The sequence below is a fragment of the Artibeus jamaicensis genome, unplaced genomic scaffold (assembly GCF_021234435.1).
Source record: "Artibeus jamaicensis isolate MK-2021 breed Jamaican fruit bat unplaced genomic scaffold, CSHL_Jam_final contig_327, whole genome shotgun sequence".
NCBI lineage: Eukaryota > Metazoa > Chordata > Mammalia > Chiroptera > Phyllostomidae > Artibeus > Artibeus jamaicensis.
Genome location: NW_026521772.1, coordinates 5,550,598 through 5,691,159, shown reverse-complemented (window position 1 = coordinate 5,691,159; position 140,562 = coordinate 5,550,598). Strand labels below are relative to the sequence as shown.

General features: G+C 47.7%; 8 protein-coding genes across 9 annotated transcripts; 5 read left to right on the top strand and 3 right to left on the bottom strand.

Annotated features, from left to right (window-relative positions):
* The first annotated feature begins 9,320 nt into the window (after positions 1-9,320).
* Positions 9,321-15,288, top strand: RGS16 (regulator of G protein signaling 16). Of its 2 annotated transcripts, none has more exons than XM_037145653.2 (5): positions 9,321-9,547; positions 10,332-10,442; positions 11,194-11,255; positions 11,540-11,706; positions 13,387-15,288. In XM_037145653.2, exons 1-5 carry the CDS (start codon positions 9,504-9,506, stop codon positions 13,606-13,608), a joined length of 606 nt encoding a protein of 201 aa, XP_037001548.2. In that variant the 5' UTR covers positions 9,321-9,503; the 3' UTR covers positions 13,609-15,288. The 2 variants fall into 2 exon arrangements, with proteins under 2 accessions (XP_037001548.2, XP_037001547.2); XM_037145652.2 differs by having other exon boundaries at positions 11,191-11,255.
* Positions 15,289-23,668: 8,380 nt separating this feature from the next.
* RNASEL (ribonuclease L) lies at positions 23,669-36,956 on the top strand. The gene is made up of 7 exons (XM_037145650.2): positions 23,669-23,757; positions 25,438-27,094; positions 28,449-28,534; positions 29,690-29,895; positions 31,781-31,913; positions 34,347-34,480; positions 35,158-36,956. Exons 2-7 carry the CDS (start codon positions 25,612-25,614, stop codon positions 35,315-35,317), a joined length of 2,202 nt encoding a protein of 733 aa, XP_037001545.2. The 5' UTR covers positions 23,669-23,757; positions 25,438-25,611; the 3' UTR covers positions 35,318-36,956.
* Positions 36,957-39,186: 2,230 nt separating this feature from the next.
* RGSL1 (regulator of G protein signaling like 1) lies at positions 39,187-104,237 on the bottom strand. The gene is made up of 24 exons (XM_053663713.1): positions 104,218-104,237; positions 103,102-103,127; positions 77,779-77,861; positions 74,452-74,526; positions 73,090-73,219; positions 71,503-71,607; positions 70,382-70,543; positions 68,324-69,291; positions 66,254-66,316; positions 65,602-65,824; positions 63,958-64,065; positions 60,952-61,060; positions 57,877-58,070; positions 56,140-56,257; positions 55,610-55,724; positions 53,268-53,397; positions 50,953-51,127; positions 49,792-49,930; positions 49,441-49,565; positions 47,851-47,960; positions 44,337-44,429; positions 43,211-43,277; positions 41,167-41,296; positions 39,187-39,692 (listed from the first exon to the last, which is right to left on the bottom strand). The coding sequence occupies exons 1-24, from the start codon at positions 104,235-104,237 to the stop codon at positions 39,621-39,623; spliced, it is 3,540 nt and encodes a 1,179-aa protein (XP_053519688.1). The 3' UTR covers positions 39,187-39,620.
* On the bottom strand, positions 87,185-88,453 carry LOC119049605 (transmembrane epididymal protein 1-like). Its single transcript, XM_037145649.2, has one exon. It carries the CDS (start codon positions 88,451-88,453, stop codon positions 87,680-87,682), a length of 774 nt encoding a protein of 257 aa, XP_037001544.2. The 3' UTR covers positions 87,185-87,679.
* A 1,273-nt stretch (positions 104,238-105,510) lies between the features above and the next one.
* Positions 105,511-106,422, top strand: LOC119049604 (transmembrane epididymal protein 1-like). The gene has a single exon (XM_037145648.2). The coding sequence runs from the start codon at positions 105,511-105,513 to the stop codon at positions 106,420-106,422; it is 912 nt and encodes a 303-aa protein (XP_037001543.2).
* A 9,778-nt stretch (positions 106,423-116,200) lies between these two features.
* On the bottom strand, positions 116,201-125,812 carry LOC128627158 (uncharacterized). The gene is made up of 4 exons (XM_053663712.1): positions 125,773-125,812; positions 124,439-125,087; positions 119,866-119,935; positions 116,201-116,300 (listed from the first exon to the last, which is right to left on the bottom strand). Exons 1-4 carry the CDS (start codon positions 125,810-125,812, stop codon positions 116,289-116,291), a joined length of 771 nt encoding a protein of 256 aa, XP_053519687.1. The 3' UTR covers positions 116,201-116,288.
* Positions 116,873-117,784, top strand: LOC119049603 (transmembrane epididymal protein 1A-like). The gene has a single exon (XM_037145647.2). The coding sequence runs from the start codon at positions 116,873-116,875 to the stop codon at positions 117,782-117,784; it is 912 nt and encodes a 303-aa protein (XP_037001542.2).
* Positions 124,656-133,706, top strand: GLUL (glutamate-ammonia ligase). The gene is made up of 7 exons (XM_037145645.2): positions 124,656-124,741; positions 127,535-127,713; positions 129,020-129,181; positions 130,382-130,528; positions 130,912-131,039; positions 131,231-131,430; positions 131,975-133,706. The coding sequence occupies exons 2-7, from the start codon at positions 127,548-127,550 to the stop codon at positions 132,291-132,293; spliced, it is 1,122 nt and encodes a 373-aa protein (XP_037001540.1). The 5' UTR covers positions 124,656-124,741; positions 127,535-127,547; the 3' UTR covers positions 132,294-133,706.
* The last annotated feature ends 6,856 nt before the right edge of the window (positions 133,707-140,562 follow it).

The window sequence follows — 140,562 nt, the reverse complement described above, 5'->3', positions numbered from 1 at the left end:
AGCAGCAGGGCGCCAATTAGGTGCACCCATCTGGGACTTTGAATCAGGAGCTGGTGATGCAAAGAAGTGGGGTGGTGGGGAATCCGCTTTGGGGTTAGTGGTGGCCGCAGCATCCGGTTTCCAGGGCGCCAGGGCCAGCCGGGGCGTCTGGGGAGTTCCAGGGCCGGCTGGGAGCGGGCGGAGGCGTTGGGCCTCAGCCCGGGCACCTGTTGGCACCTCCGTGTGGTTTTGCAGAGGGATTTTTCTCCGCCGAGCCTCCGTCTGTTCTTGCCTGTGTTCTGAGACTTCCTGAAAATTCTGTGGGCTACCCAAAACTCCCTTTAATAACTTTTTTTTTCTCTTTCAGTCAGACAACATCCAATTCTGTCCTTAGCCACAGGAAGTTGACTTAGTATACCTTTCCGACCACCTTGCTTAAAGTAGTTCCCCTTTGACCCTCCATTTCCTTTGTATGTTAATCACTGTTGGCGATCATTTTACCAGTATACTTGTTCATTGTCTACCATTCCGGAATGTAGAGAGAGGAACAGGTGCTTTTCAGGATTTTATGATCTTTGTTCCATCACTTCAACCGCCACACTCCAGGAGGACCCTTCGTCCAGAGTCAGGCCGTTTGCTAGACTGGAATTTGATCAGGGTCCTGCCAAGTCACAGAACCAAAGATCTAGTCTCCAAGGTGGCTCTCCACTTCAGAGCACTTTGTGTCGCCCACATTTTGTTACATAAGCATTCCAAAGTAAGCACTCAAGAGCCCAGGAAGTCAAGCTTCTCTGAAGACATCGGTTCATGGAACTCGCCCCTCCCCCCAGGCTTCTCGCTGTCCTTCCCCAGCCCGCTGAGCTCAGGGCCACGGTCAATGCTTCCAGGAACAGCTGCTCCCTGGGGCGCTCTGGGCCTTGGACGACGTGGCCACATCATCAGGACGCAGCAGCTCACCCGGATGCGGCTCCGGGGCGGCAGCCAGCCAAGAGGCCACATTCCTGGATGACCGCTTTTCTCCGGCTTCAGTGTGCTGCTTTTCCCATAGACCCTGCCCTTCTGCGGCAGAGGACCGCGGGCCACGTGAGCCCATTGTTTCTGTGAGTGTGCTCTGCGGGGAGACTGGTGGCGCTGTGATTCCAGACATTTGCTGCTCTATTTTAAGATTCTCCATTCTGTTTCCCAGCAGTTGTCACTTGGTCAAAGGAAAGGGAAAGAGGGGGTGGGAGAAGACGGAGGCCCAAGGCAAACTGGCGCTCATCACTCCCAGCTGGTTGGAAATCCCCACCCTCTAGGGAGGCGAAGCACTGCCCCCTCCCCACCTCCAGCCTCAAACTGCGTGACTCAGAATTCTTCCCTGGCCCTGGGCCGGACGTAGCCTGGCTCTTTTTCCTGACAAAAGTGAGGACAGCCCTGCCTTCTTTGTGTGAGTCTTTGACATCCCAGAGCGTGCACATGCACACACACACACACACACACACACACACACACACACACACACCTCTTCGTTGGGTCGGACAGCCTTGTTATTACTCCTTGTTTGCAAGTCAAAATAGTGGGGCACAAGGGAGGCTGGTGACTGCCTGTGGGTCGCACAGCTGGGTGGTCATAGAACCAGTCCCAGAGGCTAGATCCTCTGAGTTTTAAGTTATGTTCCGCCATTCAGTAAGTGGTTCTGCCATGTGTCGTTACCTCCCCCCTGTTTCACGGTAGCTTCCCTGTGCTCCTGAGCATCTGTCTCAGGGAGAATGAGCATCTGTCTTATGCAGAAGGAAGCCTGGTGGCTCCCTGCTGCCTGGGCTTATCGTTCCTCAAGTTCCGCCTTTACAAGAGAAGACATTCATTCATGCAAATAGTCAGTGATTGAGCGCCTACTGTGTGCAGCTACTGTGCTTTTTTTTTTGCAGGTTCACAATGTGTGGAAGAGAGAGTTGCTAAACATAAAATTACAACAAATGAGGGTGAAGAGGACTTGGAGGCTATTTGGAAATGGGAGGGATAGAAGTGAGGAATCATTGACTGTGAATGAGATTTCTGCTAAAAGCAACGGAATAGATGCTTTACTGCCATTAACTAATGCCGTTAATGCAGTCAAGCATGGTGGTGTGTACCGGGTACTGAATTCCTTTTGGACAAGTTAAGTATGAAGACACCTAATGGTGGAAAGATGGGCCTTGAATTTTAGCAGGGGCCAGAGAGACAGGTTTCGGGGGGTGGGGGGGTCACCGACATACAGGCAGGTGGAAGCAATAGCCCTTATTCCTATAGAGACTCTAATATGAGAAGAGAGGCAGGTCAAGGCCACAGCGCCCGGGCAGCAGCTACACCGAAAGGACAGAAAGAAGACGAGGGGAGCAGCCACAGAGGTGGGAGAAGAGCCAGAGTGTGTCGGGCCCACCTGGCAGGCCGGCAGTGACCACTAAATGAGCCCCTAGGTGTCCAGTTCCCAACTCCAGCGTGGGATCTTGTGACCGCTGAGTCAGTGAAGGTGCCATTCTTAGAGTGGAGGGACATTTCTCCAGGAAGAGCACAGACCCCAGGGTCATGAGTTGTTGAGAGTGACCGGGCTGGCCCTCCACAAACTGCACCTTGAAAGCTGACAGTCCTTTCCCTGGACTCTCTGTGGCCCCTCCCAGCAAGTGAAGCCCAAATTGAAATATATGAGAAGGCAAAGCCTCTATTCCCCAGGCCTCTTGGAGCTGGGGATGAGAGCGGTGGGGAACCCAGGGCAGGAAAGAGGTTTCTGCAACTCTGGAGTGAGTGGCTCACTACCCGGATGCTGGAGTCAGGTGCCCAGTATCAAATCACGGCTCTGTCTTCTGTCCCTGCCTCGGTTTCCCAATGGGTAAAACAACAACAATCAGAGTACCTTCTCCAGAGGTCAGTGTGAGGGTGAAATGGATGAGAACTGGAATACCCACCATGTAGCCCAGAAAATGCCCACTCAATCTGACATCGCTGTTCGTGCAGTGGGGGGTCGGGAAGTCCAGGGACTTGGAACCAGCAGGCTCCCCCGGGATCTCACTTGCAGCAGCACAGCCAGCAGGCAGGGTGGGGAGGGAGCGCTCACTGGGGCTCAGTCACACAGCTCACCGCGTGTCTCCCTGTGTTTGGGTGTGCGGAGCCCATTAGGAAGAGCTCATTTCTTTCTCTGCAAAACATCTCTCACCACCCACTGCGCTCTCCCCTTTGTCCCCCTGAGCAGGTTTCTGGGACAGCTGCTGTGTCAGGGGCTGAGGGCCTGAGAGCTTGTGAGAGGACCACCTGGTCCCAGTGCTCCCGCCCACCCACCTCCGCCAGCCCAGCCTCCAGCTGCTCACACATCAAACCACGTTTCTCCCTCTGCTCAGGCCTCGCAGGCATACGAAGAGGGGCACGTTTTCACACAACTGATCGCAGAGACTCACAGCTAGTGCTGGGGCTTAGTCGAGCCTCCCCTGTTTTTCCTACAAAACCTACTTTTCCTCTGACGCCCCTGCATTGCCTCCCCCCACCATTCCTCACTCTCGCTGTGGACAGAGGGCTTATGGATGGTCACTCAAAGGAGGGGGAGAGGGATGTATGCAGGGCAGGTCCCCAACTCCCAGGGGATGGCAAAAGCCCCTCCTGTAACTGACATCTCTGCACGTGCGTGTGATGTTCACATGCTGGGGCTTGTGCTCCTGTGGCCCTCATGGCTCATTGGTGGCTGAGTAAGCAGCTAGACACCCTAACTAGGACAGTGTGGAGAAAGGGCCTGGTATAGTGGCCGGGGTCCAGTGTGGGAGCAGCTCAGGGGCCAGAGGGCAGGGCACCTGCTAGACGAAGCTGGGTTCCAGTCCTGGCATGTCTTGTCACAGGGTATGTCACTGGGGGTGGGCCACTTACCCTCACTGCTGCCAGCCCCGTCTGCAGGGGTGGTGCTTGGTGATGTTGGGTCATAGAGGGACCCACAAAGGCAGTTTCCCTTCCTCTAAGACAGGGTCAAGAGCAGGGCTACGTGTTAACCAGCTGCAGCCCGCAGAAATTTGTTTTTACCACCAAACACAGGGCTCAGGCCTGGCCCATAGCTACTGCCTAGCGCGGCCTCCCTGTACTAACTAAGGAGCCGGGGGGCAGGGGGCGGTGTGAGGTGTGCTGGGGGCTTTCCTTACTGAAGGCCTTCAGAGAGGCAGGTCAAGATGGCACAGGGTCCCCCTGTGTTTGGTGTCCTATGTCCAGTCTGAGCCTGGCACTGGAACCACTGACATCTGCCAGAACGCCTGTGCCTTTGTGCCATTTTGCCTGCACTGGGGGACTCCGCGAGCCACAGCAGGGCGAGTGTTTGGGAGGTGCATAATAAGTTCCACTGAGTCATCCAGCCTGTCTTCGCCCCATTTCCAGAAAGTTGTCTGAAGTTTGGCCACGAGTGTCTGTGATCTCAGGCTCCTGGGGAGGCGGGGTTGGCAGGGACTCTCCAAAGAGAGCCACCCTCTGGAGTGGATATATTCCTTCATTCCACACTCATTCCTCACTCAGCATTTCGCGACTACCTGAAACGTGCCACTGTGCTAGGCTCCAAGATTCGGGGTTCCAGGCCTGCCTGAGTGAGCACCCACACCTCAGAGGTGGCTCTCCAGTGTCCCCGGAGCTAGGGGTACTCTGACGTGCTGAGGTTTCCCAAGAAATGAGGGTGGGTGCCCTGGGACATCAACTACTGCTTATGGAGGTTTTCCTCTGTGAGGGTCTTCCAGGCCCCTGGTTCCCCCCCACACACACACACAATGTGAGAGCAAAATGATACTTCTTCTCCACCTGTTCTATGTCCCCGTCGCTTCTGCCACACCCACTGGGCTGATCACGGAGTCTGCATGGAAGCAGGGTGCCTCTCTTCGCTCCTTAACATCATGAGCATGTCAGCACTGCTGGCACCCTGTTGGAGAATGTGGTAGAGGCAGAGAGTGGGTCAGGACCCTCCCCAACCAGGGCGTGGCATCCGTTAGGTGCCCCCAGGGCTCGTTTCCTGCCTGGACGGGCGCACCTGGCCCGCCTGACCTTTCAGCTCTGGAATGCTCACTCCTCTGCCAGGCAGAGCTGGATGTTGGAATTGTAAACATCACCTTTCATCCTTTGCAAATCCCAGGCCTCACCTACTTCCCTCTAACCTTTCCTTCCAGGTGGCTTCTCAGGGCCTCCCTTGCTGATGGAAGGAGAAAAGTCCAGCTTTTGAACACCTTTGTTACTAAGTCTTAGTGGAGGTGAGAGGCTCTCTGAAACTTGACATTCATGACAGAAGAAGGAGGGGTTGGGGAGGGAGGGTGAGAAAGAGGAAGAAGACATTTAGAAACCAGGTTCCCAGGTAGTTCGTTCTCCTGTTTTGGAATTGGCAGGATTAGGGGCTCACTCACTGTCTTTGATTTTGTTAGCACTTTAGGGGAACGCATTGATAGGATAGCAAGGGTGTTTGTAGGTGAGTGCTGAGGCGGCACCATGAAAGGCTGGGGAGAGGCCTAGGGCAGGCACGCTGCGGGGGACCCTGCACACCGGCAGGGGCTTTGAAGACACAGGGGCTCTCCACAGCCATGCGCCGGAACTGTATCCACACGGAACAGAGGAAGCAGGAAAGTTCAGGGCCAGTGATGACACACAGCTAAGGGCAAAACAGAATGTGGAAAATGTGAATGGCGAGAGAGGAATGGGGTGAACAGGGAACAGGGGTGGGAAGACAACACAGCAAGGAGAATTTCAGAGGACAGAAGGATGAGTTGTAGCATCCTGCCAGTATTTCCCAAGCTATGCTTCATTCTTCCCATAGGGAGCAAATTCTGAGTTCTGGAAAATGCCACGGTCAGCTGGCAGGGTATATGTTTAGGAACATGAGTTCTGGAGTTGAACTATCTGAGCCCAAATGCCAGCTAGACCTATGGCTGCTGTGTGACCATAGGCAAGTTACTTAACCACTCTGTGCCCCAGTCTACTCAAATGTAAAAGAAGCAAAAGAAAGGACCCATCTCAGGTGGCAGTTGTGAGACTTGAAAGAACAGAGCCTGGCACAAAGTAAGTGTTTGATAAATGTTCGTTATTACGATTTGTGTTGAAACAGAGGCCAGCCAGCCGGCCAACATTTCTAGAATATACACAGAACTGGGCACGATGCTCAGGGCTGCAGATGGAATGCGAAAGCACTTTCGAGCTAGGCCTCAAGAAGAAGTAGAAAAGTCAAGAAGAGTCAACACTTACCTTTTGGCTCTAGGACCCAGACTAGTAGTTGCCTCTAAAAGCGGGTGTCCGTCACGAAGCAGGTTTCAGGAGTGATGGCAGGTGATGCAGTTTCACTGGGTAGTGGTTACAAGGGTGCACGCACTTGTCAGAAATCATCAAACATTTTATTATATGTCAGTTATATATCAATATGTGAATAAAGTTAGTTTACTGGAAGTATCTTTTTTTTAAAGATTGAATTTATTTCTTTTTAGAGGGGAAGGGAGGGAGAAAGAAAGCGAGAGAAACATCAAGGTGTAGTTGCCTCTCATGTGCCCCCAACTGGGGAACCTGGCCTGCAACCCAGGCATGTGCCCTGACTAGGCATCACACCAGCGACCTCTTGCTTTGACACTCAATCCACTGAGCTACATCAGCCAGGGTGCTATAGGAAGCATCTTTTTAAATGAGTTATACTGGGAGGGCTGGGGCCTTCAGGGGGTTTTAGTTATAGGCAGCATGGCACCCGTGTAACCTGCTGACTGCTGTGTTTGGCTGCGTTTTCAGGTGTGAGGCTGAAGGACCTGAAGTCAGATGGTTAGAGCTTTATAAGCCATACATAGAAGACCGAGCATGTTCCTAGTATCCCTGGATACCACTGGCTGAGACTGCCCTGTCTTGGAGGCTAGGGGTCCACTGACCGGGTTGGATAGAGACCAGCAGGTCTCCCACAAGCCCACCTAGTCAGAACTCTGCCCAGAGGGGAGGAGGAAGGGAAGAGGAGAAAAAAGCAGGGAGGAATAGTACAGCCTTCAAAGTGAGCTGAACCCAGCGCCCTGAAGGATGATGGGGGGGGGGGGGGGGGGACTGTCATTTCCTACACCCAGGCTGAACTCAGTCAACTTCCCCTGCCCAGGAAGGGAGGGCACCCATAATTCTGTCACAACCCAGCCAGGAAACGCGCCCCCAGGACTGTCTATTTCACTGGTCAGGAAGTGATTACGCCCTGGTCATCATCACCCAGCCACTTTTTCACTTCCAAACCCTGCAAGCCTGAGTGCCTTTGTGACTCAGGGATTCCTAAACCTTTCTGTGGACCTCCTGCTGCCCAGGTGTGAGCCCCCCAGCTCCACTAACCAACCCCTGACCCCCAGGGAGCCTGGGCGGGTTCAGCTGGGGCTCTTCAGAGGGCATTGTGTTTTGATTAACTTCTGCAGAGCCTGGCTAATGAGGGGATCTGCTTGGACTCGTGAAGCACCCCCGCGGTTCTGATTCGGGGCTCTTTTGCGCTAGCAATGCCTCTGGGACCACCTCCCAGGCCTTCCTGCCTCCCCACCCCCAACTCTGTGCCTTTTCCCTTTCCTTCCCCCACCAGCTTTCCTTGGCTTCCTCACTGAGCTCTCGAAGCAGGGAACCTCTTCTCCTTTCTCTTTGTTCTGACCCTTTACTCCCAGGCCTTGCTGAGGATTGGCAACTCCTAGATGCCCCCTTATGAAATAAAAACCTAAATTCTAAGAGACACAAAGCTCACTGCTTTTCCTTATTGTCTAGCAATCCCTGTGTTCAGTAAAACGGAGCACCTACATTTACTGAGTGCTGACCGCGTGCTGGACTCTGTGCTTACATGTTGTTGCCGGTGCGGTCGCATGCCCCCCAAACTCCCTCTTTGGGACCGAGGCCCTCATCCCCTGCCCCCCAGAGCGTTGTCTGCTATAGGTTCACAGTGCAGTCTTTCTCTAGGGGTTGCCCTCGCCAGAGGGAGACATCACCTTGTTCAATATAAAGCCATTTCTTGGGGCATCTGCAACCAGTGAAAGAATGGTGTGGGGGTACTTGCCCCCTTGCTTCAGTGGGGGCCAGCTTCAAGGGGCTGTCCCACTCCTGGCATTCACCTCCTCCCTCTGCCCGGCCCAGCTTCCCTCGTGCCCTCTTAGTTCCGAGAACTTCCCTCCGGCACTTCTCTGCCTCAGAGGAATTGAATTTCCTGTTTCCTGGGAAACTGAATCTAAGAAGGAGCTTACTGACACCTCGCAGCCACCATTTGAAATATATGTCTCATGTTCTCATCTTAGAGATGAGAGAAACAAGGCATGGACAGGTTAAGAAGAGCGCCCAGGTTAAGGTTAAGGAGTCTTCCGGCAGTAAATGGTAAGGCCGTGATTTGAAATTGGGATCTGGCCCTACTCCACACTGGCAACCTCCCAGGCAACCTCTTCATAGCAATGCCAGAGGGAATGAGGGGCTCGGAGGTGGGTGCTGTAGCGCCTCCTTGGGGGAATGAGGAAAGAGGCAGGGAGGACATTCATTACATTTATCTCAGAGATTAAGACACTGAAAGGGCAGCTGCTTTTACCCAGGACCATTCATGGGTTACAAAGATTGTGAGCCTCTGTTTGGTTTTGTGTTGTTTTTTTTTTCCAGAGAGGGAGTCAGTAGAAACGCACAGTAAATTCATGCTCGAATTCTGGTGCAACACTTACTGTGTAACTTGGAGCAAGTTATTTAACCTAAGTCTTAATAGGAGTGCCTGATACATACATGCTCAACAAAGCCCCCACCTCCTCCGTGTGTCTGCTATTTCCAACTCCAGGTGTTTGGCAAGTCTCTTTAACTTTCTGTTAAAAGAGACTCGGTTTACCATTTATAAAATGGAGGTGATGATGTGATAATTATAAAGGGCTTACTTAGCCCTGTGGCCATCCGGGCAGGAGCACGGGAAATTGCTAGGTATCAGTATAATCACGATGCTGTCCCGCCAGGGGTTACATTTCAGGACCAAACAGGCTCAGGCTGTGATCGGCCCCATGTGTGCCTCCCAGACTCTCACCCCACTCGGCAAATCCTCCACTACCTTTGAGTTGGTTTCCAGCTTTTATTGTACAAGAGGCCAGCGGGGTATTATTTTCCTGCTAAACTGAGTGTGTGCGTCTCATCTTTGTGTGACTTCCCTGCCGCTTCTCCCTCCTCGTGCCAGCGTCTGGCAGGAGGAGGGCAGCCCCGTGTGCCCCACAGTGTGAAGGCTGCACGCGGGTTGGGGAGCAGCCCGGAGCTTGGCTATCAGCGGGTTTGGCTCCCCGCCCCGCCTCTGCCTCCGCAGCGCTCAGTCCCGCTCTCCGATTGGTGGGCGGCCAGTAGTCGGCCCCGCCCCCTCCGAGGGAATAAAAGCCGCGGGATAGCGAGCTCCTTAGCGTACAGCTGGAAAAACTCAACCCGAGCAGACGAGTGTCAGCCACCGGGTGTCAGCTGCCGAGAATCAGCCGCCGCCGAGAATCAGCCGCCGCCGATCCTCTACCTCCTCGCACTCCCGGTGCCAATTGGAGCCCGCCACGATTCTTTCCACGACGTGCTGCCCTGCACCCGCAGCCATGTGCCGGACCCTGTCCGCCTTCCCCACCACCTGCCTGGAGAGGTAAGAGGAGCTTGTCCAGCTGCTGGGAGGAAGCGGGGTGGCAGGTTTGGGTCCCCGGGTAAGATGCATAATAGGATGCTAATGGTTGAAAGGAGAGGCCGAGGTCGGCTTGGCGCCACATGCTCCGATGTGTCCCGTGGAGTCTCAGAGGAACACTGGACCAAGGGAAGGGAGAAGGGAAAACAGGACTCTCATTCCCTATCCTCTGATGAATGGCAGTCCTTCTCAGGTGACCTGCTGAAGACCACGTTGGCATCACCTGGACTGTATCCCCCAGTTTCTTAAGCCCTTGGTTTTTATTCTACAGCTCAGATCTCTGGGCATGGCCTTCTCCGGCCCTAGGAAGGCAGGGAGGTGTGTTCCAAGTCTGCAGGTTAGGAATGTGCCCACTTCCCAGGGAGCTACCCACCTGCTTCCAATCCTTGCTGAAGCGCGAGGCGGGGAAGGAAAAGGTAAAGATGAGGAATCAGTTTCTACATAGTCCCAGAAGTACTCATGACAAGCCTAGAGGGTGAGAGCAGTGTGACTTTAGTGTCTGAAGTGCTGTAAGCTCAGGAAATGTAAGGCAGGCATGGGTCAGACATTGCTTTCATTGTTTGGGGGCTTTGTGATACTAAGGAGAGAAGTGAAGTTTAGGCCCTGGGAAGAGCCAAGTGTTCCCAGGGACCCTTGAGGCTGGAACTGGGGTGGTGCCAGCCTGACCTCTCTTCTGAGACCCCAGAAACCCCTGTGCCCTGGTTGAGCAAATGGAGAATCCTTACATGTTTCCTGCTTTGTCTTCCAGAGCCAAAGAGTTCAAGACACGCCTGGGGATCTTTCTCCACAAATCAGACCTGGCCTCTGATACTGGGAGTGTCGGCAAGCCCGAGTGGAACAGCAAACACAGCAAAGAGGGGTAAGTCCTGCCCACCAGCTTAGGGCCCCTAGAGGAGATGGGGCCAGGTGTAGGACGGGAGCCATGAGAAAGAACATACAAGGAGAAACTAGGATATGCCTTGGTGACCCCTTTCCAGAGATTTTAGGGGGGCTTCTTGCTGGTCTGCTATGGCTGCTTGGCTCATGGGCAACTGGGTGGCTGGTCCCAGAGATTTAACTCAGGGCTTGAATGACCTGGAGGTGTCATCACACACGTAGCCAGGGCCAGGACAGGGTCCAAGAGCACTTAAGGTTTGTCATCAACAGCTCTATTTCCATTAGCCTGCACCTCGCCTGGAGGCCCTTGAATACTGAACATCCACCGTGCCAGGCGCTGTGCTGGGCTCTGGGTTCTGGGTCAACACAACCTTTATTCACGTGGCCCTTATTTCCTCGGAGAAGTGTGCAAAAACGATGCTTGGAGGGTCAGGGGAAAAGAAAGGATTTTGGACAGCGAGGAGCTAGTCTTAGAGTTATTCACTGAGAGCCAGACGGTGCCTGGCTTTGGTTCCTGGTTACTCACTTGTTTTCCAGGAAACACCACTGTGGCCCCTAACCCCAATCGGGAGTTTGAGGAGTCAGTTCCAATAATCCCAGAGCAAGACTTTGTGTGAATTGTGCAACGCCCATCAGAGTTCTGGCTAGGAATTGTGCAATGCGTTACTTTGTTGATTTTTTTTCTTTAAATTAAAATCTTACCTCCCCCCCTTTTTTTTTTTTTTTTTTAGCAGAAACTTGTCAGAAGATGTGCTGGCGTGGAGGGAGTCCTTCGACTTGCTGCTGAACAGTAGAAGTAAGTAGGACCCTGTTGTCTCTGACTGTGGCTGGCACATGTGTGCCCATGTGCACGGGACCCAGCCTGAGGGAAGCAGAAGGTGTGGGCGAAATCACAGTAGTAGTAATAATAATAACACTCCCTCGGTGTGTCAGCCTCTGTTCACAATACAAAGGCCGACCCTTGTTTGGGAAAATTACATCCTAAAAATAGAGCCACTGACTACAATTGCTGTCTTTTCTCCTGCGATTCCCTGCCGTTCCTCAGTCTGACCGGTCTCTTCCTCTCTCCCTCTAACCCAGGTGGGGTGGCCGCCTTCCGTGCCTTCCTGAAGACGGAGTTCAGCGAGGAGAACCTGGAGTTCTGGCTGGCCTGTGAGGAGTTCAAGAAGATCCGGTCAGCTACCAAGCTGGCCTCCCGGGCTCACAGAATCTTTGAGGAGTTCATCTGCAGCGAAGCCCCGAAAGAGGTCAGAGCCGGGACCTGTGCAGCCGGGACCTGTGCCCTGGGTCCTCCAGATCCTGCCTGCTCCTTCCCCACTGAAAGTCAGGGATGTGGGGGGGCGTCCAGCAGGGGAAGGACTGGAAAGTAGACTGGCTTTGTTTGGCATGAGGGAGAATGAGCTGGAGCCTAGGAAAATCAGGCTTAGGTGCCATTGCCCTCAGACTCACTGATGGGGCTGGAGGGGTTGACTTCTGTCCATACCCACTCTTGTCCACTCTTGTAGACTAAGCCCTCTTTTTTTTTTTTTTAAGATTTTATCCATTTATCTTTAGGGGGGAAGGGAAGGAGAGAAATAGCAATGTATGGTTGCCTCTCATGCATCCCGTGCTGGGAACTGGCCTGCAACCCAGGCATGTGCCCTGACTGGGAATCGAATCACGATCCTCTGGTTCACAGGCCTGTGCTCAATCCACTGAGCTACACCAGCCAGGGCTAGACTAAGCCCTCTTTAGAGGCCCCCAAACACTTATACAACTCAGGAGAGAGGTTGTCCAGGGAACTTGTGTAACCTGCCTGTCTCCCCTGGCTGACCTGCCTCAGGTGGGCAAGTCTGTTTGCTGTCAATGAACCTGTTACCTTCCCTCAGGCCTCTGCAGCCTGGCACCTGCACTTGATAAAGAGCATGGGGCCACCTAGTGGACAGATGGCAGTAATGCTTCTGCTTTTGTGCCACAGTTTCTATTATATTTTCTGAGCATTTTTACTTATTCCACATTATTCCGTGCAGATTTATTGAGCACGAATCCCATGCCCGGTCCTCTTATAGTTATTGGGAGTAGAGCAGAGAACAAAACAAAGCCTCCATCGCAGTGGGAGAAGATGCCAGTAACCAATCAAACAAACATTTGCTGGGGGGTGACCTACCCTCTGATAAACATAAAGCAGGGGACGGAGGGAGTCCCCGAGGAAGGAGGGAAGGAGGTGAGGTATTTCCATTTAATAAAGGGAAGTGAGAGGTGAGCTGTCTGATAAGTTGACATGTGGACAGAAACGGAAAGAGTTATGGGAGGTGAGAACATCCTAACATAGGAAAAGGGCAAGTACAAAGGCCAGAGAGCATTGTTGTCATCACACAGCAGCAACAGGACCTGTGGGAACACGGAGACTGGGGGAGAGAGTACAGGATGAGGTCAGGCAGGTGGCAGATGGCCAGGGCGGATCCAGGTAGCCATGTCGGCCCGGCACACACGTTGGCTTTTTGCTCTGAGAGCCCCGGGAAGACAAGAGAGCTGCTACCAAACTCACACGAGGTTTGAAAGGCCCGGTCTGGCTGCCGCGTGGCGAGCAGACCGCAGGGGCGAGGGGAGCCAGGGGAGACCCTTTAGCAGGCCCTGGCACTAATCTGGAAGCGAGGCGGTAGTGACAGGAGCCAGGGAGGTTACAGATGGGGGTGGTGGTGAAAAGAGGTTGCACTTGTAGACAGTCTTAATGTAGCCTTGAGAATTCTGAGAAGTCGGAGGGCAGACAGTGGGTCAGACGTGGGGACAGGCCCAGAGTTGAAAGCCAGTTGCTAAGGGACTCAGGAGACCCCAGGCTCCTTGCACTGCCCCGCCTGCCAGTCCTTTCTGCCTCCACCTGCTGGGCCCTCACCACGCCCTTCATCTCCCACCCCCACTCACCCGTGCGCTTGCTCTCCTTCCCACAGGTGAACATAGACCACGAGACCAGGGAACTAACCAGGACGAACTTGCAGGCTGCCACGGCCACGTGCTTCGATGTGGCTCAGGGGAAGACACGCACCCTGATGGAGAAGGACTCCTACCCACGCTTCCTGAAGTCAACCGCTTACCGGGACCTGGCTGCCCAAGCCTCGGCCACCAACGCCTCTCCGTCTGGCTGCAGCCCTGCAGAGCCCTTACACACCTGAGCCTCGTGGCAGTGAGGAGCCAGCCGGGGAGAGAGGTTCAGTCACCCAGCCCTGAGGCAGCTGCCCCTGTGTGGCAAGCAGGTTCTGCAAAGCAAGCAACAGGACAGTGAAGGGAAAAGCTGTTTTGTTTTGGAACCAACAGCCTCTCCTCCAGCTACTGTGGGACTGAATTTCATGCACGAGAGGGTCTCCCCCGCCATCTCCCAGGGCTTGTGGATAAGCGCCGGAGATGGTCATTGGGCGGTGCTCTCTGGAGAAAAGAATGGGGGAGCAAGAGTTGTCATTGGCTCTTGTCCTTCCCTACAGGGCAAGAAATGCCCCAAATGGTTTGGGAAACGTGCACGTAGAGGGAAACTGGGAAATGAGAGGGAAGGGTCAGGTCAGATGTTCTGCCCGTTGAACAGCTGACTGATCATGTCCTGTTTTCCTGACTTCCAGACTGTCCTGGGCACAGGAGGGGGCCCCAGAAGTGGATTCTTTCCATTCTGTCCACCTCCCCTACCTCTGGGCTGTCCGAGGGCCCCTTAGCTTGTACTTGTTCACACTCCTGTGTCCAGCCTCACAGTCTTTTCGGGCCCAGGGAGCTGATGTGATGTTTGCCCCAAGTGAGATTTTTATACCTCAAAAACTGGCCTCTGAGTCCCTTTCCAAGACAGTAGAGAGTCCCAAAGAGAAGCCATCTTGCTCATGTGAAATTAATCCTGGTGCTCTTGGTGACCTTGTCAGTGACCCCCGGTCCTGTGTTTGTGGCAGCGTCCACTTGTGAGCAGGGCTGGGCGAGGGCCTCTTGCCGGGATGTGCCCCCTCTTGGCTCAGTTCCACCCCTGAATGTGGAGCCCCCGATGAGCAAGGGGTGGGACCTCTCGGTGAGTGGCTAGTAAGCTCTCACACCTGGCGGTGTGCAGAGAGGGAGAAGGATCATAAGAAACATCTCTTGACAGTTTCTGAAAGTCCCGTTTAAATCAAGCCAGTATTTGTTGTGTGTGAGTATGAGAACAGGGAAAAAGAGGCACCCCAGGAAGGAAGGGGGGGCCTTGTATTTCCTTCCAGTGGACATGAGGTGCACTTACTGGAATGTTGGGGGAAATGGGGCAGGGACCACGCTGACCTTGGACAGACCACAGAAGCTGGGAGTAGAGCCGTGGAGAGGGGCTTCTGGGAAGAGCAGGACCGGAGGAAATCAGAACCTGCCTGTCACCTCAGGGCATCGCTGAACATACATTCTGAGGTGGCACCTGTGCAGAGCCGAAGCTGGGGAGGTGACTGAACCAGGCAGCCCCTTGCGCCCCAGGAAAATCAACCCTGTTCTCGCTGCACTGTGAGCTCCTCCAGGAGAAAATTATTTAAGTTATAATGTATTGTTGGTTTTGTGACCATTGTCAGAGAATATTATTTTTTGTTACCGTCAGTATTATTGCTGTTGTTATTTATTGTTGTAATTTCTGTTTGCCTCGACCTGAGACTCCCATCGGGAGCTGGCAGCCCCTTCGCCCTCCTTCCACCAGCCTCTACCTCTGAACGTGCTGGGGACCTCTTAGCGCCTGTCGGGAACTCCTCACTGTTTAAATATTTATTTATTGTGGACAACTGGAGCTGGTTTCCAAGATGCAAATGATGTACTCATCTCGTTTTGCCTGTTTCAGCATGCTATATTCTTGTCAAATAAAAATAGAACCTAAATCGGTGCTCCTGTCTGCAAGGGTTGTGCGACCAGGGACACGGGAAAGGGAAGCGCCGTGGGGAGCTGGGTGCGGGGGAACTGGCTTCCGGACAGAAGTCCCACGGGGCAGATGGGCGAACTTCCCCGTCACAGGTGGAGGCATGCACAAGTGACGAAAGACCCCTGCTTGGCTGGGCACTGGCGGAACTGAAAGAGAAGGGTAGGGTCTAATGGTGGCCGCTGTGATTAGTGACTTCCTTTAGCTGATGACAGATGCAACTTGTGTCGGGCTGTTGTGTTGTGCCGATTGGGCTCTGGTCAGCCTCTTGTCATTTCAGAGTCTATATCCTTTGTCCACCAGACAGAGACAGCACAGCTGTCACCGGTTTTGCCGGAAACAGTTCAGGGGGCCAATCCCGTGGTCAGGTAGCCAGGCGTCATTATCCGGGGTGGTCCCTCTGAAGTTTTCACTTTAGCCCACTTTCCATTTGCATGGCTATTTTATAATTTCATAGACATTCAAGGGAGTCTTCTTCAGTAGTTTCATACAAGGGTCTGAGATGGGCTGGGGGGGGGGCCCTCAGTACGTGAGGCTGCCCATTCCATGGGTGAACGAGGCCCGAGACCTTTGGGGGTAGGTTTTCAGGGGTCCAAATGCATCCTCTCTCTTTCTACTCATCTTCTAATGTTTTTCTCGTTACCACTATTAAAAAAAAAACAACTCTGTGTTGAATTATCTGTTTCCATACAGATCTGGTCCTTATATTGACTTTTATTTCTCCCCTGTCATTAGTCTGAGGAAAGTGACTGGACCTCAGGTACTTTGGGTAGAAAACCCTGGAATCACACGCTCAGCCCAGTTCTAAGGGGCAACTAACTGATTCTGAGGGGTTCTGGGTGTAAGGGCCTGGGGAGGAAGTCTGGAACAAACTCGGCAGGCCCCTGACCTCCTAGGGCCCCGACAGCAGCTCTGCCGGGTGAAGCGTGAGGATCTGGAACACAGATGAGGAAACTAGACCCCCCTTAGGGAGGAAGCCGGCCCCTCTGGGGGGCGAGAGCAGCGAGCGTGACAGCGTGGGTGGCACTTGGGGGCATTCGTGCTCTGTGAAACAAGTCAGTGGAGAAAGGCAAATACAGTACAGTTTTACTTACCTGAGGAATCTAAAAATCAAAGAAAAAAATCCAACAAACTAAACAAAACAAAATCAGACTGATGGTTGCCAGGGAAGAGGGGGCTGGGGGAGGGCGAAATGGGTGAAGGGGATCAAGAGGCACAAACTTCTAGTTACAAGATAAACAAGTTGAGGAGAAACAACATAAAGCATAGGGGTAGACACAATAATATGGTATCAACTTTGTATGGTGATAGACAGTAGGTAGACTTGTTGTAGAGATCATTTTGTGATGTCTATAAATATCAGATCACTATGTTGTACAGCTGAAACTACAATAATATTGTATGTCAATCATGCCTCCATTTAAAAAAAAAAGAGTAAGTGGCAGAGAGGAGAGCTGAGCTCAGGTACACAGTGGGGTGCATTGCATCCAGGAGAAATGGGTAGAGGGAAGAGGAAAGATGGGGACTCGGGGAGGCGGGGAGGTAGTAACACCGTTCTCTTCTCATTACTTTCTTCCATAGTTTTGCCTTTTTACATTCATTTATTCAGTGTATCCTGTGCTTCTGGCAGAAAACCAGAAACAGCAATCGTATGGTCAGCTGCAAACAGCCTTGTTAAATGGTGGGGAAGGTTCCGAATGAGTTTAAACAAGGGCACACATGTGCATTTTCTGAAGCAATATGGGCGCCAGTGGGAAAAGGGGTCTAATCAGTGAGTAATAGAGAAATGGGTGGGGATGACGGACATCCAATGACAGACATCCAGTGGCTGCTGGCTGGCATCTCAACTCAGTGAGACCATCTCAAGGCTTGTTTCCATCCCCCCAGCCCTCCCTCTCAATACAGGGTGGTCTTGGAGTCCATGGTGTGGCCTGAATGTGGTTTGTATGCCTTAGAGGTAAAAGAACAATTCTTTGCTGACCTACACATCCCCCTGTCTTGGGCTTATGAGAGTTTAAGTGACTTCCTGAAGATCACACAGCTAGCAATGGCCTCTAATATCTTTGGACTCATGGGCTCTGTCCTCTCCCGAGGAACTTCTGGCCTTTGGCTTAGCAGGTAAAACGCTTCCTGAGCAGGCTGCTAATGGTCTCACAGGCCTGGTCTCCTGTTATCCCACTCACCGCCCCTTGGAAAAATAACCACAATTCTTAAATAGATTCACCTACTATTTTAGTGTTTCTTGCTTTTACATGCTGGGCCGCCTCCCTGCTGTGTCCTTTACTGTTATCATTGCTGCCCACCACCTCCTTAATCAGCCTGCAGATGTGTCTTGCAAAAATGGCTCAAGGAGCCTCCCTTAAGCCCATGCATCTGACTGTCTATGGCTCTCCTTACTATTGCACTGTGGCCAACGCTCACGAGTAAGAGCACTTAGCTCTTTGCTTTCTGCCTCCCTTTACCAGATGTCAGACTCCTGGGATTATGCACATTCTCCTCTCCAATACATTCTACTCCCAGGGCCTAGCCTGTATGTGTTTAGCCAATAGCTCTTGAGTTAATTAATGACTAGTTTTAAATCCAGCAGGAGAAAAGTTTAGATGATCATTTCTAACTTCCTTCCAGACTTCTCTCCCTGGGTGTCCCGCAGGCTCTTCTTAGGTAACACATTCAAAACCAAGGTCATCCTTCCCCTTGGACACCTACTGCCTTCTGCTTGCTTAACGCTGATACACAGAGATGCCGCTTTGTCCCCAGGCCCACCAGGACTGACCTGGAGGAGTCCTCAGCCTCTCCAATCGGGGCTATAAAAACTGCTTTCCACCTGCTTCCCTCTCCTAACCTCTCCCCTCCAGCTCATTTTCTATGCTGCATGGGTCTGAGCATACCCTGGCTGAATAAAAGCCTTCCTGTGGCTCCCCTTTGACTATAAGAGAAAAGCCAGATCTTACCAAGACGTATGAGGCTCACTTTGGTTGACAGAAGTCCCTCTTCTAACTCATGTCCCGCCCAGATGGACTTCGAATGACCTCTCCTCCTCCTTCTTTTCCTTCTCCTTCTCCTTCTTCTTTTGCTTCTATATTAGGGGTTGGGTAGTGGGGCAGGGAATGCTCTCCTTAAAATTCCTCCTCCAAATCCACCAAAAACACTACCTTCTCAGTGAGGCCTTCCTGGACGCCCGTGACACAGAGTTAATGCCTGTCATTTCCATGATTCTAGGACATGCTGTTCTTACTGATGGCCACACTCATGTCGTGGCACTGTCATTGATCTCATCATAGCTCTTGTACTTCCATTAAACTGACCTCTTGGAGGCCAGGAGTCATATTGTTCACCTTGATAAGCTGGGACAGAGCAGGTCACAGCAAAGAGGTTCACAGCCAGGCCTGTGGAGTCAGAAGCTTGGGTTGGAACCTGGCTCATTCGCTAGGTGACCTTGGGAGCCTCTCCAAAGCTTAGTCTCCTGTCCATGCGATGATAAGAAGAGCATAGAGAGTAGGCATCAGTAAATAACTATTGATTGACTTTTTCAATAAAATGGATGAATTCAAAGCCAGGATGCCAGGTCCTGCTTGTCTTCCAAGCATAGGACAGCTGTGTCAGTCCAGCGATGCATTTCCAGAATTCTGGATGAGGAGACCAGAAGTCGAGCCCATAATTGAGACAGGTCAGGAGTGCTGTTTTCAAACCCCACGGCTGCTTCCCTCTCCTCACCGCCCATCCCTCCCCTCTGCTGCCTCCCTGTGGACACATCATGCTCTGCTAGCTCTTCCCTCCGCATTGTTTGGTTTTCATCATAGTTTAAGTCTGGCTCCTTCCTTTGGAATTATATCCAAGAGATCTACTTTGTAGTTTTATTTATTAATTCATTTCAATAAAACAGTGATTGGCATAACTCCTGCTAAGGTAACCCAGTGGGTATAAGGATTAAAATATGTTTTCTTTAGTCAACAGGGTTAAAATTAACTTTCGGAATTGAAGTTCTTGGCCTAGATGTGGAGAAAAGGGAGCCCTTGTACGCTGTCGGTGGGATTGTAAATTCGTGCAGCCACTGTGGGAAATGATATAGAGGTGCCTCAAAAGAGCTAAAGTAGAACTACCATATGACCCAGCAACCCCACTTCTGGCGATGTAGCCAAAGCAAATGAGAACAGTAACACGATCTCTGCATTCCATGTTCACAGCAGCATTATTTACAGCAGCCAAGACACAGAGACAGCCCTGGCTGGTGTAGCTCAGTGGATTGAGCGCCGGCCTGCGAACCAAAGAATCACTGGTTCGATTCCCAGTCAAGGGCACATGCCTGGGTTGCAGGCCAGTTCCCAGCAGGGGACACATTAGAAGCAACCATACATTGATATTTCTCTCCCTTTCTCTTTCCCTTCCCCTCTAAAGATAAATAAATAAAATCTAAAAAAAAAAAAAGATACAGAAACATCCTAAGCATCTGTCAATGAAGGCATGGTTAAGGAAGCTGCGGTATGTATATACAATGAACCATTGTTCAGCCATAAAAAGAAGGAAATTCTAACCAGTCGTGACAACATGGGTGGACCTTTAGGGCATTATGCTAAATGAAGTGAGGCAGACAGAGAAAAATTTATACTGAATGCTCTGACTTATATGTGGAATCTAACTTAAAAAAACAAACTCCCATCCTCACCCAGACTCATAGACAAAGAGATCATTTTTGTGGTTACCAGAGGCAAGGTATGGGGGAGGGGCGATCAGAGGTAAAAACTCCTAGTTATGAGATAAATAATTACTAGGGATGTGGTGTTGGGGACTGCCCTGCCTGGTTTCAGGAGCTGAAACCCCTCATGGCTAAGGCTGAGTGAGTGACCTTTGGACCATAAGCCGCTAAGGAGACAAAGCTTATCTCCCTGGCAGGAGCTCCTTCTGCTTCTGCTCCTTTTTCCATAACTGGCCTCCAAAGCTTGATCAGTTAGCCAATGATGGGTAAGATTCCCCAAGGGGGGAACGACCTAAGACAGGCGTGATCATGTGGAGGCCCCAGGGAAGGACTTGGGGGCTTATAGAGAAAGGGGGTGATGGACCCTCACCCCCTGGCTTTGACGAAGCCTGAGTCCTTGGTCTGTCTGCAAGAAGTCTCTGAGAATTCCTTGGCTATCTGCCTCCTCTGCCTGACTTAAGCCTGAAAACAATGACAGAGGGTGGTGCCGCCTTGTGCTGGGAATGGCGGGTTCCCCAGGGTAATCAGGCATAAGAAAGAATTCCTAAAAGTCCTGTGAACCTGCTTTGCTAAGAGTGTTTTCATTCATATGATAAAGGTCCGAGCAGGAAATGAGTATGTCTCCTAAAGTTTCTGCAACCCCCTTTCCTGACTCAGACTAAGCCCTCAGATTTTTTTGAAATGTTATCTACTGTTTGATCCTTGCTGCCCTGTATTCCTGTGTATTACAACCCAATAAAAGCCCTGGAGGAAGGGGCTCCAGGTCCTTCCCCTTTGAGGGATCGGCCACCTTTCCTCCCTAAGCAGATTATGTCTTGGTAGTGTTTACTTTCATCTGTGGCGGACGGGGGGGCTTGTGGGCAAAGTCGCCCCAACAATGTGGTATGGAACATGATCACTATAGTGAGCACCACTGTCTGACACGCAGGAATGCCGGTAAGAGAGCAGATCCTAAGAGTTCTCCTCACAAGAACATTTTTCCTTCTCTTGCTATCGTTTGTGTAGGAGATGACAGGGGTTAGCTAACCCTGTTGTGGTCATCATTTCATGACATGTGTGAATCAAGCCATCGTGCTGCGTGCCTTAACCTTATACATTGATGTATGTCAATGATTTCTCAGTAAAAATGGAAAATGGGAAAAAATGGAAGCTCTAAGGTAAAGAGGAAAAAATGTTCAGGGCATGTTCAGTGCTGATGGCATTATAATCCACTGCCAAAGAACCTTCCAAATTGGTCCAGCTATTCAAATTGCTTTATGAAGAAAAACATTGAAATTTAAAATAACCGGAAAATGACCCTAAGAGTAGGGCATGAGGTGCAGGCAGGCCCAGAGCATGACGTTAGAGTCTCCCTTACTAAGAAAATGTACCTCTTGCCCTGGCTGGTGTAGCTCAGTGGATTGAGCGCGGGCCTGCGAACCAAAGGATTGCAGTTGGATTCCCAGTCAGGGCACACGCCTGGGTCGCAGGCCAGTTCCCAGCAGGGGACTCACGAGAGGCAACCACACACTGATATTTCTCTCCTTCCCTGCCCCTCTAAAGATAAATTAAAAAAAGAAAAGAAAATGTACCTCTTGACTTAAAATTTCCATCTGACCTTCAACCCTTCTCACCCCACCACATTATTCTCTGTAGAATTTTCCCCAGGAAACAAATTGTGCACAATTCACTTATTTCGTTCATTGTCTCCCTTCTCCAGCAGAATGAGGGCAGGCATCCGTGTCTGTGTCGTCCCGTGATGCGGCCCAACTCCTGAGAACAGGACAAGTTAACTTAATCGCTTCGTACCTCAGTGTCCTCATTGTGTCGTGGGTTTGAAAATAGTGCCGCCCTGGCGGCTGTGGGCCAGTTGGTTGGTGCGTTGTCCCGAACACCAAAAGGTTGGAGGTTTGATTTCAGGTCAGGGCACGTCCTTAGATTGTGGGTTCGCTCCTTGCTTGGGGTGAATATGGGAGGCAACCAATCGATGTTTCTCTCTCTCCCTCTTCCTTTCTCTCTATAATCAGCAAACATATTTTTTTTAATTCAAAGAAATAGTACCTACCTCATAAGGGTTTGATTAGGTAATGTAATATATATAAAAAGCTCAGGATAGTTCCTGGAGCATCCGAAAGAGCTACATAAATGTTTGCTAACATCATCACCACCAACCTCCTTGTTACTGTTATGATTAGTTCAGGCAACAAAAGCAACTTGTGCGGAGACCTGAGGGCGGGAAGCGGTGTGATGTGATGGAGAACCGGACGGTAGTAGTGGTGATGCCCGTGGGGAACAGGGGCAGGCGGGGACCGTAGCACAACTTGAAATCATGTTACATGTTGCATTTTGCAACTGCTTATGATCTATTTCTGCCCACTGAGATGCACGTTCCATGAAGAACTTGCTTGAGGAGCTTGCATTTAGTATTTAGAATAGCCACTGATGATATCAGTGTCTTCAGGGACAGCTCAATAAATGACAGATTAAGTGTTTTGAACTTTGTCCTGCAAACTATGGTGAGTCAGTGAAGCAGGTAACCAGACACTAGGTGAGAGGCTAGGAGGTGAGCCAACAGTTCCTCACGATAAACAGTGACCGGGGCTGAGGTTAGTCACTGCTTTGCAGGTGGTAGTAGAGGACTTGGTACTGGTACGGAGATGAAGACTAGCAGCCAGCGGTGCTGCCATATATGGAGACGGAGAAAGATTAGGAGCAGACTGAGGGAGAGGTGACTGAGGTCTCTGTTTGGGGCAAATTCAAGATCCGTAGAGAGGCTAGGGCTAGAGAAGAAGGTTTGGGTGTCATTGGGGTGGAGGGGCTGATAAAGACCCAGCGTCTGGATGGCATGACCCTGGTGAACATCAATCATGTAACCACATTCTGCTCGCCATCCATGACTCTCTCCGTGGTTTATCACCTCAGCAAGACCGGATATTCTCTGAGGACAGAAGTACTTCCCACTGTAGCTCAGTGCTAGGGACATGGTCAAGAGCAGAACATCGAGAGCAGAGAAGAAACTTAAAAATCATATTACAGGAGAGCACTGAGACCCAACGTTGTTAAGCAAACCCACCCGAGGTCACTCAGTTAAATAGCCACAGCTCTAGAAATGATGAATTATAAATAGCCACTGCCCTGGCTGGAGAGCCAGGTCTCCAGAATGCCAGCAAAATGCCCTCTGAGGACAGTGAGTCGAGCGTGGCCCAGACTGGTGAGGCGGCTTTGACTTAGAGCTTCCTTCACTTTGCTGAGCCTCCGTTTCATCCTCTGCAGGACTGTTTTGGAGTAACTGGGACCATGTCATTGGCAAAGCAATGAGCATGGCGCCAGGCCCCCAAATCAGTGCTCAACAAATGTTTATTTTCCATTTGTTTCCTCCAAGGAAACAGGGGATTTGCAATAACGTGGGAAGGACAGAGCTGGCTGCTGTGACCTAAAAGGCTGAGAGGTGAGCAGCGTGACCTTGTACGTCAAATCGGTCAGAACCAGTCCCAGAAGGGCCACCACACTTTTCCTAGGAGTATAAAAGTTCCATCTGTTTTTATACCCTCTAACCTACCAAAAAAAAAAAAAGCATCTTCTGCCCAGGCTGTCCCTGCTGGAGTGGGTGTGTGCATTTACTTGGCACCTTGGTCACTCCTTCCTTGGCTCCGCCCCCCTGGCACCGGACTGACTGGAAGGAGTTTTTTCTGGCTGGCTACAGTGTTTGGAGATTAGTTGCTGACAAAAAGCAACAGAGGAGGCGTCTGAGTGGAGAAGGTAAGCGGGGCAGAAGGAGGAGAGTTGGAAACAGTTGAGAAGTTCTTTTTTTGAAGGATTCCTTGGGCTTTGGGGACTGGAGGGGGAAGAGGGTGTGAGACTCCAGGAGAAGGAGAAGCACAGCTGCCCCAGGACCCTTGGGTCCTGAACCTTCCCGAGGGCACGGAGTTCTGCCACAACCCACACATGATTTATTCAAGTTGGCTCTGTTTACCAGCACCTCTGGTCAAACGGGGAAAATGAAACTGAAAGCAGTGTAATTCCTTCCGGTGCTTTTGCTGGGATGTCTTTATTCTCTACTTGGATATTTTTCACTCAGGGGTTCCTTCCTTCTCTGCTCCTTTACTCGGACTGGCCAATCTCGGTTGTAACAGAAACATTTGGTTCAAAGAGTCCATTGCTGGGCGATTTTGCTTATGGAGCACCATGGAGTTAGACTGCAGAGGGTGGGGACTCTGGGACAGAGCGGCAAGACAGCAGGAAAGTATGGCTCTGTGATTGTAGCAGGTGCAGCGAGGCTTACTTACACTGGATCTAAATTGCTCGGGTCTGCTCTAGGGCAGTTGGACTAAACTGATGCTCCCGGGTTCCCTGTTTGTGCAGTGTGTCTGTGCACATGCGTGGAGGGGACAGGACTCGTGAACAGTTTTTAATGAAGGGGCATAACTAGCCCCACCATTTACCGAAAAGCCTAATATCTGCCACACCCCTATTTTAACGCACTTTACACAGGTGACCATGCTCACTGCTGCCCCCATTTGAGGGAACAGAAAATGGAGACTCCGTAAGCGAAAGTTACACAATCGGGATCTAATAGTCGACAGTTATATGGGTAGGAGCTCAGAACTAGGTCTTGCTGAGGTTGAGTCTCCGCTCTTTAAACTAGTGTGGATAGGAGCTCATGGTGTGCACAACAGACACGCACAAGCCCGGGGACACTCTGAGAGTGGCTGGCCTTTCTGTGGCACAAGAAACGCAAGTGGACACAGCTGCATTTTTTAACTAAATGAGTGTTCTTTTTCTTTTTTTTTAAACAAGGCTCTCTACTTCTAGTCAGAGTGTGTTTAAATAACATGAAAAGAGATTTATTAATATAGGTTGAGAATCCTAAAAACAAGCATATCCTTTCTTTAATTAATCATTCAATTCTTTGAAATCTATCATAAGAAATCTATGGTAAGATCTAGCATAAGAAAACAAAGTAAAATGAGGTAAATTTGCTGCAGCAACACTTTTTAGGATTGTTTAAAAATTCTCATTAAAAAATTGTGTTTAAAAATTATTTTAAAAAACTGCTCAGTAATAGGTAAATAAAACAACAAATGATGACCTATCACACAGCCATTAAAAATGTTTGAAAAGACTTTATAATAAAATAACAGGAAATGATGTATGGTGTGGCGTTAAATGAAAATGAAGGACACAAAGTTACTTACACAGCATGACTCCGACTGTTTTTTTAAAGTCTATAGAAATATTCTTAAACAGTCACAATGTTTGTGGGATTACAGAGGAATAATTTTCATAATTTTAATTCATGTATATTCATGATATCATGTAATACAAAGTTCTATAATAAATGAGTAAATGTACTTTGAAAAAGTTGCTAGTAAAATTCATTTCTCGAGCTCAAGCATTTCTGACTATTATAAAGTCACAAAGTACCTCTTTTGTCTCCAGGTGTAAAGTCAGAAGACTCCCAAGAGCGTTGTCCTTCCTCATACTGCTGATCTGGAGCCAGAGAATCCCTACTGAGTTTTTAGAGCTCTGTGTTTCTTTGATCAAGTCCCAAGAAGATAAGTTTTTATTTTCTCAAAGAAAGGCAGAAGGTTGTAACCAGTGGAACTTACCATCATGGAGACGGACAGCCGTCACCACCCCCAGGAGAGACCCACACCCTCCAGCCATCGGAGGACTTCAGGGGACAACAGTCATTTGTTGATAGAAGCTGTCAGAGGAGACATAAAGCGGGTCCAGCAATTGCTGGAAGAAGGGGCTGATGTCAATTTCCAGGAAGAGGAAGGGGGCTGGTCCCCTTTGCACAATGCAGTAAAGATCGGAAGGGAGGACATGGTGCATCTTCTGCTCTGTCACGGTGCGGACCCTTGTCTGAGGAAGAGGAATGGGGCCACTCCCTTCATCGTTGCTGGGATTGTGGGACATGTGCAGCTGCTGAAGCTTCTGCTTTCTAAAGGCGCCCAGGTCAATGAGCGTGATCACCATGGCTTCACAGCGTTCATGGAAGCCGCTTGGTATGGCAAGGTCGAAGCCTTGCGATTCCTATATGAGAATGGAGCAGAGGTGAATTTGGGTCGAGAGACTATGGAGGACCAAAAGAAGCTTAAAAAGGGAGGGGCTACAGCTCTCATGGATGCTGCTAAAAAGGGACATGTAGAGGCCTTGAGGATCCTCCTCGACGAGATGGGGGCAGATGTGAATGCCTGTGACAATATGGGCAGAAGTGCTCTGATCCACGCTCTCGCAAACCTCAAGAAGAGTGACGTGGCGATGAACATCGCTCACCTTCTCTTGGCCCACGGGGCTAACATCAACGTGAGGGGAGAAAAAGGGAAGACGCCCCTGATTCTGGCAGTGGAAAACGATCACTTGAATGTGGTGAAGATGCTTCTGGAGCAAGAACACATAGAGATCGATGACACAGACAGGGAGGGCAAGACAGCGCTGCTGTGGGCTGTCGAGCTCCAGCGGACGGAGATTGCCGAGTTGCTGTGTAGCAAGGGAGCCCGCACGGATTGCGGGGACCTTCTTCGGTTAGCGAGGCGCTGTTACGACAGTGCCCTTGAAAAGCTTCTTCTGGACCACGGAGCCAAAGAAAACTATCGACCCCCTGCTGTGGACTGGGAGCCTCACAGCTCGCACTGGGGGCCGGCCCTGAAACATCTCCACAAGATATACCGCCCTATGATTGGCAAACTCAAGATCTTCATTGACGAAGAATACAAAGTTGCTGACACTTCGGAAGGGGGCATCTACTTGGGGTTGTACGAAGGGCAAGAGGTAGCTGTGAAACGGTTCCACGAAAACAGCACTCGTGGCCAAAACGAAGTGTCCTGTTTGCGAAGCATCCGCACGAACAGTAACCTGGTGACATTCTATGGGAGTGAGCAGGACAGGGGCCTTCTGTATGTGTGTGTCTTGCTCTGTGAGCAGACGCTGGAGATGCACTTGGCCAAGCACAGACAGGAGGAGGCTGTGGAAAATGAGGAAGATGAGTTTTCCCGAAACATCCTCTTATCCATATTTAAGGCTGTTGCTGAGTTACACCTGTCATGTGGGTACACGCATGAGGATCTGCAGCCACGGAACGTCTTAATAGGTGAGTCCCCTGTCATCTCATAGGAATTATGGGATCTTTATTGACGAAAGGAAAGTGTTTCCATTGTATATAGGGAAGGACTAGAGTAAATGTAAATTATCCACTTTGAGGGTTAATGCAACAAAGTTTTAGTTACAGTGCAGTCTCTTCTGCTTCCAGTTACAACCCTTCCTCCTCCTGGAGGTCGCAGGTGCTGATGGAATACCAGCTCACCTCACATTCCCTGGGCAAATACAAATATAAAAGTATGTCCTGAATGGAGCCAGCTCCAGAAATTTGGATTCCTAGAGGAGTCTTCCAGTCAGAGAATCCTGAAGGTGTGTCCCCTCAGACAAGGTGGCAGTTACTTTGAAACTTAATGGCGAAACTGAAGTCAAAATTGGGGATGCCAAGACAAGATGTGACACAGTGAAACAGACTCCAAGGGCAGAACAGGTAGCATCTACTGGTTCAAACCCAAAACAAACTACCGTATTTTGCCGTGTATAAGGTGCACCCACATTTTTGGCCCAAACTTTCTGGGGCAGGGGAAACCCTTTCACTTTAATTTCTTCATTCGATTTTTATTTATTTATATTTAGATACTTGATTTTTGTATTATAAATAAATTTTAGCATTTATTTTTGAACATATTATGATACAAGAAATTTGGATAGGTCCTATGGATATTGACCTAACCATATCGCCCCGACTGAGAATCAGATTGGTGACCCTTTGCTTTGCAGTCTGGCATTCGGTCCACTGAGCCACACCAGTCAGGGCCCACACATGCTGATTTCTAAGTTCAAAATAAAAGGGCTTTGAGAAGCACACAATTGCTCTGGCTGTCATCCTTCTCAGACTCCATTAAGCAAGGAGGAGGAGCCACTTCTCTGAGGACAAATCACTGCCTCGCTCTGCTGTCATTTCAGGGCAGGGAGGCAGTGACTCATTACAAGCCCAGGGTGGGCCCACGGTAACTGATGACAATGTCATAGTGGGCTGTGGTGAGTGGGCTCAGTTTTGTGGAGTGTTTTGCTAAGGCAATCTTGGGCGTAGAGCCTTGTTGGCTAGTTGTTCTTTGGCCATAGGGTGTCACCTTAATTCTGCTGATAACTCCTTTATGAATCTGTGCTCTTTGCTCCTACTCTCTGGCTTGGAAAAAAAATATATATATATGACCTGCTATTTGTAGATAATGGATAGATCAAATGGCACAGTGTCTGTGTTTTGAGGAGTAAATAGCAATGCAGATATAAGACTTATTATTTCCTTCTGTAGAGATGATGGGTTGCATATTGTTACATATTTATTTAAATAAATGACAACACGAAGGATGAGGATTTTCGATGCACCTTGACAAACTATCCCTTAGATTCCAAGAATGCTGTGCGCCTGGCAGATTTTGACAAAAGCAGAAAGTGGGCTGGAGAGCCAGAGAAAACCAAGAGCGATCTAGAGGTAATTTCTGTGGTCTTTTCTATCTTTCTGCTTCCTTATTCATTCATTACCTCACTTCTTGTGGCCAATGAGAGGGTGTTCCTATTTGAACCAGGAAGGGAAGAACTTTGAAGTCACTCCCCTGGTGCTGACTACTGTTGCTCCCTTGCAGACCAGGGCATTTCCCTGGGTTGGTGTGGACTGGTTGTCATTGTGGCTTCTTTCTCCGTCTCTTTGGATCTCTTTTCTTTCTCCACTATTTACACAAGTAAATAAATTGAGCATTCCACACCCTTTCTCATACGACCTCTAGGAGGTATGCCCCAAAAAACATCTCCAGAATTCCTGCAGGAGGCGTTTTCTGCCCAAGGACCAAGTAAATAAGATTTCTTTTGCTATTCCATTCAAACTCCAAAGAGGGCCAGACACTAAGGCCCTCTGAAACAGCCTGGAGGGATCCCTGCTCTAAAGAGTCTACGTTTGGCCAAAAGCTGGACTGAAATAACTGTTTCCTCTGAGAAGAGACAGAGCCCAGCCCTTGCCGACTAAAGCTCCCCATTGATTCTGACCTGGTCAAGGCAGATTTCCTCTGCAAAATTCTCTACTGTGTTGAACTTTCAAGAATGAAATCCATCCCTGGGTCTGGACTTGGTGGTTCGGTGACTCCAGATTTCTTGCCTGATTCAGGCGTTCCTGTGCTGGCCTCCTTCTTGGCCTTTCCTCCCTGCCATGGCCTAACCCTTGGGGTCATCACTGTGTCCTATTTGTCCTGGACTGGCTCCTTTACCTGCCACCTCACATAGCCCCAAGTCAAAGTCCCAGTTCCCAGCTCCTGGCACTCCCTTATTTAAAACCTTCTCTCCTTCCCCTGGTTATCTAATTTCCACCCATATTTGGAGGTCCAGCTCACATCCCTCTTTCTCGAGGCAGTCTGCCCTGGCAGTGCTGGCCCAGGATTATCTTTTGCTCCTTATAAGCTGTAGCTGTGAGGACTACATAATGCCTTGATGAGTTCTCTATGCACAAACCTGTGTCTTCCCTCCCTAACCAGCCTGTGGGCTCCTTGAGATTCCTCCCATTTTCCATTTGCCCCTATTCTGCACCACACACTCCAAGGTTACCCAATGAAGTGGTCATTCCTAAGCACCTTTGGCTTCATTGGTGGTTTTCGTGCAGGCCCTTGGGCGGCTGGTCCTATACGTGGTAAGGAAGGGAGATGTCCCTTTTGAGACCCTGAAGACTCAAAGTAATGAGGAGGTGATTCAACATTCTCCAAGTGAGGAAAGTCAGAACCTCATTCAGCACCTGTTCTGCCCTGGGGAGAATGAGAAGAACCATCTGAGAGACCTGCTGGGTCACCCTTTCTTTTGGACTTGGGAGAGGTAAGTAGAACTTAAGTGCATGTCACAGGGCCCCGGAATGGTGACACAGTGAGTGTATTGGTGAGGCTTCCCTAGAGGAACAGAACCAACAGAAATACATATATAATACTGGAGAGGGCAATCCGCTTCACGGGGCCCACTGATTCAAATGCCAGTCTCACCTGGAAACACCCTCACAGACACAGCCAGAATAATGTTGAATCTGGGCACCCTGTGCTCAGTCAAGTTAATATGGAAATTACTCATCACAGTGAGGTGGCATAGGCAGGAGTCAGGGTGAGAATCTGCAGACTCCGCTTTCCTCTTAGCTGGTCATTTCCTGGCTGTGTGTCCTTGGAGTGGTGACTTGACCTCTTTGGGTTCTGGTTCTGTCTTTTGAAGGTGACGGGGAGAGAGAGAGAAAGAAAGAGAGAGAGAGAGGAGCGAGGGAGACAGGTTCCCATCTTTTACTATGCAGAAATTTTATTTATTTTTTTAAAAATAAGTTTCTGTTCTATGAAATAGATTTTTAAAAAGATTTTACTTATTATTTTTAGAGAAAGAGGAAAGGAGAGAGAAAGAGAAAGAGAGAAACATTAATGTGTGGTTGCCCCTCACGCATACCCCACTGGGGACCTGGCCCACAACCCAGGCATGTGCCATGACCGGAAATCGAACCAGCAGACCCTTGGTTTGCAGGCTGGTACTCAGTTTGCTGAGCCACATCAGACAGGGCAGAAATTTAAAGACATAGTTTTGTTACAGGACAGACTTTGGGGGGGGTGTGAACAATGTACTGTTACCAAAAGGACCCCCCCTCTTTCTCCGGGGGTTCCCCCTCCATACTAGGTTTGCTTTGCCCCTTGCCAGGGGAAAGACATCTCTCAATGCCAGAGATTGGTGAAAAGGAAACGAATTATTTATTTAAAAGTTATACAGACTTAGAGTAATGACTTAATGTCTTTATTAAAATACTAAAGTCCTTTAGAGTACCCACAGATGCACAGTCCTTCCTTCTCCCTCTGCCAAGTCTGGGGTACCATATCTCAGGAAAAGAAGTAGAAGTCCATGATGCAGGCTCCTGGCACCATCAGCTGTGTCACTGCCACAATCTCCAGTTAATCCAAAGCCATGTGGCACCTCCTCATGGCCCACCAGCAAGAGTCCTTTCACCCCTCTTCTTCCAGGCAAAGTCTCTCCTGCTTCCTAAGTCATGTGGCAAAAGGGAGCAACCCAAAGCCATGTGGCCCCAACTCTTGCCCAAGCTGCAGTGTCACCCCTCAGCCAAAACCGCGTGGTCCCCCTGCCATGGCTGCTGTGCCTGGGTTTAAGTCCCAGAGCCAGTCTTCTCTGCAGCCTCATTTCCAACTCCTCCTATAATCAGTCACACCTGCCAGCATTCCTGTCCTCTTCCAGCTTTACTGGCATGGAGCCCATGGCATGGAGCCAATCATCTCCAAGCTCTCTCACAGGCGCTGTAACCAGGGGAGTTGCTTCTCAGTCACATCATGGGTGGAAGTCGGTTTCATCCCCCTGGCTCAAAGCATGGACACAGCTATTTAACATATCTATGAGTCCAGTTAAAGGTTATAGATATGTTAAATGACCACAGCAGAGGTTAGCTGCAAAGCTGTTGCTGTTCAAAACAGCTCTCGATGGCCCTGCTCCATGTGTCCCATCCCCCAGCTCAGACTCATGGAGATGAGGATATCCTATATATATTTTTTCTAATAGTTCCCGGACATTCTAAGTTCTGGACCCCATTACAAATCCCTATTTGGGGGCCCCCCTTGGCTGTACCCTATTACAGTTTTACTACTTTTATGAAAAATCAAAATCTAACAAGTGTTCTCTTTCTGGAAACAGTGGAAAGGCTAAATGACCATGATAATTCTGTCACCCTCAGCCGCTATAGGACCCTTAGGGACGTGGGCAATGAATCTGACATCAAAACTCGGAATCTGAACAGCAATATCCTCCAACTCCTGCAGCCTGGACCACCAGATTGTTCCAAAAGTTTTTACCAGTGGACCTCTAAGGTATGGACAGTTCCCAAGGTCTGAGAGTCATTTCAGAAATAAGAAGCTGGGTCATGTTCTTTTTTTAAATTTAATTATTGTTCAAGTATAGTTTTCTGTCTTTTACTTCCATCCCAGCCCCTCCCACCTAGTGCTCCCCACCTCCCTCCCATTTCCACCCGTTAGTTTTTGTCCATGTGTCCTTTATACTTGTTCCTATTGGGTCATGTTTTATGATAGCTTTTCTAACATTTTTTTATACCGTTGGTCTGGCCCAACCAACAGATGAAAGAGGGAATTTCCCTTCTCTTCCACCCCATCCGAGTCCCCTCTTCCCTTTTGGGTCTCTGCCCTCCCTTTTAGAGGTCAAGCCTTCCTGATAGACTCCCATCTAGACTCCTCTTTAGGGTACTCTAGTCCCAGCCCCTTTTTGCTTCCTGTGGCTCTTTCTCTCAAGACTTGTTCTGTGATCCTATTTCCATAGTAACAAGAGCAACTGATTAAATGGGGCTTAGCCCAGAGGAGGTGCTCCACAGAGGCCTTTCAGTCCAGGGCCTCTGCTGCCTGTGACCAGCCCAGCTTTCATAACACACCTCCATCCCTGACAGAACAGAGTGTGAAGAAGAGATGATCTTTCAAATTCCTCCTTTTCCAGAAAAGGTCCACCTAACTTGAACTAAATATAGTGGGACATCAAAATTAATCACCATCTTGATCTAGTCAAGAAGTTTCATTAGTGTTAATTAGAACACGTCTGTTGAGTACCAGGTATGTGCTAGGCTCATGGGAGGTCATGGGTACACATAGAGTATGACCTGGTCCATGTGGGGCCAGAAGCCACATAGAAACAATGGCGTGTGATACCTGCTGGGCACCCAGAGACAGGGCACAACACTACAAGAGAATCCACAATCCTGAAGTCGCCGAGACCAACCACTTCCCTATCTCAGACGACCTTGGACTGTGTTTTTTACATACTTTGTTGTTGGGTCTCATTTTGCTTTCCTTCCCTCGTTTGACTCCAGGCTGCACACCACATTCATAATTGCTAGCTTTAACATTCATCTTCCTGCTCTCCCATAAATTCCACAAGGCAGAGACCACCTGTTATCCTGTCCGTTTTTCTCTTCCTGACATGGAGTAGGTGTGCTGTGACTCTTTTTCATGTGAATATCTATAAAACTTCAGCTGGAACTTAAACTTGTAGAAACAGAGAAATTTGAAGCGAGAGCATAGTTAGTGATAGTTAGCGTAAGTTATAGGGTAGCTATAGTTCTGAGGACTTTGTGGGAGTCACCACAGTTAATCCTTAAAACAACCACAGAGGCCGGTATCTCCATTTTGCAGGTGGGCAAAGACAATTTTTCCAAAGGCACAGAGCCAGTAAGGTGTTCAGCAGGACTTGCAGCTGGTGCCAATGGTCCACCAAGTCATTGTTGCTGAGGAAATTGAGGCTCAGGGATGCAACCCCAAACACTTGGGACTGGAAAGCAAGAGATGAGCAGAGTTCGGAAGAGAAACCTATTCTTTTATTCCCCAATTCATGGGTTGTTCCCCCTAAACTGCATTGACTTATATTCAATTTTGATGAATTTCAAGAGTTATAGTTTTAAATTCTCATTTGAGACTTTTTTCTGTTGACTTTAGTCGCTTGCCCATTTTCCTGGTGGTACAGTTTGGGGCAGCTCAGGTCCACAGCCAAGTTCTCCAGCGTATTTCCTGCCTTTCTTCATTGGGATGCCCCACCCCCCATATACACATTGCTCAGCATTTCCCACGTGTGCTCTGCATATAGAACACATGGGCAGTCTCAGTGGGTCTCCTCTAGTCTTGGTCCAGTCACCAGTCACTCTTCCTAAGGGACGTATGGCTTTGTGGTTGTGACATCATGTTCCCTTACTCCAAACTTTTTCTAAATATGACACTACCTACAAAGATGCCGGCACAAAGAGGAAGGCATTCACGTGACAGCAGTCACTCTGGGACACGTGGAGGCGAGGAGAAACCTGTAACCCCTTTGGGAATATAATTTTTTGGGGGGGAATATAATTTTAAAGAAAAGGAAGCAGAAACCAACCACAGTCACTTTGGCAGTGGCTGCCTGTCTGGTGTCAGCTTTGAGGAAGTGGAATCAAGTATGAACTTGGAAGGGGGGCCGCAAAGATGAAAAGATGGGGTAGTATAATAAGCACACTTCCTAGTATAGTGGCCGAAGATTTTCTAAACCATGTTTTAATATATTTAATTTCTTATGAAAACAATTCACTTGGAAAACAGAGAGACAAATTTAAAGTTACCAATAGTACCACATCCAAACACCACTGTGGTTAGCATTGCTTGTTAAATTAGCAATGTTAACACATGGTCGAATTTGCATTTTGCCTTTTTGTTTTCCACCAGGATTTATTTTGCATTGCTACCACATTTTTTTGTGTGTAATGTTTTCTTGTTTAGATTGACGAATATGTTATGGAAAAAATGAATGAGTTTTATAAAAAAAACTGCAATTTTTATAAAGATACTGTCGGGGATCTGCTAAAGTTCATCCGGAATTTGGGGGAACACATTGATGAAAAAAAAAATATAAGGTAAGTATTGTTTTCATTCTTCTACATCATATACGTAATGAGGAAGATTTAAAAATCCAGTCCTAAATTTGTATCTGCTATTTGATGGGAAGAACAAAATTAATTTCGATGAAAGAAAAGTAACTCCTCCCCTCTGCCCGGAAAAGGGCCCTTATCAGGGTCTTACAATGAACGATGGATGTAGCCAGCAGGCTCTCATCTTCCTTTTTAACTTGGGCTGAGTCCCCTTCAACAGAAGGCTAGTGACTCCCTTGTGTGAAGAGACACAGGGAAGGGACAGCTGGGTATAAAGAACGTAACATTATAAAAGTCTACAAAGTAGTCCCATGTTAGTTAAATCAGCTTTTGTTGCCAAAATGTTAGCTGCAAACTCATTTAAAAAAGTTGTCGCAGTTGCTAGGGCTCTTTTTGATTTTTGGAAAGGTAGATAAGGGGTTGTGCAATTGTAGTAAGCCCATTTTATGGATGGATGATGCAACTGAGGTTCACAATGATCACATTGCCCAAGTTTGCACAATCAGTTGAAGAGTCCGGAGATGACTCTTGCTCTGTCAGATCCCCAAGTCCTCATTCATTCTGCCATAGAAATCAAGGGGCACAGTGATCTCCAGGCCATGTGCTATGAAGGGGGCAAGAATTTGGGGCATGTACATCAACATATTTACATTTCATTTCAGAATGAAGTCGAAAATTCAAGACCCTTCCCAGTATTTTCAGAAGAAATTTCCTGATCTGATCATCTACATCTACCTACAACTACGGAACACAGAGTACAAAAGGCATTTCCCCAAAGTGCACAATGGGGATGATGGTGGCCAGCAGGCTAGCCAGCTGTGAGTGCTGACCGAGCCTTCTGAGTTCAGCAGTTCCTCATTAGCTGTGTGACCCTGGGCAAGTCACAGCTCTCTGGGCGTCTTGACTAACCTGGATGCTTGCGAGGGATGAGTTGGATGGCTGATGGCCGTTCCTGGCAATGTGCCCAGCATTTCCTATACATTTATAATTTAAAAAAAGTATATGCCCAAATTACCCTGGTGCTCTTGGGGGAAAAGTCAGAGGCAGGAGCTGGAAGGGCATCCTGCTGAGATTCCTCTTGTCTATTGCACTGAAGAAGTGAGTGCCTAAACCTCTAATACTTACTGTATGTTATACCAATTATCTCATGTAATTATCCCAATGGTCTTGCAACATGGGTTAATATCCCCATTTAAGAACTGATGAACTTGAGACTCAGTTTAAACTACTCGCCTCAGACCATACGACTGGTACAGAGCACTGTATGGGTGGAGGTGGTGTTGTTACCTCTTACGAAGGCATCTTAGAACTTCATTACTAGTCCAGGGATCATCTGGATGAAACCTAAAAGGAATCTGTCAAAAGGGCTCCTGGTGGCTTCATTCATTCATTCATTCATTCATTCATTCATTCATTATTGAGCACAAGTCAAGACACTCATTTATTTATGAATTTCATTCCCTCTAGAATGGCCTGCACTGGTTTTCTATGGATTTAAGGCAGTAGCACTCAACTGGGAGCAATTTTGCCTCTCAGGGGCCATTTGGTAGTGTCTCTGGATGTTTTTGGTTGTCAAAGCTGGAGGTGCTAATAACCCCGCACCTAGTACGGGTTATTAGCACCTAGTACATGGAGGTCAGGGATACTGCCACACATTCTACAATGCACAGGCTAGCCCCCCACATCAAAGAGTTACCCAGCCTAAAGTACCAGTGGTATTGAGGTTGAGAAACTGCCTTAAGGGGCTGGGACACTTTGGAACTGGCTCGGGGCCCGGGCCCAAGGAGCATGTGGGCCATCTCACCACGTATGACTTGGGTTTGCTGTTTTGATTTGGGATCTGTAGTGAGCCACTTCCAGTTTTGCCCCCTCAGAAGTCCTCTGAACACCCTCGCCTTCCACACCTCAGTCAGGGGGCTCTTTCTGACTCCTTGGCACCCAAAGCCACATCAGAGGTTGCTTCTCCCCACCTTGTATATTATGATATATATTAAGAAGATATATGTAAAGAGAATATAAACAGATGTGATGGAAGTGTTTTGTTAAAAATCTAATTTATATTATTTGATAAATAATACCGTGGAGGGATCAGTAGTAAGAAACAGCCACACTCTCATTACGATGATGAACTTCACAATTTCCATGTTCTATCTCAGACTTGGTTGACAAGCATAGGAGAGTTTTGCATAATTGACAACCGAGTGTATTATTTCATTCTGATGTTGCTTTTTAAACTTATTATATTAAAAACAATATCATTGATTTATTGTAATTATTTTAAGTGACTGTATAATGCACTATCAAGTTAAGATGTTAAAAATTGTCTAAACATTTCCTTTTGGCTTGTTTTTAGCTCACTTCCTCTTAGGAATATGAATAACACTCCAAGGAGCTACTTGAAGCATGTAACTTCTTCCCTTTATAAATAAAAAATTGTAGTTGGTACTTGAAATATGTGAGATTTGTATGTGTTTGTATATTTAATTTCAGTTCATTGCAGGAAAGTTAATTTTAGAGAAGAAAATAAATGCCACCAAGTAATCCCAACACTTGGAATAATTGAGGTTAAACTTTTGGTTTTAAAAGATGCATGATTATGACATAATTATCTTATAATCATTGGGAGATATATATGATATTATTAATAGTAAATAAGTAGTAAATAATAGTAAATAGTAACTCATTGGAATATTTATAGATATGATATTATCAATAGTAAGTAGAAAACTAGAAAAAAAGAAGAACAAATTAAATCCATGCTAAGCAGAAAATTATAAATAAGAAGACTCAGAGTAGAAATCAATGAAATTAAAAACAGGAAGTCAATAGGGAAAATCAATGAAACTGAAAGCTGGTTCTTTGAAAAGATCCATGATATCAATAAGCCGCGGACACTGAAAGGATAATAAAGGACTACTACGGACAACTCTATGCCACAAATGTGATAAGTAGGACCAATTCCTTGAAAGACACAATTCTCAAGCATTCCCCAAGAGAAAGCAGGCAATCTACATAGGCCTATATCTGCTCAAGAAATTCAATTAATAAGGAATAACTTTCAAAAACAGAAATCACCAGGGCCAAATGGTTCACGGTTAATCCCACCACACATGTAAGGGATGTGGTTTTCTTTCCTTCCGATGTCTTTGTCCGGGTTTGGTGTTAGAGCAACGCTGGCCCCACAGGGTGAAGTAAGAGGCATTTCCTCTGCTTCTACCCTCTGACAGCGATTGTAGAGAACTAGTGTGTCGGGTAGAATTCAACAGGGAAACCATGTGGCCTCATGAGTTCTGTTTCGGAAGGTTGCTAATTATTGTGAAAACCAGAAAGAAAGGAAGAAAAGAAATGTTTGAAGCAATAATGACTAAAAATCTATCTCCTCACATTAATGCTTGACACCAAACCACAGATCAGGGTGCTTAGAGAACACCAAGAAGAGTGACTGCCACATCATACTCAACCTGCGGAATATCAAAGATAAAGGAAAAAGTCCATGCTGCTGTGGCTCTGTTGGGTGATGCCCCACAAACCAAAAGGAGACCGGTTTGACTCCTGGTCAGGGCCCATGCCAGGGTTGCAGGTTCAGTTTCCAGTTGGGTTGTGTACAGAAAGCAGCCAGTCAGTGTCTCCCTCTCACGCTGATGTTTCTGTCCTTCTACTCCCTCCTTTCCCCTCTCTCTAGAATCAAACATCAAATATTAAAATATTTTTAAACAATAAAAGGAAGGATAAAGAAAAAATCTGGAAAGAAGCCAGAGGAATAAATGCCTTACCTATAGAGGAACACAGAGAAGAATTACATTTGACTTCTCTCAGAAACCACGCAAGCAGGAGGCAGGGAGAGGCCTGACCTGTCCATACCGCCCTTAGCTCGCCTGTAGCCTGTTAAACAAGTCTCACAGTTCCTCTCCCTTTTTGTCACGTGCTCAGCGCTCAGTAAGGGGTTGCAAATACTTCAAAGCATCTGGTCAGGGAGTGCATCAGGAGGAAACTTTTTCACCTCCTATTAACTGTAAACACATAATTCTTCCAAATGGCTACGTAGACATGCGGAATGAAATAGATCTGTGGGTGTCCTGGCCACTCCCCACCCCGCCCATGAATCATGGGTCTTGTTGGAGGAAACACGATCGAATTTCCTCCAGAATTAACCATTCAACTCTACCACTTCCTTCATGTTCTGGGAAGTTTAGGGAAAAGGAAGAAAGAAGGGCAGCAACCAGTGTCCTTGGCCCTGACTCCGTGCCTGGCCCCACACTGTGCCCTTGGCCCGTGGCATCTCTTGGGTATCCAAACAACCCTATGAGGTCGATAGTTTCATCTCCATGTGAGACGCAAGGGGATTTGGACTCAGGGAGGTTAACTAATTCTCTGACGATCAAATCACATCTCAGATCACGTTACTAGGGCGTGAAGATGGGATTTAACACCAACCTGACTCATGGAAAACTCGGTTCTGAAGGAAAGGCCGCAGGGCCTCCTGGCCTGGACTGTGTCGATCAGGGCAGGTTGGTTTTTTTTTTTTTTAATACTCACCTGAGGATGTTTATTGATTTTAGAGCAGGTAGGGGAGAGAGAAACAAAAACGTCGGCGTGAGAAAGAACATTGATCGGTTGCCTCTCACATACACCCTGACTGGGGATCAAGCACGCGGCCTAGGTATGTGCCCCGACTGGGAATCGAACCCTCCACCTTTTGGTATAGGTAATAATGCTCCAACTAACTGAGCCACCAGGCCAGGTCTGGCGCTTGGTCTTGATCCAGAATGGGAAGTAATATTTCCAGTAACCTCTTAAGTTGGAAATGACTTTTGGATTCCTCTGGGGAGCAACCGAGTGTTTCTTGTGCCCTTATCTTTAAGAAGAGAATGGGAGGCCCTCAGATGGTGAATGTGCACACTCTTTATTCTGGTTGGTGATCTGCAGCCCTGGCCGAGGTGTAGGGGTGGGGACGGGTGCCCCGAGGGGCTGCACGTGCCCTTCTGTGTGGTGACACTTGGATCAGTTGGAGGTACCCAACATGAGGGACAGATGTCTTTTTGTACTTCTGTAGGAAGAGGGGAGATTGCGCGTCACTCCCTGTCACACGTAACGGAAAAGGCTCCTTCGGTGGGGAAGGCACGTCTCACTCAGTCTCGTTTTCTTTTCCTCTGCCTCTGTCTGTCACTCTTGAGTCTGAATGGGTTATATGAGCTTCCTTAAAAAAAAAAAAAGACCAGAAAGTTCTTCAGGCATCAAGAAAGACTGGAACAAAAGAAAAATTCATAAGGACGATTTGATATTTCTTCTTTATTGTGCCAGCCATAATTGTAATTGATTACCGATTTGATTTCCTGGCAAAGCAAAATGCTCTCATTGACTGTGAAGTCAGCGCAATGGACAGGCATAAACTGCAAATTCTGTTTCCTCCACTACACTCCCTGCACCTAGCACCGTTCGTTTACTCACGCCGTCACTGGGTGTTGATGGGACAGCCCTTACCTGCAGGGCACTGTGGCCTGAGTTGGAGGTGCAGAGAAAGCTAGGATGTGCTCTCTGCCCCACAGAAGCACAGGTTCTGCTAGGTGATCCACAGACACAAACAGGTGTCTCCAAAGAGGGAAAACAGCGTGTTGCAGAGACAAAGAGCAGTGAGAGGAGAGAGGAGACAACCAGGAGGTGTCACCTCTGTGATGTCTCTTGTCACCGGGTAGAGAACAAAGGGCAGGGCATTTAGATGGTGGTGTTGCTGGGGGACAGGATGCATGAGTGGGGGAAGCAAGAGAGGCGACCAGAAGCCTAGACTGGTGTCAGATGGTCAATGGGCTTGTATATGCCACTGAGGCGTTGAGGTGTTTTCCACTCAGGCACAGAAAGGCTGACGGCTGGGGAAGAAACTGACCTCAGTGCTGTAACTGAAGACTGAATCCTGCCAACAACCTGCTGAGCAACAAAAGGGACCCACCCCTAGAGCCTGCTGAAAGGAGGGCAGTTGTGCCAACATTAGCCCCACGCACCCCAGGTCAGACTTCTGACCCACAACACCGCCGGACAGTCCTTCTGTGTTGTGTTAAGCCACTAAGATGCTGGCAGTTGTCTACGGTACCAGCTGAAAAGTAACAGAGGGACCAGAGTAGGCCAGCCTCCTCCGCCCCTTCCAGAGCCTTTTCTTTACATGCCTGTGGCCTCCATGGGTCCATTGTTGGGGCTTTTCTTCCCCCTCCTATGTTTTCTGTCTAAGGTAGACCCTGGACCCAAATATAATTTCGAGGGGAAAGAAAAAGCTTAAAGCAACAATGGCAAGTTTTGCGTGACCTGCAGAGTATTAAAAATATTTTGAACTCCGCATTCTTCTTCCTTCTTCCTTTGCCCCTCCATTCTCTCCTCCCTCCCTCCTTTCTCTTCTTTCTTTTTTTCCCTAAGAAGCTGTCGCTGTCCCCCATGAGGTGTATTCTCCGGCTCACCACACTGTACCCCCCCATCTTCTCTCAGGCTTTACTTTGTTCTCTTACATTACCTGTCTGCCTTTGAGAGGTGACTGGATCTGAGACACTAGTCTAAATCTCAAGTTAGGACATGCTAGACCTGGGATCTCGGAGGTGAGATGGGGTAGGAAACCATGGGGAGCGATCAGCGAGATGGCTGATCGAAGAGCGGGACTCGTTTCTGTTTAGGGTGGTCCTACTAAGTACCGTGTAGCCTCCAGCCAGGTCTCCTGTGGTCTTCTTGGCTGGTCGCTGCCACGGGTGCACCGAGGTGGTCCCAGTCTCTGTCTGTGACCTCTGTCTTGATATCACACCACTTTTAATCCTTGGGACAAGCCTGGGAAATAAAGGACATCAGCACAGCAGGGGACGTTGGTTGGAAGTGGGACAGGGTTCCCCAATAAGCTCTCCAGCCTTTCCCCGTCCTGCGGCAGGTGCGGTCAGCGTGCCGACCGCCCTTCAGTCGGCGCAGGTGGGGAGCTCACTGGGGTGGGGACATTCTGACTATCGTTTCCCCCCTGATTTTCCTGAAAGGACAGAAAAATGGGCCTGGACACTAAACAATGAGAATAAGTTAGGCCTTCAGGTCAGAATTTTTCCAAAGAGTCTCTTTATCTAAGTAATTGGCAAATGAACAGAACTCCAGGGAAGAATGACTTCTTTTTGTGTGAAAAGTTGCAGAGATGGCAACCACAGAATGAGGGGCAGCCAACGAATCAGAAGCGGATATTCTAGTCTGGGCTCTGCATTTACCACTCAGAGCTCACAGGAAAACCGCTCCCCTCCTGTGTGGGTCAGTTTCTTCAGCTGTATAAACATTCATGACCTTGACATGGTTACTCATGGGGGTCTGAGGGTTCGCTGAGACAATGGGTGGGAGTCGTTGTCCAAATGGGAGATCCTGGTATTAAAAGACCCCATCTGTCACTGCTAATAAAACCAGCAACTTGCTTCTTAGGGTGTTTAATGCCATAACCACACGTCTGTGTCAAGATTCTTCACCGACCCGGAGTCAGGGATTGTCGAGGCCGCACTGCTGCAGAGTGAGACCAACACCCAGGCCTCCTGCTGCAAGAGGAGCGCTCGGCCACATGTCCACTGTGGGAAGACCACCTGCCAGGACCCCAGGACGAGCCAGGGCACAGGTGCTTCTGCTTCTGCTCTCTGCCTGCGTCTCACTCTCTGCGATCCGGTCCTGTCACATCCAGGCGGTCACCCCATTGGTCTCTTTGGGGAAGCCGGTGCCAGGGCACTGCATTTCCGACCAGAAGAGGTTCTGTCGGTGTCAGGAGGCTCCCGAGAGATCATGTGCTTCTGTGGGGGCCCTGACTACATTATTTCTTCTCCTTTCTGGGGCTAGGTAATTTATGTCTGAAGGAAGAGAGAAGGGCCGGTTTGCACAATGGTGACAAGGTATATTCTCTGCCAGTTTGTGGCCGCCACTCCTTTTAGGGATGGCGACAGCCTAAACCGAAACCCTTAGCCTTCAGGACAGGGCCTCTCCTGTTCTTATTCTCACCTTCCTCCCCACAAGCTTGTAACCTGTGAAGACAGGCATTGCTTGTCTGAGCAAAAAGTTCCAAAGCACCTGGCTTGTCTTCCAGGCTCCAGCACCGGCTGTTCATAGTGGGCAAGCACCAAAGCCCTGTTGGATTTGCAGCAGATCTGAGAAGGTGGGAGAGCTGCTGAGGAGACAAGGCCTACCATTCATAGAGCCTGCTTCTGTAACCTTGACCTTCAGACGGCTCTTTGGTGCTGATTTCTATGATCCTCTGGGGATTCTCTTAGAGCCCTCACTTAGCATCAGTCCCACTTCGACGCTTTTGCAGAAGTGAGGCTGAATAAGATTGTGACAGGCTCAATTTTTTTCCGTTCATATCATCAACATCCTGCCAAGCATAAGAACAGCTCCTCTTTCCTTCCCACCTTAGGCCCGTTACCCCAGAGGGTGGAGTCCTGGGAAACCGGCAGTAAAAGGCTGTCTGGGACACTGCTCCTCCAGTGATGGCGTTCTACTGGAGGAAGAAGGGTTAGGGGCTGCGACTCCTTAAAGTGGCTGTCCTAACTGAGGTGGGTGAGGACACCACAGGCCTCTCTGGAAGCAGCAAGCTCAACGTCTTGGTTCTAGTATATGCCAAGGAGTGTCAGGAGGTGGAGCTAGGTCTCTGCAAAGTTTCTCCTCCCATCTCCCATCATGCACTTGGACAACAGGGCTCTGCCCTGGAGATGAGAACTTCTGGCGCATACCTACCCTGAGACAGAACCCAGCTGCAGTGTGGAGAAGACAGGTTTTGGCTGGGTCAGGTTGCTCGATGAAGCTGAAGACAAATACAGAGGAAAAAAAATTGCATCAGAACTCAGGGCACAGACCCTCCCTGGAGGCCCTCCAGTTGGGGGGGGCCGTCCCGGGACCATTGCTGGCTGAGGGGCTGGGAAAGTGAAGGAGAAGCAGCAATGCTCCAGGGACCATCAGAAGAGCTGGGCTGGAGGCTGCAGTATATTTTTTTGCCCTAGGAAACATTTTGTCTGGATGCCCAGGTCATGATGCCAACCGTGCTGACCCAGGGAAGTAAAATAAGGAGATGAGGCCAGATGAGCACTAGAAACACCCGACTTTAGGGTCCTTTCCACCCTATGGGTCATGGGCAGTGTTCTCTAATGGCCTCCCCATGGAGCAGCGAGGGGACATATGCAAATGGGAAGGCCAGACAAGCTGGCATTGCAGAGAAGCAGAATCTCCAAGGTGGACATAGAAGCTGACAATGGACAGAAAGTTTTGTTGGGAGAGACCCTGGGGAAACCAAGGCAGCTTTTGTGTTTTGGAGTGGGATTGACTCCCAGTGGCTGAAGGGGGGAAGAAGAAGGATGTAACATGGCCCCCAGATGGGAGGGGAGGGCCCGAGTGTTTATTACAGGGATGAGACGGTCAGTAGCAGGAGCCTCCAGGAGGCAGGAGGTATGAGATGAAGGTCCTGCTGAAGCAGCAGGTGCTCTCAGTGGGAGGGGAAAGTCACAGCTGGGATGTCGTGATTGTCTCTTAATAAATATGACACGCCATGCCAGGAAATGGGCACACAAGCCTGCAGTAATATCCAGAAGGTTGCGTTACCCACCTTCAAGGGGCTACGACAGACTCAAGAAGATATGATTATTCTAACGAGGGCTGGGCACAGGACCCTGGAAGGACAGTCGGGAGACCCGCTTCTCACCCCATCCCTGCCACTCAGGAGCTGTGTGATCCTGAGCAAGTCACCTCATATTTGGGGGATTCCAGTCTTCCCCCTGGCCAATGAGGAGACTGGCCCAGCTGGCCTTGGGGTCACCCTCTCATTGAGTAGTGGACTTTTAGTATCAATGGGATTCCAAGCCCAACTTACAGTTCTGGACTGAACTTGGCATTATGTCTCGCTGCTGAATCCGCAACCATTCAAAACCTCTGAGCAAGGAGAATCTTAAGGTGGTATACTCTCCTGGGGAGAGAAGGGGGGGAGCATCAGAAGCCCTTAGAGCAGAAGCTAGGGGCTCTTTTGCTGCCACTGCGGGCATTTTCTTGCTCCCTGGACTGAGGGTCATTTACCTGCCCTGCCTGCCCCCTTTCCGTCTGACTGCTCCTCTCCTCTGTGCCTCGCCCCAACTCTCATTCTCAATCAACCCTTGCACCTGCAGGGACACTGGTGAAAAGATGACTGATTTCTGTCTGTTGATGGGACATTTCCCAAGGCAGAGACAAGGTTAAGAAGCCACGTTCCTGGACCTTAGGATTGGCTGCAACCAGGGCGGGGGTGATTTGTTTCTTACTGAGGGAAGCACCCTCTCGGAGAGTTCGAGGGGCAAGAGCCGGGCTCCATGGCCTCCCAGAGGTGAATTTAGGTCTCTAGAGCCCCAAAGAACGGGGTGGCATGTTTGTTTGTGGGGGCTGGAGTGGGGGCAGGGGCAGGCATCTGGAGAAAAGCACAAGAGGCCTGGGCCGAGTGCTCAGCTCCCTTGCGGGACAGTTGGCTGCTAGTTTTAAAACTGTTGTCCTTTGTCCACATTTTGTTCTAATGCTGGGGCTGTTCCCAGGGGCACAGATCTGTTCTCTTTGGTTCCTAGAACTTCTCACTGCCGAGGCACCCAGCCTCACCTTCTCTGGGCACTGTCCTGAGCACCCTCCTCCCTCTCTTTAAAATTCTCTTTTGTCCCCCTTATTAAAAGATACAATAAAAATAAACTATTTTTAAAAATTGAAAAAAGATTCCCTTTTGCTGAAGTATTGATCTCGATGCAGGTATTGGGAAAGGGACTGGGTGTAGTAACCGCTCTGTGCAAAGAAAACATATATATGTGTGTCTTCAAACACAAGTGTTTGAAAATGTGTGAATAATATCTAATGTAAATAACATATATTGGTAATATATGATTAACCATATAGTTGATAATATAGCTCTCAAAATCACATCACCCAGCAATAATCCTATTAACCCTATATTTTTAAATATGTTTTACTGATTATGCCATTACAGTTGTCCCATTTCTCCCCTTCATTCCCCTCCACCCTGCACACCCCCTCCCCCCACTCCCCCCGTTTAGTTCATGTCCATGTGTCAGAAGTTCTTTAGATTCTATATTTCCCATACAATTCTTGCCCTCCCCCCTGTATATTTTCTATCTGCTGTCTATGCTACCTAGTCTCTGTACCTTCTCCCCCCTTCTCCTCCTCCCATTCCCCTGTTGCTAACCCTCCGTGTGATCTCCATTTCTATGGTTCTGCTCCTGATCTAGCTGTCCACTTAGTTTGCTTTTGTTTTAGGTGTGGTTGTTAATAACTGTGAGTTTGCTGTCCTTTCACTGTTCATATTTTTTATCTTCTTTTTCTTCAGTAAGTCCCTTTAGCATTTCATATAATAAGGGCTTGGTGATGATGAACTCCTTGAACTTGACCTTATCTGAGAAGCACTTTATCTCTCCTTCCATTCTAAATGAAAGCTTTGCTGGATAGAGCAATCTTGGATGTGGGTCCTTGTCTTTCATGACTTGGAATACTTCTTTCCAGCCCCTTCTTGCCTGGAAGGTTTCTTTTGAGCAATCAGCTGACAGTCTGATGGGAACTCCTTTGTAGGTGACTGTCCTCTTATCTCTTGCTGCTTCTAGGATTCTCTCCTTCATTTTAATCTTGGCTAATGTAATTATGATGTGCCTTGGTGTGTTCCTTCTGGGTCCAGCTTCTTTGGGACTATCTGAACTTCCTGGATTTCCTGGAAGTCTATTTCCTTTGCCAGACTGGGGAAGTTGTCCTTTATTATTTGTTCAAATAAGTTTTCCACTCGTGGCTGTTCCTCTTCCCCTTCTGGTACCCCTATAATTCGGGTGTTGGAACATTTAAAGATGTCCTGGAGGTTCCTAAGACTCTCCTCATTTTTTTTGAATTCCTGTTTCTTTATTCTTTTCTGTTGGTCGTTTTTTTCTTCCTTCTGGTCTATTGATTTGAGTCCCAGGTTCCTTTCCGTCACTATGGTTTCCCTGTGCATTTTACTTCATTTCACTTAGTTTAGCCTTCATTTTTTCATCTAATTTGTGACTAAAATCAACCAGTTCTGTGAGCATCCTGATCACCAGCGTTTCGAACTGTGCATCCGATAGGTTGGCTATTTCTTGGTCACTTAGAAGTATTGGCTCTGGGGCTTTGAGCTGTTCTTCTTGGGCCATAATGTTTTGGTCTGTTTGCACTTGTTACATATGAGGGGCAGAGCCTTAGCTGTTCATGAGGGTGGGGCCACCCAGGTCGCTGGGTTGTGATGCTGTATGTGGGGACAGGGTCAGAGAGGGGCAATGGTGTTTTTTTTCTGCTCTCTCTCAGATTTTGGTCCCCTCTGCTGCTTCCCACAAGCAAATTGGGCCCTTCTGGTGGTAGTTCCCAGATGTGTGGGCTTGTGCACCCTCCAGAACCCTGTGGGTCTCTCCAGTGAACTCTCTGTGAGCCTGGGAGCCTCTCCTGGCACCTCAACCCCCGAAAGTTTTTCCAATTGGTGCTTTTAGGCTTTATTTCCTGGTGCTGGGGCCCTGGTTTGCACGGTCTGTCTCACTGCTCGCTCCTTTGCCTGGTTTATCTGCATGTGAATGTGTGTGACCTCGGTCAGCCAGCCGCCTTGCACCCTCACTGCGTCCACCCGTTGCAACCCCACTCCTGGGATCTGCCAACTGCAGCCTGCGTGCCTGGGTTGGTCCGGCTGCTTTTTCCTGCCTGAGCCCACTCCGCCAGCCGCTGACTCCGCCCCTCTTACTGGTCTGGATGAATGGTTCGTTGTTGTCAGACTTAGGTACAGTTCAATTTTCTCTCTGTTTGGTTGCATTCTGGTTTTCGGGTATTTGTTGTTCATAAGCTTGGTTGTACAAGGAGGTACAGTTTTTCCACCTACGCTTTCATCTTGGCCAGAAGTCTATTAACTCCGTATTTCTAATTGTTTCCCCCAGACTTTCACCAAATCATACCTCTGCATAAAGAACTACATGCAAGTATACATATTTACCACAGTAAAACCATACCTACATCCACTTTTTGACTTTCTCACTTAACAGTGTAACATGGATGCTATTCAGATGGTGGGCTTTGTTGAGCCAGTTGGAGTGGGGGCTTCTTAAATGGTGTAGAGCAGGGCCCCTCACCAGAGACTGTGACCCGCGTGCCCAGAGATACCCTGGGGAGATGCCTATGGGGTGGGGGCACCTTTTTGCCTGCACCGAGAGCCACAGACAAAATACACTTTAATGCTTCTCCGAGGGCCCAGTGACCGAGATGCCTGGTTTGTCTACAAACGGCTCCATGAGTCCCACGGCTGGTGCTTGGAACCCGTGCCTTCCCTTCTCGAGTCCCACTGGCTAGAGAATGGGACTGTGAGTCACGGGGGAGCTTACCTCCGCTCCAGGAAGGGTACTTGGACGGGACCTTAGGAGGAGTTTTTCCATCCTTGGACACCTTCCCCCTGTGCTGCAGGTAATAGCGGGCTGCCCTCCAGATACAAAACCTGTGAGAAGAATGGCTTCAGGTCACAAGGAGAAAGCTACCAGCAAGGGGCCTGCAACACAGAGCACGGGGAGTCAGGGAGCCGGGGAGTCGGGGCAAGGCCAGTCCTCAAGGAGCGGGGCTTCCCACAGAGGAAAGGGGGGCCCTGCCTGGCTCCAGCAAGCGCCCGGGATGGGCAGTGCTTGGGGGCTTCCTCCTGGGCCACCAGCGATTGGGGACTATAAAGAATCTGCCGCATGCCCCCTGGTGTGCTCCCTTGAGCCCAGACTAGGAGGTCTCCAGCCAGCCCAACCAGGTGCAGCCTGAGCATCTGAGAACCAGTTGCATGAGGATTAGCATCCAGAGCCTCCCAGAAGCCTCCCTAGACAGGGATGAGTCCTGGCTGACTCCAGCCAGGGGGAGCGTATCTTTCCCAGCGGCTTCTGGTCCTCTGCAAAGTTTCAGGACGAATCGCTGTTTAGTCGTGGTTAGTAGAAGTAGAATCAAGTCCAGAATTAAGTGCTAGGTAACAATCGGTGTTTAAAAGACTCAACTGGTTACCTTAAACTTAGATTTTTGTTTAATTTCTTTCAATCCTGTATTAAATAATTTATCTTAGGGAGTTAAAACAATAAAGGTTGGTGGTTGGCACTTTTACACTTCTAGATTAAGAAAGTTAACTTATTATTATTATTTGTGGGAGAAAAAGCCCCCTCAGAACTGGAATCGCAGTAAGAATCTAAACATCCCAACTCGCCTGGCCTGGGACCCTTTCAGCCAGTTGTCCTGTGGTCACTGGACAGTGTCACCCAAGACACTGCCATTCATGTGGAAGGTGCGAGCCGGAGCCACAGCAGACCACTGGTGTCAGTGACCAACTGGGAGAACGCAGGTGAGTCTCTCAGCCCACACCTTGATGGGACAGGTTAGGAACGTGCCCTGCAGGCGTTTTCTTTGCTTCAGTTTTGGTTTTGGCCTTTGCAATTTCCTTACCGTGTTGTAGGTTTGAGTTGCTTGTTGCTTTTGCTACTTTAACATTTGGAGACAAGACAAAAATCTGAATTTCTAGCTTCTCTTGAAAACAGAAATATGTAGCAACTGGGGGTTGTGGAGTGTGGGCCTAACTGGGCAAAACTCCTCTGGCTAACTGTCCCCATGAGGGTCCTAGAACATGAGCTGTGTCAGCCAAGACAGAACTGCTCCCAAGGAGCTGTGGCCCACCGTCACCCTGGGGTGAGGAGCCTGTGCCTGACACCGACCAGCATCCTTGTTTCAAGCCAACACAGGGAGAGGTGGGAGGCAGGCACTCTGATCCCGAGTCTTCCTTGGTCTTCTGTCCTCTGAATCTGTGTTCCACGTGAGCTTGTAAGGGAGGAAGCGCAGTGAGTAGGAGAAGAATAAGCCAGCGTGGTTCCCATGAATATGGAGACTGGAAGAGAGAGCTACAGGAAGGTGGGAAAAAAGTGTTTTCCGCACCTGGTGAGGGGAGAGGAGAGTGTTACCTTTTCCAGAAGTACATAATGATGGGGAAGAGAGACATGATCGCCCCGTGGAAGATGTTCCGATCTAGATGGCCCTCTGAAATGGCACTAAGGATGGAATCCTTCTGGGCCTCTGAGATGTTCACCTGCCCACAGAGGGGGAGCCAGTCACTGGCAAGGGCTCCAGGAAAGGGCCCCACAACCTTTAAGACCACCCCCTCCCCAGATCACAGAAGCTTTTGGTGGGGCTTTAGGTAAGGATATCCGGATGACCCGGGACTTAGGAGGCGCGTGACAATTAGCTTTCAGGGCTCTTGTGGGGAAAATGCTCCTTGGTACAAAGCCAGAGAGGAGTGGAAGTCCCCCCCTTACCTTCAGCTTTGGAGGGACATCCGATTGCAGGTAGAGGTTTAAGATGATGCTAAGTTTTGCCTTCATTAGGATCACATCATTCTCGTTGTAGGCCCGGTTGATTTGCAGCACACGAGCCGAACTCACCAAATCGTTAAATCTGAAAGAGGCAGTAAAGAGGAGGTCAGCTCTTTGCTGGGAAAGCAGGGACTAATTGGCACAGCCAGGCCAGACCTGTTCCTGGCCTGATTAAGACAGGGTCAAATTATGGGTTGGCTGTGATTTCATTCATTCCATTGTAATGCATCTATTGGCAAATACTGACCAAGTGCCTACCACATGTCAGATAATATGTACCGGACATGTACCAGGAGTTCTTCATGTTTCTTCCCAGACATTTCTGCCTATTGTACTTGTTACTGTACTTTGTAATTTATGAAAACTAACAACATACAAACATGACAATAAAGGTATTTGTTGGTTCTGTGAAAACACGTTGGAATGCTTTGGAACATTTCCAAAAAGGCGAGTTGCTTTTTCAAAAACTGTTGTTACTGAGTTGGGGGGGCGGTGAGGCAATTTCAAACACTGTGAAGACAAGTATAAAAATCCAGAACGATTAAGCTGGTTTGCAGTGACCTTTAAGTTCTCTCCCCACATGAACGAGAGAAAAACCGAAATTAGAAGATAACATTATAGGGGTAACACGTTCAAGAAAAACATGTGGACCCCCAATTAGGAGAATAGCTTTGGCTTTACATCAAAAGTTTGACAGGTGAGTGAATGTACATTAGTGTGTTAACTTAAAAATATCTGTTTAATGGCAGATGCGCACACACACACACACACACACACACACACACTTGGTTATTGTAATTTCTTGCTTTAACTGAAGGATTATTAGTCCAACGGTGCTACAGAAGAGGATTTCTACTGTATGAAGAAATAAATGAGCAAGAGGGTTCCCCGTCCTGGGTGGGAGTAAGTGCGTTTTGATATTGGAATCTCCAGAACCATGAAGAAGGCTTCTGGGGCCCAGAGGACAGAACGCCGGAGCCTGATGCAGTGACAGTGTGCGGTGACCTTTCAAACACCACTGTGCCACTTCCAGGCCACCCCCGCCTTGGCCGGGAGGTACTGAGCGTGGAAAGCTGCAGAGCAACGGCAAGATGGGTGACTTACTTCTGTATTTCAGAAAAGAAATATAAATCATTCATGGCAAAGTTGACAGTGACAATCCTGTGTCCAAATATGCGGCGTTTCACAAGGGGTGTGTCTCCGTTCTCGTCCGCACTCCGGATGTTTGGGTGATGTGGGGGTGGGCGTCCTGGTGTGTCTTTGGGTAGCGGAGAGAGATCTGGGGGGCAAAGAGAGAGCAATTAGCAATCTGGCTTGACCTGGGTACTCTTACGCCTGAAGCCATCAATCTGGGCACAACTAAAAGGAAAAAAGGAAACTGTAGACCCACCTTTGGGTCCACTGAAATGGTGATTCCCTCCCAGGGGCTCAACCTTTTCCTTGGATTTGAAGGATTTCTGGAAAAGCCAGCTGCTCAGATGGTAGGACACCGTCCACACCAAGGGGAGAAACCAGCTGTGTGTTGAAATGTATCTTCCTGGTGCTTGTCTAGTAGAGACGGAAGCACGTGGTCGTTATACCAACCCCTAATGTTTCCGCAGGAGTTAACATGCAGAGGCGACCTTCAAAATAGAGTCCATGATTCTAGTGATGCCTCTCTTCAAGGTTTATCAGGGAAGTCGTTTAAAAGTGAAGTGGGAAAGCAGTGCAAAGAAAAAACCAAAACACGAAGAGGAAAGGAGTTAATTAAGACACAGAAGGTAGGAAGCTAGAGTCAGAGAGATGGGAATGAGTAAAGAAGAGCATCGAAGATTCTAGGAGGCTTGGGCTGTGTCTCAGAAAACTAAGACAGTTGTTTTAGAAAATTTCTTGACTGAGGTATATTCAGAGCAGTCCATTCGTAGGGCTTCAGGGCTGAGAAGAGAACAGTATGGGGCTGGATCTGACGAGTACACACTAGCTCACTGCCTGGCTGGGTTTAGGAAACTGTATAGTCCAGTTCTAGAATTTACTCTTCCTCCCATCAATCCTTTATTCTGGGTACCTGGGCAGGGATAATTGATGTGGGCGTGGTGCTCCCTATGGTGTGGGTGGGGTCCTTCTTGGCGGGAGGGTAAGGACAACATTCTATGAACACTGAGCACCTGCTGTGTCCTAGACTCTGTACGAGTCCTAGGGTTACAAAGCATAAGGCACCTTCCAACTACCTCACAGTCTCTATTTGTCCGTGAGACTTGAGTTTGAAGGTGAAAAAAACCCATCTGAATAACAGTGGAAATTGATATGATAGGGATTTTAGGAAAGAGGGTGCTAAACCCACCCAAGAAATCTAGACAAAGTGATATGTTTATAAATCTCTTCTGATAGGGGCAAGGGAGGCCTGATTTGTATTATTTGCCCATTTCTAGAGCAAATACTCCCACCACCATTGATTTCAATCTAGTAAATGGTTTGCCAGCTGGCTTATAAAATACCTGAATGTTTAACAATGGCCTCTCAATTGGGCTAAGGTCATCAGGGTGGACTTTTTATTTTTTTAAGAAAGACCCACTCATATGCTGGCTTCAGGAATTAGGCCCTCCCTGCTGTTATCACTGGGATCACTCATCACAATGATGCCATAACAGCAACAATGCTGGCTAACCCATTCATAGCACTTACTACTGCCAGGAGTAGTTCTAAGAGGCTTTTATATATATTAACTTGCCGAATCTTCACAATGATTCTATGGGATCAGCACAATTATTTCCAATCTATGGATGAGGAAACGAAGGCACTGAGGTACTTTCCCAAGGTCCTCCAGTTAGAAAGGGCCAGACTCACACCCAGAAAATCTGGCTCCCACAGCCATGGCTCTTATTCTCTGCCTTTCCCTCAAAGCCGGAGGTGCCTCAAGAGCAGGCCTGACGCTGCCTGTTCACTACTGTGTCACCAGCACCCTGCAAACTGCCTGCCACATCCTCAAAACGTGTGCTGAATGAGCGAGTGAGATAATTTAATAAATCTCTCCTACAACTAAACAACATAAAGATCTGCCCTGGCTGGTGTAGCTCAGTTGGTTGGAGCATCATCCCATAAACCAAAAGGTCATGGGTTCAGTCCCCAGTCAGGGCTGGTATGAAAGGCAACCAATTGATGTTTCTCCCTCCCATCCATGTTTCTCTCTCTCTCTCTCTCCCTCCTTCCCCCTCTCTTTAAAATCAATAAGCGCATCCTCAGATGAGGATTAAAAAAAGTGAGGTCTCGCATTGCTTTGGACTGGCCATTGTCCACCCTCTCTAGGCAGGCCTGGGCTTCTTTGCTGGATCCCAGGCTAATGCAGGCATGAATGAGAGTCACAGCCCTGCCGCTTGTCATCTGGGCCAGCCCTGTTGCTGAAATGTCAACAGGGAAGGGGAGGAAACAGAGACATGACTTACTTTCCTTGCTATTGTGTATTTCCAGGTAAAGAAATTCTTCAAATTCCGGTCGTATGCTGATATCAGCTATAAATCTGCGGTATTTGCAAAAGCTCTTGATAAAGCTGACCATTTTTAGCCAGCATTTCTTCTGAAGAAAGAGAGAGGGGCACGACATATTGTTTAGCACAGCTGCTGTTCACTGAGAGTCAACTACTTGCCTGAACTGGACATTCATTTCATGCAATCATCACAATACCTGCTTTAAAAGGAATATTATTTTTGCAATCCCCACCCAAAAATAGATCGATTAATTTTAGAGAGATAGGAAGGGGGAGAGGTGGGGAGAGAGAGAAAGAGAGAGAGAAACATTGATGTGAGAGAGACATTGATGGGTTGCCTTCTATACAAGCCCCTACTGGGGACTGAACTCTCAACCTAGGTACGTGCCCTGACCAGAGATTGAACCCAGAGCCTTTGGGTGTATGGGACAATGCTCCAACCAATGAAGCCACCCAGCCAGGGCTAAAAGGAATAATTTTAAGCTCCAATGTAAAGCACAGGAAACTCGGGTCAGAGAACTGCTATAATCTTCCTCAGATTAAGAGCTGCTGGGTGGAAGATGCCAGCTTCATCCAGGTGTATCTGGGGCCACAGGCAAGGCTCTTTCTACCGCAGCTCTTGACAGTGAGAATCTGAGACGCAGTGACTGGGGGGGGAGGTGTGAGAGCTACAAACAGGTAGAAATGACACACGGAGACAAGCGCGACTCACAAGGGAGAAATGGCTCAGGCAGATTTTGAAATGTTGAGGAAATAAATGAATCAAACCATTTCTAAGCAATCACAAAGGAAAAATATCAGACACACACACTCATATAGCACATGCACACATACAAATTCATTTTATGAGTTTCTCCATCCATTTCTTTATGACATGGAGTGACCCTTCTCCAGTTCATTTACCCCTTGAGAAATTGATGTTGGGAGCCAGAAAGCATCCTGTTGTTCTGGGTTAGTTGTCTCCTTCTGCAGACAGGGAACCTCAGTGGGAGCATGGCTCCTGGGGGCCAGCCAATGACAATGCAAAATCCAGTGGACTCAGGATCAGAAACCTTCCCTATGGAGCCTGGCTTCCCCCTAATTGTATAGTTTGGATCAATTTAACTGGTGTGTCCATGTCTCCACGTATAAGACAGAAACCAGAGCTGTCCCGCTTGTGGTGAGGGTTAGTGATGACGATATGTGAAAACCCTAATACAATGCTTGGCACAAAGGAGGCATGTGTACATGTTGGTTTCTTCATATCCTTTTTCTTATCTATCTAAGAGGAACAGAAAGACCTGAAGTTAAAACCACGTGTCCTGGTTCTGGGTGCAGTATTCTTTCCAGTGTCCTATTTGATCATTCCTGACACCTTGACATGGTGGGTTGATTCATGCATGGAGGACATGAAAAGAAGGAAGGCTGGAGAAGTCCATTTTTATATCTGGAATGTTGGGTCAGTTAGGCATAGGTGTTATTCTCAGACATACCTGTGTGTGATCTTTGGGGTCAGAGCTGGGCTGGAATTTTTCTGATACAAACCAACCCCATAATATATTGAGCAAGTGGTTATTTAAGAGATTATTTGACATGATCTGTATTTTTTCTCCAACCCTACAAAGACTTTCCCGAATAACAAATGCGTCTTCTCTTTCTTCCCTTTTTATCTCCTTCAGTGGGAGAAAGACTTGAGGAAAGGTGACTGATGAGTTTGGAAGAAGGAAGCAATACTTCCTGTCTGCGTCCGCCCTTTGTGTTCTCTCTCTGGGGGTTGCTCGTCTGCAGGACACATGTTAGGGCCTTGCCTTCCCCATCCAGGAAGGCGCTCACCCAGGTAAGGGGGGAATCACCTTATTCCATGATGCCATAGAGACAGGACAAATAAATTTAATTTGGGTGCAGTGAGAGCATTATCATACCCATTTGGCTTTATGGTCAATCCATGACCTTGAGTAGCTTTCAGCAACAGAATAGAATGCAATGCAATGTAATGCAATGCAATGCAATGCAATAGGATAGAAATGAATGAAATAGAAATGAAATAAAATGAAATTAAAAAACCCTAACATTTTGACCATGGGTCCTTGTGTCTGTCACAAAGAGAGAAAAGAGAGGGGCTTCCTTTAAATTCCCACTGTAACAACTTCTCTGAGACTCAGATTTCTCCTTTGTCAAATGGGGTTTTAAAAACCTACCCCAAAGGGTAGTTGTTTTAGTGATTGGAATAGCTAACAGTGAAACTCTGTTTTATGGTGGGTGACACCTAGGCAGTGACTTTCTTGTCCCCAGTGGCTCATCTTCACTGGCTTCCTCACTGACCTGGGATGCGTGTAGTTGAGCTGCTACCGGCTTTGAGAGCTTCCTATGCAAAGTTCGTACTTTGGGTTGCACTTCTTGAGGATAAGCTGGGAACAGGTCTTGGTATTCTTTAAACCTGCCAGATGGAGGCCAAGAATATCAAAGAAGGTCAAAGTCTGGCACATCAAAGTAACAGTCAAGGCAAACCTACCTCTCTCCTTGGGAGAAAGTGGAAATTGGGTAACATCGAGATACTCAAAAATACTCTTCTTACCATTTCAATGCTTTGCTAATGTCAGCCTGTCCTTCCCGATCATACTATGTTGCTCCTTGTTCAGGCAAACAAACAACAGTGTGTGTGTATGTGAGAATGTGTATGTGGCAGGTAGGTGGGTAGGAAGAGGGTTCAGGATGTGCTTGGTTCTTCTTTTGTAGGGAGGCTCTGACAACAAACTCCGGGAGTGGATTATGAGACTCCTTGAGTCACGTGGCTCTGAGGAACCAATGAGCAGCTCTGGAAAGGCTCACTGCCTTCACCAGGCAATACTCACCACTTTTCTTCCAGAGATTTCATGACATAGTCCTGGAGCGCTAACAACGGGATTGTGCTAACACGACGCATCTGAGCGATTTCTCTGACTATGGGCGCATCACACTGCAGCATTTCTTCTAGAAAATGATGGGGGCAGGCGAAGGGGGTGATGGAGACAGAGAGACAGAGAGGAAAGCCATCATTTCCTTGTCTACCATTTCCAAGGTAGCTGGTGTTTTTTTCATCTTGGAGTCTTATAGGTCCTTATTTGCAATCTGGTTGGACTCTGAGCTCTCCACAGTTTGTTTGAAAATCTCAAGTGCATCTTTGGAATGTTATGTGCCAGTGTATTTGCAGAGCAAATACTGTCCCACCCACTCAAATGTCGGATGTGTGCGCAAGAGAAATACATGTTTAAAAAACTCATTTCAGCAGCTAGTTTGAAGTTTTGGGTTTAGGAAGAGAGCAGAAGAATAAAAGATTAAAGTTAACTGCTGGGGCAGATGGGATTTCCAAGCTTACACATACATATTGTAAGGGTAAGAGGGTTTTTGTTCAAAGACTAAGGTGTTCATCAGTAAGAGTTGACAGCTTACCAAGGACAGTATCTGCTTTCTCTTCTTTCTCTTCCAGTTCATCAGAACAATGCACAGAACTTGAGATCCCAAGACTTGACTGGTATTTTTTACAAGATTTGCCCATTTTACCTCTTTTTCTATTTTTTAAAATTTGTATTTTTTTTAAAAAATTATTCATTTATCTTTAGGGTGAAGGGGAGGAGAGAGGGAGAGAAATACCAATGTATGGTTGCCTCTCCTGTGTCCCCTCCTGGGAACTGGCCTGTAACCCAGGCATGTGCCCTGACTGGGAATTGAACTGCGATCATATGGTTTGCAGGCCCGCACTCAATCCACTGAGCTATACCAGCCAGGGCTCTTTTTTCATTTTTATAAAGTCTATAACCTTATCTTGGTTTAAGCACAAGCAACACACACACTCACAAACACCATCTGCTTATCTGTGTCAAAATAGGAGGCTTTATCTTTATCACTTTGCTAGAGATTTGTTTACCTCCAAGGTGGGATCAAGGTCACCCCCTTTCATTTGTCTCCAGACTCAGAGGTCAGTACTTCACATGCAATTTCTGCTTCCGGACAGATGAATTTACATAGGTCAGATTTACCCTCCCTCCCCAGGCAAGAAAACGACACAAAATTTCTGAGGATTTTCAGAAAGTCAGTTCTGCTTCCTGGCACAGCTATCTTTATAGCTGTGAGGCTATCTTTATAGCCTATGAGTGGTGGACACCCCTGTATTGCATACAGAAAGCTCTCACTTTTGGATCTAACTCCAGTCCACTGGATTTGAAGGTCAAACAACTTGAGTCTGAATTTAAGTTCCACCAGTTGGATAAGTTAGCCTCTCTGTTTCATTTTCCTCATTAGTCAAGAAGAGCAATCTATCCCTACTTTATAGAGATTAAATAGAGTCCTATTTTCAGGGTTGAATATAATCAAATGAGAGTACGTATTTCATATATAAGAGCAAGTGTCTTGCACTTGGCTTCTCTTACTAGTAATATACTTGGGATTTATTATTGTTCTCTGCTTTCACGGTCCCTCTGTCTCCCTCTGTCTCTGTGCGGCTGCTCCCTTGTTAGGCTCTCTCAGGGGACTCACTTAAGACGGCTCTTTTCCAGACTCTTCTAAGGTACTAAAGGGAGAAGCAAGCAGTATCAAGAAAAAAGGCTGCATACCAGGAGGGAGTTTGCCATAAAAGAAAGTCTTCATTATATTTTCAGTGAGGGATCTGCAAATCGTTTCATCTGCCTCAATACTCAACTTCTGGACAGCTACCAGGAACTGCAGTGCGCTTTCGGCCTTCCGTTCTCTGAGGAACTCGGCGAAGAACTCCAGCTGCTGTGGGTTGAGGAGGACTTCGGTCAGGTTTCTGGAAAACATGAAAGCATCGTGGGTAGAGAGAATGGGATGGTGACTCTGGATTCTGCTCTAGTTAGGGAGTGAGCCTTCTCCCAGGCCGTGGGGCCTTTCACCATGGGTGTGGATCAGGGGGAATGAATTCGTTACCCTGTTTCTTTGGAGATAAACTTTTACGTACACATCCTAAGGTTGTTCCAATCATTTGACAACCCCAATGGAAGAGGAGGAGAGGTATTTTAAAGCAAAGAATTGTTTTTCTAGGAAACCCTCTTTCTACATTATGGATTTAAAACCACCCCTAATGGGAAGTCACTTCAAGTGAGGCGGAGCATGAGTAACCTGCGGTTATTGATCAGTACTTCTAAATTTCCTCTGCTGATTTCTTTTTTCAGGATTTCTTAAATATAGGTAACCCCACCCTCCATCCTTATGATTTCCCCCACCTCGGGTAATCTGCCTCCTCCTTGATTTCAATTTTTATTGATTTGAAGAAGTGGATTTAATTATCATCGATAATGGTGGAACTATGAAACTTTCACAGGAGCTCCTTTGTGTCATGGCTGTTTTTTAAACTTCGCCGCACCCCTGCGAGTCGTTCATCTTGTTCTTCCTCCTTTATATTCCCAATTCATTAAGTACGATGTCAGCCATGAGTTCATTGGATGTTCATTACCAGATGGAGACCGTTCCCTCCTATTCCAGTTGTACTGAAAACATTTTTATCATAAATGGAACCTGGATTTGTACTGAGATACTCATGTGGAGGTCTCCCCTTATTTATTAATATGGTACATTATATCAATTGGTTTTTGGTATTAAATCAACCTTGCATCCTGGGATAAATCCCACCTGGACATGCTGTATATTCCTATTTGCATGCTGCTGAATTTGGTTTGCTAATGTTTTATTCAGGAGATACACGCACATGCACACACACACATACACATGTATATATATATATATATATATATATATATATATATATATATATATATATTGCTTCTCTCAACTATTCTTTTATTTCTTTTAATTCCAAGATATTTTAATTTTTTATTAATTTTTAGTTGTTGTTCAAGTACAGTTGTCTCCACTTCCCTCCTACCACTCCCCCCTACCCCAGCTATCCCTACCTCCCTCTCTTGGTCCCACCCCACCCTGGTTTTGTCCCTGTGTCCCTCCTAGTTGTTCCTGAAAGCCCCTCCCCTCTCCCCCTTCCCCCCATTATCCCCTCCCACCTCCTCTCTAGTTACTGTCAGTTTGTTCTTAATTTCACTGTCTCTGGTTATATTTTGCTTGCTTGTTTGTTTTGTTGATTAGGCTCCACTTATAGGTGAGATCATATGGTATTTGTCTTTTACCGCCTACTCGTAGAAGAAAAAGAGGATTTGTTGTCCCCTAGGAATGTTAATAGTCACTGAAAACATTCTTCTGGGAACTTTATGCAGATATTCTGCCAGTGACTTCTGACTACCAAATTTGTGTGTGCAAATACATCTTTATCCTCTATGAGCGAACTTTCCATACAGCTAGTTATTATGAGATAATTACTGAATTAACAAAAAAGAATGACTGAATGAATGGCATGGCTTACCAGAAAATTATAGTCAAGAAGGTAGAAAATATACCTAAAAAAATAAAGAGCAGTACCAGACAGTCCGTGATAAGTGCTTGGGGCTGTATTTTACGGATCAAGTGTTTCAGAGGAGAGGGCAGTCACACATTTGGAGGGCCCTTTGTGGAGAGGGGACATCTGTGCTGAGGCAAGTGGAATAAAGGGGAGTGGGCACTTCTGACACAAGGGGCCACAGCGTCCTTGCCTAGTAGGGTAACCTCACTGGAGGCCAACTCTTGGATTGATGAAAGGGGCAGAGACACGCAGCAGGAACCAGTTAGGAGGACTGTGTACAGGAGAACCCAATCCAGAAAACACAAATACTCAAGGATCCATGCACACAGACGTTCATTACAGCACTATTGATAGCAATGAAAAACTGAAGATAATGTCAATGTCCATGAAAAACGTACTTAAATAAGTCATGCTACATCCATGCTACGGAAGAAGGGAGACCTACACATACGGACATGAAAGGATGTCCATGATAGTTTGTGGCAGACTCTGGCCAGTAGTGTCCATGATAGTTTGTGGCAGACTCTGGCCATCAGAGTCTGCCTGTTGTGACTGAAAACGAGAACAAAGGCACAGGCTACAGCCGTCCTGTGAAGAAAAAGGGGACGGCGTGGCCACTCTCTCAAGGGGAGAGCACCCTGCCCCTTGCCTAGATATGCTTTTATTGTTTTTCTCTAGTTTTACATCAAAGAAGGATTTATTATCTATTACATAGAATATTGTTGTCTACATTTTAGGTACAATCAAGGAAATGAAAATAACAAATGCAGAAGGAAAAGGCAGTGAGCTGATTAGCTCCGTCCTCGGGGAAATTTACATAGGCTTTGGAAATTACCTTGAAGATAGGCAACACACTTCTACTGTTTCGGACCAGGGTGAGGGAGTTTCAGCAAGAGCCAGCCATAACGGTCTGTACGCATTTTCTAGGCCTGATTCCCATGGGAAAACTCGGTTTGAAGGTCTGGCTCCTGCCCACCACCTCGCTTCTGTAGATTTTCCATACGGAGCTGAGTCACATTTGCCAGACCAAATCAAAACTGGTCCCCTAAAATAGTTTATGTTCAAAAAGTTGCTGGATAATATATATTGCATGGTGCCAGGGGCAGAAAATAAAAAATGATTAAAAACACCTTATAAGTATGCTGGTGCCTATAGGTGGGATATATGGAAAAGAGTCTAGAAACCAACACACAGAAAAATAAGTTTCCGCAGAACTCCAGGACTGTGCCTGGTGATGCCGCTGCAGCCGGATCTTACATCTTACCTTGGTCTTAGCGATGGCTTCCTCACAAAGCCGGTCTTCTTCAAGAAGGAGATTTTCCTTTGTGTGGGTAAACGCATTCTTGGTTTTCTGAAAATGTGCACTGAAAGATCTAATAAAAAGTCACAAAGTTTGGCAACACCCCAGACATTGCAGAGAAGAAGGAGGGACAAAGTAGCGAGGACATTTCCCAGACACTGAGTGGAAAAGCCAAGTCCGCACCGTTGCTGCCCTCTCAGGCCACCGGTGCAAGGGATGCATAGGCCATTTGTGCACGAGAGACTTAGGGATGATTTTACCCTGAAGCTAGTATTCATCTGAGTTATGTTCTTTAAGTCTGTTGGCTATCAGGCCTAGGGCTCACCTTCCTCAGAAGACTGCTGAGACCTAGTACATCACGCTTCTCCTTATTTGAACACCAAATGCACCGCACCCCCAATCAGCCATTTTGACCAGACCAAACTCCACATGAAGGTCTTTCCGGGCACCTCTGCTACCCCATCCTAAACCCTGTGGTTGGCAAAGGCTCACAGATTCTTACCGGACCTCTTCGCTAAGAGTCTCCCTGTCCCCACCTTCTTGCTGTAACAGAAACCATTCCCTTTCCTGAGGACACTGCTTCCACAGCGAGCTTCTCAAGCGGCCCCTGTCACACCACACACAACCTGGGCTGGGTGTCTGGTCCCCTACTGCCTTGTAGAAACCATCCTTTTCAAACATATGTTAAAACATTACTATTGAGGAATGACAGACTGCAAGAATTTTAGTATTTGAAGAGCCCTCGGAGGTGGTTAGTCCTGTAGAAAAAAAAATCAGCTTTTTCAAGGGCAGGGATAGTATATTACTTATCTCACCCCCTCCAGAAATTAGAACATGGCCTGGTTACCATCAACCCTTTACACCATTTGTTAAACAGAACCTACCCCCCTATAGGACACTGTCGTGTGGTTGGTACTACTTTCAGTGACAGCTTACGAAAGGACTGAACACAACTGAAATACATGCAGGATTTAATATGCAATTGAGTAGGTGAAAAAGTAAAATCCAGACTATGGGAGACCAGGTATTGGGAAAAAAGTCAAAAGAAACCCAAGAAACCTCTCAATAAAAGATACCTAGAAATGCTGGATAAAAAATAATGCACTTTTAAACTCATAAGTAAGTTTGTAAGAAATTAATACAAAACCAAACAAAAACTCTGAGATGAGAAGCAAAGAGAAGGTTACACCAGAAGGGCGAGCTGCCCCCAATACTTCAGCTGCCCTACAGCATCTGCAGTGTTAAAGCCACCACTGGACAGAAGACAAAGCCATGGGCCTTTAGAAAATGGGCAAAAAAAACCCTCTTTTGTTGCTGCTTTTACTTTCAATGCATTGGGCAATTATGACAATTGCTACTGAGAAATATAGCAAAGCTTTTTGGCAGACTTTCAGGATGGAAGATGGCAAAACCTACAAAGCATCAAAGGAGAGGAAGCCCTGAAAAGCACCCCAGGCTTTTAATTGGGACCCCCCAAAGTAAGGAAAGACAGAACTAGCTCATGCATCAAAAGGAATGCAAGTTAGCTCTGGACCAGCTCTAGCCCTAAATGGATTAAGGTTATCTGGATGTGCTGGTTCAGTGTGTGTCTAAACCAAAAGCAACCCTCTCTAGAGGAAAATAACATCACCCAGAGCCTCAAATTATCTCTACAAATTTGTACCAACAATGTTTGCAAATAAAGTAGAAATAATAAGGTATTTAAAAAAGACAACCAGCTCTAGCTGCTGTGGCTCAGTGGTTGAGCGCTGGCCTGAGAACCAAAGGGTCAGTGGTTCAATTCCCAGTCAGGGCACATGCCTAGGTTGCAGGCCAGGTCCCCAGTAGGGGGTGCACAAGAGGCAACCACACATTAATGTTTCTCTCCTTCTCTTTCTCCCTCTTTCCCCTCTCTCTAAAAGTAAATACACAAAATCTTTAAAAAATAAAAAATAAAAATAAAAAGATGTCCAAAACCAAGGAGAAAACATGATATTTGAAATAGACATGGGAAATCCAAATATAAACTTTAAAATTACTATTGTTAATTTGGATGAACTAATTAAAAGAGAAAATGTCAACATAGGCTGAATATTACAAGAAGAAAAAACAGACATTCTAAAAATAAAAAGTTTAATGACTGAAATGTAGAAAATTAAGAATTAATAAATGAGTAGAATGACAAATTATAGATAGCTGAAGTAAGAACTGTTGAAGTAGGGGTAAGAGCGAAAGAAAATATCCAGATTGAAACATACAGAGAATAATATGGAAAATACAGAATAAAGCATATGGGACACAAGGGCGTGTGGCTGAAATGTCAAAAATATGTGTAGTAAGATCATCATCAGAAGAAACTAGAATGAAGCAGGACAAATATTTGAAGAGATAATAACTGACATTTTCCTAAAACCGGCAAAGGACATCAAGTCCTTTTCTGAAACAAAGGGCATTGCCTGGCCCAAGGTTACATCCTCCCTGGGGGCAGCCACATGCCGTATGAGTCAGTGTGGATGTACAAAGGGCCCTTGACTCAGTGAGGGACAACTCTGAAGGGTCACCTGGCTTTCAAGCCTCCTAGGGGATCGGCTGAGGCTCAGGGCCACTGCCTGGCAGTTCAGCATTCAGCCCTGCCCAGCAGTGCCTTCCCTGTTCCCTTACAGGAGCCACCTCTAAACACACCCCAACCAACCTCCTTCCACACATCTGACTCCAGGGGTCGTCGCAGAGGACACATCTGCCTCATTTAACCCCCCAGAGTAACACCCAGGCAAGGAGGTGGGAATAAACAATTTTCACCTTCATTCATTTATAATTTCCTCCCATTTTCATGATGCCCTTCTGTGGTTTTGTAGGAGGGGAAAAAATAATGATGACAAAGTCTGACCACCCCACATTTCAAGCAAAGCATGGTTCCTCTTTTGGCCTGTGGCCTATTGAGAATCTTTTTTATCTGGCTGTCTCAAATCTAACTGAGTTTTACACACTTACCTATCTCAGGTGCTTTTTCACAATATATTTTGTAGTCCTCGCTGATCTTCTCTATGGCCACCTTTGGATACTTGTAGCAGAGCTCCTCAAAGGACATTTTCTCTATGTCTACCAAGTAGAGAAAAACAGGGGACAGTCCAGTGGACCACTCTGGGTTCAAAGATTCATACGCTGCTGTTGAAGGTGTTGCCTTAAAATGTCATTCATTCAAGTACGGCAATAGTGCTTTATAGGAATGTTCACGCACAAGGAAACACAAGTTCCCTCGGCCAGGAAATACAGCCTCCCCTCCCTTCCAGGATGGGAGGGTTCTGTCCTCAGAGATGCCTGACCCATGGAGATTTTCTGCCTTGTGACACACACGTGTTCTGGAACTCTCCAGGGTAGTCTAGTGCTTTCTGACTTATACTGGTGGAGTCCAGAAGGAATCCTAGGGGGGCTCACAAGTGCCAATTGCCCTTAAGTCAAATGCCATCATCATCACTATCACCTCTGGGCCAGGGGTCCTGGCTGGAAGTTGTAAGAGAAGTGTGCTGTCTTTGCAAGGGATCCAGGTCTCTAGTTCTCCCACGCTGAGCAAGCTCGGGTGCCCCTTTCACCTCTCTGGCACTCCTGTTCTCCACAGGAAAGCTGAGCGCATTCTAGTTCTGGTGCTCTGGACGCAGCCCGAGTGGAGGCGTCTACCTACCTGGCAGCCGGGGCCCCAGGATAATGCACAGGAGGCCCTGAGCGGGTCAGGTTGTGTTCCAGACAGCAGTGGTGGGTGAAGTAATCACGTGTGCTGGGGGGAGGGGCATGTCCAGGGAGGGTGGTTCCCATTCTCCCCAGCCATTCCCGACACTCCACGGCCACTAAGAAAATGCCTGTCGCTGCGTATATGTGGTGAAATTTACCAGCTACCCTTTCTTCCACTTCTCTCCTGATTTCTGGGAAAGGTTCTGGAGTGTTCAGGATTTGGACAGAAGGGGAAACCCTAAGGTAAAACAGGAGGCCTGTGCATTGCAGATTTAAATAACTCATGTTCAAGCATGGCTCCAAGGGGCACGTATCCAATGCGTCTTGTTTTGTACCTGGGGTGCGCTGTGCAATGTAAGGATTTCAAGAGTTGAATGTTACATTTATCCTGAATTTCTCAAACTTTGAGAAATACCCCACGACTCTGACTGCCTCAGCATAGAAAATTAAAGCCATTTGTTTGATTTGAGTAATGATGGCTGACATTTATTGGACTTGAACTATTGCCAAACTTTGTGCTGACATGACAGCTTTCACAGGTGACCGAAGACCATCTTCACAACAAACCTGTTATTATTCCCAGTTGACAGATGAGAAAACTGGGGCTTAAAGAGAAGTTAAGTCCTTGCTCAAGTTTACAGAGTTCAGGCTCAGACGTGACCCCGGACCTGTTAGAGAGCTGAGCCTGGTGCTCCATGTGTCGGACTGTACTTGGGGAGGGTCGCTTAGCCTCTGTGCCTCGGGCACTCGGTACTCACCTTAGGTTATTTTGCAGAGCAAATGAGGTCATCTTTGCCCTGCCCAGTGCTGACACGCAGCACATGATCAGTAAGTGCTACATATCAATATTTCCCAGTTGCCTACATGTAATGGCCAAAAGAAAAAAAAAACTGTGGTGACTGCCCTCACCTGCCAGAAACACTGGAGGCTGCAGCTCCACCTGGAGAGACCCGCCTTGCCTCAGGTCCTCGGAAGCCAGTTTGGGCCACTGCAGAGAGTCCATCTCTTCCATGTTAGCCAAGCCCTGGCTTAACGCCAGGGATTCCTCAAACCGCTTATAAAGAAGGATGTTCTCCTTTTTGCTTATGGATTCTCTTTTATGCCACTTGGGGCTGATGTACTTGGCCTGAGTCTGAGAGAAAGCAGGTGAGGGACAGACAACGTTTGCTATAGGAACTAGACGAGGAGCAAGATTTTTTGAACAGCCGGGTCCTCCTGTGTCTCCCTGTCGCTCGGACTTAGGCTGAAGGTTTTCAGTTTGATCAGAACCAAACTGATCTCTGGCACGCCAACTCCCTCTCTTTTCTCATCAAACCCACTTTCTGGAAGGGGGAGATTCTAGGTGAAGGTGACTTCTTCGAAGTCAGCTTCTGCACTTGAGTCTTTTTCCTTGAGAGGCTTATGTTCATTCAGAACATCAGGGATCATGTCAACCCCCAGCTGCCTCAAGGGGGAAAAACAGACTTTCATCAACTTTCACAAATAAAGCTTCTAAAAGAGCAGTTCCTCTCTCCTCTGCCCTCCACCTCCTGATGCCTCCCCAACTCCAAGCCCCTCCTACTGAGAAAGTAAGGAACCAGCGGTCCTCTTCGTCCAGGAATTCATTGTAGCAGCAGCTGAGCATCTGAAACCCAAACATGACAGAGAGTCAGGAGACGGTGCTCAGCTTGCGGCATCACCCCCACCGGTGTGTCCGTGCGAGAGAACAGGCTGCCACACCTGGACTCTCCAACTTGGGGACACAGTGGAACAGCAACCATTAGTCATGACCCATCGGGGGACAGTCCTTTGCCTTCCTAAATATGGCAGCCCACACAGCCTCTCTCTGAATCTCGGAGGATAGTAACCAACATTCACTTAATAAGAGGCACAACAAATTGTTTACCAGGGAATGATTTGACGCCTGGTGTATCTTCGTATCTTTCCAAAGTACTAGCTCATTTGATTCACAAAATGGTCTTGAAGACCAATCATCTCCTTTTGGAGTGTCTGCTTTTAATATTTTCCACTTGAAGACTTTAGCCACTTGTGAAGAAGATTTCTTTACGTTGAAATAAGCAAACAAAGAAAACCCAGCAACAATAACATGGGAAATCTATGAGCTAGTGCTTAGCTGGGCTTGTACAGCTACACTCCCACAGTCATTCACCTGTGTATTTGACAAATATTTTCTAAGTGCCTCCCACCTGCCGGACCCTGTGCCATTGCTGGGAACATACAGGTCAATATGCTACGAGCCTGGCTCTCAAGCTCACCTTCTAGCATGATGAGCGCCAGTGTGACACATGCCACCACAGAGGTGTGAGTCCTTAGGGAGCAGGGAGGAGGGAACATTTCTTTCACAAAGGGCAGGGGGCCTCTGGGCTTGCAGTGCTGAAGAATTGTGCACAGGAGAGCTTGGACTGTGGATCCACCGGATGGACCTGGTCCTACCCCACCCAGATGGGCAACCCTGGGTAATTATGGTCTACTGGAAACTGTGCTGGACTGAGATCCAAGAACTCCTGGGTTCTAACCCTGATTCCTCCACTAATCTGCTGTGTCTCTTGGGCTAATCCACTTACCCTGAGTCTCATTTTCCTCCTTGTACAAGTGACAACACTATCCTGTCTGCCGCACAGCGGTGTGAGAAAGCCTCAAAGAGGTAATGTGCTTTACAAGGTAAATACATTACAATGCACTAAATAATTTGCTATTTTTATCCACTTGCTCCCCCTCCCCTCCCAGATCTACTCTCTACCCTTCTCCACCTGGCGTGAGCCTTGGGAAATTAAACTGTACGGACCACATCCACAGGCTCCCTGACCTCTGGTTGGGTTCATCTAGCCCGGAGTCCTGACAGGATATGGGAAAGCAGGAGCACAGTGAGCATGGGGTGTTGATTCCCCCTCATCCCTCCTAGTCACTGCAGACTGGCTGCACCCTCCATGACAATCACAGCGCCTGCTGGGCATTCCATTCCATTTGCTCTTTCTCTCCTGGTTCTGGTAACTACTCCCTCTCTTCCACTCTTCAGGCCCAGGAGTGACAAAGGTGACCCACCCTTCTGGCCCTGGGTCTCTCGCTATCCTTGGTGGTTTACCTACCCTCATGCCTGCTCCCTGCTAATCAGTCCCTTTTATTGGCTTATTTGCTTCCCGACTGACTCTGCCATTTGTTTTTTGCCAAGATCTTGACCACAGAATAGTTCAGCAATGGGCCTTACTTCCTGTGAGTTTTCAGGATGGTCTCCTGCTTTTATCTAAGGTTTCGGGATTGGCCATTGCTTTGATGGCTAGTCTAGGAAAGGAAGACCCCACATTTTGATGCATGATGTTCAGACCAGTTATTAAAACTTCCCCCAGTGACACACTCTGAGGTTCATGGTTTGAGGAGACTCCACATAAGGGGGAATTGGAGAAGGAATAATAGGTGGATATTGACCACTCCCCCACCTCCATTCTACTTTGGAGTTTTGGCTGGTTCTTGCAAATTTGTACAGCCTACTCCTCAAAGGTTAACCAACTCTTTAATAGGTGAAGGGTTATGTGGGTACTTATGTCATTAACTTAGTATAGGGAACCAGGTAGGATTTTAGGTCAATTGACCTAATCTTCCAGATACCGACCCATCACTGTGAAGTGTGACCGACCTGGCAGATCTCCTCCTGGGCTCTGAGTATCCAGGGGTTCATATCCCCAGAAGGGAGCAGCTCCTTCAGGCCTTTGATGGTTTGGGATTTGAGCGGTAGGCATGGACCAATCTGTTCATTCAGATACAGCTCACAGATTCGGTTGCCCAGCATGTGCCAAAAGAAGGAATTCCCAGTCTTCCTGTTCGTCATCTGGACACTGAGGAAATGGTGCAGGTCGTGCCAGAGGTCCAGGAGCCGGAGCTCTACTTTCAAATTCAGCTTCTTCAGGTGGTTCCGGAAGGGGCCCCCTGCACAGGCGTCAGCACACAAGGCCCAGTGGGTGTACCCCAAGGAGAGTCTTTGCTTGATGGCCTTCTTGATTGTTACCCGGGGGTAGTGACTGATGATGGGGGTGAGAGTCCTCAGGGGGGCAGAGAACTTTGTCTCAAAGAGGCCCTCCATGTGGGGGCGGCTCTTGGCTACCTTCTTTGCCTTGGACTTCCTGGCATAGAGAATATCTTTTTCTAGGGACCTGGTTACTCTCTCTGTCGAAGAGGTCTTTTTCAGGGAAGGCGTGTGTATAACCATCTCCTCCTGAGGGCAGACCTCCTGGGAGAACATACAGTCGGTGTCTGGCTTGGTATCCAATTCTAGAGACCAAGAGGCATGACCTATCAACCGCCACATCTTCCGTTTGGTCTTCCTGCTTGAGTATCGCTTCTGGGGGTGGTGGGAGTTCTTGATTCTCATGTTCACAGGGAGCTCTCCTTCATGGGTGAAGCAAATACTGCACAGGCGAGTCTCATATTCTTGCATCAGTCCCTGGCACGACTCCTCCTTAGCTATGATGGTCTTGGCATGGGTGTAAAAGTTGGGAAGCCAATAGCTCTGGATTTTGAACAGGGCCACTTTCTGCATGTTGCTCAAGATCTCCCTCCTGGTGGTCGACTGGCTGGGATGCCAGATGGAGAGGTTCAGGAAGGGCTCTGGAAAGAAGACAGAGAGAAAATGATCTGGCAATGGTGAGATTAAAAAATTTTTTTCAACGTTTTATTTTTGGGGGGTGTGTATAGAATTTCATTTGTCTGTCTTGCAATCCACAGGTGGGAACAGGCCAAATACAGGGTGGATATGTGTTTAGAGTTTGCTCAGCACAGCGACCCCTTTCTCTGATTACCTTCCTTCTTTCCCCAATAAAGAAGTCATTCTATGGGATTCATTAGGTTACTTTTTAGACAATTTCATGTTATTATAAAGAAAAGCAAAAGTCACATGAAAACATGTTTAAGAATGAGAGACGTACCTCTGAATGGGATTTCTCAGGTTCACATCTGACAGGAGAAAAGTCTTTGGACTGTATATTTTGAAAAAAGCCCTTTACTAGCCCTGATTTTCATTGCCATCAATTCTCAATGATCTCTACGAACAGAGAGTAGTGTGACTAATCCCAAACAGCAAATCTTCTGGAATACATTTGTGTTTGGGTTAGCAATGGCTCCTCACTAAATAATACATACATACATACATACATACAACGGATGCATCTGAAGGTCTAGAGAAGAGGCTGGCAGACTTTTTCTGTGAAGGACCAGCTACTAAATAGCTTAGGTTTTGTGGGCCACCTAGAGTCTCTATTGCACACTTGTCTTCTTTAACCCTTTAAAAATATGAAAACATTCTTAGCTCAAAGGACATGTGTACTTCATTTGGCCTGTGAGCTGTAGTCTGTTCTAGAGAATCCCAATTAAAGAAAAGAAGACAAGTGCTGCAGGCTCAGAAGGTGGAGGAGCTGTTCAGTTACCTGGTTCCAATTTCTCTTCACTCCATGCAACCAACTGTCCCTGGCAAGTACCATCTCAGGAAGAGGCCCACACCAGCCTCAGGACAACTGGTCTCTCTCATTCTGCTCCCCTCCCCCCAGTGAAGGGTTGGGATTCCCACTGTGGGCCCTGATACACAGAAGGTGGAGAGGGTAGCAGCCTGCAAAGCAGGAGACTGAGGGTTATCAGACAACAGATGGAGTTTTGAGTTCCATCTCCCAGGGATTTCACTTCAGATACGCTTCCGAGTTCTTACTGATGTTCATGTTGCAGAGAGTCACTACCCGTGAGCCCTCCTTAAGATGGGTGGCCCTCAGCACAAGGAGGAGAGATAGGTAGTAGTCTCTCAATTCCAGGTCCATCTCATCTATGCTCAGGATCTTCTCAGCAAGGATCCAGAAATCCACCAGCTCTTCACCTACAGAGCAGACAAGGGAGACACAGAGCTGCACCCCAATCCTGTCCCTTCGGAGCTTACATCTGGATGTAGTAGCTGATACCCCCACCCCCAGCCTGCTCTACTGCTTCCAACATCACCATTAGCCACTCCTGTGGGTTCAAGCACCATCTCCAGAAATGTCCTAATATGGGGGCAGATGAGAGTCATGGGGAGAAGGAACTTAATGGATAGGGATCTTTTGTGACATTTTTATTGTTAGAAAGACTTTCACTTTAGGGAAATCTACAGGATGGACCATAAGACATCTGAGTCTGATTCCAAAAATAAAGATCAGAGGGAAAAGAACATTTCCTGGATGACAGACGCAGAGTAGCCAGCAGGAGGACCCTGGAGCCAAAAGGTGCTGAAGGCTACATTCCCTGCTTCATGACTTTGCCAGAGCTGAAGTTGCTGTGACAGACTGAATAATAGGCTGCCTACTTCTTTCCTCCCTCTTACCTGGAGATCCAAGATTCTACCCTTTAACTAGAGCTTGTCCTTGGGTAAAACTTAATGTCACTGAACTGAGTGTCAGCCAGGGCAGCCTGGGCCCCATAGGCAGAAGACAGTGCATCCCAACACTTTTGCTCCACGGGGTTTATTTATTTGCTTGCTCCTTGTCTGCCTCCCCACCATTGTGGCAGCTTTAGGAAAGAAATTTGTGGCTCTTGTTCACCTCGGTACCCCAACTACCAGCACAGTGGCTGCCATACAGTGGTGCTCAGTACCATTGTTGAATGAATGATTGAATGAATGAAAGGAACTCTGATTGCATTTGCCTCAAACTAAACTATGGATCCCAATTTTTAAAGACTTTATGCTCATACTGAAGTTTTTATATTCCCCATAGACATACGTAGCTGTCAGTAAGGGCTCTAGGGCTCCCTGGAACCTGTTAAGAACTTGCAAAGGCCCCGGGAAGAACTGCAAGAACCCACCTGCACTGCCCTTGAGGTAGGTACAGAAGCGCCACATCCCTCTGACCCCGCCAATGCATTTCTGGAGTAGCCACTGGTCTGCTCCTTTCCACCTCATCATGTGGGCTGCCAGGAGAAATTCATGGTGAGAGAGACTGAGTGACCTCTGACCCCGGCCCCTCTTCCAGCCACGAGCATGGTCAGACCCCCACTTGCTCAGTATGACTGAGAAGAAATGGTGGGCAGATAGATGAGTTGGGTTCTCACTGTGTGGTGCTTTTGAAACTTGGCACCAGACCCTCCAGGGGCATGCATCAAGTGACACAGGAGGGACCCACAAGCACACATACAATTCAAGATCAAAAGCATACTCCAACCAAGGTCCCCTGCCTTCTATGGTCCCCACATGACAGTGATCCTGTCAATCCAACTTTCCCAATACATATATTACAGGACAGAGATGGAGCATAGTGCTGACTTTTTACAACATTTTACTCAGTGGATCCCCCGATTCTTAACCTTCCCCGGGAGGAATGTGTTCAGTTACCTTTGGTTAGTTGAGCTGAGAGTAAAGTTACCAATTCAATCCTAGATGGAGATTTTATTCATTCATTCTTCCAACAAATATTTACTACATGTGTACTAAGTGCCAGGTACCAGCCCAGGTGTTTGGGATACACTAGCAAAAAGAGCAAAAATCCCTGCCTTCACGGAGCTGTGTTCTAGTGACTGAGACAATGAACAATCAGTGTAATAAGTACATTAAATAGAAAGGCTGAAGGTTATAAGCACTACAGGAAAAAAAAAAGTAGAGCAGAGTTGGGAATGTTATGGCAGGGGTTGGATGAGTGGGCATTGTGGTCTTCACAGAGCAGGAAAGATCTTTACAGAGATTTAAGGAGGTGAGAGAGAGCCAGTGTGGATACGGAGGGAGAGCATTCCGGGCGGAGGGAAGAACTAGTGCACAGCCTCGAAATGGGAATGTGGCCGGTATATCTGAGGATCTGCAAGGAGGCCAGTGTGGTGAAAATGGAGTGGGTGGGGAGGGAGGAGGAGGAGATGAAGTCAGAAAGGAAATGAAGCCAGGGCTCTGGGACCTTGAAGGCCATTGTAGGGACACTGGATTTCACACCGAGAAAGAAGCCATCGGTGCAGGGCTTGGGGACAGCCAACAGGTGAGTGACATGGTCTGAATTCAATGTTTAAGGGCTCACTCTGGCTGCTGTGCAGAACAAGAGCAGAAACAAGGTGCTGAAAATGATTTCCACGGCCAGGTGAGAAATGATGGTGGCTTAGATCACATGGTAGCAATGATGGTGGCAAGGTGTGCTTGATTCCGAATATATTTCAGACAATTTTGTCATTAACTCTCTCATTTGTGGATGCAGTGAGACGAACAGCCCAGCCCACCTGACTTCTGCTTATTGTTTTAGGTACCAATGTTCCAGCCTAAGATCTCACCTATTGCCACACAACACAGGCCGAACCACCCGCACACCTAGGGCTGCAGAGGTGGCCGCTATGTGGACCTTATTGTAGGGCTAACAGCCACAGCACCACCATGCAGCCTGGCTTTCCGCATTTCCCCACATGTATACCGATGCTTACCTCCTTCTGGGGAATTAATGAAACTGATGAGCTCTTGACAGAGAATGTAATGGAAACACAAGTTGGTTTTACAGAAGAAAGGCAACCGATACTGTCCCAGCCAGCTCAAAAATCCTGTGTACTTTGAAATCTAGAGTCCAAACAAAATAAGAACAGAAAAAGAGAAATGGAACTGAGCTGCTAAGAAATGCAGTTTAGCAAGGGCAACAGAAAACCTCACACCTGCCACATCTGGTCCAGGGGAGAGGTGTGTTGATTAAAAATAGAACCGGAGGGGACTGGAGACTTGGGCCGAGGTTCCCAAACGAGTGAATGGATTGGTAGGAAAGAAAAGGCTTGGGCTCTCATCAAAAAAAATCTTCCTTATATCCGGGTGAAGTTGTTTTTAAAAAGATCTATGTCTTGCTTGTAGAAGAGAAGCAAAAAGGACTTCGGTCTGTGGTGTTGAGTTCTAACCCTACTCAACTCGCTTCTTTGTAAACACATTTATAATTTTGCACAGGCTCCCAGCCTGCATCAACCGCACAACATGTATAAAACCACACAAGGACTCACACATGACATCGTTCAAAGTATGGGATGGATCCCTGAGAGATCAAGCCACCAGAGAAGTGAGAAAAAAACTAAAACATACAAGTTTTGGAGTTCTGCTAGGAATACCAAACACAAGAATAGAGTGGCGTGTCTCTCAGTTCTCTGGATCCCAGAGAAAAACAGAAGCTCGATGTGAGCAGGGCTTAGGATGGTCTTCCTGATCCCACCTGCTGCTGGGAGGGCCCGTGGAAGCCACTGGCAAGTCTAAGGTCAGCACAGTGGAAAAGGGTAACAGGAAGCGGGTGAGAAGGAAAAGACAATGGACAAGGGTAAGGAAGAAAGACATAAAGAGGGAGACAATCTCTGGAGGAGAGTGGTCAAGCAGTTGTTAGGAATTGCATTGCAGAGTGGTATCTTATCTTGAGCTACACTTTATAATGCAAATAATTACTATGTGGCCCGCACAGGCTGACTTCCTTTCCTAACCCATGGCAGGCATTGCCAATCAATTCCCAGACTCCTCTGGCTCAGGTGTGGCCTCAGCGTTCCTCCCAACTCAGTGCTTCAAGCATCCACTACCCAACAGGCACAGTGAGCATGAGAGGTGAATCCCGTTTGCTACCCGAAGATTAGAATATAAAGGAAAGAACTCCCCAGAATCTCTTGCCCAAGTGGTAAGAATGCAAGAAGGAGAAATGTCTACCTGGCTTGACACTGCTCTCCTCGTCTGCTCTATAGCTTCTCCTCTCGGTTTCTCAATCACACTTCCAGTTCAGCTCCCTCTTCCCACTCCAAGCCCTTAGCCATGGAAGTAAGACCCTTACTCACCAAGTCACGAGGGATTTCTGGCCACAAGCTCCACTCTGCATTTTCAACTGTGTAAAAAGGTGTCTGGCCAAACACCTGCAGAAGAAAGCCAGGAGACAGCCAAAGGGTAGAGCTTCTCTTCACGAGCATATCATAGTCCATCTGCAGCCACGGGGGCAGGGAGGGTCCATTGCTTTTCTACTTCTGGGGACGTTCATTCTTAAAAGTATTTCACTGAATCAACTTTTCTTGCACAAAAATACCCAGAGTAGACTAAATTGCAAGATTTGTTTATCCTTTGGCTCTACCCTACCCCAACCTGAGAATTAGTGTCTTGCCTGTGTGCAATGCACTTGATGTTAAAAGGTGTTGACTTTTGTGTATTTTGTGTATTCATTGGCTAAAACAGAGACCTAACCCTTTCACAAAAAGAAGCACTTTGGAATCGCCTGAACTCAAGGTGGAGAAAGCAGAGAGGACCGAGGCTATGAAGATTGGGGGTATAAGTTACTTACGGGGGCACTGAGAGTGTCCAAAATCCATAGATAATTCTAGGCTACTGCTGTCTTTCGTTGTGGAGCCGTGACTGTGACCTAGGCAACCAGCTCTGAGATGGATGGGATAGGGCTTCTGTGCCAAGCTCAGCAGTCTCACCATAGGCACCCCAAATGTCTCAAAGTGTCCCCAAAGTATTTGTGAAAAACTGGAGGGACAGAAGCCCCACTTCTGGCTGTGCTCTCAGCATGTCAGCCTGCCCATCTCCCCAAGACCAGTGGTCCCAAACGTTTGTCCATCGGGGGCCCCTCCTCCTCTCCCCTTTGTCCCCTTTGAGGGCTGTGAGGTGTCAGAGGGAGGTGACGACGCTGCCCACCTGCAAAGATCTCAGTCTATAAGGGAGACTCTGTCCTCGGGGAGCCCTCCTTCCTCTGCCCCAGTGTGACACAGCAGCCTGGGGTGTGAAGCTGCTTTTATGGGATGTGCGGTGGGACCCGGGAGTCATGAGAGCTCGTGGGAGCAATGTGTGGGAGCTCTGTCACCACGTGACATTTGTGCCCAGAGCTACAGACCTGGTCAGCCTCATGTGACCTCAGGCAGGTCATTTAATGTCTCAGATCCAGCAGAAGACAACGATGTGGACCTCACAGGGCAATTTACTCAGAAATGGGTACAATGACAGCTGTGTTCAACACGAAACACCACTGTCTCTCTATGTAGGACACAGCTACCTACCTGGCCAGGATTTTCTTATATTCTTGGCTGCGATTCCATTTCCCACATCACTCTCCCCATTTCTAGAACATTACTGTGGGTTTCTTAAATTCCAGAACTCACCAACTAAAATGCCTTAAGGTTACTTCTGATACCTTTCATTAAGACGCTGGCAGAGGCAATAGGATGCGTGAGGATCGCCCAGAAAAGCTGCTCTCAGAGGCCCCTTCCTCCTTCCTCTTTGCTCCGAGTGCAGGGTGGCATCCGCGTCCACCCGGCATCCAAGCCTGTGACCCCAGCTCCTCCCTCTCTAAGCACCTCTCCCCGTCATTCAAAGTGTCATGGTCCTGCATTTTGCTTTGTAAAAAATCTCTCCTATCTGTCTTATCCCTTTGCCTTTCAATCCTTAACCCCTCCCACCTGTGCTGTTGAGAGCATCTCCTGACTGGTCTCCCTGCCTCCACTGTGGTCCCGACAGCCCTACCCACTCCCAGGATTCTGCAGAAATAATTATCTCAAAGGAAAGTCTGAGCATGTCACTCTGTTGCCCATGACCCCTTAGTGGCTCTCCGTGGCCTTCAGGATGACGTCCACACTGCAGAGCTACTTGACCCAATGGAACTGCCTCAGCTCTTGCTCTCATAACAGCCTCTTACCACTCTCCCTTCGGCCTTTCTGAGTCACCTAGGGCCGTAGCCTTGGGCTCCTCGCTGCTTTGACTTACTCTGTTCTGTCTGTAATGCCTTCGCATCTCTTGCTACTCCACCCCTCAGACTTTCCTTCCCAGTTCTCTACCCATCACCCGCTCCCCAATTCTTAAATACCACGTCTTCTTTCAAGACTTAGCTTGTGTTACCTCTTCTCAGAAGCCTCTCCTGACTCAGGTAGGAGTGGCCTCTCCCTCCTTGTTCCTCACTGTCTCCTAGAGACTTCTACCATGTCATGTACCTTCAATTTCTCCCATTAGACTGGGAATTCCTTGAGGATACAGATGGTACCATTAATTATCTGTGTGCCAGTATTAAGCCCAGTGACTGGCACAAAGCGACCACCAAAGAAGTGTTTGTGGGGTAACACAGACTGTTTTTCCCAGTTAAAATTTCACCTTTTAAGGGGTGGCATCCCACAGGAAAGGGAGCGCTGAGTTGAGCCACAGTTTATCAGGCACCAGGGTTATGATACGGCCGAAGATGCCAACCAGAAGGGATGCAGGATTAGTCTAGGTTTGGGCTTAAGAATATTTTGATGGCCGTGACCAGTGCAGCTCAGTTGGCTGAGCATCGTTCCGCCACGCAAGACATCACCAGTTCAATTTCCGGTCAGGGCACGTGCCTGGGTTTGCGGGTCAGTCCCTGGTCAAGGGCACGTGCTCGGGGCAAGTGATTGATGCTTTTCTATCATATCAGTTTCTCTCCCTCTCTCCCTCCCTTCCCCTCTCTCTAAAAGTAAATAAAACCTTTAAAAAGAGAACATTTTGACGTTTGACATTCATTTTAGTTGCATAGATTGAGAAAATATTATACATAGGTTGGGTTTTTGGGGACGACTCAATAATTTTTGTGTGCGGAACACCTGGTGAGGGGAGTAGAGCAGAGTGAATAACCCACAGTCTTGGCCCTGCAGGACTTCGCGAGCTCGCCATTCAGTAGGGAGACACACATGTTAAACAGAGGAGAGCTGCCAAGTGCTAAGGGGCATAGAGGTGGGGAAAACGAGCTCCTTAAGAAGGACAGGTTTAAACAGACTCAGAAAATGGTGAAGACATTGGAAGGTGGAAATAGGCAAACCAAGAACACAGTGAAAGAGAGGTGCAGAGGAGGTTGTCAGGTGTGCTCCCAAGGGTCGTGACCCCTGGTTCCGGCAGAAAGTGTGATGGGCAGGCAAAGACAAATGAATAATTATTAATTAAATTAATTAATGATTAGTTAATAAGGAGGCTGGGGATTTGGGATCTGATTATATCGATCATGGGAAGCTCCTGGAGATTTTAAATTCTGATTCATATTTATTTACTTAAATTGACATAGTTTTGATTTGGCAAGTTTATTTTTATTAACAAAAAAGATACAAGGCTCAGTGAGATTCACTATTTGTCTGTGGATGAAAAAGGTGGATTTAAGTCTGAGTGAGAAAACTTACCGGAAGAGAAAGAAATGTGTTGAAAAAATCGACAAAGACTTCATCCTCCAGCAGAAGTATGAGATTTGTAGAACCAATTATCTCTACATAAGGAGAAAACAAAAAACAAACAAAAAACACCCGCATGAACCCATGAACTCAGGATGAGAAAAAGAAGTGATTGAATGAATGGGTCATTTCCCATGGCCAAGTCTCAGCATGCCCATGGCCTTCAGGGTCATCTAACTCAGTTCCTCCCCAACTCCAGGACTCTTCTTGGCAATATCAGTCTGCTTGAACACGCCAGCTGTGTGTGTGTGTGTGGGGGGGATGGCTCACCCCCTCATAGGGCTGCCATTCCATTAGGAAAGGAGAAAACTGTAAGGAAGATTTTTCCTACTGTGAACTCCCTTCCTTCACCTTCTCTCCACGTACAGAAACTCTGCTCTCTGAAGCTTCTCGGAATCTACCCAAGTCCCAAATGTGTGAAGATATCACAACCTTCTGCTTATCTCCAGCTCCTCTGGCTCATCACTAAACAATTCTTCAACCATCCCTTGCCACCTGGCTCCTCCTTTGTTGGCTAGAATGTCCCCTACAATTCAAGCACTCTGCCTGCTTGCCAGGGAAGGGCATAGACAACTGTCACCCATACTGTAGGTTCTAACAGAATTAGTAGAACTAGTTGGCCAGGAGTGGGGTTAGCTTTGGGTGATCATTACACCATTAACTCTACCATCCTTCACTCATTCGGTCCCTTTTTAGGAAACAAGGGTAGGAGTCTACATTTATTCCAGTCAAATTACGACTTGTTCCTTTGGTCCCAACCTTATAACCCAACAAGAGCTTTTTGGAATATCAATCTGGTTGTGCAAAGTATTTTTATTCCTTTCCGGCTTGATCATTGAGCTGCCCAAGTTCATCTGAGGGGATAAAGGTTCACTGTCACAAAGCTATACCACAGGTGGACTAGGTGACCCCTGTATGTTAACTCTAATTCACCGCCAGTTTCTTAGAGCGCCATGCTCAACTAGTGAATAGTGAGATAATTGTTCTATCAATGGCCCTGCATTTTCCCATCTTACCTGAAGCTTTTAATGAAAGACTTGTAAAATGTGCAACCTACATACCATACACTAGTCCTATCCCTCAGCTCGGTTGAACATCTGGGTACCATTCACCATCGGTACAGTGTAGTTATTATAAAGTAAGAAAACTAAACAATCCTTCAGTAACCTTTTCTGATGACACTTGGTGATTATTGTCATCACGTAACAGAAATAGAAATAAAACATATCAAATACTATTGTAACAGAGCGTGTCAGTTCTTGCCCTCTGTTCCACAGAGATTCTTTTTTGCTACCTACTGTTGTAAATTTTTTTTAAAACAGAGATTCTTTACTTCAGTCAGCAAACTCAAGATTCTTCAAGCCTCAAATCACAGTAGGCAGGCCTCCCTTCCCTCTCCCCTCAGCCCACCCCTCAGCCCCAGCGAAGGGAATGGAAAATGAGAAGCCAAGAGGGCGGCTGCCTTCAATGTGTGCTGAGCCCAGGCCAGCCATGGCAGGGTGGCAGCTGCCACAGACCCCTCCCTATGAATGAAGTCCCTGCAGCCACTGCTGTGGGTGAGGCGTATTTGTGGAAGGAAGGCCGGAAGGCAGCATCACTGACCTCCAGCCAAGGAATGGATTGAGGGCATCATTAACCCTCGTGTAAACTCCCACCACTTCTTGTGTGCATCCTTGTATGTTTAATTAGACTTTCTTTCCCACAGATGTTACAGAAGAGGAAGGAAACAGTATCTGTACAAAAGAAGCTAATAAAGACTTTTCGCACCCACAGTGCCCTCTCCTGTTACCAGCCAAAGGCATTGTTCTTTCTCACACAAGGTCTGTACCCTCACTTCCAACTTCCATGTCTTTGTTATTGCATTCTCATCATCTGAAATGTCCTCTCATCCCCAGTCTGCTTCACAAACCACTAGACATTCATCAAGAGTTGGTCTACAGCCCCGGCTGGTGTGGCTCAGTGAATTGAGTGCTGGCCTGTAAACAAAGTGTCATTGGTTCCATTCCCAGTCAAGGCACATGCCTGGGTTGTGGGCCAGGTCCCTGATAGGGGGTGCAGAGGCAACCACACATTGACGTTCCCCTCTCTAGAAATAAATAAATAAAATCTTTTAAAAAAAGAATTTTTCTACATATCATCTTCATGGCGAGTCAAGCATGGGAGAACCGACTACAGTGGTGAAATTGACCACTGCCCCCGGCACCGTCATGTACATGTCCCCATTATTACAGTGAACAAGTCCTTGTTTCCATCCAGTGATGCACCTGTCTTCCTCACTAGACTGAACTCACAGTGAGAGGACTTCACCTTTCTGCCCACAGGCACTGGAAGGGTTTGCATGATGTATAAGTTCTATAAATGTTGAATAAATTGCTCTTTGAAGAGGTCTTCAATCTTTAGGATTTCTGTTTGTCACTCACAAAGCCTGGCATGGATTTGTTCAACGAGATTATGAAGGCACCTGAATACAGGAAAGGGGGGCTTGACAGAAATTTCCCAATCGATTGTGTCCCATAACCACACACACTGCTGGTGACAAGGGACTTGGCGATGACAGGGCTTGCCATTAACAAGACAGTCTCAATCGGGTACTGAACAGGGCTCTCCACATCCTCCCCTTCCTCATCCAATGATTCCTTCATTCCTGTTTTTCCATTCTCACCCATTCTGCCTTCAGACTTCCCAATAAGTTGGGAAGGCTTCCAACACTCATTCCACACTATAATAACACCGACCTGGGGACAAAAGAAATCACTGGATAATCCCAAACCTCATGCTAGCCTTCTACCTGGAGGAAGTAGGACACGGGATGGCCTCACCTGCGTGTCACCTCCTCTTAGTTGCCTTAGTTGACTTTAGAATGGGGTCCTGCTCTACCTTCAAAGATACAGTGGCATAAGGTGGGGGGTTGGGGGGCTGGGGGAAAGCAAAGGAAACAAAGGGCATGAGTAACAGAAGAGGTGGTGCCCCTGCATGACTCAGATCTGTTCATGGTCAGAAGGTGAGTGATGTGCCTTATTTGGGGACTCAAAGCCTGAGAACCCTCCCTCTCAGAGACTCACCGACATTGCTCATGTTGCCATGCTCTCCTTGCCACTGTGACTGATTAGGGGCAGCGTGGGTCCCCGTCCACAGAACCCCACTCTCTGAGAACGCACAGTGACGTCTGTTCTTAAAGGTTCCAGATTCTATCGGTCTTTTTGTGACGCGATCTCTTGAATCCCCTTGAAGGTACCAGACCCTTCCTACATGTAGGCCTTTAAGTCTGTACTATTTTGTGGGCATTGACAGGTTCTTTGTCATTGTTGTCCAATTACAGTTCATGTCCCGAGTTTAAGTTCTGCCTCTTTAACCTGGCTTTGTGCTTTGGGAAAGCCGGGATCTAGTCATCTATTTCTAATGTGTCTTTTGGGTGTAATATCCTCCTTGAAATTTAACAGGTACTCAATGAATACGTAATAACTTGACTTGTCTGTTATTCCCCCCACCCCACCTCCTCCTTCCCAGATAGTTTCCTCTGGTTGGCCATGGGTTACCTCAGTTTCCACTGGCTGTGAAAAGTGAGACAATAAACATGCGCTAAATACCTTCTACGGAGAAGAAGTTAGATTACGGGTTTATACGAGGTCTGTCCAGAAAGCATTCAGCCACATAATAGGAAAAAGAAATTTATCAAAGAAGACACAAGAAACATCAGAGGACAACTGCCTCAGTTCCCTTCAAAGTAGGCACCTTGGGACCTCACACGGTTCTGCCAGTCACCATCAGCTGCCCTGTTGTATTTTCCTGAAACTCACCAACAATCTGAACTCTCTTTCCTTTCAAAGGTGATTTTAGTTTCAGAAAAAGCCAGAAGTCACAGGGTATTAAATCTTGGCTGTAGTGGGGCTGAGTTACTTGGGTGATTTGAGGTTTTGCCAAAAACTCTGTGCAAGATCTGATGCATGAGTGGGTGCATTGTTGTGATGAAGCTGCCAGTCACCAGGTGCCCATACCTGTGGCCTTCTGAATCATCTGAATAGCTTCCGTGGAGGAATGTTCAAGCTTAATGCAAAATTTGATGCAGATTCGTTGGTCTACTCGCTCAGTCATTCTGAATGTGATGGGCACACAGCACACATGCTCACTCAATGGTGTCTACCACCCTCACTGACTAGTACAGTGAAGTCGTCACTGTTCATACACGTGCATTCCAGTCCACTCTCTTTGGCTGCCAGGTTACACTGATGTCCCACAAATCATCCTTGTTATATTAATAAAGATTGGGCTTTTTCTGGACAGACCTCATACTTTGCCCTCATTCAATTCTCAGCCCTGCAAAACAGATTATTATCACCTTTCCATTGAAAGACAGTAAGTGCAACAGTAACATTTGTCTCTGCCGTTTGATTCAAGAGCCCATGTTATTTCAAATATGCCAGTAAATCAAACCTCTTTTTCGCATGAAAAAATGAATCTTAGTGGGCTTAAAAATAAACTCCTTGGGCTTCCTCACAATGACCTATTTTTCTATGACTTAGGGTATATGTCAAAGAGCCCAAAGAGGATCCTGGCCATGACTGGGTCAACAGCAAGTGCATTTAAGAGGGCTGAGTGTTGTTTTCTATTGTCTTGGTGGTCTCTGATGGTCCGTTGGGGGTCAGAAATCATTGTGTGCATTTGGAGAAACTATGGGTGTCAAGTGGGGACCAGACAGTTCCTCCTGTGCCCTGGCAACAAGGACACACTTTTCCTAATCTCAGCCATCAGACGCTGCCCAGAACTTTTCATCTTCAAGGAGTGGGGGCCTCAGTAGCTCATGGGCACAAAGAGATTATGGACAGGGGTGCCTATGACAACAAATGCTCAGTGGTGGTGGTGCCAGCAGTAGTGGCACCGTGGGGACAGCCACAAAGGCTGAAAGAAGATGCTGTAGTTGAAAATAAGCATGATCTCAGTGGGAGGAGGTGCTAACCACCAAAGTACATGTTGACATCATAACAGCAGTTATGGCAGTGTAAGTATCAGGATGACCCAAACCTCAGATCTTTGTCCTGGCTATTGACCACAGGGTCCCTTGGGAAAAGGGCACGTGTGGGTAGCCCACTAAGACTCCTTGAGAACAGAATTTCCACGGGTGGCAGGAATTTTTGGCTGATCTTCAGTGATGCATCCCACACTTCTAGAGCAGTTTCTGGCCCATGGAAGTGCTCAATAAATATTTGTTGAGTGAATGAAGTAATATGAATAGGAACCTTTAACTAATGAGCCGTCATAGTAGACTATTAGGTTCTTCATCCTATTTTTCAGTCCTGAGTTTCAAAAAAAAAAAAAAAAGCTTCCCTAGCTGGCGTAGCTCAGCAGATTGAGTGCCGGCATGTGAACCAAAAGGTGGCCGGTGTGATTCCCCACCAGGGCCTGGGTTGCGGAGCCAGGTCCCTAGTTGGAAGAGTGAGAGAGGCGACCAATTGATGTATCTCCCACACATCAATGTTTCTCTCCCTTTCTTTCTCCTCTCTCTAAAAATAAATAAAGTAAAATGAACATTTTGCCTTCTGGGAAGAACGTTGCAGTATTTTTCCAAGTATTTATTGTGAATCTTCTCCTTACTCTGTGACAAAGAGATCCGCTGCCCTCTCCAGGTAACTGTGCAGTGGGTGAAGGAGATGCCCAGAAGTTTGGGAAATCACTGGAAGCTGGCTCTGACCCGAAACACAGATAGTTAGTATCCGAGCTGAGATGTGAACTCAGGCCTAATTCAAAAACCATTTTAAGTCCTTATAAAGATTGTTTGTTAGGTTAGTAAATATGCCTTGTTGGGTATTTAAAATATTTAAAAGAATCACATTTTAAAATTGTAATACAAAATGTCTAAGGAATTTTAATTTCCAAAATATGAAAATGGTATCTATTTTTAAATTTTTTGATTCATCAAATGTATGACTTTATTGAAAAATAGTAAACATGTGAAAGCAACTTTAAATAAAATGACTGCATTTATAAATAATTCTACGTGTCAAGTTAAAAGCTTAGTAATTAGTTTGTTAAATGTGTACCATAATATTAATATTTTGAATATTGATTACAATGCAAGCAGTTGCAAGCATGTTTTGTGTTGGCCCAAGGTTCCGCCTCAATTAATAAGAGGCCATTAGTAATCTTCTGCCTCCAAATAGGAAGGCAAATTATCAAACTTTCTGTAAAACAATTCTGTGTGGCTCTTCCTTAGTCGCCCTTCCTAGGGGTCAGGAACTCAGCATTTCCCCTGGCAGCACCGAGCTGTGAAAACCCACCCCTGCAGTGGCAATGCCAAGCTAGGTGTCCGAGTACAGGAATTTTACAAGACCTCAGAATGCTTGCCTGAACCCCTCTGAAAAGCTCCTGTTTGTCCTCCAAATGCATGTCAGCATTAAACTGACACTTCATCTATGCTACTGTCCTGGATTCTTTCTTTACTCATTCACCAACTATTTATTACATGCTTATTATGTGATAAGCTAAAAAAGAACATTTTGGTGGTTTTCACAAGGTGGCTAAAAAGTACTCAATTTAGCTCATATTTTGACACTTGTGTTTTTTGAAATACATACATGTCTATATATCTATGTATGTCTGGATATCTAACATAGGTATCTATGCTTATAGATCTATAAATAGAATCTGTATCTACTGATTAAATGCTATGCTTCTTCATGTCCACACATCCAAGTTTAACAGGAAACAAACAGACCTCTCTTATGTTTATGGATGCCTGGATAACACTTGCTTCTGTATTTTTCCTCCCTCCTCCTCATCCCTCCTGCATTGCTATTAAATTGATAGTTGAACGCGAAAGGGAGAGCAAGGGCCCTTTTCAGGCTCCTGTAAAGATTGTGCCCTCTGGTGGAAAGTGATGAAGATGACACCTTTCTCTCCCAAACCTTATTTGTCTCGTTTGTTGGTTTGGTTTGGTTTTGGCAGGTGGGGAATATTATTGTTGTTGTTTTGTTTTTCCCCAAATTTACCTTCAGTTCATTGTACATTTCAAAGGTTCGGATTACTGTCAGAGTGCTCATACAGACTGACGTAGGAATAAAGTCCTCACCCTTAAACTCCACCAGTATTACATCAGGCCCCATTAAACACCCTTTGTGGCTTTGTAGGCCCCTGCAAATATTTACGATTTTACTTGAAAGATATGTGTTGTGAGACATAATATTTCTAGGCATTCATTTACTGCAGAATCAGCTCATCAGCATCTAACAGAACCTCAGAAGTTCTCATAAACAGGTCAGATCCGTCAACAAGTAGCTTTGGTATCTCTTCCACTTCTACCTTTGTGGAGTGATAATATTGAAAAATGTTAATATGTGGCCTTTGCTTTTCTGCTGTTGTATATAACTTCCCCTAATGAGTGAAAGATATTGCCTCAAGATGAGATCTGATTATAACAGCAAAAACGCTATCATTTTTTACGTTAAAAAAATCCAAAAAGTATGCTCTTAATATCAAAAAGAAGAGGAGGCCTGAGTGAAGTAGCAAATAGAGTTTTGCCACATCACGGGGAAAGGATGTGGAGGAAAACAGATGCCCCTTCACCCCAAGTTCAGGTCACTAGAGGAGGTTCAACTGGGCTGCAGGAAAGAGGAGCTGCCAGGCTGGGCAAGGCCTGGAAAGACACCCAAGGTTGTGGGGGAGGAACAAAGAGATGGCCCCAGAGGGTCCAGCCAGGGACAGCACAGAACCTACAAGGGAAATTGCCAAACTCTATTGGCCACTAGGACCAAGAAGAAGCACAGGAGCTGAACTAAGGGCCCCAACTCCACAGGCCTGGAAGCCCCAGCTTCCTAGGACCCGCAGACAAGGTGTGTACCGTGCATGTGAGGGCCATGGCACTCAGGGCGGCCAGGAGCCTGGAACCGTGCAAATGCCTGGAAAGGCTGGGTCATGGGAGTGGGCTCTGGTGGGTACAAGGGATCTGCCCAGTTCCAAGCCCTAACCTACACAAATGATCCTATTCCCATTGTTAGCAGAGCTGAAGAAACCTGGGCCACCTTGCCGGCATGGGATCAGGAGGGTATCTTTCATTTAGAGTCACTGGGAGCCCTCATTGCCGGAGAATCCTAGGGAGCTCTCAGGCAGCAAGTCCAAATGGGGACTGACTGCCACCGTTTTTAAAGTTGCAATCTCAGAACGATTTTTGGTGCGTGGGCTCCCTCCATGGGGGATGCTCTGCAGATGGTTGGGAACCTGGGGACCATTTCATTTCCTTCTCCAGGGGAGAGCAGCACTGCTGTCTGATCACCCCAGTGGCGCAAGGGGTAAGCCTTCCACAGAGAGCCACGTGCATGCCACCCCACCGGCTGAGACACTGCTGAGCCCCATCTAAATGACACTGGGAAGCACCTCTTCCCTTTGCAATAACCCAGGATGCTCACCAGCCTCCCAAACCAGAGGGTAGGGACCCTTAACAGCTGGGCAATAATTCACCCCTGCTACACCTCAACTTCTGAACCAGAAAATTTACAAGGAAGACAGGGATTCATTGAGTTCTCCTGGGAACTAGAAGCAAAAAGGAAACCAGGAAGATGCCCCTCTAGACTCCCTGTTCTAGCCTCATTCAGTCCTAAGCCTTGATATTTTAGTCCTTACGTGACTGGGAGAAAGGGAAGCCTGACAGATGCTCCATCTCCTGGGGAGAGCAGGGAAAGAAGCAGAATGGGTGACAGAGAGACACTGGCTAGCAATTTCCCAATCACTCAAGTCTACTCGTCAGAATTCCAACCCTCCTTGACACTCAGCTATAACATTGCATGACATGGCAAAAGGACCAGCTACCTGTAAGCCAGTTTCTTTGAACTGTAGATTATCATCTATAAACTGACCTGTCAGGGCATTGTAGGATGAAAAAAGATAAGTATGTGAAATCAGCAAGTTATTGGGTTGTATTCTTCATGCAAACCAGAAAGAATTGGGTCCCGGAGAGTCTACCACTTGGAAATGGGTTGAGGAGCTCACAGAGCAACGGGCTGATCTGCACAGACAGAAGACCTTGCCGACCACACGGGGGAGGTAGAGCTAGAGAAATTCAGGAGGCAGACAAGCCCTTTTGAGCCCTACTGCGTGCAGCGTGTTGCTCTGTTCTACCAGACCCTGCAGAGGAAACTGCTTCTAAGGATCGTGGGGATGGTATCCTGGTATCACACAGGTCCCATCTCACAAAAATGTATGCATTAAATATGTGCCTTTTTTTGTCTATTAAGTACACCCCAACAAAGCTGAAAAAGGGGATCTGACTTGCCTTTTGACAAATTATAAAGCAATCAAAACAAAGAACTCAGTAACAGTTCTCAGAATTCAATGTATTCAAGATGGCAGTTCTGACTTAGTATGAGTAGGAAGAGGTCCAGAGAGAGACAGGCTGAGGAGGTCATCATGATGTATGTAAATTGTTACGGTGTGCTAAATGAGACTGGTTGGTAGGCTGTGTGGTGGGTGCGGGTTTTTTGGAGACCCAAAGGCAGGACTTAGCACATCCATTTTTACATTCTCCTGGAGGGAAGTGAGTACAGGAAGGGGCAGGTGAGCAGGCTGCCTTGGCTGGCGTTGAGCAGCGTGAGGGGAGGTAGGGGAAGCCTTTGGGGAGCTGAGGGTGATGATGGTCATAGTCACATGCCTCTTGAGTGTCATTCATCTTTCCTCAGCACACTGCTCAGATGAGACTGAGAGAAGCCGGAGGGGAGAGGTGGGCGTGCTGCAGGGTCCGCTGCATCAGGTACGGAGAAGAACGCCTGGCCCTCCTTTCTGACGGCTCCACTTCCCTCCAATTTCTCAACCACGTGCTCCAGAATGTGCAGGTGACGGGAACCATACTGGGCTCGCCTAGGTTCAGACATCAACACACGCAACGATACCACCAAAAGGAGAAGCCATAGACCCAGATCGTGATCATGGCAATGAACACCACATGCCAGCAGAAGAAGGTGGTGACAAATATAATGTCATTCTTGTCCTCGTCCATCCATTTATAGCCCGAGATTGGTTTGTACAGCATAAAGCCTACCTGCATCAGCCAAGAGCCAATCACCATATACAAAAAGGCCTTCATCAGCCAGAGCTGCGGCATGTTGGGAGCCCACAGCTCTGCAATGACCACGAGCATCAGCAGGAAGATGGCCTGGATGAGCAGGGCGTGAGATTGCAGCTCCACTCCTTCTGTGTCCTGCGTATGAGACACCATCAGGAGCAGAAGTAGCAGCACTCCCAGAGCTTGGGCCCCTTGCTCCAGAGCGGCGCACCTCTGCGACAGCAGGTTCTGGCTCACCACGTCCACACACCCGCTCAGGAAGAAGGTCATATACATAGTGAGATGCTGCCACTGCTTGTGGTACAGAAAGTTTTTCTGATAATACATCTTGGTGATGAGCACAAAATGCCCAGGAATGCAGTGCAGCTCTTGGGCTACTAAAATGCAGGCGCTCAGTATCTTCACCAATCCAACATAGTATATTTGCTGCAGCCTGGCCCATCTTCCTTTGTTCCAGGGACGGCGTGGCACATACTGAATGGGGCAGTTGCATATCAAGGCCCTGAAAACGAGTCGTGCATGATAAAGCCCATAGAAGAAGAGAGAAAGTCCTGGGTACAGATGACCCTCAAAGCCTCCCATGGAACTGAGGGCAGGTCTGACCAAAGACAGAGGCAAGAGGCTCTAGAGTGTGCAGAGAGCTTCCTGTAGCTGACTTATACCCTCTATCCAGCTCACTGCATCCACATGCGGAAGGGAAATGGTTTTGGAGGAAACCCAAACTTAGGGCAGGGTGGGTGTCATGGTTTCCGTTCTGGTCTTCTGCTCTGGTTCACTGATAACTATCCAACCATTCCAAACAATAACATAAGCTTATTCTCCAGCACAATGCCTGGGCATCTGCCCTACTCAGAGACTATGCTATGGGTCCCCCTTGTTTCTCCTCCCACTTGTTCTTGATGCCAGTGCTACCTTCCTTACTTCCCACCCAAATTCACAGAACATAAGGAAGGGCTGAGAGGAAGCATAGAGAACACACAATGTAGAGTATGTCCCTTACAAGTCCTCACATATAACCTCATACAAACGCTAAGTATAGATGCTTTCCCCTGGGTATAAATAATCTTCAGAGCCACAGGTAAACATACATGGTACCCAATTATTTGAGAATTGCCAGGAAAATGTCCACCCCTGAGAAGCCTAGATTAAATATTTCTGGGTGAATCTATGGGATTTGCATTAGAATCAATGGATTTAGCAAAGTAGATTACCCATACCAATATGGGTGGGTTTCATCTGATCAGTAGAACAAAAGGCAGAGGAAGAAGGTAAATCTGCCCCTTTTTCTTCCAGCCTGTCTACTGACCTGGGACATAGGTCTTCTCCTACCCTTGCACTGGGATTTATAGCATCATCGTCATCCCGTTGCTTTATGGATAAAAATCTATGTCCTTGGAATAAGCTTGAAGGTTCCTTTGCTTTATCCTGACCTCATTTCCAGTCCCTTCCCACCTGTATTATTGTCTCCAAGCATATCAGAAGCTTCCCGTTTGGCCTGGAATGTTCTTCCCATTCCACACTCTTTATCTAGGAAGCTCCTTTCTCCTTCAGGTCTCAGCTCAAGCACTGCCTCCACCCCACTGGGAAAGGTACCTCTCTGTGCAACTTATAGACATCTCTGTTGTTAGCCTGGTCATGCTGTTTCAACATTCTTCACTTACTGGGAAGTCTCTGAAGTTGGAGACCATAGCCTGCATGCTTGGTCTCTTGAGAATCTAGCTCCATGCCTAGGAATGTTTGATGGAGAAATGAATAAATGTATGAACTAACAAACGAACACATGGCCTGTATCCTAAAATGCTTTAGAACATAGTTATGAAGACAGAGCAGATACATACAAATGACACAGGTCACTAATGCTAAGAGCTAAGCTATGAGAGTGGAACAAATGACCAGAGCTTTGCAATGAAAGGAGAACAGGATCTTCGATTCCTTCACCCTTGGACATAGGAGATGCAGAATGGAAGGATGTAGATGACTTCAGATAACTTCACCTTCTCAGCCAGAGACACACAGACCCTTTGGCATAAGCCAGTGTTTCTCAACCCTTTTCTAAATCTCTTTCTTCACCTAAGAAACATTTTTAACACGTGTTCCTTTATCGCCTTCCCTCCATGAAAATTTAATATCTAAAATCATGATTTCTGTACCCTCTTCGGGGTGACATTGTCCCCACTGAGGGCATATGGTGTCAACCAAGGGCGGAGTGTGATCCCAGCAAAGAGCCTGGTGATGCAGCACAGAGCTTATGTTCAGAGAATGTTTACCTTTCAGCAATGCCAAAAGGATCCATTGGCACAGGTAGACCAGATGGCCTCAGAGATGCTACCAAGTTCCGCATGGGTGTCCCCCAGAGATCTCCTGTGGGAAAGTCCTGGTATTTAATTAGGAACCTAATCTAATTAGGAATCTAATTTAATTAGGAAACTAATTTAATTAGGAATCTAATGTAATTAGGAAACTAAGTGATTAGGTAACTCATGTTCTACTAGAGACAAGTGAGTGAAAATCATTCTCCTCTTACTCCTTTCCAGCCAATAATGGGGGTGACAATGATATAAGGGAAGGAAGTATCATCTAAAGGGGTGAAAGGAATAGACACATCTCAGGCGTGAGGGACCTATAACCAAACATAGATGGAATGCAGATCAGAAGGCTCTGCTTGCCCAGATGTGGCAGGAGCAAGGATCTCCCCGTGTCGATCCAGACATACCACTGATGGGACACCCACTGAGGATGGGGAGGGAGAAGATGCCAAGCTCACTAATCAACCTTGTACAAGCAAGGCTGCCATCGGAGGCAACCCCCTCCAGGCACTACTGTAAACACTTGGCCACTCACTGACTCACCCCCAGGGACAGGGCCTGGTGGGCACAGGTGTGAACCTTGCCACTCATCATAATCATCTCAGGAGAGCTTCTTAAAAATATAGAGTGCTAAGTTTTCATCCTGACCCTAATGAATAAAGTCTCTGGGTTGAGGCCCAGGGGTCTGCATTTGGAATTATATTTGTCTCCCACCACTGGTGATTCCAATGCAGGCCATCCTTTTTTTAAAAATTTTTTTAAAGATTTTATTTATTTCTTTTTAGATGGAAGGGAAGAGAAGGAGAAAGAGGGAGAGAAACATCAACGTGTGGTGGTTGCCTCTCGTGCGCCCCCTACTTGGGGACATGGCCCACAACCCAGACATGTGCCCTGACTTCTAATTGAACCAGTGAGCCTTTGGTTTGCAGGCTAGTGCTCAATCCACTGAGCTACACCAGCCAGGGTGAATGTAGGCTATTCTTCACCTGATGCTCGGAAGCCACAGCACCAGACTAGGAAACACCACCCTGGTGCTTAGGCTATACCTGGGCACCATCTCCCTGCCCTCACCAATCCTCAGATTCACCCACGAGTGTGGGGCAACATCTTTGTAAAAGCAGAACCCAGAAATGTTTACCAAGAGATACTGCATTGCAGGAGAAGAGAGAGTAGGGAAGGGAGGAGGTTAAGAGAGGAATGAATAGGGGAGGGAGAAGGAAGAAATAAGGGAGGGATGATTATGAGAGAGAAAGGAAGGAAAGAAGAAAGATCAAGAAGATTGAGCGAGAGCATGGAAAGCTCAGCAGAAAGAAGACAAAGAGGGTGAACGCAGTGTGGACCCTGAGATGGGACAGGCAAGGAAAGGGGAAAGCAAAGGAGCCGGACAAGTAAAAGATCCTCCTTGTCCGCCCCCAGGAGACACGATTGATCAGCGATTAAGAGAATGACGAGTCTGACCTGTGTTCAAGACCTAAGTTGCCTATTGCTAGGTAGGTGTTTAAGATGAGGTGCTTATCTTCTCTAAGATTCATTCTCCTCGTAGGTAAGTATGGAATTGTGGGGTTCCATTAAATGTTGAATTTAAAGCAAGTTATAAATATACATGACTTTAAGTTGGGCTGAATGAAACCACAGGGTCCATTTGAAACTGAAGTTCAGAAAGAAGTGAGTCACAGGATGTCACATGGTTAGTGTCTCAGCTGGTAACAAAGTATATGCTGAGATGGTCACAAGCTGGCTGTCCCCAAGAAATACAAGGAAATCCCAGCTCTGCATGAGGCACACATGGAAGCCAAAGCTCTGAGCCCCACTTCCCAGCCAGCCCCTCGGATGACGAGGCCCCAGGCTGCAGGAGAGCCCAGCTTTCCGGCTGACCCACTGGCCGGATCTTGATCTATCCCACTCTGCCCAATGCCCCAGTGGTACTGTCAAGAGAAGAGGCCAAACGAGGGGTCCCAGGATTGGGGGACAAAGAGAGCTGGCATCAAATAAATAGAGAAGTCTCTGCAGAAGCGTCTCACCCTAAGAGGAGCTAGGTGCCACACGCTTGCCACCTGCCATAAAACGCCCACTTGAACGTGTCCTCAAGACCAGATGCCGCTGGGAAGAGATGTGAGCGAATCAGTTACTTCAAAGCCTGAGCTTCCTGGTAGAAGGATGTGTTGGCTGAAGGGGGAGTGGCTGGTTAATATGGAATCCAGAAGCACAGAATTCATCTGTGTTCTTTATCCAGTACCACCCAAGAAGAAAGACTATTTGGGAGAAAATAAGTAGTCTATTATAGAAGTGAAAAATTTCTGGAAAAGGGACAATTTCTCGAGCTTTGCCTTTCACTGCTCTATTTTTCCTACAAGTTCATTTAGTCATCTGTGTTCTGAACTGAATTACCCCCAGCAGCTCTGATTCAGGGAAAGGGGAGGGGGGTGGGTGCTGGTGGGGGGAGGGTGATGGTTGGTGGGGGAAGTAATTCCGTCATTGGAAAGACATGTCCTCTAATATCAATGAGTAAGTGGGCCTTCTGGCTTATCTATTAGCATCAGTCGGCCCCTCAGAACCTAAACACACTGATAAGGTTAGGGTTCTGCATCTGTAAAGCCGAGGTCTTAGTCCGACTCAGAAGTTATCCTGCTTTCCTATGAGCCCCAAGTTCTGTGCCACCCCCTTTCTGCCACCCCAGCCACAACAGTTTTCTAATACTGCCCAGATCACATATTAGCATCTAAAGGGAACACCAGCACCTTAACCCACTGCACCGAATGTGTATTCATCCCCTAGAATCGGCCAGGCATCATGCTCTAAGCTAATATGAAAAAGAAGAATATGGCATGGGCACCTGTCCCCTAACAACTCAACAGCACTACCAATGCCAGAGGGACAAGTCCCTAGGGGAGACCCGAGTCCCCTGCTGAGGTGGTTCTGGCTGCGCGCAGGAAAGAATTCAAGGCGTGCACCAGACAAGAGGTTCAAGTGGAAGCCAGTGTATTATTGCACAGAGAGGACAAGCAAGAAAAGCCACACCACAGACGGAGCAGTGGACTGTCCTTACAAGAGAAGGAAGAGACCACAGCCGTCTCTGCAGGTGGGTCTTTCCTACCTGTTTGTACGGAAAATGGCTGGTATGGGGAAATAGAGACTCGAAGAAACACTGGGACTCACTTTAAGTTTTACCAGGTGTATTCTGTGGTCTGTTTCCCCTCCATGGTTTGGGTAAATGGTAAGGTATGGATGAGTAGCTATTAATCAATCTTTGCAGGAATTTTGTTTGTTCCAAGGGCTCCTTGTGGTCTGCTTGCGTCTCTGGTCAGGCAGTGCACAGCAGGCCCCTGACTTAACTCTGCTTGCCTTTAGTTAATCTTTATAGTTCTCAGGCCCCTCTCCTATATTAGTATCTTGCTACCCAAAATGTACCCCCTGGGCCAGCAGCATCAGCATCCCCTGGAGCTTGTTAGAAATGCAGGTCCTCAGGTCCCCTGCTAGACCAGCAGAATCTAAATCTTTGCTTTACCAAGGTCTCCAGGTGATTTGTATGCATTTAAAGTTTGAGAGGCACTGATCTAGTGCCTATCTTGAAAAGACCCAACTAAAGCCATCTTGTATTACATTTTATGATGAGGGAATAAACCAAGTGTGGTAGGAACATAGAGGAGAGTGTGGTTAATTCTGATGGAGGAGTAAAGATCTGTAATGAAACGTAAATTGCACTGGCCAACCCCTCGCAGACGGGGAACAGAGAGTAGCTAGGAGCATCCAGGAATGGGAAAAGGTGAGAACAAAGCCGTGAAGTGCGTGAAGCCATGGGCAGGGACAGCCTAGAAGGGCCTGGGAGAAAGGTCTTTCAAGAGCTCCCAAATCTCACCCTGGGATGGACAGCGCCACTCAGCCCGTAGGTGCTGTGCAGTCCTTTGCATTGACCTGGATGGGGAGCCCCTCAGTACCCATGTCAGGAGCCCCCCACACTAGATGCTGATCAATGCATGGACACGGAGAGGCCTCTTCCCAGCACTCGGCCCCTTGTGACCCTTCAGGGATGATATTTGCAGTCAACAAAGGTGCCGAGTCTCAGATCTTGTGCCAGGACACCTGGTTCCTGGCAGCGACTCTGCACAACGACCTTGGTAGGGGGTGGACGCACAGATTCCCACTGATTTCCAGCCACCCAGCCTCTGGGGGGAGGGCTTTCCCCACCTCAGGTTGAAAGGGAGATGACTCCTGAGAGATTCAAGGAAGTAACGACAAATAAAGCCAAGGGACTGAGGCAGGGGTCTCGAGGCTGTGCTCTAGGCCTGGACTGGCCTCTAGCTGGGTGACCATGGGCCTCTGGGCCTCGGCCGTGAAATGGAGAAGGTGGGCCAGATAGTTGCCGGGGCCTTTCCAGCTCTGACAGCCTGGGATTCTGGAGCCTTCCAGTGTGAGAAAGGTCTGCTATTTGCCCTTTTTTCAAACTAAGATTAGATCGTCTTGGAATTTGCTTTTAGTGGCAAAATAAAACATTTTTTTCTTAGGGACACAGTCTCCACCCAACTCACAAGGGCATCTGGGTTAGACTGCCCACCAGAGTTACATTTAGTGGGCAATACACACACACACACACACACACACACACACACACACACATATTCACACGTATATATGTGTGACTATATATATATAATTATGAGACAAATATTAAATATCTACTAGGCATTCTTCTTGACTGCTGAGTTGGGCACCAAAGAAGCAGAAGCTTGAGTTCTGGCCAAAAATGTTCTCATACATATTTGGAGAAATACGACACGTACCAGTAAGGAAGAAAGGCGTATAATAATTCCATAATAAAGTGTCCTATTAATGATAATTGTTAACATTTCATAGTGCTAAACCCTTTATAGGAGTTGTCTCATTTATTCCACACAAATCTGTCAGGTAAGAAATCATTTAGGATGGTTTTGGCTACAAATGGAAAACCCTGACTCCACTCACTTAAGCATTCAGAAATTTATTTTCTCACTTAACGAGAACTCCAGAGGTGGTTATGCAGTGACCGAATGGGGTCATCAAGGATCCAAGATATTTCTACTTTTCCTCTCTGCCCTTCTCGTTGGCCTTGCCCTCAAACAGGCAACCAGGATGGTTTCAAGATCCCACCACACTTCCAGACACCGCACCCTTCCAGCATGTCCTGGGGCAGACAAGAGAGCTTTGTTCTGTGAGTATCATATGTGTATTCATGAATCTCACGCACCTGAATCTCACGCCTGCATCTACATCATCGCCAGCAAGGGAGCCACGGGGGGCTCAGCCTGCTTCGGTCCCTTCACATGTGGCTGGTGCTCAGGTCCACCTTGTCTCATACACAGGAGAGGGAGGGTAGCTAGCAAAACAAAAATCGGGGTTCTTTAGGGGGAAAGAAGAGGCAGGTGGCTGGGAAGAAGGCAAACAAATAATTATTTCCACTTTACAGTTGAAGAAACAGAGGTTTCCAGAACACAAGTAACTTGTTCAAGGTCACACGACTTGTAATGGTTGGAATTCCAAATAGAGTCCAGACCCTGGGGCACATTCCAAGGCAGGCCAGCGTCACCTGCTCCCGCAGCCTTGCTCTTTCCCCCCCACCCAGCATGTCTGTGATTTGCTCTCCTCCCTCCTCCGGGGCACGCACTACCTTTCATTCATCTTTTCGTTTCTCTTTTCCCCCCACCCTCTAACACCATGCTCACTTGTTTTTGCCATAAATCTCTACCTACTGTCCTTGTAAAGCACACCCTCTTCTTTTTAACTCCTTCTCGGCCTCACCACTGCCCAGAACTCAGCCCAATTAGCAGGAAATACTCAGAATAAGTAAGGGTTCAGACTTGGGACCCCAACAACCCAAAGTTTCGGTTCCAGCTTTACCACTTAGGACTCACGTGACTTCGGTCGAATGACCGAACCTTATCTGAGCTTTTGTCTCCTTACCCATAACATGAGGGTACTCACCACACAAGGTTGTGGTGAGAACTGAATGAGAAAGAGTTTAGTGCAGCCTTCCACAAACTGGAGTCACTGATTTTGAGTAAGGAAATAATAGAATAAAAATGGAAACTCACACTTTCAGTTTCCCGAGCTTTGTCTACATAATCTCATCTGACCCTCACAATGGCCATGTCACAAGGAGGCCCCTCCCTGTGACAGCTGGGGAAACTGAGTCTGAGCAGGGTAAAGAGCCCCTCTGTTTAGATTCCTTTGTTACAGTCTATGGTATTGACCGTGTATGTTGGCTGACCCCGCTTGTGTGAACCAACCCCATTATGGGTTGAATTGTGCACCCCCCCATTCATATGTTGAAGTCCTAACCTCCAGCACCTGAGAATGTGACCTTATTTGAAATAGGGGCATTACAGGTGTAATTACGTAAGTTAAAATGGTCACACTGGAGTAGGGTGGGTTCCTAATCCAACAGGACTGATGTCCTATGAAAAGAGGAAGTCTGGAAACAGATACAGGGAGAACACCCACAAAGACAATGGCAGAAAGCAGGTGATGCTTCTAGAAGCCAAGGAATGCCAAAGATTACCAGCCAACCTCCGGAAGCTCGGGGAGGGGCACGGAAGGACCCCCGACAGCCGCAGAAGGAGCCAACCCTGCCCGCCCCTTGATCTCAGACTCCTCACCTCCGGGGTAGTGAGACTGTGGGTATCTGCTCAAGCCACTCTGAGATGACAGAGACACAATACAGTGCTCTTGCTGCTGATACAGCAGCCACGTCCCTTCCCTCTAGTGTCTGAGGGGAAACGCCACGGTCTGGTCCCTGTTCCAGCCAGCAGGGCCTCTAGGAGGAGGGCCACCCTAAGCCACCACAGTCACTGTGTGCGACCTCAGATGTGAGCTCCTCGCATGGGCCCAGGACCGTGTCTCCCCCATTCAATCCCATCAGACCCCTGCTGTCCCCTCCGAGGTCCTGCTCAGAGGAGTGATGGCATCTACTTCCAGCCAAACCCGAGTCTCATGCTTGTCTCAGCCCTCCGGGATTTCCCCAGGGCTGGGCTGCTGCTAAGCTTTTTCACTTCCCGAAGAAAAGGTCCTCCTGACCCCTTCTGCTGCGGTCATGTGTGCACCACCAGGCAGGGTCTGCATTTTCAGGACAAAAAGAGAGCTGCCCACCCTCCTGAGAGGCGAGGAAAACCCAAACTTCTGGAACGAAAGGCCTATTGGCCACTCTGGCAGTGTGGTTAGGGCAATACCTTTCATGCCTGGCCAGACCCCCCCCGCCACGGGCCATGCTGAATGTCTACGGCTGCCCGCACGTGGCTGGCCCTGCATCTGTTCCACGGTGGAGTGGGGTCTAACGCCCATGGAAACTTACCTGGTGTCTCCACTGCCCCAGCAAGCAGCTGCTAACCTAACAGACAACTATAGTTCTGAGTGCAGATAAAGCCCAACGTCACTGTTTAACAAACATTTTCTTTGCCTCCTCATTCCCTCCATCTGTGCACCTGCCCAATGGCTCTGTGCAAAAAGCCTCAGGGTCAGAAAGGATATTGAGTCACAATGTAATAATCTAAAAATTTCAGAAATGGCCAGAAACTCCTGTGAGTAGGATGGCCAAAGAGTGGACTCTAATCTGGGGCTAAGGGGTGCTTAGCGAGCTGAACCATGGTCCTGCCAGAATGTATGGCTGCTTCTTTCCCATAGCTCTCCATTTACGCATCATTACTGACCACCCAGAACAGGATGGCATTTAAAAAAAATGAATGGCAGTAACAGACATTCTTCTTAGGCAACAAATTCTGTAGCTAGTGAGGCCTCACAGTGAGCATTACCCTCATATGACAGACAAGTAGTCAAGGTTCAGGGACTTGGAAAAGGTCACACAGCCAGGAGGCGAAAGGTCGGAATTCAAGCCCAGGTCCAGCTGAGCCAAAGCCTGGTGCTCGCCTTCTCGGACCCAGACTCACCACCCAGACTGGTCAGAACCTCAGCACCATGTGGGACCAGGGGAATCACCCTGAGTCTAAAATATCCAGCCCGGTGACTGGTCAGCCTGGTATGTGGGAATGAGACAGGCTTGCAGGCCCCTACCTGAGACACGAGCACTTGCTTTTAGTAGGCAGCGAGAATGTTGCCTAGATTTCTGCAGAAAGAGTCTGTTTTCAAGCCAGCACCCAATGTACTCACTCAGGAGACTCAGGAGAGGACCTCCCAACCCCTCCTTAAGTCCCTAACATGAGTCCCGAGGTCCAATTCATCTTTACTCCCAGAACTTTATTACCAGGATTATCCTAACTCAGGGAAGAACCGAAGGTTGGAGCTGGAATAAAAAAAACCCACGTGCCTCTCGTCAGATAGTCTGGAGCCCGAGTCGTCACCTGCCCAGCTTCGACACTTGGGTCAGAAACACAGCACACAGGTCAAAAAATACAATGAATGCTACATTCCCACTATGGCCCTGATGGCTCAAGGACCCTGGCTCCATCATGATTCACCAGACCCAAAATTAATGTCACAGCTAGGTACTCAAGGTCTGTCAGTCTTGTCGCCAGGTCTCTCTACTCAAGTTTGGTTGCTCCCCCAAATTTTCTGGCTTGGCAGGAATCCTCGCCCTCCCCCAGCTCCTCCCTTGGTGCCTTGGCTGATGCCTGAAACACCCTCTCACTCCTATGCTCCTCCTCTGATGCCATCATGTAGGACTCAGAAGAAAAGACTCCAAGAAGCCCTTCCTGACCTGCCCCTGCGCTTATGTCTCCTTTTGTTAGCACGTACCCAGGAGGCCAGCATTCACCGAGCACACCCCGTGAGCCACCCTTCTTTGCCCAACATGCACTGAGCCCTTTCTATGTGCTTGGCACTGCGTTGAGGGCTCTGCATACCACTCCATGGCCCTGCTTCCCATTACAAGAAACCTCAAAATGTTGCGTACGCTCATGTCTCAGTTCCCATACTCTCACCCTCTTCTGAGCCAACTTCAAACAGACTCTTGGGCCCACCCTTCCACTGAAATGGTACTTTTCAAGGAGTGGACAGAACTGGCCCCATGGGGAAACTGAGTTCACAGGAAGAGATTGTCCCTGGACTTCCCTGCCACTGTGCACACTGCGTGCCACCTGAGAGACCACTGCTCACCGCTCCCTGTGCTGACCCTGCCAGTTACGGTTAAAGGGGCAGCTCATACTGAACTTCCTGCATACAGCAGTCTTGGTTCCTTTGGACCTCCTGGGTGACATCTCAGTCCCCCTCCTAATGTGGCTGTTTGTTTACACCTTATTTCCTCTACTGGAACATGACAGCGAATCTTGGTATTACTCAGAGTGTGTAAGAGAAGCCTGTTAAATACTTACTGGGAGCAGGTTCCATGTTCCCAGTGGGTATAGCACACATGTTCACTGAATGAGGAACACGAAGGCATCACAGAAGATGAAATCTCAGGTACCTGCTCACAGAGCTGCTTGTCGCAGCTTGAATTGGATGAGATCTGAAGGTTCGCCGTCATCAAAAGCACACGCTGGCCCGTCTCCAGGGGGCATCTACCCCGTGCTGGCTTCTGCTTCAAAGCTCCCCTCGGCCCCAGTCGCAGGTCTCTTGATCTTTCCCTGTTTGCTCATTAAACTTCATTCAAAACATGAAAAGATCCGGGACCGAATCTTTCTCTAAGGCCGTGTTTTCTTAATGCAGCAACTGCAGATAAAACCTAAAAATAGTGCAGAGGTTGCCAGTTCAAGGCCAGATACCTGTAGCACCTGTTGGGGCCTGTGACCTCTGTTCACAGATGATTTCTGCAGTCAGCTTCGGCAGCACTCAGAATATCGGGAGAAGTAGATTGCGTCTCCCAGAGACAGCATGATCTTCAAGGAGTTACACAGCTCTCCAGAAACAACCATTCCTGTGCAAACAGTCTGGTCTCGAGTCCTGAGTGTGGACTAAGGTGATTAGTAACAGAGTTGGCCACCATTTTCTGTTGAGTGTCAAGGATTGTGCTGAGTATTTTTATTTGCAGGGGCATCTCTTCTAATCCTCACAGTAACCCTCGGAGGTGATACTGCTATTGACCCTGTATTACTTACAAGGACAGTGGGGCTTAGAGAAGTTAAGTTACTGGACTGAGATCTTACAGCTACTGAATGGCAGAGGGGGTGACCAAGCTGAGATTCCACCCACAGCTCAGCAGCGCTCGAGTCTGCACCACTAACGACCTCACCCTGTTGTTCCCTAGGATACCTCGAAATGGTCTCATCTTTCTTCACGGGAAGAAAACACACTGACTCCTACTTGCTGCATTCAGTGGGGCTGCTCGGAATGAGCTATTAGTGATTTTTATTAAACTTCATATCTAAATATTCATCTTTTGAGGAACAAAAGAATAGAGTTTGTCACAGAAACTACTGGAACTATGAGAACCCAAGGACAACTTGGCCTATGGGACAAGCCTGTGGGGCAGGCCAAGGTTCCGGGATTTAGCAGGATTATTTGTGAAGTTTTACAAAGCCAGAGCCGGGGGGTAAGAAACGCAGTAACGTCACCAACTTCAAGTTCCCATACCCATCAATTTGAACAGACATTTCTTTGTTTCAGTGGAAATTTTAATTCTAGCAAATGTAAGTGACTCATTTCTATGGAAATATTTTTAAAGAAGGAACTGGAGTCAAAACCAAAAAAAGGAACATGGAAACATAAAATAAAATGTTAAAAATAACTCCAAAGAGCCCTGGCCAGGTGGGTCAGATGGTTGGAGCACCATCCTGTGCACCAAAAGGTTGCCAGTTAGATTCCTGGTCAGGGCACATACCTAGGTTGTGAGTTCAATTCCCAGTCTGGGAGTGTACGAGAGACAACTGATTGACGTTTCTCTGTCTCATCGATGTTTCTCTTTGTCTCTGATCACAAGGGTGGCTCCTGGTCATGCCCTGAGACTTCAGACTCCTTACTCCGGAGCTGCCCCATTCAATACAATGGCCACTGTGCACAGGGCTAGTTAAATTTTAATGCATTGAAATAAAAAATCCAGTTCCCTACTTGCACTGGCCACATTTCAACCATTCAGTAGCCTCAGGTGGCTACAAGTCATCCCACTGGAGAGCACAGAGTATAGAAAAGTCCCATCTTTGCAGAAAGTTCTGTTTGGTGGTGCTGATCCAGACTTTGCAGGGAAATTCCAATGGGTCAACTTCACTGATTGTAGCTCACACTGCATCCAGGTTTCAACTGGTCAGCCTAGCAGACTATTCACGCCATTCCCAGACACTCAAGCCACATACTCAACCTAGAATCTCGGGGAAGTAAACTCCTATGGATAAATGGGGCTCAATCAACTCTCCCATTTCACTTGAATGGTCAAACACCTTTAGAATTTGTTCACATCCATGCCCCCCACACTCCTGCCAATGCTGATTGGTGGGATCTTGGAATTCTTTTTCAGTATTGATTTCCTTTCCCACCTCAGGTCTTACACCTCCTTGTCTGGGCTGTTACTGGATTTCTTGTTATGAACATGGAGGGTAATGATGGTGGTGGGAGCGGGTCCTACAAAGACCGGTGTCCCCTGGTGCCAGAACTCTCTCAGGTGCTGTCATGGAAAGGTATTTCTGCAGAGAAAGACTTTTTCTCTCAGGTGGGAAGAGGGTTTTCTTCTACCAGAAAGCAGGGGGTCCTATGGAATCAGCGAGTTTAAAGTTTTCAGCCTCAGCTGTGTCCCTGTCCCTGTCTCAGGGTCTCATTGCTTCTCCCACACATGCCCCTGCCTTAGCATTAGAGACTGGCAGGGCAAGCACTCAGTTGGTCCTGTCGCCCTACAACCCACAGAGTACGGCACTATATTCTTAACCACGTCTGTCTGTCCTGCTACGATAAGAAATGAAAGATTCCTCTACAGCTGGTGTAAGAGTTTTCAAAAGAACCAGACACTAAAACCTTCCCTGAGCCACTGCCAGTTTTCTAGAACGTATCTACGGATGGTTCTGAATCACCCTGATCCTTCCTCATCACTGCAATCTTCTAATATACACTTTACCCATCATTCAGCATGATATACATTAATTTTAAATAATTCTGATTACTGTACATTTCAATATTTTATGTGTGTTTGCTACTCTTAACTATATTGTAAACTTATGAGGACGATAATCTCAACAGCATTTAGTAAATTTGTGTTTTCTAAACTCCTGAGGAACTTCTTGCTCACTCTGGCCTATCAAGCCAGACAAGTGGCAGTGGCTGGGCCTGGGGACCCTCAAGCATGTGGGCTGGCAGGTGGGGGAGGTGGGTCTGGCGGGAGCCTGGCCGTGCAGCAGCCAGATCAGGAAAGGCCTCCATGGGCCCCTGTGGTCCAGCTGAGTTTTCCCGGTAAAATCGACCCCCAGGTGCTCAGTGCCCACAGACTCAGACTGTCTGCCAGCTCTGCTAATCATTCACCCCCTTTGGCTCTCTTCTCGGCTACCTGTGGGCAGTGTCCGGTTTGGGATGGGTGATTCCTGCCTTCAAAGTCAAGATCAGGATGTTCATGTTTCAATGAACAACATGTAGCGTTGGTGTCTGGCCAAGGCGGGGGTCTGAGCATCCCACATGAGTCCTGAAGTGGGGCTCCTTGTCCTCATCTGTGCCACTTCTGGCCTCACCTTGCTGTTGGGTCAGTGCCACTATTCTCCCTCCTCCTTTGGCCACTGACTCACAGATGCCAGGAATGGTCAAGAGGTGGAGATACATGTGGTGGTCAGGAGACTGCTTGTCCTTGACTGTCTACTAAGCCCCTTAGACCCACAGCTCTGACATGCTGGGGAAAACATTTCTAGTGACCCAAAACAATCACTTCGGACACCTTGAGTATGCTCTAGGTAGAGGTGGGCTACCCCAAAACACGCATGGGCTCTTGATGATGGTAAATACTTAGTGGGAAATGGACTTGGCCACATGGAGGGCCACTTCCACTCAGAGCAACTCAGTGATTTCCCAGAACAAAGGCAAAACCAAATACAGTACCAGAGCTTCCTCTTCCATGGTCCACTCTGTCACCGGGTCATACTCATGGCTGCCCTTCGTACCTCCTCTCCCTGAGTGTCCAGCTCTTCAAGGTTTCTGGGTGTTTCGGCCACTAGCTAAAAAGAAAAAATTGGGTTGTAAAAAATCACTCCTTTCCTTGCAGGAATCCCCATGTTTTCCTCTTCCTCCTTCACCCCTTACCCTTCTCCTCCACCTCCTCCTTTTCCCCATCCCTTTCTCCTCCTCCTTCTTGTCCTCTGCCCCTCTTCAGAGAACACAGATGCTAAATGCTCTTTCTTTTCTCTAACAGAGAAATCGAAGCTCTGTAATTAGGGGGAAACTGGGCTGGAATCCTGGTCTCTCGATTTCCAGTCATTATTTTTTCCATTTCACAGCCATACCTTCCTAAAGCTGAGGTTCTACAGCAGCATGTTAACAGTGGTTATCACCAGGTTTGAAATTGCCGGTGCTTGTCTTTATCTCATTTTTGCTCACAGATTTTTCCAATTTTTTTTTTTTTGCTAAGGCTATGTATTAATTTTGCAATAGCTTGGGTGAACTTGCTACTATAATAAACAAATGTAAAAGTTTCCCCTGCTTACCCCCAAAAAGCTTATTTCTTGACCACATAGTCCAAAATGAGTGTTTCTGACAGTGTATAGGCCTCCTAGAAGGAGTGATCCAGGAAACCTGTTCCTTCCATCTTGGGGCTCCTCTGTCCCCAACAACATATGACTTTCAAATAAGCTGCGATGTCCTGTCTGAAGCCAGAGGAAAGGGAAATAGCACAGAAGAAGAGAGTATGCAAGGGGCAATTTTATGGGACAGGCCAGAAATCAGTGTATGTATAGCACTTCCATTCATACGCCAGTGGCTGGAACTCGGTTGCAAGGCTGCATTGAACCATAGGCATGGTGGGAACTGTAGTTTATCAGCATAAAAAGGAAGCAATGGAAATGAACACAGTGAACTGCTAGCCAATCTATGCCACACTTATGGAAGGAAAAGAAAAGAAAGTTCAAGTTACAATGGAATAAGGAAGGCAAGTCGCTCTGTAAAGCTATCTGAAGTTCTCTCTCTTACAGCATTTTCTCACTCAAACTCCCACTCTCCCACCGATAAGAAATGGCCTTCATCCTCAAGGGTATGAACAGACTGAATTTTTCTGACATAAGTGGGTGTAGGAAAGGGAGATACATGGATGAGACTGAGGGCTCAGAGGCTGTGACCTGGGTGTAAATTCTCCTCCTCCCCACTGGGGGCACTATTAGCATGTGGGTGGCTCTGCCTCTCTGCCCCCACAGTGTGGCTTATATGGTGAGGACAGATGATTATGGTGAAGACTGAGATATCAGCATGGTTCATACTGAGTGATGAACTTCCTCTTCCTTTAGCACAATTATCACACCCAGAGAAACTCCTATTCCATGTACTTCCTTCAATGGTACTTCCAGAACCATTTGTGTGCCCAGGGCATGCCTCCCCTTCCCTGTACCTTGTTGTCTACCATCACCTCTAAAGGAAAACTCTCACCTTAGATGGTCCCTCAGATGCAGCTGGTTCTCATCTAGGGCTTAGGACTGTTTCTACAACAGCAAATGTAAAACTAAAGAGAAAATAAAGCCGACAAGCTAATGCACATTAACAATAAGTAGCTCACTAAATCTACTTGTCTCGACATCCCTGCATTTTACCAAGACACTGCACTTTAACAACCCAAAACTGATCTCAAAGGTAGCTTTTCGGGTTCACCTATTGTCCAGTGGAAAGAGATTTGGGGGCAGGTGAGGGGCTTCCTGGGTGATTCCCCAAATCTGCCTGTTACAGAAAAATAAAGGGGCCAGGCAGATGCTCAGTATGTGTATGCGTGAGCTCACCCCCAAATATTTATGAACTTTTGTGTTCAAGAAGAATATCTTTGCCTCCAATATATGAACAAAGATATGAGTGAGGAATCTTAGCAAATGTGTAACTATTGGTGAGTGACCCCAGCTTTATCCAGATAATCTCCCTGTTCACGCATCTCTACACGCTGGGGCCAGGAAGACATGGGAGGGAGGGACAACTGCAACCAGCAACATCTCAGAGGCCCAAACACAGCTCATGAGAACACACACCCTGGCAGGTACATACCAGGGAACATTCATCTTCCTCCTGTTTCAGAAGTCAGTTAGTTCCCAGTGTACTAGAATGGAATGTAGCAACAAGACTCTGCTCACCAAAAGTGTCGGCACCTGTCCAGAACTTTCCATTCTGTCTGGAGCAGTGGGCAGAGAGGGATGATAAAAGTAGGGAGACGTTAGCTCTTTATTTAACAGCCCAATACTCGAGGGCATCCTCAAAAGAGAGGAGGACAGAGAGGTGCTAAGCTCTGTTTTTCACTCCGAAATCAGACAGATCTGTAATTTCATGGGAAAGTTCAGTGGTCATATATACCCAGGGCTATATCTTTTCTGTTATGGACTGCATCAGGCAATGGTGGTCTTTAAGACCAGGATAGTCGGTGACTCTCTCCTGAATTCTTCCTGTCCTCCCGGGAGTAAGGGAAGATGGGCCAGGTTGTGGGAAATATCCTATGGAGGTTGGGTGAAGATAGTGACTGGCTCCCTCTTGACGGTTTATGTGATCTTCTGTCTTGATGATGGGATGGTACTGATGAACAGAGAACTGCCCCCGAGATTTATGTACCCCAAAGAGTGGCAGCATCTCACCATGTTCATCCTCCTCAGCCTCAGTGGCTGTGCAGATGTCACAAGCAAGAACCTGCTGCCTCGGAGGTGTGTGCTCCTAGAAAGAGGTGCCCTGGTGCTGACCTTCCATGTGCTCCTGATGCTGTTGGTGTCACACGTTCGAGATTCAACAGGGGTGGAGCTGCAGGTGCACGGTCTACTCATCTTGGTGGTGTTCCTGCTGATGCTGGTGTTGACCGTGGAGCTGTGGGCTCCCAACGAGTTTCTCCTCTCACTGATCGAGACCTTTCTGTTCCTCACGATGGGCTCCTGGCTGGTGCAGGCCGGCTTTATTCTCTACAGACCAGTCACTGGCTATCCATGGGAGGATGATGACATCAGTGACATCATGTTTGTCACCACCTTCTTCTGCTGGCACATGATGACCAACGCTTTGTGCCTGTTGGGAATCTATGGCATCTCTTCCTTTTGGCTCCGTCGTTGGCATCCCAGCTCAAAGCTGACCAGGTCCAAAGAAGCACCATGCTGCACGAGCACTGAAGGACCCGCCTACACACTGCTGCCGGAAGTGGAGCACTCAGAGAAGGATGACCAGGCTCAGGCTCCTCTCCTCCAAGAGGGCTCACCCTGAGACAGGGCCTAGGATGCCCAGCCCACTGTCCACCCCACCTTCCTCTTTGTGGGTTCTCTCAGACGTGTGCATTGTACCCTCTTTGGTCCCCAATTGAAGGTAATGACCATGAAGGAGAGCAGCTGGTCTTCATCTGCTGGTACACGTCCTGTCCCTGAACCTCTAACTGCTGAGGGGATGAGGAGAGAGGGGGCTGAGAAAGGAATGCTAATGGGATTGGAGTGGTGGGGAGGAGAGGACCAGGGGACTAGAGAAATGTGCAGGAAACGCCATGGGGTTAGAGAGTGCAGTACAGGGGGGACAGCAGAGTCCAGCGGCCATGCCGTCTACCAGCTGCTTCCTCAGGCTTTCACTTGAGGAATAAAGACTTCTTTCTCACAAATCAGGACTGCAATGGTGGGTGTTTCTGTTTGCCAACTGAAGTGATCTACCTTTTAAAAACAGATATGGTATAATTCACTTCTCCCACCGGGTTGGAGAAATAAGAATCTCACATATATATATTTAATTTTGGTAGATTAGCATTGTTTCACATAAATTTTGCACATAAAGTGGGAATTAATACTTTCATATCAGAGTGTTTCAAATCAAGTCCCCATGAACCAAATCTCCACTAAATGCTACCATGGTTCTTATTCTTGACTTCTACTCCAGCCAAGCAATGCCTGGCTGCTCAATTACCTCCCACTAGCCCCACCGGCGATCCACCGGATCCTAATTTAGCCTGCCCTGCACCTGTGCCTTCGCCAAAGCACACTGCACACTTTGGGAGAAGCCACCCCCAGCCACGTACTAACTACACGGTGTAATTTTATATCTGGCATTGAATCTCCTTACACTGCTGCCACCAAGAATCCCTTCTCCAGGAAACTCTCAAACGCCCTTTTGATCTGGAACTCCTCAGCAACCCATCTACATCTGCCTTATTTTCCCCACGCTGCTGATACATTCTCTGTCCGGTTTCTCACGGTGTCTCTCACGGGGATGTTCTGTCTTACCCACTAAGGGTAGTTTCATTAAGATCAGAGAATTTGTCATATCCCGGTCACCTCACTGGCTCTGTGTGTTCCAGAGGAATAGAATAGTGTCCCCTACACATAAAGAGTGAATTGCTTCACCAGCTTTCATAATACACTGTAAATATTAAATAATTAAAGCTGTGGTGTTGGACTGAGCAAGTAACATTGGCCTAGAAATCGGCACAGTGTAATGTAACAGACACTTCAGGAATGGAAACATAGCGTGAGCATTACATAGATGTTAAGAAAGGGCTCCTCAATTCAAATGAGGAGTAGCTGGTTCTCCATTTGGGGGGAGAAACCCTTAGTTTCTACCTCAGACAACGTGCAAGGAAAGAATCACAGATAGATTGAAAAGTTAAACATAGACTATCAAAATATTTTAAAGGAAGGTATTTTATAATAAAAGACATGAAATAATTTCTTGAGCAAGAAAAAAATTCTCAAAAAAGCTTTCCCATGACTCAAAGATGCAAGAGAAAGAAATGAAAGAAAAGGAAGCCTGCGAAGAATACTTTCAATACATTTAACAGACAAAAGCAATCAGTACCCAGAATATATAAAGATGTTCTAACATTGGCAAAATGCAGCTTAATAGAGAAAATGGGCAGAAGATATAAATGACTCTGTCTTAGAACAATAACAAATGGCTAACATACACACACGTATCTGCTAACCTAACCAATTTTGAGAAAAAAGCAGGATTAAGTAATGTAGGATCTTGCCCTGGCTGGTGTGGCTCAATGGATTGAGCACCGGCCTGCGAACCAATGGGCTGCTGGTTCGATTCCCAGTCAGGGTACATGCCTGGGTTGCAGGCCAGGTCCCCAGGAGGGGGCGCTCAAGAGGCAACCACACATTGACGTTCTCTTCCTCTCATTCTCCCTCTCTTCCCCTTTCTAAAAGTAAATGAATAAAATATTTTTTAATTCTTAAAAAAAAAGAGCATTGTAGGGTCTTTTTTCACTGTCAGATTGTCAAAAACTCAAAAATATTAAATAAATGATATTATCCACTGCCAGGAAGACATAGGGAAAGGAAATTGTCATACACTGCGGGTGGCAATGTAAACTGGGTTATGTTTTCCTGAAGTCAGTTTGGCAGACTGTGCTGCAATTTAAATGCATATACCCTTCGAGCAAACAATTCACTTCTTGCCACCTGCTGTGGACATCTGTCATGGGAGGCTAATGACATCTTTGCAACAGCCTCCCGACATTTTGCTCAGTCTCCATTTTGTCAGGCCTGCCTTTCTGGAAGGTGTTTGTTTTTCATCTCTGGCCTCCCTGGGAGCTAGCTGGTCCAGGCCTGTTACCGATTAGACACACCCACTTAAGACTTGGACTCAGAAGTGAGCCAGGCAGAGAAAGGAGCTCTGCCTGGGGTCTCTGGTCTGTAGCAGGAGCACTGGCAATAATGGCAGCCTCTGTTTTCCATCACCCCGCTGGTTTGCCCCGTAGTTCTGGGGTCAGTGCCAGAAGCAGCAATCGAAGCCCATTTCGACAGTGCAGCAATTCTGAGTCCTTGAAAGTTACACTGAAATCTCCTTCTCTAGCCCTCTCAATGACTGTGAACTAACCCCTTTATTTTAATAAATTTCTTTCTCTTCAACCAGCCAGAATGGACTCTTGCTGTCTGTAGCTAACACGGTTTCTTTTTTAGAAATACTCGTACATCTACACAAAGAGCCTGTACAAGAACGGTCACTGAAGCGCAGTTTCCACGAAGAACTCTAAATAGTAAATGTGTACCAATAGGGGAACGGTGAAGTGAATCATGAAGCACTATTCAGGAGCTAAAAGGGATGGGGGAGATCTGTACGTCCTGACATGAGATGATCTCCAAGAGGAAGGGAGACCAGCTAAATGCAGAACGCGGGGCACGCCTGAGCCAGGTTGTGGACGCAGGTGTGTTCATGTGAATTTCATGAGGTCCTAAGTTTTCCCCTGGCGCCTGTCAGGAACGGTTAGGACTGTAGGGCAACCAGGAGAGAGGGCATGTTGACGAGTTTCACTGAACTTACCCTCTACCTCCATTTCAGTGGTGATGCAGGTGGATTCTAACCTATACCTAATGTGACCGTATAATAATTTAGCATCCAAACCTGCATTTAGCAGTATTAATTCTTGCACCAGGACAAGAAGTAAAACCTAGACTGCTCCAGACAAATTGGGACTCAGAGTTACCCAACCGGTAGCCTAAAAACAGACATGCTGTGCATATTTTTAGTTTGTCCCCCAACTCCATCCCCCCCACCCTGCTCCCTCTCCCAGGGGACCGCCCCGGTCTGCAGCACATCATCAAGCCCCCTTATCCTCCAGCTTCAGGCAATGCTAAGCCACTGAAGAGCCCCAGCAGGGGAATGGAGAAGAGAGTGAAATTAGGGGTTTTATTCTCTTGGCTTCTGTCTCTGGGGTCACCTGAGGCAGGCAGTACCTCAACACTATGATACCATCTGTATTAGCTTCCAAACTTAGTGGCTTAAAAAATGGACATTTATTCTCTCGCAGTTATGGAAGCCAGTGCTGGTTCCTTCTAAAAGCTCTCAGGTGTCCTGGCCGGGTGGCTCAGGTGGTGGGACATCATCCTGTACACCAAAATGTTGCAGGTTCGATCTGCAGTCAAGGCACGTACGGGAGGCAACCAATTGATGTTTCTCTCTCACATTGATATTTCTCTCTCTCCCTTCTGCTCTAACATCAGTAAATATATCCTCTGATGAGGATTTTTTTAAAAATAAAAGCTCTCAGGTAGAACCTGTCCCATGTTTCTCTGCTAGCTGCTGGCAATCCTCGGCTTCCCTTGGCTTGGGGACCATTGCCCCAATGGCTGCCTCCATCTTCATGCATGGTCTTCTCCTCTACGTGCCTTTGGGTCTCAAATCTCTCTCTGCCTCTCTCTCATAAAGTCCCATGTCATTGGATTCAGAGCTCACCTTACACCCAAATGATTTCACCTCCAGATCATAATTATATCTGTGAAGACCCTTGTGCCAAATAAGATCACATTCATAGGTTCCAGGGTGAAGACTTGGAAATATGTGTTCAGAGACCACCACTCAACCCATGACCCTGTCCCTGCCCATACCGGGAAGTTCTGTCCCATGTCCCTTGGGGCCTCGAGTTCTGTCCCATGTCCCTTGGGGCCTCGAGGCAGTAACAGATCCTAACGTTACTCTACTATCCCTGTGGTCTCCTTACACCCTGTCTATGTAAGAAGGACTTTTTCAAGCCCTCCTTGAACGATCCCAATTTGGGCTGCCATCTGTTTCCTACTGAACCCTCTCTGAAACACGAGTAGGGTAATTCACAGGAGGCCAGACCTTTAAACAGAATTCATCCACAGATATTTGGAACAATGACAAGAGAAGAGCTTTCACAACTGAGTTTCCCAATGGTGAACATAGAGTGAAGGAGACTAATTTTGTAACCAGGAGGGTAATAAATTAAAGGGATCTTCCCAATTCAATCAAGATGACCAGAGGATTAATTCCTTCTTTCTTTCCTTCATTCAAAAATCCTAAATAGCTATTATTTTCCAGGCACTGTGCAGAGATTAGCAATACAATAATGAGAAAGACACAAAGGCATACACAGTTATATTGTGACGTATAGTAATGAATGAAAATAATATTAGATGGTACAGTAAGCAGAATGCTAGCATCATCCCCACGATTCCTGTCCCTGGTGTATACTCTGTATAATCCCTCCTTTTGAGTGGGAGTGGGACCAGTGAACATAATGGAATATCACTCCCATGATTAGTTATGAATCAGTTGAGTCTGAATTAGTGAAAAGGGAGATTGTCCTGGATGGGTCTGACCTAGTCAGGTGAGGTCTTTCCAAGAAGATGAACGCCCAGGGAGAGGCACCCTTGTTCATCTGGAGGAAAGCAAACAGCCAGGTCATGAACTTCCTACTGGGGGGCACATAGCCAGGAGCTGCGGGCAACCTCTAGTTGCGGAGAGCAGTCCTTGACACACAGGCAACAAACAAATAGGAGCTTCGGTCCTGGAACTGCGAGGAGCTGGGTTTTGCCAGCATTCAGGGAGCTTGCAAGAGGATCCTGAGCCTCAGATCCTGAGCCTTCAAAATCACAAATCCTGAAACCCTAATTCCAGCTTGCTGAGGTTCTGAGCAGAGGGCTCAGCCAACCCACCACGTTGGATTCCTGACCCATGGAAACCAGGAGATAATGCATTCGTGTTGCTTAAGGTCCTATACTCATGTTAATTTGTTTCACAGCAATAGAAAACTAATACAGGTTGTAATTAGTTTTCGGTGAGGGTTTATCCAGCACTGGTCAGGGATGAGAAACACTAGTTCATTAAGATGTGTGGTCTTGTTACAAAATGAGAAGCTTCAGGCCCATTCAGTTCTTACGCTGTGTCTATAATTGTAAGGCAGCCTTTGTGAATTCAGTTTCCTGGGCCCCCGAAACAGTGGCTGGGACGGAGTGCAGGAGACTGCTAGACTTCAACCTACTGAAGGCAGAGGAGGAAGTTGGGTGGGAATAATCAATGTAACCCTCTGGATGTTTGTCACATCAAAATTCATAGCCAGGAATCAAATTTATAAGCTTTCGTGGGCCTCTTGAAGGCTTGGTCGACACTGTATATAATTAACTGATTAAAAAAATCACATTGGCTTAACACGACGGGAGGGTATTTCGACCACACTCCTGAAGTCAAATGCCAGTATCCTAGACAGCAGGCCGCCTTCTGCTTGGACTTTCAGAAGCCAGACTCCCCCCATCCTGTGACTTTGCTCTTCTCCAGGCCTCGCAGTCCACTGCATTCAGCCAGGGTGAGGAATAGGACTGAGGTTTCTATGGGCCACAGCCTGAAGTGCTGTATGTCACATCCACACATGTTCAACTGGCCCAGACTCACTGAGAAGCTGGGAAATGTGGTCTCTGGCTGGGCAGGAACTTCCTAGCAACCTTCTATATGGTCGGAGGGGAGTGGTCAGATAGCTGGGTCTCCCAAAGGGAATTTTGAAATTCACAGTGGGGATTCCCAACTTGCAGAATTAAGCATCCTAAACAAGAAGAAATGACTTCTACTCCTAATTGAGGGGTGCATATTCCTAACTCCTAATTGGGAGCCTAACTCCTAATTGGGGGTGCATATTCTGGTTTGGAAGAGAAAAGAACTATGGGAAAACAGACTGAGGGTCCTAAGTTCCGTCCTCAGCTTAAGTCAGAAGGGGAAAAATAGGTCTAAGAGAGTATGCACACCCACCTTGCAAAGGTTTCTGGAAGAAAAAATGTGCAGCCTTTAAAATGTGGTTGTTGAAAAGTACTTGAAATCAATTATATAAATAGTGAAACCCATGTCATGGTTATGCAGAGAAATATAAAGCTCACGGTATAGAAAATTTCAGAGAGGAAAATTATGAGCTGGCGTGCCAGGAAAACAAAAAACATATATGCCCCTTCAAGCTAAGAAATCAGAAGGTCGTTTTCCACCTCTTACGAGCCTTGTTCTGGTACATCAGTGACAAACCCAAGGCTTAGAAGCCCTCACTTGAAATAAGATTAAAGTTCAGCGCAAGGACACATGCTGGGTCTGACCTTGGGCCGATTTCCAGGAATGCGCTCCGTGTGGTTCTGCTCCAACCCCCCACCGCCAGCCTTCTCTCTTCCTATGATGTGTCTCTGCCCAGCTGCAAGGCGAGTTGCAATCATTTTGTGATGATGACGACGATGATGATGATGATGGCCTCCCTAAACAGACAGGAGATAAAAGTACAAGGTGCTGTTAGACAGCACCATAGTCAAGTCCCCCACCCAATGAGAAGGTTACAACGTGGCCCTCTAGACGCCATTTCTGACCAAACTTCTTGCACTAAAACTTTGACATTCACTCAACATAATCATTCTACACCGTCCGTATCAGCACGATGCAGTACGGCAGCTACTAACCACACATGGCTGTGCAACACTGTAACCAGGTCTGTCCGAATGAGATGTGCTAAGAGTACACAGTATATGCTGGAGTTTGAAGACTTAGTGTGAAACAAGTGTAAAATACTTCGTTTATAATTTTCGTAACAACATTTTAAATACGTTGGGTGAAATACACTACCTCATTAATATATAGGTCACCTTTTTATGCTTTTCTACCTTTGCTGTTAGGAAATTTGAAATTACATGTGACATTTGATTTCCACAGAAGAGAAGCAGTCTAAATGGTCTTCTACGTCAGTGCTGTATGTTTGAGCATGTGTGGCAGTCTGTGCCTTTAACTAAAGTGTAAGCTCTCTGAGGATTCGAACTGTGTCCCATGCTTTTCACATGTCCTGCTGGACTCAGAATTCGCAGAATGTAGTACGTTCATGTTTCCTAAACTCCTGAGGAACTTCTTGCTCACTCTGGCCTATCAAGCCAGACAAGTGGCAGTGGCTGGGCCTGGGGACCCTCAAGCATGTGGGCTGGCAGGTGGGGGAGGTGGGTCTGGCAGGAGCCTGGCCGTGCAGCAGCCAGACCAGGAAGGGCCTCCACGGGTCCCTGTGGTTCAGCTGAGTTTTCCTGGTAAAACCGCCCCCCAGGTGCTCGGTGCCCACAGACTCAGACTGTCTGCCAGCTCTGCTAATCATTCACCCCCTTTGGCTCCCTTCTCGGCTACCTGTGGGCAGTGTCTGGTTGGGACGGGTGATACCTATCTTCAAAGTCAAGATCAGGATGTTCATGTTTCAATGAACAACATGTAGCGTTGGTGTCTGGCCAAGGTCGGGGCCTGAGTAGGGCTCTTTGTCCTCATCTGTGCCACTTTCAGCCTCGCTTTGCGGTTGGGTCAGTTCTCTCTCCTCCTCTAGCCACTGGCAACCAGCTTCTGGCTGCCAGGAACAATTGGGGAGAAGAGTGTGGGAGCTGGCATAAGCTCTGCTGCCCCCACTTCCCTGGGACCACAGCCTCAAAAGTACGAGAGGCACATTAAGAGTGGCCAAATGCAGCTGCTCTTGAGGCCTGCAGACCACGTGCTCTCTGGCCCAGCCCTGCTAATACCTGGAGGGGCAATGGACCCTATGCTTCTCCCAGAGCAAATCTGAGAACCAGAGAGAATCCCTGAGGCTCTCCCCCCGCTGACGCACAAAATCTGCCACTTTGAGTCTCTGTTCTCTAAGCACTGAGCTCTACAGTGCTCTCCAAGGGTTTGGAAAAGTCACTGAAAAAGAAAAACGGACAGGAAAGATATCCACTTCGGTACAACAGTATCCACAGCCTTTTGTGTTTACTTGAATAGAAAGTTCAACATTCAAATTTTTTCCTGATACAGGGTATGACGGTCAGCAAGTGGCGGGAGAACTGGATTTAGAACCCACATCTGACTTCTGGTCAATGCCTTTTCCACTCCCTCATGCTGCCTTCAGAAACTGCTTCTACACCTCAGGGCTCCCCTCCAGGCTATGGGATTAGAGATGATTTTCAATGTTCTCCTTTTTGCTTAGATATTTTATCTAGTTTTTCTACAATGACTATGCATTGAATAAAAACACCTAAAAGTCAAAATATAGCAAATTCCTTCAGAAAGCAAACTTATGCTTTGTTCTCCTTGCCCTCACACTCAAATCCCCAGCCCCACCAAATCTCTCAATAGCAAGAGGCCACCTGAATTACTGACATCCTCAATGGCAGAGAGAGATTTCGTTTGTCTGGAATTAAGCAGAAGAGAAGGTATATGATCAGAAGTGCTGTGTGATCTGGGTGTGAATTCTCCTCCTCTCCACCAGGGGCGCTGCCAGCATTACAGGCGCCACCTCTCTGCTCCACAGCATTGCTCGTACTATGAGATAGATGATTTTGCCCGTGACTGGGATGTTAGCACAGTTCACGTTGAGTGATAAACTTCCTCTCTCCTCAGCCATCCCAGAGAAACTCCTATTCCTTGCACCTCCTGTAATCCACCCAGAACCATTTGTAGGGCTCGGGTCATGCCTCACATTCCCTGCGCTTCATTTTCCACCATCCTCTGCCCTACACTCATCTGGCTGTTACCCAGTATCTACTACTCTGTCTCCGAAGGCACATCAGACACTAGTAACGGAGAAATGAAGCTGATGGGAAGATTCGCATTAAACTACAAACAGCCAACACCAGCTCGCTGGAGCCGCTCCTCTCAACAGTATCTGCATTTTAAGGATCATATCTTAACCCTTTGCATCAGTTGGGGATGCATCATGGGAGCACAGTGCCATGGAATATGGTGGAATAGGGATGTCCTGTGCTGACCAGACCTTACACATCTGTAGTGAAGACGTCTGTGGATGGCTGTTGCCTGTCTGCGGTGTGATGGGCCTGTGGTCATTTCAGGTCAGTGTGGCAGAAGTCAGGAAGTAGTATATGACATGTAGGTAGGGCAGAGCAAGGACACACCAAAACCCATGAGGACAAAAATGGAGCCCATGTCTGCCCCTCACCACCTCATACTTCAGTCCCAGGAGACCCACAGAAGCTGGTGCCCTTCACATTAAGAGCTACAGGCCTGCCTGGCCACTGCCCACGCCAAGGAGGTGAGCCAGCAAGACCAGTAGCAGAAAGCACGAGCTGCAGTGGTACCTGGTGCCTACACCTTCGGAGTGTGCTTAGGTTGCTGCTTCCCTCTCACCTTCAGATTGCCAGGTAATTTTCTATTTTACCAGCTCAACCTGGCACCATACAGAGAAGGGAATTCTGGGAAACATGGCCCAAGCTTAGGTTTATGCACTGCGAAACTAACTCTGTTCCCAAAATCATACCAAAATGTAGTCTTTTAGTTCCTGCAGAGATGTTGCAGTGGGGGCAGCAGGTGGGGCAAGGATGTGAAGAGGTAAGTGGAGATGATGAAGGGCGCTTTCTTGGTCATTTTCAAGCACGTGTCTACAAGAGAAAAGCCAGGTAGATGAGAAGTGTGTATTACGTGGTTATATATCCAAATGTTTGTAAATGTGTGTATATGGAAAGAAAACCTTACAACTGGACCCTCTTATGTCTGAGGGGTACTGAAGGATACTCAAGGGTGTATGAGCACCCAGGCTTCCTCTGGATATCACAGCAATCCCTATTTCTCACCCCACGGTCCTCTCTCCTGCTGCTCTGAGTGCTGGGCAGTACAAGGGGACAGAAGACATAGGAAAAAGGGATAAGTGTGACCAGAAGCACCTCTAGGGCCACTGAGGGGAGCCCCTAAAAGCACAATTATAAGTTTCTTCTTTGACAGAAGCCAGTTCCCAATGTGCTGTAATGGAACAGAACAATGAGGCTTTATGCCACCAAAGGTGTAGGCTTGATTCAAAACACACTTCCTCTTCGTGGGGGTGCAGTGGGTGGGCTGAGGTGATAAAAGTTGGTGGAAGGCGATTCTTTCCAAAGCCCAGACCTTGGAGTGGCCCCAGCGGGTGCGGACGTGCCGACTTGCTCTCCTCTCCTTCGTTAGGCAGGCCTATAGTTCAATGGGAACCTTTATTGGTCATGTGTACCCAGGGCTGTTTCTATTTTTGTACGGACTGTATCAGGCAATAGTGGTCTCCAAAGCTATGCTTGCCAGTGACTCTCTCCTGAATTCTTCCTGTCCTTCCAGGAATAAGGGAAGATGGGCCAAGCTGTGGGAGATATCCTACAGAGGTTTGTTGAAGATGGTGACCGGCTCCATCTTGATAGCTTATGAGATCAGCTGCACGAAAGGCAAGCTGACCCTGATGAACAGAGAACTGCCCCCGAGATTTATGTTCCCCAAAGAGTGGCAGCACCTCACCATGTTCTTCCTCCTCAGCCTCAGTGGCTGTGTAGATGTCACAAGCAAGAACCTGCTGCCTCGGAGGTGTGTGTTCCTAGAAAGAGGTGCCCTGGTGCTGGCCTTCTACGTACTCCTGATGCTGTTGGTGTCACACGTTCGAGATTCAACAGGGGTGGAGCTGCAGGTGCACGGTCTACTCATCTTGGTGGTGTTCCTGCTGATGCTGGTGTTGACTGTGGAGCTGTGGGCTCCCAATGAGTTTCTCCTCTCACTGATCGAGACCTTTCTGTTCCTCATGATGGGTTCCTGGCTGGTGCAGGCCGGCTTTATTCTCTACAGACCAGTCACTGGCTATCCATGGGAGGATGATGACATCAGTGACATCATGTTTGTCACCACCTTCTTCTGCTGGCACATGATGACCAATGCTCTGTGCCTGTTGGGAATCTATGGCATCTCTTCCTTTTGGCTCCGTCGTTGGCATCCCAGCTCAAAGCTGACCAGGTCCAAAGAAGCGCCATGCTGCACGAGCACTGAAGGACCCGCCTACACACTGCTGCCGGAAGTGGAGCACTCAGAGAAGGATGACCAGGCTCAGGCTCCTCTCCTCCCAGAGAGCTCACCCTGAGACAGGGCCTAGGATGCCCTGCCCACTGTCCACCCCACCTTCCTCTTTGTGGGTTCTCTCAGACGTGGGCATGGTAGCCTCTTTGGTCCCCAAGTGAAGGTAATGACCATGAAGGAGAGCAGCTGGTCTTCATCTGCTGGTACACGTCCTGTCCCTGAACCTCTAACTGCTGAGGGGATGAGGAGAGAGGGGGCTGAGAAAGGAATGCTAATGGGATTGGAGTGGTGGGGAGGAGAGGACCAGGGGACTAGAGAAATGTGCAGGAAACGCCATGGGGTTAGAGAGTGCAGTACAGGGGCCCTTTGAAGGGGAGAGCAGAGTCCAGCGGCCATGCCGTCTACCAGCTGCTTCCCCAGGCACAAGCAATTGCCTTTTACCTGAGGGAACAACGATTTCTTACCCTTCAGAACTGGAATCATTCAGGTGTCATCCTGATAAAGAAGGGCAGGTACTTCTGTTTGCTCACCAGAGTGGCGCCACCACGCGGAAGTGGCACAAACAGAGTTTGTAATTGGTTCACACAGGCTGAAACTGCGTTCTTCCTGCCACCACCACCCCCACCCAATGTTTAAGGATTGGCTTAATTTCAAATTCAAATGAATAAAGTGAGACTTATTAATGCTTTAAGAGAGCAAAACAGCAATATTTATAGAATCCAAATGCTCACTATCTCCCCAACTTCCTACTTTCATACTCCTATTCCAGCCAAAGCGTAATTCACCGTCATCACCTTGGCACGGGTCATTTACCAGATCTTCCCCGTGAGTCTCGGCCAATTTCACTCCCTCGCATCTCACGGAAAGCCATTCCACAATCACATTTTTATCATGCTGGGTACGCAGCACAAGGCCCACCCCTACCTTTACCCCACCGAGCACCCCCAGGGAGCCCTTCTCCACCCTGACTCCTTCCTTCTAGAAACTCCGAGGCACTAACACTAGACCCACCCGGGTAATTTGTTCATATGGCTGACATGCTTTTCTTTGTTCTGTTTCTGAAATCGTTCCCCTCGGGGAGGCCTCTCCTCACCACCTAAAGGCTAAGGACTCGGCCATAGCAAGTCACACACTTTTCCTTCCAGTACCTCTGCCTGCCCTTCCTTCTGAGAGTGTTGCCGGGCGGGTCAGAGGTTCTCTGACGCCGGGAGACACAATCATCCTAAAGCCTAATCTGTGAGAGTCACGAGCCCACTCTCTTCCTCGTTCCTGGGATAACGAAATCCCCTATGCTGTGTCTGCACTGTTTACTGTTAATTGTCTTTTAATCCTCACAAGCATTTCTAGGAGGAACCACCAGGCTGACTTGCGCAAGTCTTATAGTTACTATGAGGCAAGACAGGAACCCAAGGGCAGGTGTGTCTGACTCAAGCTAGTGACTGTTCTCTGGGTCACATTGATTTTGCTAATGGCAATGGAGAAGGGAGTGATTCTCAAAATGAAACTGATAGACAAAAGAGAAGGTAAGTGAGCCGCACAGCGTAAATACGGTAGACCCCGCTAAAAGTCGTCTCTGTCTCGCTTTCTGTCCCCCACCCAGCCCTGCCCCCAGGGTTTCCTTTGGAGAGTCTGCCAGACTCTCAGCTTCTGCCTGGGCCTTAAATTTCTGGGCTCAGACCTGAGGGCTCAGACCTGACGGCTCAGGGTAAGACTTGCTTGTGACCAAGTTTTCTGATCCTTGCCCATGTTCCCTTGAAAGTTGATTCCTAGGCTCTTTTCAATGACCTTTCTTGGGGGACCTCCTTTCTCATCACACTGATAGGAGAAGGCTCTGAAAACCACACATGTGGCACTGGCCAAATAGCTGAGTTGGCTAGAGCACTGTTCCAACACACCAAGGCTGCGGGTTCTATTCCCAGTCTGGGGCACATGTAGGCGCCTACTGATGAATGCATAAATAAGTGGAAAAACAAATTGATGTCTCTCTCTCTCTCCAAACAAAACAAAACAAAAAACCCACACATGCTGCTTGCTGCCCATGTCTAGTCTGTTAAAACCTAATTTTATAATTATAAACATCTGGTAATCAACTGATACCCCCCCAAGGCAATATCTCTTAAATATCCAGTATAGCTATTCACTTACTATATTTGAGATGGGACAGGGAGGTCCGCCCTTTGAAGGCCAGTCTGGAAACAACTTCCTACTCTTCGGCCTGGAGGGAGACATGTAATTCTCACAAAATTCCACCAGAGGGCACTACGTCCACGCCACCCCAGCCAAACCTCCCGCTCCCCAACCTGGTAAACAAATCGCTCAACAACGGATTTAAAAGGGGGGGGAAGGCAGGGAAAAGGAGGTCAGGAAAAATACAGAATCAGTCTAAGTATTGCCCAAGCATCCAGAAAACATACCCCAGGGCTGTTTGTTTCCCATTAAAATCTGGCATAAGAATGTGAAACACACTGGGACTCAAATCAACTACAGGGATGGGGCTGAGGGAGGAAGGACGCAGGATCCAGTTGAGGTTATCTTTGGGAAAAGCACCAGCTGAAAAGGGCACACTCTGATCCAAGCAATGTTTTGACCGCAATGCTCAATCTCCTAAATGTTTTCATAAGCTTCAACAATGCTCCCATCAATCCAGGGAAAACAAAGATATACCTACATGTACACTGAGAATAAGGAAGAGAGTTATCTATGAATATCCCAGCTTCACAAAAGTGAAACTAGCAGCAGAGTATTGACTATGAAGTATGATCTCCAAAGAGTCCTTAGAATCCGCCATAAAGCCCTTCTGGTTTCTGGTCATCTAGCTGTTCACAAAGAATATATACAATGTCCACAATATAGAAGGCACTAAAACCCACAGTGTAGGATTTAGAGGTAAACTGATAGGTCCGTGCACTTGGGACGTCCCTCAGTGGGTACGGCAGGGATTTGGTTGTTCTAGGGGCGCTGGTCCAGGAATGCACTGTCCACAGCCTGACACTAGGAAAGGGAAAGAAATGGGCTCCCACAGGAGTTACGACGCCTTGGAAACACACAGGCTGTGAAGTACTGCACTGTAGCAACTTCAGCAAACTACTGAGTTACCGAGGCCTCAGTGTCCTCGTCTTCAAGGCATAAAACTGTGAAGATCTAATTCCAGAATTGCCTGGCTTTCATTTTCTCAATAAGACTTATTTTCCCATGTTGTTAGCTAAGATGAACTTCATTCTTCCCAACTCTCCAGGCAAGTTTCTTATTGGGAGACATGGCTTGGGGTAGGGCTAACACAGACCCAAACCTTCAGTCCTAACATGCAGTTTGGGAAATGGAGTTTCTCCTGTATTTGAATGATTCCAAGGGGCTTTCAACAAGACTCAAATCAGGCTAATGAAACATAGCTGAGATTCAAACTCCTCATTCCCTAATGTGAACTTAAGAATGTCAAACAATCGGAAAGGACATAAAGATCAAATTCTCTGAGTTAGGTACTGAACTGCGGTAAAACCAGGTCTTTGCTCCTTTAATTGTGTAGTGAAATTTGAAAGCTTGGCCACCGGCAGCTTCTTCCCTAAATCGGGCCTAAGAGCAATGACATTAACTTCCAAGACTGTTTCTTTTCTTCTTTTTGATTTTCGTTTTAGCCTTATAGGATGGTTTGTTCTTTTGGAAAAGAACTGGTGTTAGTTTATTTAATAGCTTACAGTTTTGATTGGGTCTCCAGGGTATTTCTGAAGTGTGCATCTCAGGTATGTGCCTTTAGCCTGATTAAAGAGCTTTGTCGAATGCCTACTGAAATCATCCAGACATAGGGGAAATTCCATTTCTCAAATGACATGTTATGGCTGAAGGCTTGGGTCTGTCTGAGCCTCACCCCAAAGCTTCTCTCTAAGGAGGGGAAGGCACCTCAAACTACCAGATGAAGGGCTTCCAACCTTCGGGGTGAGAATGGATGATTCTTCAAAAGAGATAGAAATTTAGTGGTAAACTCACAGGTAAAACCCAAGGCCTTCTAAGGCAAGGCCTTCATTTCAGGCAACAGAGCAACACTGAAAAAATGCTTTTAGTCCCTGGCCCACTCCTTGGATTTGGAACAAATTCTTTACCTGAAATATTGCTCTCCCACTCCACCTACCCCTTGGACATAGTGACTCTATGCTAAGAGGCACAAACTCGACTTTGGAGGGGTGGGGAACGGGGGTGGATTTCAATTTGGGGAAGAAGAGGAAGGAGAACAGAGGGCAGCGGACACAGCAAAGCCAAACTGGATGAAACAGGCTGTTCTACTTTTAACTTCTCCAAAAGTGGTCTGGGTTTCTGGGGGCGAACCAGTTTGTAACAGGCCGTTTTCTGCTTTTTCTTCCCCCATATGCTTTTAAGCTTCCCTGGTCGGTCCTTGGACCCGTTCAAGCATGATTTCCGTTGGTTAAGTAAGTGTAGGGTGGGCAGAGGAAGACAAGCTTCTTGTTCCCTCCGGAACGACTCGGCAGTCATGTATTATGTTGCTGGCCCTCACAAAGTATGTCCCTGGTCACATGAATGGATCAAAGCAAATCCACTTCCATTCTTGGAAAAGCAGCTCAAAGCACTAGCCCTCCCGGTGCCGCTGGCGTTTCTGTGTGTTCAACAAACATGACTTATTGAACACTCTATCCTGAATGCTCCTGGGAAACTAAAGATGAAAGAGCTACTCAACGAGGTTAAGATACCTAGCCAACAGGATGCCATAAGCTAGAAAAGCCAAACTACCCTTGTTTGTACTATTCCACGTCCCATTATGTTTAGCATCCCCATCTCGGATGCTGGATGGAAGTAATGAGTATAGAGAAGGCTGTAGATTATGCTTAGGCAGTTTGACGTCTGGAAACCAACATCTTTTTTCACAAGAACATCACCTTGCACCTCCTCCACTACCCCTCTTCAACCACTTAAACACAAGGCTGCACAGAAAGAAATGGAAGGAAGACAGCTATTAGCAGGTCTAGGCTCCCTCTCATAAACCAGTGGAGAGTTACAGAGTTAGAAGGTTGTGTAGAATAGATTGTTATGGGAAAGAATCCAATCTCTTCAGGTTATTTTATCCTGTATTAATCATATTACTGTTTTCTAAACACTATGTTCCAGGTACTATCCTCCTTCATTTGTATATATTGTCACAATGAATCCTTACAGTATTTTGGAGACAAGGAAACTCGGGTTTCATGTGACTTAGCCACATGAAAGCCCAGATGTAAACCTAGGCTTGTCCGAGCTGAAGCCCAGCCTTCAACAACCCAATGCAGCCCTGGAATGTGGAATCCCTTACACTGGCAAGGCGCTTTGCCTGGTCCAGAACGTCTCCTGTCCGAAACATACTCAAAGCCCTTTTGAGAGGAAGACTGCTTCTGTCATTTTCAAGCACTACAGCGTTAGGCACACTCTTCAAGGGGAGGGATTTTGACCAAAGAAGCCAAGTTCTGTGTGTGTGTGTGTGTGGTCACAAGCAACATTTATTTTCCATATCTGTGGTAAAGAATAACCAGAAGAACAAACTTCCTCCTTTCCTCTTTTAAAAAAGGCACTGAAAACATGACTTGCTTGCCTTCAACCAGAAAAATCTCAGAGTCTCAAACACTGGGGATCCTGAAAGATGCAAATCACGGCCAGATACCATCAGGTAGATTTCAGGGAATAAAAATAGAGAATGTTTAAGTAATAGAACTGATTATATATATATATATATACAGTTCTATTGTGCACATACAATATTTCTATACATATTCTATTATGGTTGTACATATATATACACACATAATTATTGTGCATCTGTTGAAAGCCTCCATTTCATGATTGTGTTCACCTATACCTCTTCTTCACCATCACAGCAAGGCTGAGGAGGAAGGGGTACTGATTCTCATTTTCTGGGTTAAAAAGAAGACGCAATAAATCACCTTAAAGCAAAGCCAAGAGAATTTGCTGAAGGAATCCTACGTTTTCAACCTACCCTGGGAGTAGGCAAAGGCCTCCCGTTCCTTTCAGCTGCCCTTGGGGGCGTTTGCACACAAGAACTTCAAATCTGGTGGGCAGCTCTTACAGTCCTCTCGTGAAGACCTTTATTTGCAGACAAGAAAACGTGGGCCCAGAGAGGCTTGCTTTAGGTTTAACAGAAGGGAATCAGAAAGGTCTCATGACTTTGTTTCTGCCCCTCTCAGGTTCCTCTCTCTGTGGACGATACTATAAACACGGCACACTGATGAAAAAAGCGAGATCGCAGACTTCTGGTCGTTTCCCCAAACCCACCGAGAGCCGACTCTTCCAGGCCTACCTCCGCAGGCCCTAGGGCTTTCTGGCCCCTGCGCCCTTCTTAACTTGGCACCAGCACCGAGAAGGGGGCTGCAGGCGGGGTGGCTCTCTAACAGTAAAAGGCAAATTTATGTTCCGGTGGGTTAGAATTCCCTCAGGGAGCTATGGGGCATGCCGTAGGACCTCCTGAAAGAGAGGACTCTTTTGCAACATGATCCAACCTGAAGTTTGCAGGGGCGGAGGCTGCAGGAGGCTTGCTGGATGCTTCCAGAGCCGGGTATGGGCTCCGGGGACGCTCAGCGGTGGCGAAAAACAAGGCGGGGTCCTTCCCGGCAGGAACTCGCCCCTCCTCCGGCAACCGCCCCTCCTTTCCGCCCCGCCCCTCCTCTCCCCTCCCCCCACCAGCACCCCCTCCCCTGTACCGGCGCCCTTCCCCCACAACCCTTACCCTTTCTTTCTTCCCGGGCGCGCCGGCCCCCTCCCTGGAGGCGTCCGCTCCTCTTGTCGCCCAATGGCCGAGGTGCCCGGGCGCGCATCAGTCGATCCGCCCCGGCTGCCCGCCGCTGGGAGCCAATCAGGGCGCTGGGGGCGGCCCAGGCCGCCGATAAAGGGTGCAGAGCGGCGGACGGCTTTGCAGAGCCGAGGATGGGAGAAGAACTGAGGGTTTAAATAGCATTTCCAGCTTCCTCTCTTCTCCTCTCCGCACCTCGCTCTCACGGCCTGCCCGCCCTGCCGCCTGCTCGCCCCCCAGGTAAGCGGCTCGCCGGCCCGGGGGTCTCGGAGGTGACGCAGGCGGCCCCCGCCGCCTCCCGAGCTGCATCGCTTGGCTTTGGGGTTCGGCCCCTTCCCACCTCCTGGCCCTGTTTGGAGTCTCGGCCAGCGGGTAGTCCCGCGGGCCTGCACCGCCTTTGGCTTGCGATGGGTCTGGGTTGGCAATGGTGGGCCGCGCGGGTAGCCAGGATTTGAAGAGGGCGGGGACTTGTTTTGATCTTCCTTTGGCTGCTTTCGGCCCAAAGCGCCGCCCCTGGAGGTCGCTCTGCGGCGTTGTGTGCAGGGTGGATGGAGTGGCTGGTGGCTCCTCGGGTGAGCGCGAGGTCCTACGGTGGCAGGCCTTGGCAATTAGTCATGATCTTGGTGATCTTATAGTCGCCTCCGTTGAGACGAATGACCGTGTTAGTGCAGTCAGCTCCAGCCTCAGTCCCTGTGACCTGCCACTGTGACTGAACAATGGGGACCCCCCAGCTACGGCGTGCTAGGGGCGCGGCTACTGGAGAGGCCTGGTCTGGCTGGGTAGAGTCGGCGGCGTCTCGCTGTCCTCCCGCCGACGTCCCCGCGCCCCTTCCCCCCACCCCTCCAACCTCTGCCCTCGGAGGGGTATGGCGCCCTCGGCCAGGCCCTGAGATCCGGACCCGGGCCCAAGGGGCGGGACTCCAACTTTCCAGACATTTCGGTTCGAAGGGGTTGCACTCAAAGTGGATTATCCCAACCGCCCCGAGGGTGGCACGGGGGGATCCTCCCCCAGCCGCAAATCCACGAAGAAGGCATCGAAAGAAAATGAAGACGACCAGGAGTCGCGGACCTTAGACCTCCCCTCCAATTGCTTCGGCTTTGTCGCCTATACCGTGAACTCGGGAGAGAAATCGCGAGTCAAGATTAAGACCTTGAGCCACCAGCCTGCGTTTTCTGGCATGTCCCGGTGTGATCCCGATCGCTCTCTGACTCCCTCGCCCTCTCCCGTATCCTCTCCATGTTCGATTCCCTCTCCGTGTCTGACTCCCTCACCCCGAAGGCTCCGGTCCGTGGACCAGCGAGAGCCGGACATGGAGGACAGGCGCGAAAGCCACTCCAAAAGGAGAAGGGCCAAGGAGGGCACCCCCAAGGATACGCTTGACCTTACGTGGCTGGGGTGAGTGAGGAGGCAGGGAGGAGGACCCCGAGCCAGCTGCCGCTGCAGAAACAGCTCAAAACTGAAGAATCCCATTTTTCTCCCCATCGGGTCATCTAGCTACGCGGTGGCACCAGTTGATAAGAATAAACAACTAGGCTGTTGGCGACCAGTTCATCTCAGAAAAGAACAATCTGTTACCAAGGCTCTAGGAAGAAAGTGTGGCTTGACGTGGGGGAGTCAAGTTGGAGACTGGGTTGTAGTTTCTCGTGGGAGCCGGAGGGATCAAGGGATTGCTCCTTCTGGGCTTATTAGTAGGCAGGTATGGGGATGAGGCTGGGATTTGACCCACCAAGCCTTCTAGACTCCCTAGGCAAATACAAGGCCAAAGACTTGACAGATGAAGTCCTCTTCCCTCCGGAGAAGGGTGAAGCTGTTGGAAGAGACGGTTATGTTTTCAGCTGGGTAAACATGGACTGTTGCCCATAGAAACTTGTTCACTGTACTTCAGAGTTGCCCAAGTCCCAGGAGGAGAACAATATGTTCCCTTTCTAGCCACCCTGGGCCGCTGACAGGGCAGGGAGGGACAGAACCGTTTCCTCTTGGGTTTTGTGGCTTCAGAGTGTCTTCTCTTTCCGAGGTTTTGCGGTGGTGGCTTACATACAGCTTCTAGAGTGCCTCAGCTTTTGAAAGTCCACATCTCTTTCTTGCATTTGGAATTTTCCAGTGGGAATTTCCTAATTCCTTGAAAAGTGCTAGTGGCATCTCAAAATGTCATTCCCCAATGAGCCTTTTGGCTCCAGTGGATGGAAATTACGGCAGGGTGCATCTGAGATTCCAACTCCAACCAGCTGCTTCTACATCTTGGTGATAGAATGACTGCAGTTCTTTTAAGGGAGCCACCAGCCTCTTAAATCTAGCTAGCCCCTTCATCCTGCCTACCTCGTGGGGGGATTGGTCCCGGGGGTTTGGAGGAGCCTTTAATAATTAACATGCTCCCTACTGTGCCAGGCAAAGGGCAGACTCACCCCAAGACCATAGCAGCCAAGCCTTTCTGTGTCTGGATTTTACTTGTATTAGGAGACCACGTCTGTTCAGTTAAAGTCATGTTTCTGAACTTCTCTATCAGCTTTTTTGGTTTTGAGTTATTTTCTCCCCTTACTGTCTTCGTATTTTTAAGAAAAAAAATTTCCCTGCCTTGGCTGCCCTAAGAAATTAGAGCTTAGCCCTCACAAGTGTAGATTCTAGTTTGAGGAAGCCTATAAGGAGCTTTTTGTCTAATATAAAACTTTAGTCCCCCTGAAAGCAGAATAAATAAATACACCATTGAGTCTGTGACTTCTTGATTTCATTGTTCTTATTCAAGGAGTCCTACAGAAGATCAGTTTGGAATTGATGTTCTTTTTTTTAGAAAAATATTTCATTTATTTATTTTCAAAGAGAGGGGAAGGGAAGGAGAAAGAGAGGGAGAGAAACATCAATGTGTGGTTGTCTCTCGTGTGTCCCCCACTGGGAACTGGCCTGCAACCCAGGCATGTGCCCTGATTGGGAACTGAACCGCTATCCTTTGCCTCACAGGCCCACGCTCAGTCCACTGAGCTGCACCAGCCAGGGCTTGGAATTGATGTTCTTAGTTGTTTTTTTTTTTCCTCTCACCAGCACATCTTCCACCATGGCCACCTCAGCGAGTTCCCACTTGAACAAAGGCATCAAGCAGGTGTACATGTCCCTGCCCCAGGGTGATAAAGTCCAAGCTATGTATATCTGGATCGACGGCACCGGAGAAGGACTGCGATGCAAGACCCGGACGCTGGACAGTGAGCCCAAGTGTGTGGAAGGTGAGAGAAGGCAGAGTGGGGAGTTCGAGCCAGGCAGAAGCCACATCGGGGTGGGCAGTGGCCGGAGCCCAAGCCTCTAGATTTGGCCTCTTTGTTATTCTGTTTGGAAGCTTTCCGAAGGCAAGGCTTTTCAGCCTTCATTCAATCAACATGAAGCTCCGACCCTGCCTCAAAGCAGGGCAACAATGGACCCCTTTTTTTAAGTGGAATCTTGCATGTAAGCCAATAGAGAGAAGACAAAAGACGAGAAGTGTGCATTGGGGGAGGGGGCTCGAGACTGCTGACTTGGTTATCTTTCCTTAGTTGGCTTAAGGCACCCCCCGGGGACCCCGTTGAAAACCACTGCTTCAACCTGACTGACACACTTACTGTACAAATTTTAAGTAACGGTTTTTGAACTCGTATTGCCGGGGCTCTAGACGGCAAAGCAAACACCCCAAAGTGGTTTCTTCATCAGACTAGCCGTTCGCTTGCGTTTTGTTGTTACCACTGTTGGAAATTTTTCTATCATCTGATTGCCTGTCCCTCTAGCAGTTATGGTGTGAGTTGTAGCCCTCATTTTTTTTTCTGGTCTAGAGTAAGCCATAGCCCTCCCTTGGGAAAGGGATCAGAGGATAAAAACTGTCACCTCTTAACCACATTTAGGATAGCTTCCTCTTTGGATAATGTCACTCGAATGCATGAATGACCATAACGTAAGGCATCGGTTGCGCTCCTGCTGTGTGGTGAGGATTAGGCACTGGACGGGCAAAGGTGTAAGAGTCTGGTCTTCACCTTGGAGATCTCGGTCAGCCAGGGAGAGGAAGATACCGGTCTTTAAACACAGCGAGTAAAGAGGATGATGATGGGGAAGCGTCTTTGAACCAGTCATCCTGCTGCTTGGCTGTTTCCTCATCTACAAAATCAGAACACAGCTTAAGCCACAGCGGTCCATATACACAGTCGGGGAATGGATTAGACAAGGAAGCAACACACATGGTTTAGCGGGGCAGTCGAGAACCTTTGTTTCTCCTATTTCAGTATTTTAAATGACGACTGACTCACTGTTGATGTCAGAATATTTCAGTGTGTCTCCTTGTTGTCCAGTGGTCTTCTTTGAGGAGGAAATAATCATTCTTGGGTTGTTCTGGTGACTATTTCTTTTAAGGAAGAGATGCGAGGGTGTCCAAAGTGGTGGTCATGCATCACTGAATTTATGCAAAAGAGGGTGTAGACCTTTAGAGGTGTAAAAGCCAGTGGGGGATTGTGTGCTCGCCTGGGAAGCTGTGCGTTTCTAACTTGATTTTTCCCTCTTTTTTGACCCCAGAGTTGCCCGAGTGGAATTTTGATGGCTCTAGTACTTTGCAGTCTGAAGGTTCCAACAGTGACATGTATCTTATTCCTGCTGCCATGTTTCGGGACCCTTTCCGCAAGGACCCCAACAAGCTGGTGTTCTGTGAAGTCCTAAAGTACAACCGAAAGCCTGCAGGTGCGTGTAGGATAGATGTGGGTGCCCCCACCCCAATTCACAAATGCTGTAAAGGAGAGGGAGGAGATACTTGCAAAGTTAGTAAGAAAGTTAATACGTGCCCGTAATTGAGAGCAGTTTGATAGCACCTCTTGGTTGCTACTTCATTCCAGACAGCTGGTTTTCTTCTATCTGTCCCCTGACTAAAACGTGGGCATCTTTGTTCATTGATAACATGCATTTGCCTCAAGGTCTCTAACTGCGCCTTTGGGACTTGTCTGGCATGCCTCTTGCTCCCAGTTCTCAGCCATTCAACTTTCAAAACCTTACCTATGTGAAGTCTCTTGCTGCACTTTGCCAATGAGACCTTTTGGTGAGTCTCTTAATGACTCTGAACCTTAATTGCCTTTGTTTTGAGAGGCGGTGTCATATGGGGGTAAAGGACGTGTACCCTGATGCCAAGACAGTCATGGGTTTCCTGGCTCTGCTGCCTGCCTTGTCCCCTGGGCAGGTCACCCAACATCTCCGAGCCTCGTTTTCTCAATTACAAAAGTGGAGGCTTGTAATACCCTTCCAGGTTGTTACCAAGACTCACTTGTGGATTTTCCTTCCTATAGCACTCCTAACGTGGTTACCAGGACATTGGTACACAGCCTATGATAAGTTTGCATTTGCTTATTTTAAAGTCCCCATCCCGCTTAGAAATGGTTTCCAGTTGAGCTCATCTCATTTTAATGTTTTTCTTTTGCCCCGGCCTATAACTCAGCACTTTATCTCTCACCTGGAATGCGTGGTTCTTCATACACAAATGATTTTTCTCAGTAGAAAGTGTAAATTTGGCTCTAAAAGCCCAAGAGTCTCATGAAGTAGCAGTCTCATGAATAGAGGGTTTAAGTACCTGGCATTTGGTACTTAGAAGGTGGCCAGCATGCTGATGGGGTAAAAACTTGCTCTGATCTAGATCCACTGTCGTGCGACTTGATTTTAACTTAATCAGGAACCTCTCCACAAATGTTTAATTACAGCTTGTCCCGTTTTCCTCTCTTATGCTGGTGGGCCACAGAAAGGTTCACACAGGCTCAGGGTCAGTTCAGCTTGTACTCAACACTTAGGCTGCGTGGATTTGGAAGAACTTTCTCTTTTTCTCCATCAGCACCAAGATTTGGTATATTTGTCCGTCTGTCTCTAAAGGCATATTGACTCTGTTTTCGTTTTCTCTAGAGACCAACTTGAGGCACACCTGTAAACGGATAATGGACATGGTGAGCAATCAGCACCCCTGGTTTGGAATGGAGCAGGAATATACTCTCATGGGCACCGATGGACACCCCTTTGGTTGGCCTTCCAATGGCTTCCCAGGGCCCCAAGGTGAGTCCCGTTGATGAGAGATGAACCTGCTCCTCCTTCCCCAGCTGCTTCATTGGTGAGGCAAGTCTCTTTCCCCAGGGATGGTAGTGATTCCTTGCGGGTCAGAAAGCTATAGGAGTGTCCCTTAGACTGGCTGGAATAATACTTGCCCTCCGGTTACACAGATCCAAACATGGATGCTTAGCCATTGACATTGAGGGAAAACCTTGCACTTCACTCAGGTGGGGTCCCCTGTCCCATTCACTGCCCTCCTCCAGGCGAAGGCAGGGTCAGTGGTGATTCCAGGGGGCCAATGTTAAGAGCTTTCTGATGACCGACGCTGGGTCTTGCTTCTTAGATGGAAAGGGGTGTTCTCTTAACATTTCTTCTTGCTGTCTCCGCAGGTCCGTACTACTGTGGCGTGGGAGCCGACAGAGCCTACGGCAGGGACATTGTGGAGGCTCACTACCGGGCCTGCTTGTACGCTGGCATCAAGATTGCAGGGACAAATGCCGAGGTTATGCCCGCCCAGGTAAATGGCTCTAGTCCCCCGCTTTCCCCTCCTGTAGGCAGTCTCAGTAGCAAGGGCTACTGCTGCTCCCGTCCTTGACCCCAAACCTAAGAGGCTGGGTGGACTTGAAGTGAGAGGGGAGGGGATGTTGGAGGTTCTGAGCGGGGTGAACAGGTGGCTTTATTTTTAAGGCCAACCTTCTCGTTCTCTAGTGGGAATTCCAGATAGGACCCTGTGAAGGAATCGAGATGGGAGATCATCTCTGGGTGGCGAGGTTCATCTTGCACCGGGTGTGTGAAGACTTTGGAGTGATAGCAACCTTTGACCCCAAGCCAATTCCTGGGAACTGGAATGGTGCAGGCTGCCACACCAACTTCAGCACCAAGGCCACGCGAGAGGAGAACGGTCTGAAGTGAGTGCCTTCCCCTCCCGGGTCTTCTTATCTGTGCAAGAATCTTGCGCAGGATTTTATGTTTGCAGATGAGTAAACAGGAGCTCCCGCTTTGGACCTTAGCTTTTTGCACTTGGCTTCAAAAATTGTTTTCTAACCCTGTCATTCTGTTCCTTTTTGAAAAGGGCCAGAAATACTTCAGGAATAAGGATGCGGATAGGGAAAAGTTGACATAGATTAATAGCATTTGAAAATCTTTGATAAGAACCAAGTAATAATAGAAGCGTGTGAATGAACTTAATGCTTAAGGGTGGGAAAAGGTCTTTGATTAGGATCTTTTCATTCAACAAATATCCTCTACTGTGTGTCCAGCGCTGTTCTGAGCACTGGACACGCCAGTCCCGAGGCAGGTATATACTCAACTGGAGGGAGCCATGTTGAGGTGAACTGGAAAAAGTCTTTGATAGAGAAGTTACTTCATTCTTGGCATGCGTTCCTGCTCTCGTGCTTGAAAGACAGATTTCCTGGTGACAGGCCGGACCCTCACCTTCTGTGTTTCCTGTAGGTACCTTGAAGAGTACATCGAGAGGCTCAGCAAGCGGCATCAGTACCACATCCGAGCCTACGACCCCCACGGGGGCCGGGACAACGCCCGGCGCCTCACCGGATTCCACGAGACCTCCAACATCAACGACTTTTCTGCCGGCGTGGCCAACCGCAGCGCCAGCATCCGCATTCCCCGGGCTGTCGGTCAGGAGAAGAAGGGTTACTTTGAAGACCGGCGCCCCTCTGCCAACTGTGACCCCTTCGGGGTGACAGAAGCCCTCATCCGCACGTGTCTTCTTAACGAAACTGGCGAGGAGCCCTTCCAGTACAAAAACTAAGCGGACTAGACGCGCAGCCATTGAACCCCTTCTAATTCTTCAACCCGCTCCACTCTCGTGCCACCCCCCACCCCCTCAATTGTCATAATAGCCGTAACTCAAAGGGCAGAGCATCAAGGTCTTTTTGTATTCCTTCTGCCCAATTAATATCTCTTGCTTTTTTTGGCCAGGTTACAGAGGTCAGGTTCTTAATCTCTTCACACACACACACACACACACACACACCCCTTTTACCAACCCCCCATCACTGAAGCTTCCTAGTGCATTAGTGGAGAGGGGGCGGGGAAACATAACCACTGCTTCTCTTAATCAGATGTTTGTCCAACAGGCGTTAGCTATGCGGACAGTGAGTATAGTGTTTATGAAGGGAGGGGAAGGACCTTTTTCTTCTTTGAGGTAGCTGAAGGGGGAGGTTGGGGGGCTGGGCTTTTACTCTGTGGCTAGGTTAGATATTCCTTCCCCCTTGGTGGAAGTTCCATTTCTTAGAAGGCTGTGACCAGATTTCTCATGGAAGTGAGAATTAGGAGAGGGGAATGTGGGTGGCTGGCAGGAAGGTGCCCCTCTCTGTGCTGTGCTTCCTGGGCCTGGGGCTAAATGCCCTCATTTGAAGATAAGCTCAGCGCAAAGGAAAGGGATGGATCGCTCTACCTTAGAAGAAAAAAGCTCTCATTCCTTGGTCCTCCACCTATAACAAATCAGAGTAGTATTTTTATATTTAAATGCAAAAACAAAAAAATTATATATATATGGGTGTGCAGATATATGTGCTTTTTCTAAAGGAGGAAAACCATTCTGGTCATCAGGAGCCGAATTGGAAGTGAGTAGTGTGGTTAGAAAAAGGCTCCTTTTGAGTTGGGGGTGAGGGTGGAGATGCTTGAAGAATTGGCTGTCAGGGGCTGTTAAACCCTCACTACCATTTAAGGGTTTCTCTGTGCCCTGCCCGCCTTTTGGGAGGGGGTGGGCACTGGCTGGTTAACAGGAAAGAGCATGGATGGCAGCTGCGGTCACCTGAGCCCCCTGGCTTTGGTGTAAAGACACATGTCTGCACAGGGGTTTAGAAATAGGAGTTGGCTGGTCAACTTGAGCATGTACGTTACTGACGGGGTGATGGGTTCTTTTCCGGGGGACAGCATGTCACTAAAGCAGGCCTTTTGATATATTAAAAATTTTTTAAAAAGCAAAAACTTTAGATTTTAATCATATCGGTAGGGATTTGAAGACTTTAACAGAATTGCTTGTTTGCTTCTCCTGTCCCTGTCTCTGCTTTTAGAGGGGAGGGGACAGGACTGGGGTCAAACGCTGGTAATTTTGTATCTTGGTGTCCCGTTCTGAGTGAAAATACTCCTTTGTTAAGGTTCCAAGGAGGTTTTTTGTTTCTTTTATAATAAAAAATAAACCCCACCTTCATCTCTATGTCCTCCCTACCATTCCTGGCTGTTTTTGTGTTGGTTGTGGCTGTGGTTTTTTTTCCCTTTGCCCTGACGACTTCTCATTGCCATGTACAGTATGTTCAGAGTTAGGTAACTCCTTGTAAACAAATTGAACTGCCCAGAGCAGCTCTAAATCAGCCTAACATTTATTAGATCTGACTTGATTTTTTTTTCTAAAGCCCTATGTGCCATTTCACTCTCCTACCACAGATCAGGAGGTTTTTAAGGAGGCAAAGTAAGCTTGGGTTTACCTGCTCTTAGAATTAAAAGTCCTGAGTCATTGCCAACCAACTCTTCCCTGAACCTTGGGTATTTGGCAGCCCTGGATGAAGGTACACTCAGCTCTGGAGTTTTGTAGTGGGATACAAACCCCTCACCCATCCAGCCAAGCCCTGTGGTCCGGAACTTGGCTTTGATCTACCCTGCTGTAACATTGTTTTGAATACCCCTCTGGCTTAATTTTATAGCAGCCTCAAGTATTTGTGTTATTAACTGGTCTTGCGTTCATCCTCTGCCCAGTTGCCCATGATTCATCTCAATAACAAATACTGACCACATTGCTGCCCTGGTTACAGCCTTCTAAGGCTGGGTGTGTGCTCAGGGCTGGCCAGCCAGGGTATGTCCTGGATATACCTTGACTTGCACTAGACCCATGAGCTGCATAGGATTCCCCCCAAAAGCTCCATGCTGACACCTCTGTGCCCTTGCTCTTTGTCCCTTTACCTGGAATTTCTTCCACCTTATCCTGCCTCACTCCTTAGTTCCTCTCTACACCAGGCTGGGGAGGAGCTCCCTCTCTCTCTATAGTGCTGTGCACGTAACTTCTAGCAAAAACACGCAACACTAACCCAAGGTACCAGCTAGTGTGGGCAATAGTAATGACTTTTTAAAAGGTGGTATCCTCAGTTTCAGTGTTATTGGGGCCTATTGCAACAAACATGACTGTTTTCTTTGGGCAAGTGTATATTTTGCTCAAGTTTTAGGTATTTTTTTAATATTTTTCTCAGATGGTTGGTCCCTGACAATTTGATTTTCAAAGCAGGATGGGTGATCTTACCTATTGGTTTGCTGGGCGTGGTCCCAGTTTGTACCTACAGTTTCAGCGTGATTGTTAATGAGTGCCCTGTGTTTTCCTGCTGTTGCTGATAAATTATGTGTTGGTTCTTCCTCAACTGTAGTTCTTCATCCTCTCCCCAGCCTTTCCTGAGTCAGCCCTATACTTCTGGGGGGAGACTGTTCCGCACAGTGCAAGTACTTGAACTTGATGGAGGCAATGACTTGAGCACTTTTTTTTTTCTTTTTTTTTGCTCACTGTAACCAATTGCCTGACAAAGATTACACGGAAAAAAATTCTAAGTTAAAATGATTTAGGTGCAGACAACTAGAATTAGTTTCAACCAACAGGTCACAGTGCAATTCCCTTGTATTTCACTGGGTTACATAGTAACTTTATCAGATTAAACGATGACAACCAAGCCTTCAGCCTTAGAGAGAGGCCAGTATTCACGAAAGGAGTTCTCCACATTAAGCGCGAGTTACCCTTACATTTCATCCTGCTGACCACTGGATAAGAGCTAAAGGATGATAGCAGAGGCTAACAGGAATGTTTCCTGCCAGGGGCCAATTACCGAGTCAGATCTGTGCGCCTGGGTGGAATGACACACTCGTGGATGAAAGAGGTTCCTGGGCAAACACTTGGTTCTGAGGCTTCACCAGTCTCACCAAAGGCTGCACTTACATCATTCCAGCTGCTGCTTGGCCCTTATGCCCATAAGGTGCAAAGTCTACAAAGTAACTCGCTACCCCACAGAAAGCTCATCACTCAACAGAACTTTCTGACAACTCCATGGAGGCAGAAATCCTGCTTTTCATCCCCAGGACTGTATCCCCAGACCTATCATGGTGCCTGCAGTACCTGTTTAATGAATTATTTTTCAGTATCACTTTTGTGAACTAACTGTTGGGTGGTGTCAAACGCTCATGAGGTCTCAGCCGTTTGGCTGTGTTTTAACCCTGGTCACAGCACTAAGCAAAGTTCTGTTCTGAGCTTTTAAGGACTCTGCTGGCTTGGTGGATTCTGGATGAAGGTGGCTACCAAAAGCCTCCTGTTGCTTTATGAGTTATAACTAATATAAAGTAGCAATTCATCATGTAATTCCAGAGGTTTCTGGTAAATTGCTACTGTAAATAGTTTGGGTCGATAAGGGCCCTTCCTTTAGCTCAATAACCAACCACTCATTTTTTAAAAAAATGTCATACTTGATTTTCAAATATTCAACTATGTGTTCATACTCATAGGTACAATATAAACATACTATATTTGGATTTATGCATATATGCACACATTAGGTTCACCATACAGGTGTCCTACATGAACCTTTTGCCAAAGAATATCTTATGAAGGAGAATGGAAGCAGGACACCAAAAGAATTCACTGGGCTGAGAAGCTGTCGCTCGGCAGGGCACAGAAAGCTATTGGTAGTCTTCAAGCGTGGTTCTGCTGCAAGCCACCCATTCTAATTCTGCCCTCTCCAGAGCTTCATAGACAGGAGGTTCCTGGGCATTGTCGCCTATCTGCCTGTAATTCATGTCCCAAAGGCCCTCAGATATAAGGGGGTGGATGGTGTCCTAAGTCCCATGTCACAGAGGAAGTATCCACGCAATTGCTGGTGTTCGATGAATTGCTTTTAGCAGGTTGTCCTCTTCGTCGTGGGTCTCAGGTTGAGCTACTTGCATTGTCTTGAGATTGTAACTTGTCTCAGCTCGCTCAGCTCCTGCAGCATATGGCCCCCTTGGTGCATCTGCTGGCTTAACCTCCCATGGGCACACACTAAATCTAAACTCTGCATGGAAGCCTTTCTGTATTTGCTTTTCAATAAAGATTCAGGATAACCGCTCCCTTGTTATTATTAACTGCTCTATAGACATTAAATGGAAGAGGTATTCAAGAGCCTCCAAATTTAATAAATAAAATGGGGGCCAACTAGGCACTATTCTGGGTGTTTTGGTGCAAACATATGAATGAAGAGGTCAAGGGAATGGAAATTCTTCTTTTCTTCATCATGTCTCTCCTCCTCCTGTAGCTAAAAGAATGTCATTGGCATCAGTAAGCAGTATGAGAAAGACTTCAGGTTCTATTGCTTTGTATACTAGCTATTCTCAAATGAGCTTGTGAGCCATTTCAGCAACTTTACTCAAATAATATTATAGTACCGTATGGGGAGGGAGGAGGCTTTTCGTGGGAGAAGTGAACCCTTGTCTGGGGTCTGGGAAGAATTCTCAATACATTAGGAGCTATTATTAGGACAGAGACAGTGCAGCAGGAGAATCCACTTCCCCGGGGCTTTCTTCACAAGAGAGGGCCATGGAATAAATGTAATGGGATTTTTCCTCCCAAACGAGCTACCACCAGATTCATAGATTCATTCCTAGGTGGGCTTAGGATCCAGAAACTGCCAACCTCTTACCATTTTTATAGACTAGCTCACTTAAGGCACTTACCCAAGGAAGCCTTCAGTAAATTGTCAGAGAAAGGTCACTACCAGTATCACTGGCTAAAGGAAGTGAATAGAAGCCTGGGGTGGGGTGGGGGTGAGGGGCAGTTTATTCATAAGCATTGGTCTTAAATGTTGATGGTTCCCACTCCTGTAGTTAAGCCCCAATTCCCTCCTCTTCCTGATCTCAAATGCAGGATAAACAGTTTATTCTTTCAGGTTCCTCCCTTCGCTTGAGAGGAAGCAGGAACATAGTTAGGCTAGCTGGCATTAAACAATTTACTTCCGCAGAAACTTACATCATTTTTACAGAATCAGCCTGAGATGAATTCTGGACATCCCTGAAATTCCCTCCAGATTTAAATACATTGATTGGCTGCCTCTCACTTACCACCAGCTGGGGAGCTGGCCCTCAACCCAGGCATGTGCCCTGACTGGGAATCGAACCGGCAATTTTGGTTCACAGGCCTGTGCAGAATCCACTGAGCCACACCAGCCTGGGCTTAAGATGCAGCATTCTTTGGAGGCAAAAAGACTTAGGAGGCAACATTTTTGTATGAGTAGTAATAGGAATATTTAACCATAAAATGATTGATGTTGGTTACTGCTTTTCCTTTCTCCTGCCAAAAGCAGGAGGCTGCTCTGGGCACCATCCAGGGAGCCTGGAGCAGAGAAGAAAGGCAATGTCTACAGAGATCAAAAAAAGCCCCAAAGTGTGGGTTTATGCATGTGAAGTTGATTCTTAGATTGGATTCCTATAGGCCTTCCAAAGCCAGCTGCAACATCTGCAAGTTCAACTCTGCATGGCCCTCCATGAGATAGCTTCTTCCCATCAAAAATGCCCTTGGTAGTCATTGTAACCCTGAATTTCAATGTTGGGAGAGGACAGACACACGGTGATTGATTCCCTCCTGGCCCTAGGCTAAACTTTCTCCAATCCTTAAAAAAATGACTTGAAGGACAAGTTCTTCTGCTACTTAAGAAACACAGGCAAGTCCCCAGCAGAAAGAATATAAACCCAGAAGTCCCCAAAGATTTCTGTGTTCTTGCCACGGCAACCCCAAGAGGGATATTAAGGTGCCTCATTAATATTTCTGCCTTAATAATCCAGATCTGGGAGCCAGGGACATCATCCCGGGCACAATGTTAAAATAATGGATTTCCAGAAGTTTGAAATATTGATATAGCCCTGCCCCTTTGTCTATACAACTATTGAAAAAACAATAAACACTTTCAGGGGCTACTAAATGCATGAAACTACTGCAAAGTTTTTAGGAGAGATGCTGACTGAGAATTCTAGACATGGTAACAGAGGGTGTAAGGAATGGAGACTCTTGGTCTAGTCCTCTTATTATGTAACCTTTGAGTCTCTCTTTACCAACACCCACTCCCTCCCTTGTCTCTCACGTGTTTTTTCTTTTCCTTTGAAGGAATTGGAAAGCTCCAGGACCAAACTTAAGTCTCAGGAGAGACTTAGATACTGGTCCTGCACTTGAAACATGTAAGCCCTCTCCTGCTGATCCGCCTTGCACAGAGTCCAAGAAAGCCAAGAGGTGCCAAGCACCAGGTGTTTTCTTTTGACCCTGGTCTCCCCCCAGCCTGGCATGGCAGGCAGCAGGAGCTATTTTGCTTTCATAAGCTTATTATGTAACCAAGATCTTGAACAGAGATGCTGAGCCAGCTTGGAGGTCACAATGAAAGGCGGTGGGGGGTGGGAGGTGGGCAGAACAATCAACGAAATAGAGAATATGGATAGAGAGCAGGAAGGGAGAAGGAGAAGGGAAAGAAACCAAATAGAGGGGAGAGTGGAGACAGACGGAGATCATAATGTGCACTATTTGTTTATACGTCCTTGGTCTCCAGTGACAGGATAGGCTACCTGAAAAGTTATTTGCCCCTCATTTTAATGGGGCAAAGGGGGCAGCCCTTAGCTTACACTCTGTGAGGAGGTCGCTGAGTACCAGCCAGCTGCCTGCAGGCATCACCCCAAGGTTCATTGGTGTCCCTGTTGGGGACTGCAGCAGCCTGGTGTGGTGTAGTACAGAGTGTTCCTAGTGGAAAACAACAAGCATGACACTGTCTGCATTCACCCAGCCTCCATGCCGACTGCATGATTTGGTGAGTGAGGGAGCCCCAAGGGGCCTGGAGACCTGAAGCCTTTTTCTTTTGTATTTTAGAAGATGCTAGCCCACTACGGCTCACTTCCAGGAATTTGAATATACACCAGGAGCAGGTGCCACAGATACTTGTTTTGTTTTGGGGAGGTGGCAAAAGTTATGCTCAGTAACTGAGTTTGTATTCGCCAGGTTTGCTGTAGGAATTTCACAAGCCAATAACAGGCAAGATAGTATTTCTTAATAAGCAAACTTTAAAAATAACATATTCCAAATGAATGACAGACTAACCATACTATTGTTCTAGCAGCAATAGAGTCCAAATTTAATATAATGTGTACCTGTTTATACCAGGAGGCACTCAGGAGAGTCAGTGTCCTACCAAGAGCTGATTTCCAGCTGCCAGCACAGAAGTAAAAGTCCTCTGTTGCTAGAGCACGTTGCTAGGAAACAAAGAGGCCATGTTGGTAGAAGGGCTATTTTATTCCAAGGGGTTTCACATGAGGCTTATCACCACCATCTAAAAGGAATGTCTCACCAGGACAGGAAAGAATGTGGAAAGGGTCTTTGAAGAGTTTTTAGGTTAGGGAAGAGTCACCTGACCCAAACTAAAAGTCTCAAATACTCCTAGAAAACTGTCAGTATTTATAGCCTAAGTGTACCCTTGCCAGAGTTACATCTCCATGTGCTCTTATAGATAAGCTCCTGGTGAACCCCACAACTGGGCTGCTCACTGCTTATCAATGACAGCAGATGTAGAATGATGACACTCTGACATGACTTTGTTCACTCCTACATAGCAGCAGTGTGGCATAATAACATCCTGACACAACTTCACACACATCAAAGCATCAGTGGGTTCTCTGTTCCCTAGCAACGTACTCTAGCAACAGAGGACTTTTACTTTTTTTTCCCTGGCAGCTGGAAATCAGCTCTCGGTTGGACACTGACTTTCCTGAATGTCCCCTGGTGTAAAAAGTATGTACCCCGAGAAGAATCATTTGAAGTGATGAACCTTGAGTAGGAATTTAGCTGCTGAGATGGACTCTTCAATGTCAACCGAGGGTCCAAATTTTATAAATAATAAAAGCCTAGGGACCGTTTGCTGGGAGCCTGCCCTTACGTACTCTGTACACAGGGAAGAACCTCAGCCTGAACCCTCAACTTGCCCGCACTGTTCCCTGCAGATCTAGACTGAGTCAACCACTGCAAAAAGTTCCTCATTGGTCTT

Coding starts and splice junctions, on each gene's coding strand:
- LOC119049603 (XM_037145647.2), top strand. CDS start 116,873: ATGGGAACCTTTATTGGTCATGTGTACCCAGGGCTGTTTCTATTTTTG.
- LOC128627158 (XM_053663712.1), bottom strand. CDS start 125,812: ATGTCCGGCTCTCGCTGGTCCACGGACCGGAGCCTTCGGG. Junction 125,088..125,772: donor CACGGACCGGAGCCTTCGGG/GTGAGGGAGTCA, acceptor CTGCCACCGTAG/GACCTCGCGCTCACCCGAGG. Junction 119,936..124,438: donor CGCCCGGGAAGAAAGAAAGG/GTAAGGGTTGTG, acceptor GTCTCCCTCCAG/GCCGAAGAGTAGGAAGTTGT.
- GLUL (XM_037145645.2), top strand. CDS start 127,548: ATGGCCACCTCAGCGAGTTCCCACTTGAACAAAGGCATCAAGCAGGTG. Junction 130,529..130,911: donor TGGCTTCCCAGGGCCCCAAG/GTGAGTCCCGTT, acceptor CTGTCTCCGCAG/GTCCGTACTACTGTGGCGTG. Junction 131,431..131,974: donor CGAGAGGAGAACGGTCTGAA/GTGAGTGCCTTC, acceptor TGTTTCCTGTAG/GTACCTTGAAGAGTACATCG.
- LOC119049604 (XM_037145648.2), top strand. CDS start 105,511: ATGGGAAAGTTCAGTGGTCATATATACCCAGGGCTATATCTTTTCTGT.
- RGSL1 (XM_053663713.1), bottom strand. CDS start 104,237: ATGAAGGCCATTTCTTATCG. Junction 71,608..73,089: donor CATTAATTCCCCAGAAGGAG/GTAAGCATCGGT, acceptor TTCTCCTGGCAG/CCCACATGATGAGGTGGAAA. Junction 44,430..47,850: donor GTACCCTTCCTGGAGCGGAG/GTAAGCTCCCCC, acceptor TTCTCTCCCCAG/GAGAGTATACCACCTTAAGA.
- RGS16 (XM_037145652.2), top strand. CDS start 9,504: ATGTGCCGGACCCTGTCCGCCTTCCCCACCACCTGCCTGGAGAG. Junction 9,548..10,331: donor CCCACCACCTGCCTGGAGAG/GTAAGAGGAGCT, acceptor TTTGTCTTCCAG/AGCCAAAGAGTTCAAGACAC. Junction 10,443..11,190: donor AGCAAACACAGCAAAGAGGG/GTAAGTCCTGCC, acceptor TTTTTTTTTTAG/CAGAAACTTGTCAGAAGATG.
- RNASEL (XM_037145650.2), top strand. CDS start 25,612: ATGGAGACGGACAGCCGTCACCACCCCCAGGAGAGACCCACACCCTCC. Junction 29,896..31,780: donor TTCTTTTGGACTTGGGAGAG/GTAAGTAGAACT, acceptor TGTCACCCTCAG/CCGCTATAGGACCCTTAGGG. Junction 34,481..35,157: donor GATGAAAAAAAAAATATAAG/GTAAGTATTGTT, acceptor ATTTCATTTCAG/AATGAAGTCGAAAATTCAAG.
- LOC119049605 (XM_037145649.2), bottom strand. CDS start 88,453: ATGGGAGGCTTTGAGGGTCATCTGTACCCAGGACTTTCTCTCTTCTTC.